Raw genomic sequence first — 142,831 nt, 5'->3', positions numbered from 1 at the left:
GGGATTCCCCTTCTGTGGTTTCACGTGCCGAGCAGGGTGGGATTCCCCTTCTGTGGTTTCACGTGCCGAGCGGGGTGGGATTCCCCTTCTGTCCGTCGCTGTGCCGAGTAGGGTGGGATTCCCCTTCTGTGGTTTCACGTGCCGAGTGGGGTGGGATTCCCCTTCTGTCCGTCTCTGTGCCGAGCGGGGTGGGATTCCCCTTCTGTGGTTTCACGTGCCGAGCGGGGTGGGATTCCCCTTCTGTGGTTTCACGTGCCGAGCGGGGTGGGATTCCCCTTCTGTCCGTCTCTGTGCCGAGCAGGGTGGGATTCCCCTTCTGTGGTTTCACGTGCCGAGCGGGGTGGGATTCCCCTTCTGTGGTTTCACGTGCCGAGCGGGGTGGGATTCCCCTTCTGTGGTTTCACGTGCCGAGCGGGGTGGGATTCCCCTTCTGTGGTTTCACGTGCCGAGCGGGGTGGGATTCCCCTTCTGTGGTTTCACGTGCGGAGCGGGGTGGGATTCCCCTTCTGTGGTTTCACGTGCCGAGCGGGGTGGGATTCCCCTTCTGTGGTTTCACGTGCCGAGCGGGGTGGGATTCCCCTTCTGTGGTTTCACGTGCCGAGCGGGGTGGGATTCCCCGTCTCTGGTGTCACGTGCCGAGCGGGGTGGGATTCCCCTTCTGTGGTTTCACGTGCCGAGCGGGGTGTGATTCCCCTTCTGTGGTTTCACGTGCCGGGCGAGGGTGGATTCCCCTTCTATCCGTCTCTGTGCCGAGCGGGGTGGGATTCCCCTTCTGTGGTTTCACGTGCCGAGCGGGGTGGGATTCCCCTTCTGTGGTTTCACGTGCCGAGCTGGGTGGGATTCCCCTTCTGTGGTTTCACGTGCCGAGCGGGGTGGGATTCCCCTTCTGTGGTTTCACGTGCCGAGCGGGGTGGGATTCCCCTTATGTGGTTTCCCCCGTTTATGTGCTAAGCGGGATGGAATTCCACTTCTTTCCGTTTATGTGCTAAGCGGGATGGAATTCCACTTCTTTCCGTTTATGTGCTAAGGTGGATGGAATTCCCCTTCATACCCTTTATGTGCTAAGCGGGATGGAATTCCACTCCTTTCGTTTTATGTGCTAAGCGGGATGGAATTCCACTCCTTTCCATTTATGTGCTAAGCGGGATGGAATTCCCCTTCTTTCCTTTTATGTGCTAAGCGCGATGGAATTCCCCTTCTTTCCTTTTATGTGCTAAGCGGGATGGAATTCAACTTCTTTCCTTTTATGTGCTAAACGGGATGGAATTCCACTTTTTTTCTTTTATGTGCTAAGAGGGATGGAATTCCCCTTCTTTCCATTTATGTACTAAGCGGGATGGAATTCCCCTTCTTTCCTTGTATGTGCTAAGTGGATGGAATTCCACTTCTTTTATGTGCTAAGCGAAATGGAATTCCACTTCTTTCCATTTATGTGCTAAGCGGGATGGAATTCCCCTTCTTTCCATTTATGTACTAAGCGGGATGGAATTCCCCTTCTTTCCATTTATGTGCTAAGCGGGATGGAATTCCATTTCTTTTATGTGCTAAGCGGGATGGAATTCCACTTCTTTCCGTTTATGTGCTAAGCGGGATGGAATTCCACTTCTTTTATGTGCTAAGCGGGAGGGATTCCTCTTCTTTCCTTTTATGTGCTAAGCGGGATGGAATTCCACTTCTTTGGTTTTATGTGCTAAGCGGGATGGAATTCCACTTCTTTGGTTTTATGTGCTAAGCGGGATGGAATTCCCCTTCTTTGGTTTTATGTGCTAAGCGGGATGGAATTCCCCTTGTTTCCTTTTATGTGCTAAGCGGGAAGGAATTCCACTTCTTTCCATTTATGTGCTAAGCGGGATGGAATTCCACGTCTTTCCTTTAAGTGCTAAGCGGGATGGAATTCCACGTCTTTCCGTTTATGTGGTAAGCGGGATGGAATTCCACTTCTTTCCGTTTATGTGCTAAGCGGGATGGAATTCCACTTCTTTCCGTTTATGTGCTAAGCGGGATGGAATTCCACTTCTTTCCGTTTATGTGCTAAGCGGGATGTAATTCCACTTCTTTCCGTGTATGTGCTAAGCGGGATGGAATTCCCCTTCTTTCCTTTTATGTGCTAAGCGGGATGGAATTCCCCATCTTTCCTTTTATGTGCTAAGCGGGATGGAATTCCACTTCTGTTTTTTCACGTGCCGAGCGGGGTGGGATTCCCCTTCTGTGGTTTCACGTGCCGAGCGGGGTGGGATTCCCCTTCTGTGGTTTCACGTGCCGAGCGGGGTGGGATTCCCCTTCTGTCCGTCTCTGTGCCGAGCGGGGTGGGATTCCCCTTCTGTGGTTTCACGTGCCGAGTGGGGTGGGATTCCCCTTTTGTCCGTTTCTGTGCCGAGCAGGGTGGGATTCCCCTTCTGTGGTTTCACGTGCGGAGCGGGGTGGGATTCCCCTTCTGTGGTTTCACGTGCCGAGCGGGGTGGGATTCCCCTTCTGTGGTTTGACGTTCCGAGCGGGGTGGGATTCCCCTTCTGTGGTTTCACGTGCCGAGCGGGGTGGGATTCCCCTTCTGTGGTTTCACGTGCCGAGCGGGGTGGGATTCCCCTTTTGTGGTTTGACGTGCCGAGCGGGGTGGGATTCCCCTTCTGTGGTTTCACGTGCCGAGCGGGGTGGGATTCCCCTTCTGTGGTTTCACGTGCCGAGCGGGGTGGGATTCCCCTTCTGTGGTTTCACGTGCCCAGCGGGGTGGGATTCCCCTTCTGTGGTTTCACGTGCGGAGCGGGGTGGGATTCCCCTTCTGTGGTTTCACGTGCGGAGCGGGGTGGGATTCCCCTTCTGTGGTTTCACGTGCCGAGCGGGGTGGGATTCCCCTTCTGTGGTTTCACGTGCGGAGCGGGGTGGCATTCCCCTTCTGTGGTTTCACGTGCTGAGCGGGGTGGGATTCCCCTTCTGTCCGTCTCTGTGCCGAGCGGGGTGCGATTCCCCTTCTGTGGTTTCACGTGCCGAGTGGGGTGGGATTCCCCTTTTGTCCGTTTCTGTGCCGAGCAGGGTGGGATTCCCCTTCTGTGGTTTCACGTGCCGAGCGGGGTGGGATTCCCCTTCTGTGGTTTCACGTGCCGAGCGGGGTGGGATTCCCCTTCTGTGGTTTCACGTGCCGAGCGGGGTGGGATTCCCCTTCTGTGGTTTCACGTGCCGAGCGGGGTGGGATTCCCCTTCTGTGGTTTCACGTGCCGAGCGGGGTGGGATTCCCCTTCTGTGGTTTCACGTGCCGAGCGGGGTGGGATTCCCCTTCTGTGGTTTCACGTGCCGAGCGGGGTGGGATTCCCCTTCTGTGGTTTCACGTGCGGAGCGGGGTGGGATTCCCCTTCTGTGGTTTCACGTGCCGAGCGGGGTGGGATTCCCCTTCTGTGGTTTCACGTGCGGAGCGGGGTGGGATTCCCCTTCTGTGGTTTCACGTGCCGAGCGGGGTGGGATTCCCCTTCTGTGGTTTCACGTGCGGAGCGGGGTGGCATTCCCCTTCTGTGGTTTCACGTGCCAAGCGGGGTGGGATTCCCCTTCTGTCCGTCTCTGTGCTGAGCGGGGTGGGATTCCCCTTCTGTGGTTTCACGTGCGGAGCGGGTTGGGATTCCCCTTCTGTGGTTTCACGTGCGGAGCGGGGTGGGATTCCCCTTCTGTGGTTTCACGTGCGGAGCGGGGTGGTATTCCCCTTCTGTGGTTTCACGTGCGGAGCGGGGTGGGATTCCCCTTCTGTGGTTTCACGTGCCGAGCGGGGTGGGATTCCCCTTCTGTGGTTTCACGTGCCGAGCGGGGTGGGATTCCCCTTCTGTGGTTTCACGTGCCGAGCGGGGTGGGATTCCCCTTCTGTCCGTCTCTGTGCCGAGCGGGGTGGGATTCCCCTTCTGTGGTTTCATGTGCCGAGCAGGGTGGGATTCCCCTTCTGTGGTTTCACGTGCCGAGCGTGGTGGGATTCCCCTTCTGTCCGTCTCTGTGCCGAGCGGGGTGGGATTCCCCTTCTGTGGTTTCACGTGCCGAGCGGGGTGGGATTCCCCTTCTGTCCGTCTCTGTGCCGAGCGGGGTGGGATTCCCCTTCTGTGGTTTCACGTGCCGAGCGGGGTGGGATTCCCCTTCTGTGGTTTCACGTGCCGAGCGGGGTGGGATTCCCCTTCTGTGGTTTCACGTGCCGAGCGGGGTGGGATTCCCCTTCTGTGGTTTCACGTGCCGAGCGGGGTGGGATTCCCCTTCTGTGGTTTCACGTGCCGAGCAGGGTGGGATTCCCCTTCTATCCGTCTCTGTGCCGAGCGGGGTGGGATTCCCCTTCTGTGGTTTCAGGTGCCGAGCGGGGTGGGATTCCCCTTCTGTGGTTTCAGGTGCCGAGCGGGGTGGGATTCCCCTTCTGTGGTTTCACGTGCCGAGCGGGGAGGGATTCCCCTTCTGTGGTTTCACGTGCCGAGCGGGGTGGGATTCCCCTTCTGTGGTTTCACGTGCCGAGCGGGGTGGCATTCCATTTCTGTCCGTCTCTGTGCCGAGCGGGGTGGGATTCCCCTTCTGTGATTTCACGTGCCGGGCGAGGGTGGATTCCCCTTCTGTCCGTCTCTGTGCCGAGCGGGGTGGGATTCCCCTTCTGTGGTTTCACGTGCCGAGCGGGGTGGGATTCCCCTTCTGTGGTTTCACGTGCCGAGCGGGGTGGGATTCCCCTTCTGTGGTTTCACGTGCCGAGCGGGGTGGGATTCCCCTTCTGTGGTTTCACGTGCGGAGCGGGGTGGGATTCCCCTTCTGTGGTTTCACGTGCCGAGCGGGGTGGGATTCCCCTTCTGTGGTTTCACGTGCCGAGCGGGGTGGGATTCCCCTTCTGTGGTTTCACGTGCCGAGAGGGGTGGGATTCCCCTTCCTTGGTTTCACGTGCCGAGCGGGGTGGGATTCCCCTTCTGTGGTTTCACCTGCCAAGCGGGGTGGGATTCCCCTTCTCTCCGTCTCTGTGCCGAGCGGGGTGGGATTCCCCTTCTGTGGTTTCACGTGCCTAGCAGGGTGGGATTCCCCTTCTGTGGTTTCACGTGCGGAGCGGGGTGGGATTCCCCTTCTGTGGTTTCACGTGCGGAGCGGGGTGGCATTCCCCTTCTGTCCGTCTCTGTGCCGAGCGGGGTGGGATTCCCATTCTGTGGTTTCACGTGCCGGGCGAAGTGGGATTCCCCTTCTGTCCGTCTCTGTGCCGAGCGGGGTGGGATTCCCCTTCTGTGGTTTCACGTGCCGAGCGGGGTGGGATTCCCCTTCTGTGGTTTCACGTGCCGAGCGGGGTGGGATTCCCTTTCTGTGGTTTCACGTGCGGAGCGGGGTGGGATTCCCCTTCTGTGGTTTCACGTGCCGAGCGGGGTGGGATTCCCCTTCTTTCCTTTTATGTGCTAAGCGGGATGGAATTCCCCATCTTTCCTTTTATGTGCTAAGCGGGATGGAATTCCACTTCTGTTTTTTCACGTGCCGAGCGGGGTGGGATTCCCCTTCTGTGGTTTCACGTGCCGAGCGGGGTGGGATTCCCCTTCTGTGGTTTCACGTGCCGAGCGGGGTGGGATTCCCCTTCTGTCCGTCTCTGTGCCGAGCGGGGTGGGATTCCCCTTCTGTGGTTTCACGTGCCGAGTGGGGTGGGATTCCCCTTTTGTCCGTTTCTGTGCCGAGCAGGGTGGGATTCCCCTTCTGTGGTTTCACGTGCGGAGCGGGGTGGGATTCCCCTTCTGTGGTTTCACGTGCCGAGCGGGGTGGGATTCCCCTTCTGTGGTTTGACGTTCCGAGCGGGGTGGGATTCCCCTTCTGTGGTTTCACGTGCCGAGCGGGGTGGGATTCCCCTTCTGTGGTTTCACGTGCCGAGCGGGGTGGGATTCCCCTTCTGTGGTTTGACGTGCCGAGCGGGGTGGGATTCCCCTTCTGTGGTTTCACGTGCCGAGCGGGGTGGGATTCCCCTTCTGTGGTTTCACGTGCCGAGCGGGGTGGGATTCCCCTTCTGTGGTTTCACGTGCCCAGCGGGGTGGGATTCCCCTTCTGTGGTTTCACGTGCGGAGCGGGGTGGGATTCCCCTTCTGTGGTTTCACGTGCGGAGCGGGGTGGGATTCCCCTTCTGTGGTTTCACGTGCCGAGCGGGGTGGGATTCCCCTTCTGTGGTTTCACGTGCGGAGCGGGGTGGCATTCCCCTTCTGTGGTTTCACGTGCTGAGCGGGGTGGGATTCCCCTTCTGTCCGTCTCTGTGCCGAGCGGGGTGCGATTCCCCTTCTGTGGTTTCACGTGCCGAGTGGGGTGGGATTCCCCTTTTGTCCGTTTCTGTGCCGAGCAGGGTGGGATTCCCCTTCTGTGGTTTCACGTGCCGAGCGGGGTGGGATTCCCCTTCTGTGGTTTCACGTGCCGAGCGGGGTGGGATTCCCCTTCTGTGGTTTCACGTGCCGAGCGGGGTGGGATTCCCCTTCTGTGGTTTCACGTGCCGAGCGGGGTGGGATTCCCCTTCTGTGGTTTCACGTGCCGAGCGGGGTGGGATTCCCCTTCTGTGGTTTCACGTGCCGAGCGGGGTGGGATTCCCCTTCTGTGGTTTCACGTGCCGAGCGGGGTGGGATTCCCCTTCTGTGGTTTCACGTGCGGAGCGGGGTGGGATTCCCCTTCTGTGGTTTCACGTGCCGAGCGGGGTGGGATTCCCCTTCTGTGGTTTCACGTGCGGAGCGGGGTGGGATTCCCCTTCTGTGGTTTCACGTGCCGAGCGGGGTGGGATTCCCCTTCTGTGGTTTCACGTGCGGAGCGGGGTGGCATTCCCCTTCTGTGGTTTCACGTGCCAAGCGGGGTGGGATTCCCCTTCTGTCCGTCTCTGTGCTGAGCGGGGTGGGATTCCCCTTCTGTGGTTTCACGTGCGGAGCGGGTTGGGATTCCCCTTCTGTGGTTTCACGTGCGGAGCGGGGTGGGATTCCCCTTCTGTGGTTTCACGTGCGGAGCGGGGTGGTATTCCCCTTCTGTGGTTTCACGTGCGGAGCGGGGTGGGATTCCCCTTCTGTGGTTTCACGTGCCGAGCGGGGTGGGATTCCCCTTCTGTGGTTTCACGTGCCGAGCGGGGTGGGATTCCCCTTCTGTGGTTTCACGTGCCGAGCGGGGTGGGATTCCCCTTCTGTCCGTCTCTGTGCCGAGCGGGGTGGGATTCCCCTTCTGTGGTTTCATGTGCCGAGCAGGGTGGGATTCCCCTTCTGTGGTTTCACGTGCCGAGCGTGGTGGGATTCCCCTTCTGTCCGTCTCTGTGCCGAGCGGGGTGGGATTCCCCTTCTGTGGTTTCACGTGCCGAGCGGGGTGGGATTCCCCTTCTGTCCGTCTCTGTGCCGAGCGGGGTGGGATTCCCCTTCTGTGGTTTCACGTGCCGAGCGGGGTGGGATTCCCCTTCTGTGGTTTCACGTGCCGAGCGGGGTGGGATTCCCCTTCTGTGGTTTCACGTGCCGAGCGGGGTGGGATTCCCCTTCTGTGGTTTCACGTGCCGAGCGGGGTGGGATTCCCCTTCTGTGGTTTCACGTGCCGAGCAGGGTGGGATTCCCCTTCTATCCGTCTCTGTGCCGAGCGGGGTGGGATTCCCCTTCTGTGGTTTCAGGTGCCGAGCGGGGTGGGATTCCCCTTCTGTGGTTTCAGGTGCCGAGCGGGGTGGGATTCCCCTTCTGTGGTTTCACGTGCCGAGCGGGGAGGGATTCCCCTTCTGTGGTTTCACGTGCCGAGCGGGGTGGGATTCCCCTTCTGTGGTTTCACGTGCCGAGCGGGGTGGCATTCCATTTCTGTCCGTCTCTGTGCCGAGCGGGGTGGGATTCCCCTTCTGTGGTTTCACGTGCCGGGCGAGGGTGGATTCCCCTTCTGTCCGTCTCTGTGCCGAGCGGGGTGGGATTCCCCTTCTGTGGTTTCACGTGCCGAGCGGGGTGGGATTCCCCTTCTGTGGTTTCACGTGCCGAGCGGGGTGGGATTCCCCTTCTGTGGTTTCACGTGCCGAGCGGGGTGGGATTCCCCTTCTGTGGTTTCACGTGCGGAGCGGGGTGGGATTCCCCTTCTGTGGTTTCACGTGCCGAGCGGGGTGGGATTCCCCTTCTGTGGTTTCACGTGCCGAGCGGGGTGGGATTCCCCTTCTGTGGTTTCACGTGCCGAGAGGGGTGGGATTCCCCTTCCTTGGTTTCACGTGCCGAGCGGGGTGGGATTCCCCTTCTGTGGTTTCACCTGCCAAGCGGGGTGGGATTCCCCTTCTCTCCGTCTCTGTGCCGAGCGGGGTGGGATTCCCCTTCTGTGGTTTCACGTGCCGAGCAGGGTGGGATTCCCCTTCTGTGGTTTCACGTGCGGAGCGGGGTGGGATTCCCCTTCTGTGGTTTCACGTGCGGAGCGGGGTGGCATTCCCCTTCTGTCCGTCTCTGTGCCGAGCGGGGTGGGATTCCCATTCTGTGGTTTCACGTGCCGGGCGAAGTGGGATTCCCCTTCTGTCCGTCTCTGTGCCGAGCGGGGTGGGATTCCCCTTCTGTGGTTTCACGTGCCGAGCGGGGTGGGATTCCCCTTCTGTGGTTTCACGTGCCGAGCGGGGTGGGATTCCCTTTCTGTGGTTTCACGTGCGGAGCGGGGTGGGATTCCCCTTCTGTGGTTTCACGTGCCGAGCGGGGTGGGATTCCCCTTCTGTGGTTTCACGTGCCGAGCGGGGTGGGATTCCCCTTCTGTGGTTTCACGTGCCGAGCGGGGTGGGATTCCCCTTCTGTGGTTTCACGTGCCGAGCGGGGTGGGATTCCCCTTCTGTGGTTTCACGTGCCGAGCGGGGTGGGATTCCCCTTCTGTGGTTTCACGTGCCGAGCGGGGTGGGATTCCCCTTCTGTGGTTTCACGTGCGGAGCGGGGTGGGATTCCCCTTCTGTGGTTTCACGTGCGGAGCGGGGTGGGATTCCCCTTCTGTCGTTTCACGTGCGGAGCGGGTTGGGATTCCCCTTCTGTGGTTTCACGTGCGGAGCGGGGTGGGATTCCCCTTCTGTGGTTTCACGTGCGGAGCGGGGTGGGATTCCCCTTCTGTGGTTTCACGTGCGGAGCGGGGTGGGATTCCCCTTCTGTGGTTTCACGTGCCGAGCGGGGTGGGATTCCCCTTCTGTGGTTTCACGTGCCGAGCGGGGTTGGATTCCCCTTCTGTGGTTTCACGTGCCGAGCGGGGTGGGATTCCCCTTCTGTGGTTTCACGTGCCGAGCGGGGTGGGATTCCCCTTCTGTGGTTTCACGTGCCGAGCAGGGTGGGATTCCCCTTCTGTGGTTTCACGTGCCGAGCGGGGTGGGATTCCCCTTCTGTCCGTCGCTGTGCCGAGCAGGGTGGGATTCCCCTTCTGTGGTTTCACGTGCCGAGTGGGGTGGGATTCCCCTTCTGTCCGTCTCTGTGCCGAGCGGGGTGGGATTCCCCTTCTGTGGTTTCACGTGCCGAGCGGGGTGGGATTCCCCTTCTGTGGTTTCACGTGCCGAGCGGGGTGGGATTCCCCTTCTGTCCGTCTCTGTGCCGAGCAGGGTGGGATTCCCCTTCTGTGGTTTCACGTGCCGAGCGGGGTGGGATTCCCCTTCTGTGGTTTCACGTGGCGAGCGGGGTGGGATTCCCCTTCTGTGGTTTCACGTGCCGAGCGGGGTGGGATTCCCCTTCTGTGGTTTCACGTGCCGAGCGGGGTGGGATTCCCCTTCTGTGGTTTCACGTGCGGAGCGGGGTGGGATTCCCCTTCTGTGGTTTCACGTGCCGAGCGGGGTGGGATTCCCCTTCTGTGGTTTCACGTGCCGAGCGGGGTGGGATTCCCCTTCTGTGGTTTCACGTGCCGAGCGGGGTGGGATTCCCCGTCTCTGGTGTCACGTGCCGAGCGGGGTGGGATTCCCCTTCTGTGGTTTCACGTGCCGAGCGGGGTGTGATTCCCCTTCTGTGGTTTCACGTGCCGGGCGAGGGTGGATTCCCCTTCTATCCGTCCCTGTGCCGAGCGGGGTGGGATTCCCCTTCTGTGGTTTCACGTGCCGAGCGGGATGGGATTCCCCTTCTGTGGTTTCACGTGCCGAGCTGGGTGGGATTCCCCTTCTGTGGTTTCACGTGCCGAGCGGGGTGGGATTCCCCTTCTGTGGTTTCACGTGCCGAGCGGGGTGGGATTCCCCTTATGTGGTTTCCCCCGTTTATGTGCTAAGCGGGATGGAATTCCACTTCTTTCCGTTTATGTGCTAAGCGGGATGGAATTCCACTTCTTTCCGTTTATGTGCTAAGGTGGATGGAATTCCCCTTCATACCCTTTATGTGCTAAGCGGGATGGAATTCCTCTCCTTTCGTTTTATGTGCTAAGCGGGATGGAATTCCACTCCTTTCCATTTATGTGCTAAGCGGGATGGAATTCCCCTTCTTTCCTTTTATGTGCTAAGCGCGATGGAATTCCCCTTCTTTCCTTTTATGTGCTAAGCGGGATGGAATTCAACTTCTTTCCTTTTATGTGCTAAACGGGATGGAATTCCACTTCTTTCCTTTTATGTGCTAAGAGGGATGGAATTCCCCTTCTTTCAATTTATGTACTAAGCGGGATGGAATTCCCCTTCTTTCTTTGTATGTGCTAAGTGGATGGAATTCCACTTCTTTTATGTGCTAAGCGAAATGGAATTCCACTTCTTTCCATTTATGTGCTAAGCGGGATGGAATTCCCCTTCTTTCCATTTATGTACTAAGCGGGATGGAATTCCCCTTCTTTCCATTTATGTGCTAAGCGGGATGGAATTCCATTTCTTTTATGTGCTAAGCGGGATGGAATTCCACTTCTTTCCGTTTATGTGCTAAGCGGGATGGAATTCCACTTCTTTTATGTGCTAAGCGGGAGGGATTCCTCTTCTTTCCTTTTATGTGCTAAGCGGGATGGAATTCCACTTCTTTGGTTTTATGTGCTAAGCGGGATGGAATTCCACTTCTTTGGTTTTATGTGCTAAGCGGGATGGAATTCCCCTTCTTTGGTTTTATGTGCTAAGCGGGATGGAATTCCCCTTGTTTCCTTTTATGTGCTAAGCGGGAAGGAATTCCACTTCTTTCCATTTATGTGCTAAGCGGGATGGAATTCCACGTCTTTCTTTAAGTGCTAAGCGGGATGGAATTCCACGTCTTTCCGTTTATGTGGTAAGCGGGATGGAATTCCACTTCTTTCCGTTTATGTGCTAAGCGGGATGGAATTCCACTTCTTTCCGTTTATGTGCTAAGCGGGATGGAATTCCACTTCTTTCCGTTTATGTGCTAAGCGGGATGTAATTCCACTTCTTTCCGTGTATGTGCTAAGCGGGATGGAATTCCCCTTCTTTCCTTTTATGTGCTAAGCGGGATGGAATTCCCCATCTTTCCTTTTATGTGCTAAGCGGGATGGAATTCCACTTCTGTTTTTTCACGTGCCGAGCGGGGTGGGATTCCCCTTCTGTGGTTTCACGTGCCGAGCGGGGTGGGATTCCCCTTCTGTGGTTTCACGTGCCGAGCGGGGTGGGATTCCCCTTCTGTCCGTCTCTGTGCCGAGCGGGGTGGGATTCCCCTTCTGTGGTTTCACGTGCCGAGTGGGGTGGGATTCCCCTTTTGTCCGTTTCTGTGCCGAGCAGGGTGGGATTCCCCTTCTGTGGTTTCACGTGCGGAGCGGGGTGGGATTCCCCTTCTGTGGTTTCACGTGCCGAGCGGGGTGGGATTCCCCTTCTGTGGTTTGACGTTCCGAGCGGGGTGGGATTCCCCTTCTGTGGTTTCACGTGCCGAGCGGGGTGGGATTCCCCTTCTGTGGTTTCACGTGCCGAGCGGGGTGGGATTCCCCTTCTGTGGTTTGACGTGCCGAGCGGGGTGGGATTCCCCTTCTGTGGTTTCACGTGCCGAGCGGGGTGGGATTCCCCTTCTGTGGTTTCACGTGCCGAGCGGGGTGGGATTCCCCTTCTGTGGTTTCACGTGCCCAGCGGGGTGGGATTCCCCTTCTGTGGTTTCACGTGCGGAGCGGGGTGGGATTCCCCTTCTGTGGTTTCACGTGCGGAGCGGGGTGGGATTCCCCTTCTGTGGTTTCACGTGCCGAGCGGGGTGGGATTCCCCTTCTGTGGTTTCACGTGCGGAGCGGGGTGGCATTCCCCTTCTGTGGTTTCACGTGCTGAGCGGGGTGGGATTCCCCTTCTGTCCGTCTCTGTGCCGAGCGGGGTGCGATTCCCCTTCTGTGGTTTCACGTGCCGAGTGGGGTGGGATTCCCCTTTTGTCCGTTTCTGTGCCGAGCAGGGTGGGATTCCCCTTCTGTGGTTTCACGTGCCGAGCGGGGTGGGATTCCCCTTCTGTGGTTTCACGTGCCGAGCGGGGTGGGATTCCCCTTCTGTGGTTTCACGTGCCGAGCGGGGTGGGATTCCCCTTCTGTGGTTTCACGTGCCGAGCGGGGTGGGATTCCCCTTCTGTGGTTTCACGTGCCGAGCGGGGTGGGATTCCCCTTCTGTGGTTTCACGTGCCGAGCGGGGTGGGATTCCCCTTCTGTGGTTTCACGTGCCGAGCGGGGTGGGATTCCCCTTCTGTGGTTTCACGTGCGGAGCGGGGTGGGATTCCCCTTCTGTGGTTTCACGTGCCGAGCGGGGTGGGATTCCCCTTCTGTGGTTTCACGTGCGGAGCGGGGTGGGATTCCCCTTCTGTGGTTTCACGTGCCGAGCGGGGTGGGATTCCCCTTCTGTGGTTTCACGTGCGGAGCGGGGTGGCATTCCCCTTCTGTGGTTTCACGTGCCAAGCGGGGTGGGATTCCCCTTCTGTCCGTCTCTGTGCTGAGCGGGGTGGGATTCCCCTTCTGTGGTTTCACGTGCGGAGCGGGTTGGGATTCCCCTTCTGTGGTTTCACGTGCGGAGCGGGGTGGGATTCCCCTTCTGTGGTTTCACGTGCGGAGCGGGGTGGTATTCCCCTTCTGTGGTTTCACGTGCGGAGCGGGGTGGGATTCCCCTTCTGTGGTTTCACGTGCCGAGCGGGGTGGGATTCCCCTTCTGTGGTTTCACGTGCCGAGCGGGGTGGGATTCCCCTTCTGTGGTTTCACGTGCCGAGCGGGGTGGGATTCCCCTTCTGTCCGTCTCTGTGCCGAGCGGGGTGGGATTCCCCTTCTGTGGTTTCATGTGCCGAGCAGGGTGGGATTCCCCTTCTGTGGTTTCACGTGCCGAGCGTGGTGGGATTCCCCTTCTGTCCGTCTCTGTGCCGAGCGGGGTGGGATTCCCCTTCTGTGGTTTCACGTGCCGAGCGGGGTGGGATTCCCCTTCTGTCCGTCTCTGTGCCGAGCGGGGTGGGATTCCCCTTCTGTGGTTTCACGTGCCGAGCGGGGTGGGATTCCCCTTCTGTGGTTTCACGTGCCGAGCGGGGTGGGATTCCCCTTCTGTGGTTTCACGTGCCGAGCGGGGTGGGATTCCCCTTCTGTGGTTTCACGTGCCGAGCGGGGTGGGATTCCCCTTCTGTGGTTTCACGTGCCGAGCAGGGTGGGATTCCCCTTCTATCCGTCTCTGTGCCGAGCGGGGTGGGATTCCCCTTCTGTGGTTTCAGGTGCCGAGCGGGGTGGGATTCCCCTTCTGTGGTTTCAGGTGCCGAGCGGGGTGGGATTCCCCTTCTGTGGTTTCACGTGCCGAGCGGGGAGGGATTCCCCTTCTGTGGTTTCACGTGCCGAGCGGGGTGGGATTCCCCTTCTGTGGTTTCACGTGCCGAGCGGGGTGGCATTCCATTTCTGTCCGTCTCTGTGCCGAGCGGGGTGGGATTCCCCTTCTGTGGTTTCACGTGCCGGGCGAGGGTGGATTCCCCTTCTGTCCGTCTCTGTGCCGAGCGGGGTGGGATTCCCCTTCTGTGGTTTCACGTGCCGAGCGGGGTGGGATTCCCCTTCTGTGGTTTCACGTGCCGAGCGGGGTGGGATTCCCCTTCTGTGGTTTCACGTGCCGAGCGGGGTGGGATTCCCCTTCTGTGGTTTCACGTGCGGAGCGGGGTGGGATTCCCCTTCTGTGGTTTCACGTGCCGAGCGGGGTGGGATTCCCCTTCTGTGGTTTCACGTGCCGAGCGGGGTGGGATTCCCCTTCTGTGGTTTCACGTGCCGAGAGGGGTGGGATTCCCCTTCCTTGGTTTCACGTGCCGAGCGGGGTGGGATTCCCCTTCTGTGGTTTCACCTGCCAAGCGGGGTGGGATTCCCCTTCTCTCCGTCTCTGTGCCGAGCGGGGTGGGATTCCCCTTCTGTGGTTTCACGTGCCGAGCAGGGTGGGATTCCCCTTCTGTGGTTTCACGTGCGGAGCGGGGTGGGATTCCCCTTCTGTGGTTTCACGTGCGGAGCGGGGTGGCATTCCCCTTCTGTCCGTCTCTGTGCCGAGCGGGGTGGGATTCCCATTCTGTGGTTTCACGTGCCGGGCGAAGTGGGATTCCCCTTCTGTCCGTCTCTGTGCCGAGCGGGGTGGGATTCCCCTTCTGTGGTTTCACGTGCCGAGCGGGGTGGGATTCCCCTTCTGTGGTTTCACGTGCCGAGCGGGGTGGGATTCCCTTTCTGTGGTTTCACGTGCGGAGCGGGGTGGGATTCCCCTTCTGTGGTTTCACGTGCCGAGCGGGGTGGGATTCCCCTTCTGTGGTTTCACGTGCCGAGCGGGGTGGGATTCCCCTTCTGTGGTTTCACGTGCCGAGCGGGGTGGGATTCCCCTTCTGTGGTTTCACGTGCCGAGCGGGGTGGGATTCCCCTTCTGTGGTTTCACGTGCCGAGCGGGGTGGGATTCCCCTTCTGTGGTTTCACGTGCCGAGCGGGGTGGGATTCCCCTTCTGTGGTTTCACGTGCGGAGCGGGGTGGGATTCCCCTTCTGTGGTTTCACGTGCGGAGCGGGGTGGGATTCCCCTTCTGTCGTTTCACGTGCGGAGCGGGTTGGGATTCCCCTTCTGTGGTTTCACGTGCGGAGCGGGGTGGGATTCCCCTTCTGTGGTTTCACGTGCGGAGCGGGGTGGGATTCCCCTTCTGTGGTTTCACGTGCGGAGCGGGGTGGGATTCCCCTTCTGTGGTTTCACGTGCCGAGCGGGGTGGGATTCCCCTTCTGTGGTTTCACGTGCCGAGCGGGGTTGGATTCCCCTTCTGTGGTTTCACGTGCCGAGCGGGGTGGGATTCCCCTTCTGTGGTTTCACGTGCCGAGCGGGGTGGGATTCCCCTTCTGTGGTTTCACGTGCCGAGCAGGGTGGGATTCCCCTTCTGTGGTTTCACGTGCCGAGCGGGGTGGGATTCCCCTTCTGTCCGTCGCTGTGCCGAGCAGGGTGGGATTCCCCTTCTGTGGTTTCACGTGCCGAGTGGGGTGGGATTCCCCTTCTGTCCGTCTCTGTGCCGAGCGGGGTGGGATTCCCCTTCTGTGGTTTCACGTGCCGAGCGGGGTGGGATTCCCCTTCTGTGGTTTCACGTGCCGAGCGGGGTGGGATTCCCCTTCTGTCCGTCTCTGTGCCGAGCAGGGTGGGATTCCCCTTCTGTGGTTTCACGTGCCGAGCGGGGTGGGATTCCCCTTCTGTGGTTTCACGTGGCGAGCGGGGTGGGATTCCCCTTCTGTGGTTTCACGTGCCGAGCGGGGTGGGATTCCCCTTCTGTGGTTTCACGTGCGGAGCGGGGTGGGATTCCCCTTCTGTGGTTTCACGTGCCGAGCGGGGTGGGATTCCCCTTCTGTGGTTTCACGTGCCGAGCGGGGTGGGATTCCCCTTCTGTGGTTTCACGTGCCGAGCGGGGTGGGATTCCCCGTCTCTGGTGTCACGTGCCGAGCGGGGTGGGATTCCCCTTCTGTGGTTTCACGTGCCGAGCGGGGTGTGATTCCCCTTCTGTGGTTTCACGTGCCGGGCGAGGGTGGATTCCCCTTCTATCCGTCCCTGTGCCGAGCGGGGTGGGATTCCCCTTCTGTGGTTTCACGTGCCGAGCGGGGTGGGATTCCCCTTCTGTGGTTTCACGTGCCGAGCTGGGTGGGATTCCCCTTCTGTGGTTTCACGTGCCGAGCGGGGTGGGATTCCCCTTCTGTGGTTTCACGTGCCGAGCGGGGTGGGATTCCCCTTATGTGGTTTCCCCCGTTTATGTGCTAAGCGGGATGGAATTCCACTTCTTTCCGTTTATGTGCTAAGCGGGATGGAATTCCACTTCTTTCCGTTTATGTGCTAAGGTGGATGGAATTCCCCTTCATACCCTTTATGTGCTAAGCGGGATGGAATTCCTCTCCTTTCGTTTTATGTGCTAAGCGGGATGGAATTCCACTCCTTTCCATTTATGTGCTAAGCGGGATGGAATTCCCCTTCTTTCCTTTTATGTGCTAAGCGCGATGGAATTCCCCTTCTTTCCTTTTATGTGCTAAGCGGGATGGAATTCAACTTCTTTCCTTTTATGTGCTAAACGGGATGGAATTCCACTTCTTTCCTTTTATGTGCTAAGAGGGATGGAATTCCCCTTCTTTCCATTTATGTACTAAGCGGGATGGAATTCCCCTTCTTTCTTTGTATGTGCTAAGTGGATGGAATTCCACTTCTTTTATGTGCTAAGCGAAATGGAATTCCACTTCTTTCCATTTATGTGCTAAGCGGGATGGAATTCCCCTTCTTTCCATTTATGTACTAAGCGGGATGGAATTCCCCTTCTTTCCATTTATGTGCTAAGCGGGATGGAATTCCATTTCTTTTATGTGCTAAGCGGGATGGAATTCCACTTCTTTCCGTTTATGTGCTAAGCGGGATGGAATTCCACTTCTTTTATGTGCTAAGCGGGAGGGATTCCTCTTCTTTCCTTTTATGTGCTAAGCGGGATGGAATTCCACTTCTTTGGTTTTATGTGCTAAGCGGGATGGAATTCCACTTCTTTGGTTTTATGTGCTAAGCGGGATGGAATTCCCCTTCTTTGGTTTTATGTGCTAAGCGGGATGGAATTCCCCTTGTTTCCTTTTATGTGCTAAGCGGGAAGGAATTCCACTTCTTTCCATTTATGTGCTAAGCGGGATGGAATTCCACGTCTTTCTTTAAGTGCTAAGCGGGATGGAATTCCACGTCTTTCCGTTTATGTGGTAAGCGGGATGGAATTCCACTTCTTTCCGTTTATGTGCTAAGCGGGATGGAATTCCACTTCTTTCCGTTTATGTGCTAAGCGGGATGGAATTCCACTTCTTTCCGTTTATGTGCTAAGCGGGATGTAATTCCACTTCTTTCCGTGTATGTGCTAAGCGGGATGGAATTCCCCTTCTTTCCTTTTATGTGCTAAGCGGGATGGAATTCCCCATCTTTCCTTTTATGTGCTAAGCGGGATGGAATTCCACTTCTGTTTTTTCACGTGCCGAGCGGGGTGGGATTCCCCTTCTGTGGTTTCACGTGCCGAGCGGGGTGGGATTCCCCTTCTGTGGTTTCACGTGCCGAGCGGGGTGGGATTCCCCTTCTGTCCGTCTCTGTGCCGAGCGGGGTGGGATTCCCCTTCTGTGGTTTCACGTGCCGAGTGGGGTGGGATTCCCCTTTTGTCCGTTTCTGTGCCGAGCAGGGTGGGATTCCCCTTCTGTGGTTTCACGTGCGGAGCGGGGTGGGATTCCCCTTCTGTGGTTTCACGTGCCGAGCGGGGTGGGATTCCCCTTCTGTGGTTTGACGTTCCGAGCGGGGTGGGATTCCCCTTCTGTGGTTTCACGTGCCGAGCGGGGTGGGATTCCCCTTCTGTGGTTTCACGTGCCGAGCGGGGTGGGATTCCCCTTCTGTGGTTTGACGTGCCGAGCGGGGTGGGATTCCCCTTCTGTGGTTTCACGTGCCGAGCGGGGTGGGATTCCCCTTCTGTGGTTTCACGTGCCGAGCGGGGTGGGATTCCCCTTCTGTGGTTTCACGTGCCCAGCGGGGTGGGATTCCCCTTCTGTGGTTTCACGTGCGGAGCGGGGTGGGATTCCCCTTCTGTGGTTTCACGTGCGGAGCGGGGTGGGATTCCCCTTCTGTGGTTTCACGTGCCGAGCGGGGTGGGATTCCCCTTCTGTGGTTTCACGTGCGGAGCGGGGTGGCATTCCCCTTCTGTGGTTTCACGTGCTGAGCGGGGTGGGATTCCCCTTCTGTCCGTCTCTGTGCCGAGCGGGGTGCGATTCCCCTTCTGTGGTTTCACGTGCCGAGTGGGGTGGGATTCCCCTTTTGTCCGTTTCTGTGCCGAGCAGGGTGGGATTCCCCTTCTGTGGTTTCACGTGCCGAGCGGGGTGGGATTCCCCTTCTGTGGTTTCACGTGCCGAGCGGGGTGGGATTCCCCTTCTGTGGTTTCACGTGCCGAGCGGGGTGGGATTCCCCTTCTGTGGTTTCACGTGCCGAGCGGGGTGGGATTCCCCTTCTGTGGTTTCACGTGCCGAGCGGGGTGGGATTCCCCTTCTGTGGTTTCACGTGCCGAGCGGGGTGGGATTCCCCTTCTGTGGTTTCACGTGCCGAGCGGGGTGGGATTCCCCTTCTGTGGTTTCACGTGCGGAGCGGGGTGGGATTCCCCTTCTGTGGTTTCACGTGCCGAGCGGGGTGGGATTCCCCTTCTGTGGTTTCACGTGCGGAGCGGGGTGGGATTCCCCTTCTGTGGTTTCACGTGCCGAGCGGGGTGGGATTCCCCTTCTGTGGTTTCACGTGCGGAGCGGGGTGGCATTCCCCTTCTGTGGTTTCACGTGCCAAGCGGGGTGGGATTCCCCTTCTGTCCGTCTCTGTGCTGAGCGGGGTGGGATTCCCCTTCTGTGGTTTCACGTGCGGAGCGGGTTGGGATTCCCCTTCTGTGGTTTCACGTGCGGAGCGGGGTGGGATTCCCCTTCTGTGGTTTCACGTGCGGAGCGGGGTGGTATTCCCCTTCTGTGGTTTCACGTGCGGAGCGGGGTGGGATTCCCCTTCTGTGGTTTCACGTGCCGAGCGGGGTGGGATTCCCCTTCTGTGGTTTCACGTGCCGAGCGGGGTGGGATTCCCCTTCTGTGGTTTCACGTGCCGAGCGGGGTGGGATTCCCCTTCTGTCCGTCTCTGTGCCGAGCGGGGTGGGATTCCCCTTCTGTGGTTTCATGTGCCGAGCAGGGTGGGATTCCCCTTCTGTGGTTTCACGTGCCGAGCGTGGTGGGATTCCCCTTCTGTCCGTCTCTGTGCCGAGCGGGGTGGGATTCCCCTTCTGTGGTTTCACGTGCCGAGCGGGGTGGGATTCCCCTTCTGTCCGTCTCTGTGCCGAGCGGGGTGGGATTCCCCTTCTGTGGTTTCACGTGCCGAGCGGGGTGGGATTCCCCTTCTGTGGTTTCACGTGCCGAGCGGGGTGGGATTCCCCTTCTGTGGTTTCACGTGCCGAGCGGGGTGGGATTCCCCTTCTGTGGTTTCACGTGCCGAGCGGGGTGGGATTCCCCTTCTGTGGTTTCACGTGCCGAGCAGGGTGGGATTCCCCTTCTATCCGTCTCTGTGCCGAGCGGGGTGGGATTCCCCTTCTGTGGTTTCAGGTGCCGAGCGGGGTGGGATTCCCCTTCTGTGGTTTCAGGTGCCGAGCGGGGTGGGATTCCCCTTCTGTGGTTTCACGTGCCGAGCGGGGAGGGATTCCCCTTCTGTGGTTTCACGTGCCGAGCGGGGTGGGATTCCCCTTCTGTGGTTTCACGTGCCGAGCGGGGTGGCATTCCATTTCTGTCCGTCTCTGTGCCGAGCGGGGTGGGATTCCCCTTCTGTGGTTTCACGTGCCGGGCGAGGGTGGATTCCCCTTCTGTCCGTCTCTGTGCCGAGCGGGGTGGGATTCCCCTTCTGTGGTTTCACGTGCCGAGCGGGGTGGGATTCCCCTTCTGTGGTTTCACGTGCCGAGCGGGGTGGGATTCCCCTTCTGTGGTTTCACGTGCCGAGCGGGGTGGGATTCCCCTTCTGTGGTTTCACGTGCGGAGCGGGGTGGGATTCCCCTTCTGTGGTTTCACGTGCCGAGCGGGGTGGGATTCCCCTTCTGTGGTTTCACGTGCCGAGCGGGGTGGGATTCCCCTTCTGTGGTTTCACGTGCCGAGAGGGGTGGGATTCCCCTTCCTTGGTTTCACGTGCCGAGCGGGGTGGGATTCCCCTTCTGTGGTTTCACCTGCCAAGCGGGGTGGGATTCCCCTTCTCTCCGTCTCTGTGCCGAGCGGGGTGGGATTCCCCTTCTGTGGTTTCACGTGCCGAGCAGGGTGGGATTCCCCTTCTGTGGTTTCACGTGCGGAGCGGGGTGGGATTCCCCTTCTGTGGTTTCACGTGCGGAGCGGGGTGGCATTCCCCTTCTGTCCGTCTCTGTGCCGAGCGGGGTGGGATTCCCATTCTGTGGTTTCACGTGCCGGGCGAAGTGGGATTCCCCTTCTGTCCGTCTCTGTGCCGAGCGGGGTGGGATTCCCCTTCTGTGGTTTCACGTGCCGAGCGGGGTGGGATTCCCCTTCTGTGGTTTCACGTGCCGAGCGGGGTGGGATTCCCTTTCTGTGGTTTCACGTGCGGAGCGGGGTGGGATTCCCCTTCTGTGGTTTCACGTGCCGAGCGGGGTGGGATTCCCCTTCTGTGGTTTCACGTGCCGAGCGGGGTGGGATTCCCCTTCTGTGGTTTCACGTGCCGAGCGGGGTGGGATTCCCCTTCTGTGGTTTCACGTGCCGAGCGGGGTGGGATTCCCCTTCTGTGGTTTCACGTGCCGAGCGGGGTGGGATTCCCCTTCTGTGGTTTCACGTGCCGAGCGGGGTGGGATTCCCCTTCTGTGGTTTCACGTGCGGAGCGGGGTGGGATTCCCCTTCTGTGGTTTCACGTGCGGAGCGGGGTGGGATTCCCCTTCTGTCGTTTCACGTGCGGAGCGGGTTGGGATTCCCCTTCTGTGGTTTCACGTGCGGAGCGGGGTGGGATTCCCCTTCTGTGGTTTCACGTGCGGAGCGGGGTGGGATTCCCCTTCTGTGGTTTCACGTGCGGAGCGGGGTGGGATTCCCCTTCTGTGGTTTCACGTGCCGAGCGGGGTGGGATTCCCCTTCTGTGGTTTCACGTGCCGAGCGGGGTTGGATTCCCCTTCTGTGGTTTCACGTGCCGAGCGGGGTGGGATTCCCCTTCTGTGGTTTCACGTGCCGAGCGGGGTGGGATTCCCCTTCTGTGGTTTCACGTGCCGAGCAGGGTGGGATTCCCCTTCTGTGGTTTCACGTGCCGAGCGGGGTGGGATTCCCCTTCTGTCCGTCGCTGTGCCGAGCAGGGTGGGATTCCCCTTCTGTGGTTTCACGTGCCGAGTGGGGTGGGATTCCCCTTCTGTCCGTCTCTGTGCCGAGCGGGGTGGGATTCCCCTTCTGTGGTTTCACGTGCCGAGCGGGGTGGGATTCCCCTTCTGTGGTTTCACGTGCCGAGCGGGGTGGGATTCCCCTTCTGTCCGTCTCTGTGCCGAGCAGGGTGGGATTCCCCTTCTGTGGTTTCACGTGCCGAGCGGGGTGGGATTCCCCTTCTGTGGTTTCACGTGGCGAGCGGGGTGGGATTCCCCTTCTGTGGTTTCACGTGCCGAGCGGGGTGGGATTCCCCTTCTGTGGTTTCACGTGCGGAGCGGGGTGGGATTCCCCTTCTGTGGTTTCACGTGCCGAGCGGGGTGGGATTCCCCTTCTGTGGTTTCACGTGCCGAGCGGGGTGGGATTCCCCTTCTGTGGTTTCACGTGCCGAGCGGGGTGGGATTCCCCGTCTCTGGTGTCACGTGCCGAGCGGGGTGGGATTCCCCTTCTGTGGTTTCACGTGCCGAGCGGGGTGTGATTCCCCTTCTGTGGTTTCACGTGCCGGGCGAGGGTGGATTCCCCTTCTATCCGTCCCTGTGCCGAGCGGGGTGGGATTCCCCTTCTGTGGTTTCACGTGCCGAGCGGGGTGGGATTCCCCTTCTGTGGTTTCACGTGCCGAGCTGGGTGGGATTCCCCTTCTGTGGTTTCACGTGCCGAGCGGGGTGGGATTCCCCTTCTGTGGTTTCACGTGCCGAGCGGGGTGGGATTCCCCTTATGTGGTTTCCCCCGTTTATGTGCTAAGCGGGATGGAATTCCACTTCTTTCCGTTTATGTGCTAAGCGGGATGGAATTCCACTTCTTTCCGTTTATGTGCTAAGGTGGATGGAATTCCCCTTCATACCCTTTATGTGCTAAGCGGGATGGAATTCCACTCCTTTCGTTTTATGTGCTAAGCGGGATGGAATTCCACTCCTTTCCATTTATGTGCTAAGCGGGATGGAATTCCCCTTCTTTCCTTTTATGTGCTAAGCGCGATGGAATTCCCCTTCTTTCCTTTTATGTGCTAAGCGGGATGGAATTCAACTTCTTTCCTTTTATGTGCTAAACGGGATGGAATTCCACTTCTTTCCTTTTATGTGCTAAGAGGGATGGAATTCCCCTTCTTTCCATTTATGTACTAAGCGGGATGGAATTCCCCTTCTTTCTTTGTATGTGCTAAGTGGATGGAATTCCACTTCTTTTATGTGCTAAGCGAAATGGAATTCCACTTCTTTCCATTTATGTGCTAAGCGGGATGGAATTCCCCTTCTTTCCATTTATGTACTAAGCGGGATGGAATTCCCCTTCTTTCCATTTATGTGCTAAGCGGGATGGAATTCCATTTCTTTTATGTGCTAAGCGGGATGGAATTCCACTTCTTTCCGTTTATGTGCTAAGCGGGATGGAATTCCACTTCTTTTATGTGCTAAGCGGGAGGGATTCCTCTTCTTTCCTTTTATGTGCTAAGCGGGATGGAATTCTACTTCTTTGGTTTTATGTGCTAAGCGGGATGGAATTCCACTTCTTTGGTTTTATGTGCTAAGCGGGATGGAATTCCCCTTCTTTGGTTTTATGTGCTAAGCGGGATGGAATTCCCCTTGTTTCCTTTTATGTGCTAAGCGGGAAGGAATTCCACTTCTTTCCATTTATGTGCTAAGCGGGATGGAATTCCACGTCTTTCCTTTAAGTGCTAAGCGGGATGGAATTCCACGTCTTTCCGTTTATGTGGTAAGCGGGATGGAATTCCACTTCTTTCCGTTTATGTGCTAAGCGGGATGGAATTCCACTTCTTTCCGTTTATGTGCTAAGCGGGATGGAATTCCACTTCTTTCCGTTTATGTGCTAAGCGGGATGGAATTCCACTTCTTTCCGTTTATGTGCTAAGCGGGATGGAATTCCCCTTCTTTCCTTTTATGTGCTAAGCGGGATGGAATTCCCCATCTTTCCTTTTATGTGCTAAGCGGGATGGAATTCCACTTCTGTTTTTTCACGTGCCGAGCGGGGTGGGATTCCCCTTCTGTGGTTTCACGTGCCGAGCGGGGTGGGATTCCCCTTCTGTGGTTTCACGTGCCGAGCGGGGTGGGATTCCCCTTCTGTCCGTCTCTGTGCCGAGTGGGGTGGGATTCCCCTTCTGTCCGTTTCTGTGCCGAGCAGGGTGGGATTCCCCTTCTGTGGTTTCACGTGCCGAGCGGGGTGGGATTCCCCTTCTGTGGTTTCACGTGCCGAGCGGGGTGGGATTCCCCTTCTGTGGTTTCACGTGCCGAGCGGGGTGGGATTCCCCTTCTGTGGTTTCACGTGCCGAGCGGGGTGGGATTCCCCTTCTGTGGTTTCACGTGCCGAGCGGGGTGGGATTCCCCTTCTGTGGTTTCACGTGCCGAGCGGGGTGGGATTCCCCTTCTGTGGTTTCACGTGCCGAGCGGGGAGGGATTCCCCTTCTGTGGTTTCACGTGCCGAGCGGGGTGGGATTCCCCTTCTGTGGTTTCACGTGCGGAGCGGGGTGGGATTCCCCTTCTGTGGTTTCACGTGCCGAGCGGGGTGGGATTCCCCTTCTGTGGTTTCACGTGCCGAGCGGGGTGGGATTCCCCTTCTGTGGTTTCACGTGCCGAGCGGGGTGGGATTCCCCTTCTGTCCGTCTCTGTGCCGAGCGGGGTGGGATTCCCCTTCTGTGGTTTCATGTGCCGAGCAGGGTGGGATTCCCCTTCTGTGGTTTCACGTGCCGAGCATGGTGGGATTCCCCTTCTGTCCGTCTCTGTGCCGAGCGGGGTGGGATTCCCCTTCTGTGGTTTCACGTGCCGAGCGGGGTGGGATTCCCCTTCTGTCCGTCTCTGTGCCGAGCGGGGTGGGATTCCCCTTCTGTGGTTTCACGTGCCGAGCGGGGTGGGATTCCCCTTCTGTGGTTTCACGTGCCGAGCGGGGTGGGATTCCCCTTCTGTGGTTTCACGTGCCGAGCGGGGTGGGATTCCCCTTCTGTGGTTTCACGTGCCGAGCGGGGTGGGATTCCCCTTCTGTGGTTTCACGTGCCGAGCGGGGTGGGATTCCCCTTCTGTGGTTTCACGTGCCGAGCGGGGTGGGATTCCCCTTCTGTGGTTTCACGTGCCGAGCGGGGTGGGATTCCCCTTCTGTGGTTTCACGTGCCGAGCAGGGTGGGATTCCCCTTCTATCCGTCTCTGTGCCGAGCGGGGTGGGATTCCCCTTCTGTGGTTTCACGTGCCGAGCGGGGTGGGATTCCCCTTCTGTGGTTTCAGGTGCCGAGCGGGGTGGGATTCCCCTTCTGTGGTTTCACGTGCCGAGCGGGGAGGGATTCCCCTTCTGTGGTTTCACGTGCCGAGCGGGGTGGGATTCCCCTTCTGTGGTTTCACGTGCCGAGCGGGGTGGGATTCCCCTTCTGTGGTTTCACGTGCCGAGCGGGGTGGGATTCCCCTTCTGTGGTTTCACGTGCGGAGCGGGGTGGGATTCCCCTTCTGTGGTTTCACGTGCGGAGCGGGGTGGGATTCCCCTTCTGTCGTTTCACGTGCGGAGCGGGTTGGGATTCCCCTTCTGTGGTTTCACGTGCGGAGCGGGGTGGGATTCCCCTTCTGTGGTTTCACGTGCGGAGCGGGGTGGGATTCCCCTTCTGTGGTTTCACGTGCGGAGCGGGGTGGGATTCCCCTTCTGTGGTTTCACGTGCCGAGCGGGGTGGGATTCCCCTTCTGTGGTTTCACGTGCCGAGCGGGGTTGGATTCCCCTTCTGTGGTTTCACGTGCCGAGCGGGGTGGGATTCCCCTTCTGTGGTTTCACGTGCCGAGCGGGGTGGGATTCCCCTTCTGTGGTTTCACGTGCCGAGCAGGGTGGGATTCCCCTTCTGTGGTTTCACGTGCCGAGCGGGGTGGGATTCCCCTTCTGTCCGTCGCTGTGCCGAGCAGGGTGGGATTCCCCTTCTGTGGTTTCACGTGCCGAGTGGGGTGGGATTCCCCTTCTGTCCGTCTCTGTGCCGAGCGGGGTGGGATTCCCCTTCTGTGGTTTCACGTGCCGAGCGGGGTGGGATTCCCCTTCTGTGGTTTCACGTGCCGAGCGGGGTGGGATTCCCCTTCTGTCCGTCTCTGTGCCGAGCAGGGTGGGATTCCCCTTCTGTGGTTTCACGTGCCGAGCGGGGTGGGATTCCCCTTCTGTGGTTTCACGTGCCGAGCGGGGTGGGATTCCCCTTCTGTGGTTTCACGTGCCGAGCGGGGTGGGATTCCCCTTCTGTGGTTTCACGTGCCGAGCGGGGTGGGATTCCCCTTCTGTGGTTTCACGTGCGGAGCGGGGTGGGATTCCCCTTCTGTGGTTTCACGTGCCGAGCGGGGTGGGATTCCCCTTCTGTGGTTTCACGTGCCGAGCGGGGTGGGATTCCCCTTCTGTGGTTTCACGTGCCGAGCGGGGTGGGATTCCCCGTCTCTGGTGTCACGTGCCGAGCGGGGTGGGATTCCCCTTCTGTGGTTTCACGTGCCGAGCGGGGTGTGATTCCCCTTCTGTGGTTTCACGTGCCGGGCGAGGGTGGATTCCCCTTCTATCCGTCCCTGTGCCGAGCGGGGTGGGATTCCCCTTCTGTGGTTTCACGTGCCGAGCGGGGTGGGATTCCCCTTCTGTGGTTTCACGTGCCGAGCTGGGTGGGATTCCCCTTCTGTGGTTTCACGTGCCGAGCGGGGTGGGATTCCTCTTCTGTGGTTTCACGTGCCGAGCGGGGTGGGATTCCCCTTATGTGGTTTCCCCCGTTTATGTGCTAAGCGGGATGGAATTCCACTTCTTTCCGTTTATGTGCTAAGCGGGATGGAATTCCACTTCTTTCCGTTTATGTGCTAAGGTGGATGGAATTCCCCTTCATACCCTTTATGTGCTAAGCGGGATGGAATTCCTCTCCTTTCGTTTTATGTGCTAAGCGGGATGGAATTCCACTCCTTTCCATTTATGTGCTAAGCGGGATGGAATTCCCCTTCTTTCCTTTTATGTGCTAAGCGCGATGGAATTCCCCTTCTTTCCTTTTATGTGCTAAGCGGGATGGAATTCAACTTCTTTCCTTTTATGTGCTAAACGGGATGGAATTCCACTTCTTTCCTTTTATGTGCTAAGAGGGATGGAATTCCCCTTCTTTCCATTTATGTACTAAGCGGGATGGAATTCCCCTTCTTTCTTTGTATGTGCTAAGTGGATGGAATTCCACTTCTTTTATGTGCTAAGCGAAATGGAATTCCACTTCTTTCCATTTATGTGCTAAGCGGGATGGAATTCCCCTTCTTTCCATTTATGTACTAAGCGGGATGGAATTCCCCTTCTTTCCATTTATGTGCTAAGCGGGATGGAATTCCATTTCTTTTATGTGCTAAGCGGGATGGAATTCCACTTCTTTCCGTTTATGTGCTAAGCGGGATGGAATTCCACTTCTTTTATGTGCTAAGCGGGAGGGATTCCTCTTCTTTCCTTTTATGTGCTAAGCGGGATGGAATTCCACTTCTTTGGTTTTATGTGCTAAGCGGGATGGAATTCCACTTCTTTGGTTTTATGTGCTAAGCGGGATGGAATTCCCCTTCTTTGGTTTTATGTGCTAAGCGGGATGGAATTCCCCTTGTTTCCTTTTATGTGCTAAGCGGGAAGGAATTCCACTTCTTTCCATTTATGTGCTAAGCGGGATGGAATTCCACGTCTTTCCTTTAAGTGCTAAGCGGGATGGAATTCCACGTCTTTCCGTTTATGTGGTAAGCGGGATGGAATTCCACTTCTTTCCGTTTATGTGCTAAGCGGGATGGAATTCCACTTCTTTCCGTTTATGTGCTAAGCGGGATGGAATTCCACTTCTTTCCGTTTATGTGCTAAGCGGGATGGAATTCCACTTCTTTCCGTTTATGTGCTAAGCGGGATGGAATTCCCCTTCTTTCCTTTTATGTGCTAAGCGGGATGGAATTCCCCATCTTTCCTTTTATGTGCTAAGCGGGATGGAATTCCACTTCTGTTTTTTCACGTGCCGAGCGGGGTGGGATTCCCCTTCTGTGGTTTCACGTGCCGAGCGGGGTGGGATTCCCCTTCTGTGGTTTCACGTGCTGAGCGGGGTGGGATTCCCCTTCTGTCCGTCTCTGTGCCGAGTGGGGTGGGATTCCCCTTCTGTCCGTTTCTGTGCCGAGCAGGGTGGGATTCCCCTTCTGTGGTTTCACGTGCCGAGCGGGGTGGGATTCCCCTTCTGTGGTTTCACGTGCCGAGCGGGGTGGGATTCCCCTTCTGTGGTTTCACGTGCCGAGCGGGGTGGGATTCCCCTTCTGTGGTTTCACGTGCCGAGCGGGGTGGGATTCCCCTTCTGTGGTTTCACGTGCCGAGCGGGGTGGGATTCCCCTTCTGTGGTTTCACGTGCCGAGCGGGGTGGGATTCCCCTTCTGTGGTTTCACGTGCCGAGCGGGGTGGGATTCCCCTTCTGTGGTTTCACGTGCCGAGCGGGGTGGGATTCCCCTTCTGTGGTTTCACGTGCGGAGCGGGGTGGGATTCCCCTTCTGTGGTTTCACGTGCCGAGCGGGGTGGGATTCCCCTTCTGTGGTTTCACGTGCCGAGCGGGGTGGGATTCCCCTTCTGTGGTTTCACGTGCCGAACGGGGTGGGATTCCCCTTCTGTCCGTCTCTGTGCCGAGCGGGGTGGGATTCCCCTTCTGTGGTTTCATGTGCCGAGCAGGGTGGGATTCCCCTTCTGTGGTTTCACGTGCCGAGCGTGGTGGGATTCCCCTTCTTTCCGTCTCTGTGCCGAGCGGGGTGGGATTCCCCTTCTGTGGTTTCACGTGCCGAGCGGGGTGGGATTCCCCTTCTGTCCGTCTCTGTGCCGAGCGGGGTGGGATTCCCCTTCTGTGGTTTCACGTGCCGAGCGGGGTGGGATTCCCCTTCTGTGGTTTCACGTGCCGAGCGGGGTGGGATTCCCCTTCTGTGGTTTCACGTGCCGAGCGGGGTGGGATTCCCCTTCTGTGGTTTCACGTGCCGAGCGGGGTGGGATTCCCCTTCTGTGGTTTCACGTGCCGAGCGGGGTGGGATTCCCCTTCTGTGGTTTCACGTGCCGAGCGGGGTGGGATTCCCCTTCTGTGGTTTCACGTGCCGAGCGGGGTGGGATTCCCCTTCTGTGGTTTCACGTGCCGAGCGGGGAGGGATTCCCCTTCTGTGGTTTCACGTGCCGAGCGGGGTGGGATTCCCCTTCTGTGGTTTCACGTGCCGAGCGGGGTGGCATTCCATTTCTGTCCGTCTCTGTGCCGAGCGGGGTGGGATTCCCCTTCTGTGGTTTCACGTGCCGGGCGAGGGTGGATTCCCCTTCTGTCCGTCTCTGTGCCGAGCGGGGTGGGATTCCCCTTCTGTGGTTTCACGTGCCGAGCGGGGTGGGATTCCCCTTCTGTGGTTTCACGTGCCGAGCGGGGTGGGATTCCCCTTCTGTGGTTTCACGTGCCGAGCGGGGTGGGATTCCCCTTCTGTGGTTTCACGTGCGGAGCGGGGTGGGATTCCCCTTCTGTGGTTTCACGTGCCGAGCGGGGTGGGATTCCCCTTCTGTGGTTTCACGTGCCGAGCGGGGTGGGATTCCCCTTCTGTGGTTTCACGTGCCGAGAGGGGTGGGATTCCCCTTCTGTGGTTTCACGTGCCGAGCGGGGTGGGATTCCCCTTCTGTGGTTTCACGTGCCGAGCGGGGTGGGATTCCCCTTCTCTCCGTCTCTGTGCCGAGCGGGGTGGGATTCCCCTTCTGTGGTTTCACGTGCCGAGCGGGGTGGGATTCCCCTTCTGTGGTTTCACGTGCCGAGCGGGGTGGGATTCCCCTTCTGTGGTTTCACGTGCCGAGCGGGGTGGGATTCCCCTTCTGTGGTTTTACGTGCGGAGCGGGGTGGGATTCCCCTTCTGTGGTTTCACGTGCCGAGCGGGGTGGGATTCCCCTTCTGTGGTTTCACGTGCCGAGCGGGGTGGGATTCCCCTTCTGTGGTTTCACGTGCCGAGCGGGGTGGGATTCCCCGTCTCTGGTGTCACGTGCCGAGCGGGGTGGGATTCCCCTTCTGTGGTTTCACGTGCCGAGCGGGGTGTGATTCCCCTTCTGTGGTTTCACGTGCCGGGCGAGGGTGGATTCCCCTTCTATCCGTCCCTGTGCCGAGCGGGGTGGGATTCCCTTTCTGTGGTTTCACGTGCCGAGCGCGGTGGGATTCCCCTTCTGTGGTTTCACGTGCCGAGCTGGGTGGGATTCCCCTTCTGTGGTTTCACGTGCCGAGCGGGGTGGGATTCCCCTTCTGTGGTTTCACGTGCCGAGCGGGGTGGGATTCCCCTTATGTGGTTTCCCCCGTTTATGTGCTAAGCGGGATGGAATTCCACTTCTTTCCGTTTATGTGCTAAGCGGGATGGAATTCCACTTCTTTCCGTTTATGTGCTAAGGTGGATGGAATTCCCCTTCATACCCTTTATGTGCTAAGCGGGATGGAATTCCACTCCTTTCGTTTTATGTGCTAAGCGGGATGGAATTCCACTCCTTTCCATTTATGTGCTAAGCGGGATGGAATTCCCCTTCTTTCCTTTTATGTGCTAAGCGCGATGGAATTCCCCTTCTTTCCTTTTATGTGCTAAGCGGGATGGAATTCAACTTCTTTCCTTTTATGTGCTAAACGGGATGGAATTCCACTTCTTTCCTTTTATGTGCTAAGAGGGATGGAATTCCCCTTCTTTCCATTTATGTACTAAGCGGGATGGAATTCCCCTTCTTTCTTTGTATGTGCTAAGTGGATGGAATTCCACTTCTTTTATGTGCTAAGCGAAATGGAATTCCACTTCTTTCCATTTATGTGCTAAGCGGGATGGAATTCCCCTTCTTTCCATTTATGTAGTAAGCGGGATGGAATTCCCCTTCTTTCCATTTATGTGCTAAGCGGGATGGAATTCCATTTCTTTTATGTGCTAAGCGGGATGGAATTCCACTTCTTTCCGTTTATGTGCTAAGCGGGATGGAATTCCACTTCTTTTATGTGCTAAGCGGGAGGGATTCCTCTTCTTTCCTTTTATGTGCTAAGCGGGATGGAATTCCACTTCTTTGGTTTTATGTGCTAAGCGGGATGGAATTCCACTTCTTTGGTTTTATGTGCTAAGCGGGATGGAATTCCCCTTCTTTGGTTTTATGTGCTAAGCGGGATGGAATTCCCCTTGTTTCCTTTTATGTGCTAAGCGGGAAGGAATTCCACTTCTTTCCATTTATGTGCTAAGCGGGATGGAATTCCACGTCTTTCCTTTAAGTGCTAAGCGGGATGGAATTCCACGTCTTTCCGTTTATGTGGTAAGCGGGATGGAATTCCACTTCTTTCCGTTTATGTGCTAAGCGGGATGGAATTCCACTTCTTTCCGTTTATGTGCTAAGCGGGATGGAATTCCACTTCTTTCCGTTTATGTGCTAAGCGGGACGGAATTCCACTTCTTTCCGTTTATGTGCTAAGCGGGATGGAATTCCCCTTCTTTCCTTTTATGTGCTAAGCGGGATGGAATTCCCCATCTTTCCTTTTATGTGCTAAGCGGGATGGAATTCCACTTCTGTTTTTTCACGTGCCGAGCGGGGTGGGATTCCCCTTCTGTGGTTTCACGTGCCGAGCGGGGTGGGATTCCCCTTCTGTGGTTTCACGTGCCGAGCGGGGTGGGATTCCCCTTCTGTCCGTCTCTGTGCCGAGTGGGGTGGGATTCCCCTTCTGTCCGTTTCTGTGCCGAGCAGGGTGGGATTCCCCTTCTGTGGTTTCACGTGCCGAGCGGGGTGGGATTCCCCTTCTGTGGTTTCACGTGCCGAGCGGGGTGGGATTCCCCTTCTGTGGTTTCACGTGCCGAGCGGGGTGGGATTCCCCTTCTGTGGTTTCACGTGCCGAGCGGGGTGGGATTCCCCTTCTGTGGTTTCACGTGCCGAGCGGGGTGGGATTCCCCTTCTGTGGTTTCACGTGCCGAGCGGGGTGGGATTCCCCTTCTGTGGTTTCACGTGCCGAGCGGGGTGGGATTCCCCTTCTGTGGTTTCACGTGCCGAGCGGGGTGGGATTCCCCTTCTGTGGTTTCACGTGCCGAGCGGGGTGGGATTCCCCTTCTGTGGTTTCACGTGGGGAGCGGGGTGGGATTCCCCTTCTGTGGTTTCACGTGCGGAGCGGGGTGGGATTCCCCTTCTGTGGTTTCACGTGCCGAGCGGGGTGGGATTCCCCTTCTGTGGTTTCACGTGCCGAGCGGGGTGGGATTCCCCTTCTGTGGTTTCACGTGCGGAGCGGGGTGGGATTCCCCTTCTGTGGTTTCACGTGCCGAGCGGGGTGGGATTCCCCTTCTGTGGTTTCACGTGCCGAGCGGGGTGGGATTCCCCTTCTGTGGTTTCACGTGCCGAGAGGGGTGGGATTCCCCTTCTGTGGTTTCACGTGCCGAGCGGGGTGGGATTCCCCTTCTGTGGTTTCACGTGCCGAGCGGGGTGGGATTCCCCTTCTGTGGTTTCACGTGCCGAGCGGGGTGGGATTCCCCTTCTGTGGTTTCACGTGCCGAGCGGGGTGGGATTCCCCTTCTGTGGTTTCACGTGCCGAGCGGGGTGGGATTCCCCTTCTGTGGTTTCACGTGCGGAGCGGGGTGGGATTCCCCTTCTGTGGTTTCACGTGCCGAGCGGGGTGGGATTCCCCTTCTGTGGTTTCACGTGCCGAGCGGGGTGGGATTCCCCTTCTGTGGTTTCACGTGCCGAGCGGGGTGGGATTCCCCGTCTCTGGTGTCACGTGCCGAGCGGGGTGGGATTCCCCTTCTGTGGTTTCACGTGCCGAGCGGGGTGTGATTCCCCTTCTGTGGTTTCACGTGCCGGGCGAGGGTGGATTCCCCTTCTATCCGTCCCTGTGCCGAGCGGGGTGGGATTCCCCTTCTGTGGTTTCACGTGCCGAGCGGGGTGGGATTCCCCTTCTGTGGTTTCACGTGCCGAGCTGGGTGGGATTCCCCTTCTGTGGTTTCACGTGCCGAGCGGGGTGGGATTCCCCTTCTGTGGTTTCACGTGCCGAGCGGGGTGGGATTCCCCTTATGTGGTTTCCCCCGTTTATGTGCTAAGCGGGATGGAATTCCACTTCTTTCCGTTTATGTGCTAAGCGGGATGGAATTCCACTTCTTTCCGTTTATGTGCTAAGGTGGATGGAATTCCCCTTCATACCCTTTATGTGCTAAGCGGGATGGAATTCCACTCCTTTCGTTTTATGTGCTAAGCGGGATGGAATTCCACTCCTTTCCATTTATGTGCTAAGCGGGATGGAATTCCCCTTCTTTCCTTTTATGTGCTAAGCGCGATGGAATTCCCCTTCTTTCCTTTTATGTGCTAAGCGGGATGGAATTCAACTTCTTTCCTTTTATGTGCTAAACGGGATGGAATTCCACTTCTTTCCTTTTATGTGCTAAGAGGGATGGAATTCCCCTTCTTTCCATTTATGTACTAAGCGGGATGGAATTCCCCTTCTTTCTTTGTATGTGCTAAGTGGATGGAATTCCACTTCTTTTATGTGCTAAGCGAAATGGAATTCCACTTCTTTCCATTTATGTGCTAAGCGGGATGGAATTCCCCTTCTTTCCATTTATGTACTAAGCGGGATGGAATTCCCCTTCTTTCCATTTATGTGCTAAGCGGGATGGAATTCCATTTCTTTTATGTGCTAAGCGGGATGGAATTCCACTTCTTTCCGTTTATGTGCTAAGCGGGATGGAATTCCACTTCTTTTATGTGCTAAGCGGGAGGGATTCCTCTTCTTTCCTTTTATGTGCTAAGCGGGATGGAATTCCACTTCTTTGGTTTTATGTGCTAAGCGGGATGGAATTCCACTTCTTTGGTTTTATGTGCTAAGCGGGATGGAATTCCCCTTCTTTGGTTTTATGTGCTAAGCGGGATGGAATTCCCCTTGTTTCCTTTTATGTGCTAAGCGGGAAGGAATTCCACTTCTTTCCATTTATGTGCTAAGCGGGATGGAATTCCACGTCTTTCCTTTAAGTGCTAAGCGGGATGGAATTCCACGTCTTTCCGTTTATGTGGTAAGCGGGATGGAATTCCACTTCTTTCCGTTTATGTGCTAAGCGGGATGGAATTCCACTTCTTTCCGTTTATGTGCTAAGCGGGATGGAATTCCACTTCTTTCCGTTTATGTGCTAAGCGGGATGGAATTCCACTTCTTTCCGTTTATGTGCTAAGCGGGATGGAATTCCCCTTCTTTCCTTTTATGTGCTAAGCGGGATGGAATTCCCCATCTTTCCTTTTATGTGCTAAGCGGGATGGAATTCCACTTCTGTTTTTTCACGTGCCGAGCGGGGTGGGATTCCCCTTCTGTGGTTTCACGTGCCGAGCGGGGTGGGATTCCCCTTCTGTGGTTTCACGTGCCGAGCGGGGTGGGATTCCCCTTCTGTCCGTCTCTGTGCCGAGTGGGGTGGGATTCCCCTTCTGTCCGTTTCTGTGCCGAGCAGGGTGGGATTCCCCTTCTGTGGTTTCACGTGCCGAGCGGGGTGGGATTCCCCTTCTGTGGTTTCACGTGCCGAGCGGGGTGGGATTCCCCTTCTGTGGTTTCACGTGCCGAGCGGGGTGGGATTCCCCTTCTGTGGTTTCACGTGCCGAGCGGGGTGGGATTCCCCTTCTGTGGTTTCACGTGCCGAGCGGGGTGGGATTCCCCTTCTGTGGTTTCACGTGCCGAGCGGGGTGGGATTCCCCTTCTGTGGTTTCACGTGCCGAGCGGGGTGGGATTCCCCTTCTGTGGTTTCACGTGCCGAGCGGGGTGGGATTCCCCTTCTGTGGTTTCACGTGCCGAGCGGGGTGGGATTCCCCTTCTGTGGTTTCACGTGCGGAGCGGGGTGGGATTCCCCTTCTGTGGTTTCACGTGCCGAGCGGGGTGGGATTCCCCTTCTGTGGTTTCACGTGCCGAGCGGGGTGGGATTCCCCTTCTGTGGTTTCACGTGCCGAGCGGGGTGGGATTCCCCTTCTGTCCGTCTCTGTGCCGAGCGGGGTGGGATTCCCCTTCTGTGGTTTCATGTGCCGAGCAGGGTGGGATTCCCCTTCTGTGGTTTCACGTGCCGAGCGTGGTGGGATTCCCCTTCTGTCCGTCTCTGTGCCGAGCGGGGTGGGATTCCCCTTCTGTGGTTTCACGTGCCGAGCGGGGTGGGATTCCCCTTCTGTCCGTCTCTGTGCCGAGCGGGGTGGGATTCCCCTTCTGTGGTTTCACGTGCCGAGCGGGGTGGGATTCCCCTTCTGTGGTTTCACGTGCCGAGCGGGGTGGGATTCCCCTTCTGTGGTTTCACGTGCCGAGCGGGGTGGGATTCCCCTTCTGTGGTTTCACGTGCCGAGCGGGGTGGGATTCCCCTTCTGTGGTTTCACGTGCCGAGCGGGGTGGGATTCCCCTTCTGTGGTTTCACGTGCCGAGCGGGGTGGGATTCCCCTTCTGTGGTTTCACGTGCCGAGCGGGGTGGGATTCCCCTTCTGTGGTTTCACGTGCCGAGCAGGGTGGGATTCCCCTTCTATCCGTCTCTGTGCCGAGCGGGGTGGGATTCCCCTTCTGTGGTTTCACGTGCCGAGCGGGGTGGGATTCCCCTTCTGTGGTTTCAGGTGCCGAGCGGGGTGGGATTCCCCTTCTGTGGTTTCACGTGCCGAGCGGGGAGGGATTCCCCTTCTGTGGTTTCACGTGCCGAGCGGGGTGGGATTCCCCTTCTGTGGTTTCACGTGCCGAGCGGGGTGGCATTCCATTTCTGTCCGTCTCTGTGCCGAGCGGGGTGGGATTCCCCTTCTGTGGTTTCACGTGCCGGGCGAGGGTGGATTCCCCTTCTGTCCGTCTCTGTGCCGAGCGGGGTGGGATTCCCCTTCTGTGGTTTCACGTGCCGAGCGTGGTGGGATTCCCCTTCTGTGGTTTCACGTGCCGAGCGGGGTGGGATTCCCCTTCTGTGGTTTCACGTGCCGAGCGGGGTGGGATTCCCCTTCTGTGGTTTCACGTGCGGAGCGGGGTGGGATTCCCCTTCTGTGGTTTCACGTGCCGAGCGGGGTGGGATTCCCCTTCTGTGGTTTCACGTGCCGAGCGGGGTGGGATTCCCCTTCTGTGGTTTCACGTGCCGAGAGGGGTGGGATTCCCCTTCTGTGGTTTCACGTGCCGAGCGGGGTGGGATTCCCCTTCTGTGGTTTCACGTGCCAAGCGGGGTGGGATTCCCCTTCTCTCCGTCTCTGTGCCGAGCGGGGTGGGATTCCCCTTCTGTGGTTTCACGTGCCGAGCGGGGTGGGATTCCCCTTCTGTGGTTTCACGTGCCGAGCGGGGTGGGATTCCCCTTCTGTGGTTTCACGTGCCGAGCGGGGTGGGATTCCCCGTCTCTGGTGTCACGTGCCGAGCGGGGTGGGATTCCCCTTCTGTGGTTTCACGTGCCGAGCGGGGTGTGATTCCCCTTCTGTGGTTTCACGTGCCGGGCGAGGGTGGATTCCCCTTCTATCCGTCCCTGTGCCGAGCGGGGTGGGATTCCCCTTCTGTGGTTTCACGTGCCGAGCGGGGTGGGATTCCCCTTCTGTGGTTTCACGTGCGGAGCGGGGTGGGATTCCCCTTCTGTGGTTTCACGTGCGGAGCGGGGTGGTATTCCCCTTCTGTGGTTTCACGTGCGGAGCGGGGTGGGATTCCCCTTCTGTGGTTTCACGTGCCGAGCGGGGTGGGATTCCCCTTCTGTGGTTTCACGTGCCGAGCGGGGTGGGATTCCCCTTCTGTGGTTTCACGTGCCGAGCGGGGTGGGATTCCCCTTCTGTCCGTCTCTGTGCCGAGCGGGATGGGATTCCCCTTCTGTGGTTTCATGTGCCGAGCAGGGTGGGATTCCCCTTCTGTGGTTTCACGTGCCGAGCGTGGTGGGATTCCCCTTCTGTCCGTCTCTGTGCCGAGCGGGGTGGGATTCCCCTTCTGTGGTTTCACGTGCCGAGCGGGGTGGGATTCCCCTTCTGTCCGTCTCTGTGCCGAGCGGGGTGGGATTCCCCTTCTGTGGTTTCACGTGCCGAGCGGGGTGGGATTCCCCTTCTGTGGTTTCACGTGCCGAGCGGGGTGGGATTCCCCTTCTGTGGTTTCACGTGCCGAGCGGGGTGGGATTCCCCGTCTCTGGTGTCACGTGCCGAGCGGGGTGGGATTCCCCTTCTGTGGTTTCACGTGCCGAGCGGGGTGTGATTCCCCTTCTGTGGTTTCACGTGCCGGGCGAGGGTGGATTCCCCTTCTATCCGTCCCTGTGCCGAGCGGGGTGGGATTCCCCTTCTGTGGTTTCACGTGCCGAGCGGGGTGGGATTCCCCTTCTGTGGTTTCACGTGCGGAGCGGGGTGGGATTCCCCTTCTGTGGTTTCACGTGCGGAGCGGGGTGGTATTCCCCTTCTGTGGTTTCACGTGCGGAGCGGGGTGGGATTCCCCTTCTGTGGTTTCACGTGCCGAGCGGGGTGGGATTCCCCTTCTGTGGTTTCACGTGCCGAGCGGGGTGGGATTCCCCTTCTGTGGTTTCACGTGCCGAGCGGGGTGGGATTCCCCTTCTGTCCGTCTCTGTGCCGAGCGGGATGGGATTCCCCTTCTGTGGTTTCATGTGCCGAGCAGGGTGGGATTCCCCTTCTGTGGTTTCACGTGCCGAGCGTGGTGGGATTCCCCTTCTGTCCGTCTCTGTGCCGAGCGGGGTGGGATTCCCCTTCTGTGGTTTCACGTGCCGAGCGGGGTGGGATTCCCCTTCTGTCCGTCTCTGTGCCGAGCGGGGTGGGATTCCCCTTCTGTGGTTTCACGTGCCGAGCGGGGTGGGATTCCCCTTCTGTGGTTTCACGTGCCGAGCGGGGTGGGATTCCCCTTCTGTGGTTTCACGTGCCGAGCGGGGTGGGATTCCCCTTCTGTGGTTTCACGTGCCGAGCGGGGTGGGATTCCCCTTCTGTGGTTTCACGTGCGGAGCGGGGTGGGATTCCCCTTCTGTGGTTTCACGTGCCGAGCGGGGTGGGATTCCCCTTCTGTGGTTTCACGTGCCGAGCGGGGTGGGATTCCCCTTCTGTGGTTTCACGTGCCGAGAGGGGTGGGATTCCCCTTCTGTGGTTTCACGTGCCGAGCGGGGTGGGATTCCCCTTCTGTGGTTTCACGTGCCGAGCGGGGTGGGATTCCCCTTCTGTGGTTTCACGTGCCGAGCGGGGTGGGATTCCCCTTCTGTGGTTTCACGTGCCGAGCGGGGTGGGATTCCCCTTCTGTGGTTTCACGTGCCGAGCGGGGTGGGATTCCCCTTCTGTGGTTTCACGTGCGGAGCGGGGTGGGATTCCCCTTCTGTGGTTTCACGTGCCGAGCGGGGTGGGATTCCCCTTCTGTGGTTTCACGTGCCGAGCGGGGTGGGATTCCCCTTCTGTGGTTTCACGTGCCGAGCGGGGTGGGATTCCCCGTCTCTGGTGTCACGTGCCGAGCGGGGTGGGATTCCCCTTCTGTGGTTTCACGTGCCGAGCGGGGTGTGATTCCCCTTCTGTGGTTTCACGTGCCGGGCGAGGGTGGATTCCCCTTCTATCCGTCCCTGTGCCGAGCGGGGTGGGATTCCCCTTCTGTGGTTTCACGTGCCGAGCGGGGTGGGATTCCCCTTCTGTGGTTTCACGTGCCGAGCTGGGTGGGATTCCCCTTCTGTGGTTTCACGTGCCGAGCGGGGTGGGATTCCCCTTCTGTGGTTTCACGTGCCGAGCGGGGTGGGATTCCCCTTATGTGGTTTCCCCCGTTTATGTGCTAAGCGGGATGGAATTCCACTTCTTTCCGTTTATGTGCTAAGCGGGATGGAATTCCACTTCTTTCCGTTTATGTGCTAAGGTGGATGGAATTCCCCTTCATACCCTTTATGTGCTAAGCGGGATGGAATTCCACTCCTTTCGTTTTATGTGCTAAGCGGGATGGAATTCCACTCCTTTCCATTTATGTGCTAAGCGGGATGGAATTCCCCTTCTTTCCTTTTATGTGCTAAGCGCGATGGAATTCCCCTTCTTTCCTTTTATGTGCTAAGCGGGATGGAATTCAACTTCTTTCCTTTTATGTGCTAAACGGGATGGAATTCCACTTCTTTCCTTTTATGTGCTAAGAGGGATGGAATTCCCCTTCTTTCCATTTATGTACTAAGCGGGATGGAATTCCCCTTCTTTCTTTGTATGTGCTAAGTGGATGGAATTCCACTTCTTTTATGTGCTAAGCGAAATGGAATTCCACTTCTTTCCATTTATGTGCTAAGCGGGATGGAATTCCCCTTCTTTCCATTTATGTACTAAGCGGGATGGAATTCCCCTTCTTTCCATTTATGTGCTAAGCGGGATGGAATTCCATTTCTTTTATGTGCTAAGCGGGATGGAATTCCACTTCTTTCCGTTTATGTGCTAAGCGGGATGGAATTCCACTTCTTTTATGTGCTAAGCGGGAGGGATTCCTCTTCTTTCCTTTTATGTGCTAAGCGGGATGGAATTCCACTTCTTTGGTTTTATGTGCTAAGCGGGATGGAATTCCACTTCTTTGGTTTTATGTGCTAAGCGGGATGGAATTCCCCTTCTTTGGTTTTATGTGCTAAGCGGGATGGAATTCCCCTTGTTTCCTTTTATGTGCTAAGCGGGAAGGAATTCCACTTCTTTCCATTTATGTGCTAAGCGGGATGGAATTCCACGTCTTTCCTTTAAGTGCTAAGCGGGATGGAATTCCACGTCTTTCCGTTTATGTGGTAAGCGGGATGGAATTCCACTTCTTTCCGTTTATGTGCTAAGCGGGATGGAATTCCACTTCTTTCCGTTTATGTGCTAAGCGGGATGGAATTCCACTTCTTTCCGTTTATGTGCTAAGCGGGATGGAATTCCACTTCTTTCCGTTTATGTGCTAAGCGGGATGGAATTCCCCTTCTTTCCTTTTATGTGCTAAGCGGGATGGAATTCCCCATCTTTCCTTTTATGTGCTAAGCGGGATGGAATTCCACTTCTGTTTTTTCACGTGCCGAGCGGGGTGGGATTCCCCTTCTGTGGTTTCACGTGCCGAGCGGGGTGGGATTCCCCTTCTGTGGTTTCACGTGCCGAGCGGGGTGGGATTCCCCTTCTGTCCGTCTCTGTGCCGAGTGGGGTGGGATTCCCCTTCTGTCCGTTTCTGTGCCGAGCAGGGTGGGATTCCCCTTCTGTGGTTTCACGTGCCGAGCGGGGTGGGATTCCCCTTCTGTGGTTTCACGTGCCGAGCGGGGTGGGATTCCCCTTCTGTGGTTTCACGTGCCGAGCGGGGTGGGATTCCCCTTCTGTGGTTTCACGTGCCGAGCGGGGTGGGATTCCCCTTCTGTGGTTTCACGTGCCGAGCGGGGTGGGATTCCCCTTCTGTGGTTTCACGTGCCGAGCGGGGTGGGATTCCCCTTCTGTGGTTTCACGTGCCGAGCGGGGTGGGATTCCCCTTCTGTGGTTTCACGTGCCGAGCGGGGTGGGATTCCCCTTCTGTGGTTTCACGTGCGGAGCGGGGTGGGATTCCCCTTCTGTGGTTTCACGTGCCGAGCGGGGTGGGATTCCCCTTCTGTGGTTTCACGTGCCGAGCGGGGTGGGATTCCCCTTCTGTGGTTTCACGTGCCGAGCGGGGTGGGATTCCCCTTCTGTCCGTCTCTGTGCCGAGCGGGGTGGGATTCCCCTTCTGTGGTTTCATGTGCCGAGCAGGGTGGGATTCCCCTTCTGTGGTTTCACGTGCCGAGCGTGGTGGGATTCCCCTTCTGTCCGTCTCTGTGCCGAGCGGGGTGGGATTCCCCTTCTGTGGTTTCACGTGCCGAGCGGGGTGGGATTCCCCTTCTGTCCGTCTCTGTGCCGAGCGGGGTGGGATTCCCCTTCTGTGGTTTCACGTGCCGAGCGGGGTGGGATTCCCCTTCTGTGGTTTCACGTGCCGAGCGGGGTGGGATTCCCCTTCTGTGGTTTCACGTGCCGAGCGGGGTGGGATTCCCCTTCTGTGGTTTCACGTGCCGAGCGGGGTGGGATTCCCCTTCTGTGGTTTCACGTGCCGAGCGGGGTGGGATTCCCTTTCTGTGGTTTCACGTGCCGAGCGGGGTGGGATTCCCCTTCTGTGGTTTCACGTGCCGAGCGGGGTGGGATTCCCCTTCTGTGGTTTCACGTGCCGAGCAGGGTGGGATTCCCCTTCTATCCGTCTCTGTGCCGAGCGGGGTGGGATTCCCCTTCTGTGGTTTCACGTGCCGAGCGGGGTGGGATTCCCCTTCTGTGGTTTCAGGTGCCGAGCGGGGTGGGATTCCCCTTCTGTGGTTTCACGTGCCGAGCGGGGAGGGATTCCCCTTCTGTGGTTTCACGTGCCGAGCGGGGTGGGATTCCCCTTCTGTGGTTTCACGTGCCGAGCGGGGTGGCATTCCATTTCTGTCCGTCTCTGTGCCGAGCGGGGTGGGATTCCCCTTCTGTGGTTTCACGTGCCGGGCGAGGGTGGATTCCCCTTCTGTCCGTCTCTGTGCCGAGCGGGGTGGGATTCCCCTTCTGTGGTTTCACGTGCCGAGCGGGGTGGGATTCCCCTTCTGTGGTTTCACGTGCCGAGCGGGGTGGGATTCCCCTTCTGTGGTTTCACGTGCCGAGCGGGGTGGGATTCCCCTTCTGTGGTTTCACGTGCGGAGCGGGGTGGGATTCCCCTTCTGTGGTTTCACGTGCCGAGCGGGGTGGGATTCCCCTTCTGTGGTTTCACGTGCCGAGCGGGGTGGGATTCCCCTTCTGTGGTTTCACGTGCCGAGAGGGGTGGGATTCCCCTTCTGTGGTTTCACGTGCCGAGCGGGGTGGGATTCCCCTTCTGTGGTTTCACGTGCCAAGCGGGGTGGGATTCCCCTTCTCTCCGTCTCTGTGCCGAGCGGGGTGGGATTCCCCTTCTGTGGTTTCACGTGCCGAGCGGGGTGGGATTCCCCTTCTGTGGTTTCACGTGCCGAGCGGGGTGGGATTCCCCTTCTGTGGTTTCACGTGCCGAGCGGGGTGGGATTCCCCTTCTGTGGTTTCACGTGCGGAGCGGGGTGGGATTCCCCTTCTGTGGTTTCACGTGCCGAGCGGGGTGGGATTCCCCTTCTGTGGTTTCACGTGCCGAGCGGGGTGGGATTCCCCTTCTGTGGTTTCACGTGCCGAGCGGGGTGGGATTCCCCGTCTCTGGTGTCACGTGCCGAGCGGGGTGGGATTCCCCTTCTGTGGTTTCACGTGCCGAGCGGGGTGTGATTCCCCTTCTGTGGTTTCACGTGCCGGGCGAGGGTGGATTCCCCTTCTATCCGTCCCTGTGCCGAGCGGGGTGGGATTCCCCTTCTGTCGTTTCACGTGCCGAGCGGGGTGGGATTCCCCTTCTGTGGTTTCACGTGCGGAGCGGGGTGGGATTCCCCTTCTGTGGTTTCACGTGCGGAGCGGGGTGGTATTCCCCTTCTGTGGTTTCACGTGCGGAGCGGGGTGGGATTCCCCTTCTGTGGTTTCACGTGCCGAGCGGGGTGGGATTCCCCTTCTGTGGTTTCACGTGCCGAGCGGGGTGGGATTCCCCTTCTGTGGTTTCACGTGCCGAGCGGGGTGGGATTCCCCTTCTGTCCGTCTCTGTGCCGAGCGGGATGGGATTCCCCTTCTGTGGTTTCATGTGCCGAGCAGGGTGGGATTCCCCTTCTGTGGTTTCACGTGCCGAGCGTGGTGGGATTCCCCTTCTGTCCGTCTCTGTGCCGAGCGGGGTGGGATTCCCCTTCTGTGGTTTCACGTGCCGAGCGGGGTGGGATTCCCCTTCTGTCCGTCTCTGTGCCGAGCGGGGTGGGATTCCCCTTCTGTGGTTTCACGTGCCGAGCGGGGTGGGATTCCCCTTCTGTGGTTTCACGTGCCGAGCGGGGTGGGATTCCCCTTCTGTGGTTTCACGTGCCGAGCGGGGTGGGATTCCCCGTCTCTGGTGTCACGTGCCGAGCGGGGTGGGATTCCCCTTCTGTGGTTTCACGTGCCGAGCGGGGTGTGATTCCCCTTCTGTGGTTTCACGTGCCGGGCGAGGGTGGATTCCCCTTCTATCCGTCCCTGTGCCGAGCGGGGTGGGATTCCCCTTCTGTGGTTTCACGTGCCGAGCGGGGTGGGATTCCCCTTCTGTGGTTTCACGTGCGGAGCGGGGTGGGATTCCCCTTCTGTGGTTTCACGTGCGGAGCGGGGTGGTATTCCCCTTCTGTGGTTTCACGTGCGGAGCGGGGTGGGATTCCCCTTCTGTGGTTTCACGTGCCGAGCGGGGTGGGATTCCCCTTCTGTGGTTTCACGTGCCGAGCGGGGTGGGATTCCCCTTCTGTGGTTTCACGTGCCGAGCGGGGTGGGATTCCCCTTCTGTCCGTCTCTGTGCCGAGCGGGATGGGATTCCCCTTCTGTGGTTTCATGTGCCGAGCAGGGTGGGATTCCCCTTCTGTGGTTTCACGTGCCGAGCGCGGTGGGATTCCCCTTCTGTCCGTCTCTGTGCCGAGCGGGATGGAATTCCCCTTCTTTCCTTTTATGTGCTAAGCGGGATGGAATTCCACTTCTTTCCTTTTATGTGCTAAGCGGGATGGAATTCCACTTCTTTTCTTTTATGTGCTAAGCGGGATGGAATTCCACTTCTTTCCATTTATGTGCTAAGCGGGATGGAATTCCATGTCTTTCCTTTAAGTGCTAAGCGGGATGGAATTCCACTTCTTTCCTTTTATGTGGTAAGCGGGATGGAATTCCACTTCTTTCCGTTTATGTGCTAAGCGGGATGGAATTCCCCTTCTTTCCTTTAAGTGCGAAGAGGGATGGAATTCCCCTTCTTTCCATTTTTGTGCTAAGCGGGATGGAATTCCCCTTCTTTCCGTTTATGTGCTAAGGGGATGGAATTCCCCTTCTTACCTTTTATGTGCTAAGCCAGATGGAATTCCACTTCTTTCCAGTTATGTGCTAAGCGGGATGGAATTCCCCTTCTTTCCATTTATGTGCTAAGCGGGATGGAATTCCACTTCTTTCCATTTATGTGCTAAGCGGGATGGAATTCCCCTTTTTCCATTTATGTGCTAAGCGGGATGGAATCCCCCTTCTTTCCATTTATGTGCTAAGCGGGAAGGAATTCCACTTCTTTCCATTTATGTGCTAAGCGGGATGGAATTCCACGTCTTTCCTTTAAGTGCTAAGCGGGATGGAATTCCACGTCTTTCCTTTTATGTGCTAAGCGGGATGGAATTCCCCTTCTTTCCATTTATGTGCTAAGCGGGATTGAATTCCCCTTCTTTCATTTATGTGCTAAGCGGGATGGAATTCCCCTTCTTTCCTTTTATGTGCTAAGCCGGATGGAATTCTCCTCCTTTCCTTTTATGTGCTAAGCGGGATGGAATACCCCTTCTTTCCTTTTATGTGCTAAGCGGGATGGAATTTCCCTTCTTTCCTTTTATGTGCTAAGCGGGATGGAATTCCCCTTCTTTCCTTTTATGTGCTAAGCGGGATGGAATTCCACTTCTTTCCTTTTATGTGCTAAGCGGGATGGAATTCCACTTCTTTCCTTTTATGTGCTAAGCGGGATGGAATTCCACTTCTTTCCATTTATGTGCTAAGCGGGATGGAATTCCATGTCTTTCCTTTAAGTGCTAAGCGGGATGGAATTCCACTTCTTTCCTTTTATGTGGTAAGCGGGATGGAATTCCACTTCTTTCCGTTTATGTGCTAAGCGGGATGGAATTCCATTTCTTTCCGTTTATGTGCTAAGTGGGATGGAATTCCACTTCTTTCCGTTTATGTGCTTAGCGGGATGGAATTCCACTTCTTTCCGTTTATGTGCTAAGCGGGATGGAATTCCACTTCTTTCCGTTTATGTGCTAAGCGGGATGGAATTCCACTTCTTTCCTTTTATGTGCTAAGCGGGATGGAATTCCACTTCTTTCCGTTTATGTGCTAAGCGGGATGGAATTCCACTTCTTTCCGTTTATGTGCTAAGGGGGATGGAATTCCCCTTCATACCCTTTATGTGCTAAGCGGGATGGAATTCCACTCCTTTCGTTTTATGTGCTAAGCGGGATGGAATTCCACTCCTTTCCATTTATGTGCTAAGCGGGATGGAATTCCACTTCTTTCCATTTATGTGCTAAGCGGGATGGAATTCCCCTTCTTTCCATTTATGTGCTAAGCGTGATGGAATCCCACTTCTTTCCATTTATGTGCTAAGCGGGATGGAATTCCCCTTCTTTCCTTTTATGTGCTAAGCGGGATGTAATTCCCCTTCTTTCCTTTTATGTGCTAAGTGGGATGTAATTCCACTTCTTTCCTTTAAGTGCTAAGCGGGATGGAATTCCACCTCTTTCCATTTATATGCTAAGCGGGATGGAATTCTACTTCTTTCCATTTCTGTGCTAGTGTCTCCTGACGTGACTTAAAAGGTCCTGCAGTGACACAGTGATAACACCGTTTTGGTTTGACTTGTATCATGAAACCCTCCCCCACCCTAAAATCATTCAAATAAGATCATGTCCTTTGAAATAGTGCCACGGTTATCCTGTACCTTTGAATGCCCCCCACCCAAAAAACTGCCCATCCTCCGAGAAATTGTGACCTAGACTAAGGACAGTTCTTTCTTCCCTTTGGCCCTCAGCCACTGACCCTTCTAGAAGGGCAGGGCCTCTTGCCTCTTTTCCTAGTCCAGTTGGAGTTCCCAGAGGGAGAGGGTGAAAAGGGCCCAGGAGGTAGAGGTCTCCTGAAGGCGCCCTCCGCAGGGGAGCCGGAGCGTGGCGTGACGCGCCCCCTCCCCAGAAGGTCCCACCCTGCAGCCGCGGGGCCCAGGCTTCCCCAGGACCCAGGCAGGGCTCCCTGCCGGAGGTGGAAGCCTTGACTCTCCTCCTCCAAGCCCGAGGATGAAATTCTAGAAACAAAACAAGTACAGTTTATGTCATTACCACTGGAGTGTGGGTTTAATAAGCTGACCTGAAAATAAGCCATCAGGGTGGTTTTCTTGGGAAAAGAAATGGGAAGATTTGTCACTTCATTTGGTCCCATTTACATGATAATACTGCCCACTTATGGGCTCTTTCCTGTTCTTTCTAGATCTTGATTTCTTAAACTACCTCCTTCTTGGAGACAGGAATCCAGTCAAAGGAGATTGGGCCTGACGCTGGGAGGCATAGGGCGTAGTCCCAGCTCTGTCTCTTAGTAACTTTGGGCAGTCATTCCATCCCCCACGCCAATCCTCAGCGCCCTCGTCAGTAAAATGAAAAGGTTGAACTCTGTCGTTTCGTTCATAGATATCTTCTGGCACTCATTGTCCGTGTTCCATATTTGTTGTACAAGTGAAAAGACGTAACTTGGGTTTAATACAAGGAATGTCTAGGAAGCAGTTAATCCTTAAAACAAGAATTACATTCAGGCAAAGTGCAAGGAAGAAAACTCTTTATTTTTACATCCTGACTGTTAGTTGTGTCGGAGTCTAGAAATCCTGTTCTCGGGGAGACTTAGTGTCATTCTGTTACCATTCTACTACATAACCTCCCTTCTGGTATGTTCTCCCTTGTCTCAACACCCAGGAATTCCTTCAAATTCTTGGTAATTCTACCGCAGCATCATTCTCCCTAGGCTTTTGTTTGTTTTGTTTGTTTTTTAGGAACAAACTTATTCTAAACGATTTGGCAATGAATCTCTCTGCTGTATTGGGCATTACTTTAGAACTCTGTGCCCAGGACTGGTTGTCATGCTTGATGGGGTATGAAAATTTAGAGCATTCAGGGGAACAAAATAAAGGACCAGAGGTGACTGGAAGGGTTGAAAATAGCACCTAAGAGGAAAAGTCAAAGGGAAGCAAACCTCAGGAGGTATTGTTCATGGTCATTTTCAAATGTTATCCCTTTTCAGGAAGCAGGGAAGTGGTTACTTCTACTCCAGATGTCATGGAAGTAGGGCAAACTGAAAACAGGTTGGGGTCAGCAGAATGGACATCTCACAAGTAATGGTGATTAAACATTGAAATAGAATGTCAAAGTAAATCAGCTGACATTTAAGAAGAGTTTGTTCACTTGTCCCCTCCACATGGATGGAGGTAATGCTGCTTGGGAGCAGGGGTATGGATCGTGTAACACCAGAGGTTTTGAGAGGGAATCTGATGAAATTGTGGGTCTGTGATAATTGGATAGCTTTAAGAAAGAGAGATACAACATAGTTGTAGTTGGTGAATTATAAAGTCCTGTGAGTCAGGTACAGATTAAATGCCACACACTGAACATGCAGCTGGGTGCTTGAAGTGATTTATGAATATATGGAAACCAAGATGCTTTGACATCTCTGTCTTCAGGGAGTATTTTATGTTTCTAGAATTGTGCCTGATAATGTATGGAACTCGGCTTCATTTGGCAGAGGGATAGGGTATTAGCCAGGGTTCTATAGAGTAGCAGTCCCCAACCTTTTTGGCACCAGGGACCGGTTTCGTGGAAGACAGTTTTTCCACAGACGGGGGCGGGGCCGGGGGGGCGGGAATGGTTCAGGCGGTAATGCGAGCGATGGGGAGCGGCAGACAAAGCTTCACTCGCTTGCCTGCCACTCACCTGCCTGGCTGCCTGGTTCCTAACAGACCATGGACTGGTACCGGTCCGCGGCCCAGGGGTTGGGGACCCCTGCTCTAGAGAAACAGAACCAATTGGAGATATAGAAAGAGGGAGATAGAGATATTTATTATGAGGAATTACCTCACGTAATTATGGAGGCTGAGAAGCCCAACAGTCTACCATCTGCAGGCTGCAGACCCAGGAAAGCCAGTGGTGTAATTCGGTTTAAGTCCAAAGGCCTGAGAACCAGGGGAGCCGATGGTGTAGATCAGAGAAGATGAGATGACGTGTCCCAGATCAAGCAGTTAGGCAGGAAAAAGAGGGCGAATTCCTCCTTCCTCTGCCTTTTGTCCTGGTTAGGCCTCAGTGGATTGGATGATGCCCACCCACAGTGGGGAGGGCATTCTACTTGACTGAGTCCACTGACCCAGATGCTCATCTCATTCAGAGACACCCTCACAGACATACCCAGAAATAATGTTTAATCTGGGCACCCTGTGGCCGGTCAAGTTGATACACAAAATTAGCCATCACAGGTGGCTACATTTGCTGCCATTTTTAGGAGGAGTTGCTTTGCAGGGATGTAAAGGATGGGAAGCCAATCTCTAGGCTTCGGGCTGGACCAGACCTGCAGCCCTTCTGGGCCCTTCTGTTCTTTGGCAACATAGTATCACTTTTTGTGCTCACCTCTTTTTCAGCTGATGCTCATAGTCTCGTGTTCCAGGGGGTATTTTTTAGACTCTTTATTTAGGTATAATTGACATACCGTAAAATGCACCTGTGTACACACAATTCAGTGATTTTTAAGAGTTGTGCAGCCATCACTACAACCCAGTTTTAGAGCATTTCCATCACCCCAACATATACTTGTTTCCAGACAATGCCTGTTCACATCCCAGCCCCAAGCAACCACTAATTTGCTTTATGTGTTATAGATTTACCTTTTCAGGACTTTTCATAGACATGGAAGGATACAATAATGTGGTCTTTTGCATCTAGTTTCTTTCACTTAGCATGATGTTTGTGAGGTTCATGCATGATGTAGCAAGTATCAGTAGTTCTTTTTTATTGCTGAAAAGTATTCTAGTGTATGGATATTCCACATTGTATTTATATATTCCCCAGTTGATGGACATTTGGATTGTCTCCAATTTTTGGTTATTATTCATAATGTTGCTATAAACATTCAAGTACAAGTCTTTGTGTTGCAAATATGTCTTCATTCCTCTTGGGTAGACACCTAGGAATGGAATTGCTGGATCATATAGTAAATATATGTTTGACTTTGTAAGAAACTATCAAAATAATGTTCAAGGTGGCTGTACCGTTTTACATTTCCATCAGCAATGAGAGGTCTGGCTTCTTCACATCCTCATCAATACTTGGTATTGTCTGTCTTTTTATTATATCCATTTTAGTGAGTATGGAGTGGTATCCTATTGTCGTTTTGTATTTCCCTAGTGGGTAATGATGTTGAGCATCTTCTCATGTGCTTATTAGCCATTCATAGTCTTTTTTTGGTGAAATGTCTATTCAAGTCTTTTGCTTATTTTTAGTTGGATTTTTTAGTCTTACTGTGGAGCTGTAGAGTTCTTTGTGTATTCTGGAAGCAAGGCTCTTATCAGAGACTTTATCAATTACTTCTTTTATGGCTCATGCTTTTGGTGTTGTACCTAAGAACTCTTAGCCTAACCCAAGGTCACGAAGAATTTACTCCTATGTTTCCTTTTAAAGTTTTATAGTTTTGGCTCTTACGTTTATTTCTCTGACCCATTTTGAGGTAATTTTTGTGTCTGGTGTGAGGTAGGGGTCCAGCTTCTTTCTTTTGCATGTGGCTATCCAGATGTCCCAGCACCATTTCTTAAAAAGACTATTCCTTCCCCATTGAATTTTCTTGGCACCTTTGTCAGAACCAACTGATCATAAATGTAAGGGTTTGTTTCTGGACTTGAAATTCTATTCCATTGACTTGTATGTTTACCTTAATGCCAGTACCACGCTGTTTTGACTGCTGTACCTTTATAGTACATTTTGAAATTAGGAAATCTGATTCCTCCAACTTTGTTCTTCTTTTTCAACACAGTTTTGGCCATCTGGGGCCACTTGCAGTTCCATATGAATTTGAGAATCAACTTTTCCATTTCTACAAAACAGGCCATTGGAATTTTGATAGGGATTGCATTGTATCTGTTTATCACTTTAAGACTTAACAATATTAAGTCTTCCAATCCAAAAACACAGGGTGTCTTTCCATTTATTTAGGTCCCCTTTAATTTCTTTCAGCAATGTTTTATAGCTTTCTGTGTACAAGTCTTTTACCTTCTCAGTTAAATTTATTCCTGCATATTTTATTCCTTTGGATATTCTTGTAAATGAAATTGTTTTCTTAATTTCCTTTTCAAGATTTGTTTTTAAAAAATACCTTTCGGGACTTCCCTTGTGGCGCAGTGGTTAAGATTCCACGCTCCCAATTCAGGGGGCCCAGGTTCGATCCCTGGTCAGGGAACTAGATCCCACATGCATGCTGCAACTAAGAGTTCACATGCCGCAACTAAGGAGTCCATGTGTTGCAACTAAGGAGCCCACCTGCTGCAACTAAGACCCAGCACAACCAAAATAAATAAATTAATAAGTAAATTAAAAAAAAACTTTAAAAAGAAATACCTTTCACAGAAATCTTTAACACATCATATTTTGCTTCGTAATTCAGTATTTGAGTTAAAATGTAATTCAGCTTTTGATCAGAGATCCATAAAAATGACTTCTTTTCATACATTATTTTCATTCTTAGGTTATCTTCTACTGCTTTAGGGATAACAAAGATAGACGCTTTCAGCATTTTATCACTTCAGAAGACATATTTATATGATGAACAATCAAAAATAAGAGTGAAAATATAGCCTTTATGAAAACAAGAGTGAAAATGTAGCCAACCCCAAGAGACTACTTTATTTATGAAACCTTGGAACTTCCTGGTAGTTTGTTATTATTGTACATAGTCCACAGGTATTCTCTGTTTGTTTTAATTTTCCTTTGTAAATATAACCATACTTTCAAAGTTACCTTATATTTTGCAGGTTGATTCCCCCCAGGAAGTAGACTCTGAGACTGAGTTTAGTGAACAGATTTATTGAGGAGTGCCCTTGGGATCACCTCTGAGGGAGAGGAGGGCAGGAAGCAGGACTGGGAAGGGAGAGAAATCCAACTGGGATGCAGGCTCAGTGGCAGCCTTGGCCGATCCCCCCTGGGGAGCTCTGAGCTGTAATGACCTTTTGGAGTAGTTCTGAGTTGGGATGGGATGGCCAGGCCTTTATTCTCCTGTATCCATCCCTCACTGGAAGGAGAGCGACATTGAGTGAAGTGCTCTCTGCAGCTGAGGCAGTTCCAGAAGGGGCTGACAGCAGGGGTGAGAGCTACAATGCTCCTGGTAGCTGGGGCAGCACGTCCTTCGTTGAAGGGGGGATGTGGGTGTACGCCTGAGTGTCCACCACCTTATAATCATTTTACTTGAGAAATATGTAAATCATATATGCCCCAAGACTAAGCATGTACCTCGAAAGCTGAGATGCACAGAAATAATTTTTTCCTTTGAATTGGTGGGAAATTATTTGGAAGCTGTGTGTAGCCTCACCAGAGAGGAAGCATGGGGACATAAACCTTCCTTATTCCCTAGGAAAGTTACTAGCAGAAGATGAGGTTTTCCACCCAATACTTGTAGAAGAAATTGTTCAAAGTAAACTAGATTTTGCTTTCATTTGTCATGTCCTAAGGCCAGAGATCAGAGATGGTTTTTTTTTTTTTTTTTTTTTTTTTTGCTGTACGCGGGCCTCTCACTGTTGTGGCCTCTCCCGTTGCAGAGCACAGGCTCCGGACGCACAGGCTCAGCGGCCATGGCTCACGGGCCCAGCCGCTCCGCGGCATATGGGATCCTCCCAGACCGGGGCACGAACCCGTATCCCCTGCATCGGCAGGCGGACTCTCAACCACTGCGCCACCAGGGAGGCCCCAGAGATGGTTTTTTAAAAGCAGAGTTAAATTTCCAAGCTAGGATCATGTTACTAAAAAACACCTTATTAAAAAACTAATCTGGTTCTTGACCTCTGGGCTAGGTAATTATTTTTTTCCTCTGGAAAGCCAATGAGATTTAAAAGAAGCTCATTGTTCCCATCAAAATAGTTATCTCTATGATCCCAGTGAAGTGAAAATTCTTTGAGAAACAGACATTGGCAGTATTGGGGGTATTGCCTACAATACTGGAAGTCTTTTACCTGGCTTACAAGCACACTGAGGCCTCAAGTTTAGAATAACAGAATTTCTCCTGGTCCTGCCCTCTTGCCTTCCTCAGTTCTTCATTTTGCTTTGGCTTGGGATCCAAAATTACCAAGGATGATGTAGATTGCTTAGGGACACTTTGGTAGAAAGGCAATTAAATTTCTTTTCTACTTTCCATATCCTTTGGGTTTTCTGAATTCAGAATCAGAATTTCTACCACTTTTATTAGTGAAGACTCAATTTCAAACAAGAAGGCTAGCTCTCATAGTAGATGGAGAAGGAGAATTTTATTTTATGCATTGAATGTGATTTATGTAAAAATTTCTGCCCTTTGAATATTTATTTCATTTGTATAGCTATTTTTTATTTCTACCTCATCTTAAGTTCTCTGTTCAAGTCTTTTTTTTGTCTTTTTTTCCCCTTCATGCCTGTGGTCTGTGTTCTCTTTTAAATTGGAGTACTCTGAATAAATAAAAAAATAAGTTGGAATACTCTGGAGGTGTGAACCATAAAACTTTTCTCTGTATCTCTTGAATATCACAGGAGTAATGTCACATTTCACAGGGCCAATGTCAGAACTGAGATAGAAATATTTAATTCTGCCTACCAACTGAATAAGTCTTTAGTGTCCCATGATACCCATTTATTTTCTTTAGGATGTAATTCACATACCATAAGCTTCACCATTCACTCATCTGTTGGTGTTGGGCATTTTTTTTTGTATGTCATGTCCCTGTCTATTTGAGGATATTTCAGAATTAAGCTGGATTGACAGTTAGTGACAAGAAGTCTAGGAAGGGATGGGGAGGACATGAGATTTGCCTGGCTCTGTGGTCATCTGTGGGTCAGGTGGTTAACCTTGCTGGGAATCGGTTTCCTCCCTTATAAAATGAGATGATTATTAATAAGGTGATTACTGTGATTTGTGCCAGCTCTGAAATAATTCTCTGACTTTATGATAGCCGTTCTGTTATTTGAACAAAGCAGATGGACTCTTGGAATAGCTCAGTTGGTGCTACATGGCATGTTTCCAGCAGGGATATCTTCATTCACCTTTCAGTGGCGCAATAGTCTGATTATCCAATTGAAATTGTTACTCAGCTTCTGTATATGCATTTGTTCCTCTTATGACCAGGCCAATATAGAAAGATAGCAATGTAGAATGCTATTTGCATTGATCTTAAAAAAGTGCATTTCCCTGATGTACATGCATGCTGATTTTTAAAAATTCTCCTTTAACTGACTAGACAAAGAATTGTACCTTGTAATCATTTTTTTTAGAGTGGTACCTGACCTAGATTTTCTTCCTTAATAAATTGACTTTGTCAGACATGGTTATGTTAAATAATTTTTTAATTGTCTTAGGTTTGCGCATTTGCTCCCTAAATTTTCTTGGGAACAATTTTCTATGCTGTTTAAATTCTAGTTTTCACCAAGGATTTGCAGTCCATTTGTATTACAAGATTTAAGCTCCAAAGCTTGAATCTGCCAGCAATCAAGATATGCATTCTTCCATAAGTGCTCAGAAATCAGCTTACCTCATGGGTAGTATCAAACCACCTTCCATCTGCCTTAGATTTTTCCCCTATCTTTTGAGTAGGCCATTTGTTGACTGATTAAATGTTTGTATCATTACTTTTAAAATGTTCCCTGGAAAGTCAAGCTGAAAGTTTCATCATGAGTTGGTTGGGGTAAATTCTTACACATTTTATTTGCTCCAAAGAATTAATTTATAAAACTTGTGCTGTTTTTGACCAACTATGTGAGCTGCTGCTAGCCACAAACAAAACTAAGCGCTGGTGTAATGAGGCCCCTTCACTTGTGTTTCTGTGCTGGCCTTCCTGGGCCGCTGACCTTCCTGCACAGGGTGCCTGCAGAGGAGCCTGCTGGGGGGTGCGTCCCATGTGTTCTTGGTTAGTGGCCATGGTTGAACCTGATGGGCAATTAGGTTGAGACCCCAACATGCTCTGCTCTCCTGGGCTGTCCTGGAGAATCCAGACAGTTGTTTATGGATGGGACTCACACTATTATCATGGAAATGTTCATATATGAGGCCCACTGAAGAATCTCTGATGTTTTAGGGCTACAGGTAGGCTGTTCTATGTGAAACATCTGCTTGGAGTCCAGAGCAGGGTTTCTTACATTTTGGGGGCCTGGGACTCCTTTGTCAGTCTGGAGGAGCCTATGGACCCCTTCTCAGAATGTATCTTAAAGTGCTTAAATAAATACAAAGGATTACAAAGGAGACCAACTATATTTCAGTATGACTATATTTATACTAAAATATAGTTATCAAAAATATTTTTAAAGTTGTATATTGTAATCTATGTCCTCCTTTACTAATGTCTCAAATAATAAAATGAAGCAGCAAGTCTAAAAACTGTCATAATTTTGGAGTAGTGATAAGTATAAAAGTTATTTTGAGATCTCTGCAGGAACTGTAATATGACATGAAAAATTCAGTGATTTCTATTAGTAACAAAGTCCCATGTCCTGCTAAAACAAGAATGGGTTACCTACATTCCTGATCGAAGGCTCTGTTGCATTTCAATTAAAGGCAAATGATGACAGAGGTGGAATTTTTTTTTCTCATTCAAGTTCGCAGACCCCCAAGAATTAATGAGCTCTGGGTTCAGAATTCCCAGTCTGGTCTGGTCTAACATAGCTAATACTTTTATTGGATGTCCACTATGTTCCATGACTGTCTTTAAACCTCTATCACTTAAAGAAATTGACAGTATTATTGTCTTCATTTTAAACATGAGAAAACTGAGGTTTAGGTGGATAAGTACATTTTCCAAGGTCGTCATCTAGTATGGAGCAGCGTTGGGATTCAATCTTTGGCTATACAAATTGTCCACTATCTTGCTATGCTTGAGCTGATATGATACTGACTTCCTATTTCAATAATCATAAGTTATTTCTTTTTTACATAACTTAGCAAATGTGAAAAAAAAACCCCACTACCCAGCTCTCCTGAGACAGTGATGAAATTGAAGTGCCTTCATACACTACCAGTGGGAGTATAAATTGTTCCATCCTTTTTGACAGCAACTTGGCCACACGTATCAAGAACCTTAAACTTGCTCTAGTAATCTCACTCCTGGGAAGCTATTCTTAGGAAGAGACCACAGTGTAAAGATGCCATATGCAAAGGTGTTCATCTCAGTGTATAGTAAGAAAAATTTCAAAACAAAGTTAAATAATAGAATGATGAAGTACATTATATATATTCACCAGTTGGTATATTAGGCAGGCATTAAAAATTATGGCATTTATTTATTTATTTATTTATTTATTTATTTATGTTTGCGGTACGCGGGCCTCTCACTGCTGTGGCCTCTCCCGTCGCGGAGCACAGGCTCCGGACGCGCAGGCTCAGTGGCCACGGCTCACGGGCCCAGCCGCTCCGCGGCATGTGGAATCTTCCCGGGCCGGGGCACGAACCCGTGTCCCGTGCATCGGCAGGTGGACTCTCAACCACTGCGCCACCAGGGAAGCCCTTTGGCATTTTTATAACCACACTTTTGTAATGAGAGCTTTTTTAAAGATACCTGTTATTTAACCTAGTGATGCTACGGGATGAACTGTTCACTGTGGTGATATTTGTAGATGGTAGTAGTTTGGGAAATCTCAGTTGCTAAGTTTAGAACTAAAAGCTTCAGAGGACAGATTCCTCTACTCCCCACCCTCGTGGTGTTAGAGACCAGTGGCTTTTACTCTGCTCTCTGACTTCACTTACTGTATCACAATCATCCTTTTGGAAATACTTGAAGAGTGTTTGGAATAAGAGTTTACATAGTTATGTGCCTAGCATACTGGTTCTAATGCCCCTTTATGTAGGAGACTAAGCTGCCTTTGTTACGTTTGTTTTAATGAGCTGGATTCTTGAGATGTTTCCATTTATACATGTAACAATTACAAATATCCAAGCCTGGTTTGCTATTGAACATGTGTTATGCTAATCAATGTTTTTCTTTTTAATTTTGGGTCTCCCCCACCAACAAAAGTCTGAATGTGTTCCATCATTTGAAGATGTTTGGGCCTATTCTTTGTAAGAACAAAAGTACTGCACTCAAGAGCCTGTGCTTTCATTTGGAAGTTTAGGAATTGCTTTTTAAAATGTAGTCATGAGCCCCAATTTCCTTCTGTAAAATTTCTTAAACTTCTATATACACTTTATGAAAGATTTTCTCAAAGGAAGTATTTTTACTTTCCCAAGGCTCCAGATGCCTGCTGTCTCCTCAGTCCTGTTCATTAAACTTGTTCAGTTGTTTTCAGAGTTCATGCGTTCCCTTTCTTTCTCCTTATTTTCTCAAACGGAGGCTAAATGTTTGCTCAGAGAATCAGATCCACTCCAGCTGTGGGCAGGCTTTCACCAGCCTCCACCACTGCTGCTCTGCCCACTTGAGCCATAACCTGTGGCAGCAAAGAGCATATATTTGTCAAAATCTTATTTTTTCACACCTCATTATTGAGGATTAGAGCAGGACTGGGGCAAAGTTAACTTTTGTGCTATTTGGGTAGAATAGGTTTGCTAAAGGAAGACTGTCAAGATTTCAGCAGAAATATTTGTTTTGGAAATAGTTTTAAAACCTGTAACAATTCTATCCAAATAGGTTGGATTCCTGCACCTTCACCTTACCTACCTCTTATGGATACTCAGGTTTATTTAGTTGTAACCTTTGTATGTATTTTTGTTAGAATTATTACTCTGTATAATATTATCTTTTAACAAAGCTGAGAGAAGAAAGGAAAATAAGTACTTATAGAGTTACACTAACCTGTTTGTTTACCATTTCTGATTCTTTTCATTTGTTTCTGTGGATTCAAGTTACCAAATGGTGCTATTTCCTTATTCCAATACAGCTTTGTTTCCACCTGCATCTTTTGTACTTCTAGTGTCAAATATATTACATATCTATATGTTACAGGCCCCAACATATGATTATATACATCATCTTATGCAATTGTCTTTTAAACCAGTTAAGAAAGAAGAAATTAGCAACTATATTGTCTCTTACAATTACCTGTATAACTAACTATATTGCATACTTTGTTTTTATCATGTGAATTAAAATTAGTCTGGTGTCACTTGCTTTTAGCCTGAAGAGCTTCCTTTAATATTTTTTGTAAGATAGATCTGCTAGGAACAAATTATCTCAGTTTTTGTTTACCTGAAAATGTCTTTATTTCCCCTCAGATTTTCTTTCAGATCCTTTATGAGGGTGTTGAAATTTTCTCTAGAGACTTTGTATACTTTCAGTGATGTTAGATTCACCTTTATTTTTAGATTGATTTTTTTTTAAGGGTGCACCACACAACGTGCAGGATCTTATTTCCCCAACCAGGGATCAAACCCATCCCCCTTGCATTGGGAGTGCGGAGTCTTAACCACTGGACTGCCAGGGAAGTCCCTCGTCTCCATTTTTAAAAGATAGTTTTGCTAGATATAAGATTTTTGGTTCACTTTTTTTTCTCTCATCACTTTGAATATGTTGTCCTGCTGCCTTCTAGCATTCACGGTTTCTGATGAAAAGTCAGATGTTTTTTATTGGGTTGCCCTTGTACACAATAAGAAACTTGTTTCTCTTGCTGTTTTCAAGACTTTGTCTTTCACAGTTTTGACTACAGTGTATCTGGGTGTGGATCTCTTTGAGTTTATCCTACTTGGAATTTATTTAACTTCTTGGATATGTAGATTCATTTAATCAAATTTGTGAAGTTTTCAGCAATGATTTCTTTCAGTATTTTTCTGCTGCTTTCCTCTCCTTTCAGGACTCCCATTATGAGTTGTGTTTGTTGGTGCACTTGATGGTGTCCCACATTTCTTTGAGGCTCTGTTCATTTTTCTTCATTCTTTTTTCTCTCTGTTCTTCAGTTTGCATAATCCCTATTGATCTGTCTACAAGTTTACTGATTCTTTCTTCCACTTAAATTTCCTGTTGGGGGCCCCTTCAGTGAATTTTTAATTTTGGTTATTATGCTTTTTAAGTCCAGAATTTCCATTTGCTTCTTCTTTGGTAATTCCTGACTTTTCATTGATATTCTGTATTTGATGATGCATTGTAGTTATACCTTTAATTTGTTAAGTATGGTTTCCCTTAGTTCTTTGAACATATGTATAATAGCAGTTTTCAAGTCTTTGTCTCCAAAGTCCAATACCTGGGTCCTTTCAAAGGCAGTTACTTGGTGCCTGCTGTTTCTCCTGTGTACAGATCACACTGTCCTGTTTCTTTGCATGTTTTGTATTTTTTGTTGCTGAAAACTAGACATTTTAGATAATGTAGCAACTCTGGATACTGACTTTTCTCCCTCCTGCCTCTGAAACTTGTTCCTGTTTGCTGGTTTATTTGTTTAGTGACTTTGCTGGACTAGTTCAGTGAAGCCTATTTCCTCCAGTGTGCAGCCTCTGATGTCACTCCTCAGAAGGTGCAGCCTTGAACATGCACACAGCTACCCTAACCCTCCCATGCCCACCTGGGGATGACAGTGGTTATAGCTGGGCTCTCTTTGACTGTATCTTTCCCCAGTTTCCCTGTTAAGTTTCTGACTGATCTTCCTCTATTGATATTACATCCAGTTGTTAGTCTCCCCTAATTGTTAGCTGATTGCTTTATTGTTTTTGCCAATCACCGGAGACATAAATGTTTCACAGTCTAATATCATTAACATTGGGCTGCTTTGCAGGGGTAGTTTTTAAAGCTGGTCTTTAAGGTTCACTCTGACCACAGGAAGCCTTTCATAACTCTCTCTTCCCCTGTTTCTCTTTGTTAAACTTCTAGCTTGTCTACCTTTCACCCATTGCTATCATGGAGCTACCAGCCTCCTCTTAATTTCTTGCCATAAAAATCTCCATTGTCTTTGACAGTGCCTGTAGGTTTGAACTTCTCCATGCTATGTTTCACATAAAGTCAGTCCCCTTAGGGAGAGCTGCAAAGCTCTCTGTTCTTATAGCATGCCTCTACCCTAGGCAGAGCCTCTGCACCACCGCTCCAGAGCTGGGGAGTTGGGGGTAGCAGCCTGCCTCTCTCAGAGTGATACTCTGCTATGAGCGGGGTGCTGGTAAAGGGTAGCAGTCCCTGATCTTCTCAGCTTGCCTCTCTTGGCATGGAACCTTTGCCCTATGTGAGCTGGGACATAGATGATCAGGGCCCAGTATTCTTGGCCTATTTCATCTAAGATAGAGCTTCTGCCATACAAGTGGGAATGCGGTGGAGAAATGGAGCCCTGGTCCTCTTGACCATGCTTGCCTGGAATAGAGCTTCTACAGGACAGGGCTGTGGGGAATGAGGATGCTGGTGGCTTAGCCTGCTCAGGGAGAAACTGCCACCCTAGACTTGAAGCTGAGGGTGGGAGGGGGTCCCATCTTCTTGGCTATGCCCATCCAGAGTAGAATTGTCACTCTGGGCTCGAGGGTAGGGGAAGAGCAGGTTATAGCTCAAATACTAGAGTCTCAGTCTTTTTATCAAGATTTAATCAATTTTCTCGAGTAAAGGTTTCTCCATTTGCTGTATGTTCTTAAGACAACTTATAGAGACTTTAAATGGTTTTTTAAAAATATTTGTTACAAGTTATGTTTTTCTGGGGAGGGGATCTGAGGAGCTCCACACACCTCCAGCCTAACTCTAACTTTTTGAAAATAGCAAATTCTATTTCTTCAAGGATTTTTTTTTTCTTTTTTACCTTCTGGACTTCACTGATTCACACAGCTCTTTTCTCCCTCTTAGTCTGAACTGGGAAATCTTTTACCATAAACTCGACCATTTTCAGGTAGAAGAGCAAGCAGTTTAACTTCTGAGTGTATAAATGGCATTTAATTTAATTAACTTTAGCAACATGGCTTTCTTGTTATAGATGATGGAGAAATTCATCTCTAACCTACCAAAACCTTACTTTGCTGGGCAATTTGAACCTGTCTTTGAGAATTTGAAGATATTACTAGAGGGGGAAGGGTCTTTGTTCCTCCTATTCCCCAGTTATCACCAGCACACCAAAAATTTTGCTACTTCTCTTTGTAACAGACTGACATTTGTAGTTTGAGGTGTTTAACCCCAATATCTAGTGTCCACAGGGACAGTATCCAGCTGCTGTTTTGCAGCAGGGTAAGTACTCTCATCAAACCTATTATCAGGAATCATGAAACATCAGGAAGCTTAGTGTTAGACAAGGGTTGGCCCACCACCTGTTTTGGTATGACCTGTGAGCTCCCATTGGGCTTTACAGTTTTAAATGCTTGGAAAAAAAATCAGAAGATGAAGAATACTTCAGGACATGTGAAAATATGAAATTCAAATTTGTGCCCATAAATAAAGTTTTATTGGGACACAGCCATGCTTGTGTGTTTACATGTTGTCTGCAGCTGCTTTCATGCTGTAACAGCAGAGTCGAGTAGTTGCAGTAGAAATTATATGGCCCACAAAACCAGAAATATTTACCATCTGGCCTTTGACAGAAGAAGTTTGCTGACAGTCTCAAATATGGCTGAGTGGGGCATCACTAGTCATTTTTGCTTAACGAATTATTTTAGGGCCTAAAGACATGTCGTGACAGGGCTACAGATGCCCTAGAAGATACGAAAGAGGGAGAGAATTGCAGGACAATTATTTGTATTTTGAATTTAGATAGAATTAAGAATGCCACCTGTCCTTGTGTAAGCAAATCTTATTCAAAAGGAAAACTTTAAAATGTCTGTCACATATTTGTTCTAAGCTAGTTCCCCAATGTGGAAAGTTTTCCCAAGACTTCTGTTTGATCCGAGATTGTAGCATTCTGACAGTTGTCTCTGTGATGAATGAATTTCTTTTTAATTTAGATGAAACTGTGTTGCTTCTTTGACTTCTCATTCTTGGTGAAAGTGTACTTCCCAAGGTTATGTCTGCATTATGCCAAAATTCCTAGATAACTCCCTTAGTTTAAAAAATTAAAGGGAAGAAGTCGGATGAATTATTTCTGGCATCATGTAAGTTCTTTAAAACTTAGTGAAGATGAAGGAATTAGAGAGTCTGAAATTTTAACCTAGTTGCTTTTTATGACAGTATAGACAAAAGATTGACTATGATAGATGAATGTCATATAAAAACATATTTTAGTCCTCCAAATATGCTAAAAACTGAGCATGGGCTTAATGCTATTTAAAGGTGGTGTTTATGCTTTACAAAGGATTACAATTTGACTGTGAGTCATGATTATTCCATAGAAAAAAGATACTGTTTTACTTGACTATTGTTTGACAATATAAAAAATTTTAAACAGATCCTTTTTTTCAAAACATCTCTGAAACTAATCATATTTATTAATATCTGCTTCCTGCAAAACAGTTTTTACTCAACAGAGTTTATAAATAGTTCACCTGTGGTTAAATTATCAAATAACAAGGCTTTTCCACCTATGCTGAAAGAAAGAAAATAAGCCTTTACATTGTAATCCTTGTTATCATTGGGCTGAAGTTCCCTCTGATTTGGGGGGATATGTAATGAAATGATGTAATTTCTGAGACTTAAAACCCTAAAATCTTTGCTGATGAAGTTCAGAAACATATACAGATCAGTTCAGTGTTTGAAACCAAATTTTTGTCTTATGTCCATGTGTTAGAGCTTGTGAAATTGAGTGGTTTCCTGTTTTGCGTATGATAGATTCATAGTCGTATTGTGCAAGTTGTTCATCGTCATTTTCTCCTTTCGTGTCCCACCAAGGTTCCACCTGCCCAAGTCCACAGCTGTGCTTCTGCATCAATTATTTCGTGAAACATTTTTGTTTCTTTTTCCCAGGCATCTAGTGGAATTATTATTTCATCCCGTACATCATGACACCATGCGCTGATTATTTTTGCTGCGAGAGTGACGCTCAGAGACGTGCCTCGGAGTACATGCAGCCCAACTGGGACACCATCCTGGGTCCACTGTGTGTGCCCCTGGTGGACAGGTTTACTAGCCTCCTCAAGGACATCCATGTGACCTCATGGTAATTCCCATCAACCGTCAACAACGCTGGGAGCTTTGCCAGAATTTCCCTTTCACATCCATGGAGGTGACGTAACTTCAAGAGACCTTAGTGCCCAGAGAGTGGGGAACCCCGACCAATTATTTTGAAGTCATCCTGGAATCCAGTGTTCCTTACTGGCTCACTAAGTTGGGCCGTTGAGGTGTAACCAAAAGAGAATAAAACTGGAGTTGAGGTCAGGGTTGAGCTTGTGTTTGGCTCCAACTCCCTGTATGACCTTGACAAATAACTTTTCTGTAGCTGTTTTCTCATCTAGAAAATAAGGAACTTAAGCCACTGATTTTCTTTCATGCTCTTTCAACTCTGAGATTCTGTGTTTCAAGGTCATTTCTGAACGTGATTTCCTCCCTACTACCAATCAGCTGTTAAGGTTGTTAAAATGCGTCAGCAAAGTCATTCCAACCATAAGTCCTTGTGCTGTAAAAGTCGGCATGTACTTAGTCAAGCTGAAGCCATCCTGACCTTGGCGTGTCCTGTGACGTGTTCTTGGTAGATTTATGTCAGAGAAGGTGTGGAGTAGTGATTCAAGAGTTGACAGGTTTGGGTTTGGATCCTAGCTCAGGCGATTCTTCACAGTGTAGCCTTGGAACAGTTAGCTCACCTCTTTGAGCCTCAGTGCTCAAGAAACCAGTCCTTAAAACATCCCTGTTCTAAAACTTGAAGGCAGAAAAATTCTTCTTCTAAACCAAAGGATCCAGTTTTGGGGTTTTTTTCTTGCCTGCGGCCAATTTAAAGAATTTATTCCTGAAAGTTACGTCTCAAGAAGGATTTGTCCTTCCAAAACAAATGAAAATCCGAAGCACTGGCAGAACTGACTTAAAATGAGATGTAAGGGACCACACGTCCCTGTGGCTTGCATTGTGACTCCCCGAACTGTGGAGCGTTACTACTGTAGGGTTGGTGTGAGGTGCACACTTGTTAACAGTCTGTTCTCTTTTTCTATCCTGTCACCTCTTCTCTGGACACAGAGTTTCTGCTACAGATTGTAATGGGAAAAGAAGACTGGAAACCCAGACATATGTGACCACATGCCAACATAGAAAGCAAATGGGAGACCTTTTGCAGCACATCCCTGGAAAGCCTCTTTCAGTCCCCCCTTGCTAACTATTGTCTTATTGCACAGTGAACATTTTAGTGAAGCTCAGGGAGAGAACTCTCTCAGTATCATCTTTTCAGGTCTGACAAGCAAGTAGGCTAGCTTGAGTCTGCTAGATGAGCAAGGTCTTTGCAAGAAGTAGATTCAAGTTTGTTTCTCATTCACTTCATGTATGTTTCAGTAGGAAAACAACTCGTTTGATTTGGTTTAATTTCAGAGAACTTGAAATACCTGTTAGTTGATTCCACTCCTTGAACTACCGGATACCTGGCAAGGGTTAATGAGAGGGTAAATGGGGCTTATGGTTTAAAACATCTGTAACAGGGATGGCAGATAAATTTTCAGCTCAAGTACCAACTTTGATAGATTGATGAAGGCTACCCAGAGCCCTGTGTGGAAAAGGGGTTTGAAGCTATTTCTTTTTTTTTTTAATCTTTTAAAAAAATTATTTATTTATTTATTTTCGGCTGTATTGGGTCTTTGTTGCTGTGCACGGGCTTTCTCTTGTCATGGCGAGCGGGGGCTACTCTTCATTGCGGTGTGCGGGCTTCTCATTGCAGTGGCTTCTCTTGTTGTGGAGCACGGGTTCTAGGCACACAGGCTTCAGTAGTTGTGGTGCGTGGGCTCAGTAGTTGTGGCGGGCAGGCTTAGTTGCTCTGCGGCGTGTGGGATCTTCCAAGACCAGGGCTCGAACCCGTGTCCCCTGCATTGGCAGGTGGATTCTTAACCACTGCACCACCAGGGAAGTCCCTGAAGCCATTTCTAAGTCCACATTGATTAGCAACATCTTCCCTGGTTACCAGAAGCAGAAATGGCTGCATGTTTATTACATATATGATGTCTCCAAGCCATAATTAATTCAGTGTTTTGTTCATTTACTTACAAGTTACCATTCTTATTAGGTTTCTTAGTTTATTAAAACTATTTTTCAGGGGCTCCCCTGGTGGCGCAGTGGTTGAGAGTCCTCCTGCCGATGCAGGGGACATGGGTTCGTGCCCCGGTCCTGGAAGATCCCACATGCTGCGGAGCAGCTGGGCCCGTGAGCCATGGCCGCTGAGCCTGTGCGTCCGGAGCCTGTGCTCCACAACGGGAGAGGCCACAACGGTGAGAGGCCCGCGTACCACACACACACAAAAAAACCCAACTATTTTTCAGAATTACCCTTGAAAACAAGTCTAAACTAAAGTATAAATTTTTTACTTGTCAGGCTGAACTAATAATACTTTAATAGCTTTGATGCCTTTATAGTCCAGCAAATGGACAATGGCTGTCACCCAACTTAATGACTCATTTGATTAATCATAGAATTTTAAACATTAGTAGAATCTGCTAATTTGCTCATCATTGGGGTAATAAGCAATAGACAAACAAGGAAATAAAAATTAAAGCAATGCACTGATAATTTTATCAGAGCACTTTCTGTGGGACATCGCTTAATTCCTGAAATGTTCATTGAGATTTTATTATAAGCATTGGACCAGGCTGTGTACAGTAAACACTTTTTTTGACATAGTTTTATAACTATTAAAAGTGACATTTGTTATTCTTAGGTGTTGTTTTTCATTCTCTGAAGAGTTTACTTACTGAACCTATTCTTTTTAATAAACAGCCTAATTTTACTGCCTACAGTTAAAACATTTGAGCTGCTTAATGGGTTGACAGTATTACAGCTTGGCAATGCCCATTCTCCATAAAAAAAAAATTACTTGGAGCGTAGACAACATATTTAAGTCAATCTATGGTCATTGTAAGTTGGCCTCTGTATACCAAATTCGGTCATTTTTAAAGATTTTAAACCAAATACCAGATACTAGCATTGGTTCTTTGAGGGGCTATGGTGAGACATTCCAGTGTGGATTTAAACTGCTCGAAATGTCATACATCCCTATTATTATCTAGACGCCCACATGAAGGAAGTTTTATGTCTTATATTTGCTTACAGAAAAGCACTCTGGGGCTTCCCTGGTGGCGCAGTGGTTGAGAGTCCACCTGCCGATGCAGGGGACACGGGTTCGTGCCCCGGTCCGGGAGGATCCCACATGCCCCGGAGCGGCTGGGCCCGTGAGCCATGGCCGCTGAGCCTGTGCGTCCGGAGCCTGTGCTCCGCAACAGGAGAGGCCACAACAGTGAGAGGCCTGCATACCGCAAAAAAAAAAAAAAAAAAAAAAGAAAAGAAAAGCACTCTGGCTGTCAAAAATGACAAGGGGAGTATGGGGTAAAAGGCCGAGGTTGCCCGTAAGCGTCCAGGCACAGCTTCTTGGATTGCTCGTGGACACATCCAGGTTCTGGCTCTCGACCAGCTGCAGAAAGCTTTGTGATTACTAGCTTGGGACACCTGATAGATACATTTTAAAGAAGTTCTCATTTTACTCTGTTTCATGGCTTTGGAGTTTTGTTCAGCTTTGTGAAAATCTCTTAACCATGGGGGAAATTACTATTCAAATAAGGTACTTTCTTGTCGTCTTTGTGTTTGAAAATACCAGAGAGAGGGGGATGGGCTGGGGTGGGTAGCAAGTCCTGTGGGTCATCCAGATACATATGGGGTCAAGTTTGAAAATATTTTCAAGGTCATAATGAACTGATATTTCTTTGTTACTGTTTAGTGGTGAGTTTTTGCAGAATGTCACTCACAAATAGGACGTGTCTCCTGTTTGCTGATGCAGGGAGTCTGAGGTCTGGGCGAGGCCCCCATGTGTTAGCCTAAGTCCTGTCAACGAGAGCCAAGTTTGTTTGAGCTGCTAAGGGCAACACAGTCCTGGATGCACATGGATGCGACTGGAGGTTTTCTTGTTTTCCTCTCCAGTGCTTATTACAAAGAGACCTTGTTAAATGACATCCGGTGAGCCAGAGGGAAATACCAGGGTGATGCACTGACGAAGGAGCTGGCTCGCATCAAGCTCCGCACGGACAATACCGACGTTCTGACCTCAGACATCGTCATTAATTTACTGCTGTCCTGTCGTGATATCCAGGTATGAAATATGCTTGTCTGAGGCTATCACACTTCTTCCTTGATATGAGGAATTTCTCATATGAAGTACTCTTACACTAGGTGTACGGTTAGGTAACTGTTTTACAGACAAAATAGGGATGTGGCTAGGTCATAGGTCACTTCGCATATCTGTTGTGGTGGAAGTATTGAAGAAGGTTTTGTCATATCAGAAGGCCACTCCAGCAAAATCTCAGAAACAGTACTGCTTAATAAAAGGAATTAGAACTAAACAGTTTATATGCACTTAGTGTTAGGCGTTGTTCCAAGCCCTTTGCAAGTCCTAATTCACTTAATTCTCTTCATAAGCCTATGGGGTGTACACTTGGATTATCTCCATTTTACAAATGAGGAACATGAGGTTCAGAGAAGTTAAGTAACTTGCCTAAGGTCACACAGCAGTTGGCAAAGTCACGATTCAAACTGAGGCAACCGGCTCTGTCCTCTTTGCTGTTAACTCCTCTGCTACTTCCTTTAGGCCTTTGTCACTTCCTTCTTTGTTTACCACTATCTATTAGTGAAAGGGAGAGCAGGAGTAGCAGAGGCAAGTCCAGGACCCAGGGAATGCAGGGGTTTATTCTAAGACAAGTGACAGAGGCTTCTGGAGAGTTCTTGAGACAGGGTTTGTAGAATATGGTACCATGGAGGAAATCAGTCGTTTCCTCCCTCCAAGTTTAATGCTGTGGAGCCATTTCTAAGGATGTCTTGCCTTACTTTCCTTTGGAGGAACACAGGGCAATGTACATAACCTGCAGAATTCTACAAAACCATATTGGAGGTTGTTGGCCACGGGTCTTTAAATCTGAATGAGAGAGGCTTCCGTTTATGACCTGAACCAAGAACAGAGTCAACCACTTAAGGAACTCGTGCCCCTGGTGATAAACAGATGCATCTAATTGATTTTAATAGCAGGTGCTATTAGGAATTACGATGATTAAATTATGCCCCATGGAACAAGAGAACGGGAGTGACCTTTTTTTGAAGTTTTTCTTCTGTTGAGCTGCTGGCTTCCTTCTGCCCTTGCTTTCACACATCTCTCCTCTTTATAACCTTCCATTGGTGGGACTCTCGGGCTCAAGGGTGAGCCAGAAGCTTCTTGCAATACTCTGCCTTCCCTGTCCCTGGGTAGCAGCACTGAGGTGTAAAGCCACAAAACAGACCTGAGATTTCAGTGGGAGGTCCTCATCTGCTAACTGTGGCTGGCTGTCAGCGAGTTGGCCCGAAAGGATTGTAAGCGCTGCTGAAAGGGTAGCAGATGGCCCTGCTCGGAGGGGACACAGCTCAGACAAACACAGTAGCAATTTCTCCCTGGGTAATTATGCAGTTTAGAGCTATGCTTCTCAAGCGGGGGACATGTGGCAGTATCTGGAGACATACTTGGTTGTCACAGCTCGAGGAGGGAGGGGGAAGTGCTCCTGGCATCTAGTGGGTCAAGGCCACGGATGCCGCTTAACATCCCGCGATACACAGCACAGCCCCCACCGTAAAGAATGATCCAGCCCCTAAATGTCAGGAGTACCAAGGTTGAGAAATTCTGGTTTAGATGAATGTGATTGTTTCTGACAAAAAAGGAAGGATTGGCATGTTTCCCCCCCCTTTACGTGGCAAATAACTCTAAGATTTCCTACATGTTTATGTCCCGTTCATTTTAACCCACAGCCCTGCTGGTGTTAACTCTCCTACACTCAAAACGTGGTAGCTTCTCCTGGCTCCTGGGCTCATTTGTTTTGTTTTATCGTCTTTGAATCTAACTTCCTTTCCCTGGTCCTTTTGTGACCTCTGATAGCAGGGATTCTTCCTCTGTCTTCTCTCTCATCCACCTTGTTGTTTTTAATCTCATTGCTATTCTTTTAAGGGCTTTAACATCACTAAATGCTGCCTGTAGGGAAAGGCTTCTATTTAAATGCTGAGGCGGTCTCATGTTCGTAACTGTTCAAAAAAACCTGCAAAGAGCTGTGTTTCCTGTCTTTCTCACCTTGGGACCTCTTGCCAACAGGACTATGATGCAATGGTGAAGCTGGTAGAAACACTGGAAATGCTGCCGACGTGTGATTTGGCTGACCAGCATAACATTAAATTCCACTATGTGTTTGCACTGAATAGGTAAGAGTGATAATATGCGTATAGAGTTTTGAAACATGCCAGCTGTTAAATTGTTTCCTTCTTCCATTCAGCCCTCATTGAGGATGAGCCAGATCATGAGCTGAATGCTAAAGTTAAGAAAATGGACATGGCATGATCTTAAACTCCAGGGACTTTGTCTTTGGAACATATATTCTAGCTCCGAGATCACACATGTAACTAAATACTTACAGCTCAGAATTATAAATATATTAATGAATATCAAAGCATAGTAGAGGGAGGAAGGCACTTTGCTTTGGGGTTTTAAAGAAGCTTCTCTGGGTCTTTGGGGCTGGGTTTTTTTTTTTTCCCCAACATCTTTATTGGAGTATAATTGCACTACAGTGGTGTGTTAGCTTCTGCTGTATAACAAAGTGAAACAGCCATAGTTACACACATATCCCCATATCCCCTCCCTCTTGCGTCTCCCTCCCACCCTCCCTATCCCACCCCTCTAGGTGGTCACAAAGCACCGAGCTGATCTCCCTGTGCTATGCGGCTGCTTCCCACTAGCTATCTATTTTACATTTGGTAGTGTATATATGTACATGCCACTCTCTCACTTCGTCCCAGCTTCCCCTTCCCCTCCCCGTGTCCTCAGGTCCAGTCTCCACATCTGCGTCTTTATTCATGTCCTGCCCCTAGGTTCTTCAGAACCTTTTTTTTTTTAGATTTCATATATATGTGTTAGCATACGGTATTTGTTTTTCTCTTTTTGACTTACTTCACTCTGTATGACAGACTCTAGGTCCATCCACCTCACTACAAATAACTCAATTTCATTTCCTTTTATGGCTGAGTAATATTCCATTGTATATATGTGCCACATCTTCTTTATCCATTCATCTGTCGATGGACGCTTAGGTTGCTTCCATGTCCTGGCTATTGTAAATAGAGCTACAGTGAACATTGTGGTACATGACTCTTTGAATTATGGTTTTCTCAGGGTATATGCCCAGTAGTGGGATTGCTGGGTCGTATGGTAGTTCTATTTTTAGTTTTTTAAGGAACTTCCATACTGTTCTCCATAGTGGCTGTATCAGTTTACATCCCACCAACAGTGCAAGAGGGCTCCCTTTTCTCCACACCCTCTCCAGCATTTATTGTTTGTAGACTTTTTGATAATGGCCATTCTGACCCGTGTGAGGTGATACCTCATTGTAGTTTTGATTTGCATTTCTCAAATGATCAGTGATGTTGAACATCCTTTCATGTGTTTGTTGGCAATCTGTATATCTTCTCTGGAGAAATGTCTGTTTAGGTCTTCTGTCCATTTTGGGATTGGGTGGTTTGTTTTTTTGATATTGAGCTGCATGAGCTGCTTGTATATTTTGGAGGTTAATCCTTTGTCCATTGCTTCCTTTGCAGATATTTTCTCCCATTCTGAGGGTTGTCTTTTGGTCTTGTTTCTGGTTTCCTTTGCTGTGCAGAAAGCTTTGAAGTTTCATTAGGTCCCATTTGTTTATTTTTGTTTTTATTTCCATTTTTCTAGGAGTTGGGTCAAAAAGGATCTTGCTGTGTTTTATGTCATAGAGTGTTCTGCCTATATTTTCCTCTAAGGGTTTTATAGTGTCCAGTCTTACATTTAGGTCTTTAATCCGTTTTTTTTTTTTTTTTTTGTGGTACGCGGGCCTCTCACTGCTGTGGCCTCTCCCGTTGCAGAGCACAGGCTCCGGACGCACAGGCCCAGCGGCCATGGCTCACCGGCCCAGCCGTTCCGTGGCATGTGGGATCTTCCCGGACCGGGGCATGAACCCGCGTCCCCTGCATGGGCAGGCAGACTCTCAACCACTGCGCCACCAGGGAAGCCCCCTTTAATCCGTTTTGAGTTTATTTTTGTGGATGGTGTTAGTAAGTGTTCTAATTTCATTCTTTTATATGTAGCTGTCCAGTCTTCCCAACACCACTTATTTAAGAGGCTTTCTTTTCTCCATTGTATATTCTTGCCTCCTTTGTCAAAGATAAGGTGACCATATATGTGCGTGGGTTTATCTCTGGGCTTTCTATCCTCTTCCATTGATCTATATTTCTGTTTTTGTGCCAGCATCATACTGTCTTGATTACTGTAGCTTTGTAGTATAGTATATTCCTCCAGCTCCAGTTTTCCTTCTCAACATTGCTTTGGCTATTCGGGGTCTTTTGTGTTTCCATATAAATTGTGAAATTTTTTGTTCTAGTTCTGTGAAAAATGCCATTGGTAGTTTGATAGGGATTGCATTGAATCTGTAGATTGCTTTGGGTAGTAAAGTCATTTTCACAATGTTGGTAATTCCAATCCAAGAACATGGTATATCTCTCCATCTGTTTATATCATCTTTAATTTCTTTCATCATTGTCTTATAATTTTCTCCCTATAGGTCTTTTGTCTCCTTAGGTAGGTTTATTCCTAGGTATTTTATTTTTTGCAATGGTAAATGGGAGTGTTTCCTTAATTTCTGTTTCAGATTTTTCATCATTAGTGTATAGAATGCAAGAAATTTCTGTGCATTAATTTTTTTCCTGCTAGTCTACCAAATTCATTGATTAGCTCTAGTAGTTTTCTGGTAGCATCTTTAGGATTCTCTATGTATCATATCATGTCATCTGCAAAGAGTGACAGTTTTACTTCTTCTTTTCCGTTTTGGATTCCTTTCATTTCTTTTTCTTCTCTGATTGCTGTGGCCAAAACTTCCAAAACTATGTTGAATAAGAGTGGTGAGAGTGGGCAACCTTGTCTTGTTCCTGATCTTAGTGGAAATGGTTTCAGTTTTTCACCATTGAGAACGATGTTGGCTGTGGGTTTGTCATATATGGCCTTTATTATGTTGAAGTAAGTTCCCTCTATGCCTACTTTCTGGAGCGACTTATCATATGTGGGTGTTGAATTTTGTCAAAAGCTTTTTCTGCATCTATTGAGGTGATCATATGGTTTTTCTCCTCCAGTTTGTTAACATCGTTTATCACATTGATGGATTCGCATATATTGAAGAATCCTTGCATTCCTGGGATAAACCCCACTTGATCATGGTATATGATCCTTTTGATGCGCTGTTGGAATCTTGGTTGTAGGTTTTTCCCTTTCATCACTTTAAGAATGTTCTGCTACTCCCTTCTGGCTTTCAGAGTTTCTGCTGAAAGATCAGCTGTTAACATTATGGGGATTCCCTTGTATGTTATTTGTTGCTTTTCCCTTGCTGCTTTTTTTTTTTTTTTTTTTTTTTTTTTGCAGTATGCGGGCCTCTCACTGTTGTGGCCTCTCCCGTTGTGGAGCACAGGCTCCGGACACGCAGGCTCAGCAGCCATGGCTCACGGGCCCAGCCGCTCCACGGCACGTGGGATCCTCCCGGACTGGGGCACGAACCCGTGTCCCCTGCATCGGCAGGCGGACTCTCAACCACTGTGCCACCAGGGAAGCCCCTCCGTTGCTGCTTTTAATATTTTTTCTTTTTATTTAATTATTATTATTATTATTTAAAATTTATTTTTGGCTGCGTTGGGTCTTCATTGCTGCATGCAGCCTTTCTCTAGTTGCAGTGAGCGGGGGCTACACTTCGTTGCTGTGCGCAGGCTTCTGATTGTTGTGGCTTCTCTTGTTGTGGAGCGTGGGCTCTAGGCACGCGGGCTTCAGTAGTTGCAGCACACTGGCTCAGTAGTTGTGGCTCACGGGGTCTAGAGTACAGGCTCAGTAGTTGTGGCACATGGGGGTTAGTTGCTCCACAGCATGTGTGATCTTCCTGGACCAGTGCTTGAACCCGTGTCCCCTGCATTGGCAGGCAGATTCTTAACCACTACACCACCAGGGAAGTCCTACATTTAATTTTTGATAGTTGATTAATGTGTGTGTTGGCATGTTTCTCCTTGAATTTATCCTGTATGGGACTCTCTGTGCTTCCTGGACTTGATTGACTGTTTCCTTTCCCATATTAAGGAAGTTTTCAAGTATAATCTCTTCAAATATTTTCTCAGACCCTTTCTTTTCTTCTTCTGGGACCCCTATAATTCGAATGTTGGTGAGTTTCATGTTGTCCCAGAGGTCTCTGAGACTGTCCTCAATTCTTTTCATTCTTTTCTCTTTATTCTGCTCTGCAGTAGGTATTTCCACTATTTTATCTTCCAGGTCACATATCCGTTCTTCTGCCTTAGTTATTCTGCTATTGATCCCTTCTAGAGAATTTTTAATTTCATTTATTGTGGTGTTCATCATTGTTTGTTTGCTCTTTAGTTCTTCTAGGTTCTTGTTAAATGTTTCTTGGATTTTTTCCATTCTATTTCCAAGATTTTGGATCATCTTTACTGTCATTACTGTGAATTCTTTTTCAGGTAGACTACCTATTTCCTTTTCATTTGTTAGGTCTGGTGGGTTTTTACCTTGCTCCTTCATCTGCTGTGTATTTCTCTGTCTTCTCGTTCTGCGTAACTTACTGTGTTTGGGGTCTCCTTTTCGCAGGCTGCAGATTCGTAGTTCCCATTGTTTTTGGTGTCTGCCCCAGTGGGTAAGGTTGGTTCAGTGGGTTGTGTAAGCTTCCTGGTGGAGGGGACTGGTGCCTGTGTTCTGGTGGATGAGGTTGGATCTTGTCTTTCTGGTGGGCAGGACTACATCAGGTGGTGTGTTTTGGGGTGTCTGTGAACTTATTATGATTTTAGGCAGCCTCTCTGCTAATGGGTGGGGTTCTTTTCCTGTCTTGCTAGTTGTTTGGCATGGGGTGTCCAGCACTGGAGCTTGCTGGTCATTGAGTGGAGCTGGGTCTTAGCGTTGAGACGGAGATCTCTGAGAGAGCTCTTGCCAATTGATATTACACGGGGCCAGGAGGTCTCTGGTGGTCCAATGCCCTGAACCCGGCTCTCCCACCTCAGCGGCTCAGGCCTGACAGCCGGCTGAAGCACCAAGACCCTGTCAGCCACACGGCTGGAGAACATGGGCTATGAGTTGGGTGTCAGCCACTGCCCTGTTGTAGCTCTGTCTCAGCTTTCTCCAAAGGTCACCCAGATACATTGGGTTATTCCAGCGTTCCTCAGAACTTGCACATGCTGGTCTGGGATTTGTAGATGTCCTCCTGATACTCTTCACTGAAATACCTTGCATTCTTGGTGGTGAGAGATATGCTAATAGTGTTGGTTCTCTTCAGTTCGGAGACTGGGACAGTCTGAGCCTTCATGTGGCCACGTCAGGAGCAGCTGGCCAATGGTCCCAGTGTGATAACATGTCAGATTCCAAGAAGGCTTTCTGCAGTGCCCGAGCAGTAGTCCCAAGCATCTGCTCTGCTCAACTGCAGCACTCTGACCAGGGAACTCGTTGGGACCCTCAAACAATGATTTCTGCTGGCCCTAGAGCCTGACTTGCCCACCCAGGCAAGGAGCTGAGGAGAGCATCTCCCAGCCCCATCTCACCAGAGGAGCGGACACCTGGGTGGGGCTGGGTTTGGGTTTTTTAAAATTAATTAATTTATTTGGTTTTTAAAATTTTTGGCTGTGCTGGGTCTTCGTTGCTGTGCACGGGCTTTCTCTAGTTGCAGTGAACGGGGGCCACTCTTCATTGCGGTGGCTTCTCCTGTTGCAGAGCACAGGCTCTGGGCGCACGGGCTTCAGTAGTTGTGGCTTGTGGGCTCTAGGCGTACATGCTCAGTAGTTGTGGCTCACAGGCTTAGTTGCTCCGCAGCATGTGGGATCTTCCCGGGCCAGGGATCGAACCCGTGTCCCCTGCATAGGCAGGCGGACTCTTAACCACTGTGCCACCAGGGAAGCCCTGGGGCTGGGTTTTTATGATTTAGTAAAAAATTGCCTCATGGGCGGGATAGAGTGTGGGATGGGAGTGGTGAAAGGGCCATTCCACTTGGCCAGAAGTGTGAGCAGATAGTTCTTCATGTGCATTTTGCCTCTGGGAACATCCAGAACGTGAGATGTCGGTGAAGTAAATGTCTGCAGTGAGCAGAGTGTGGAGGGTGGGACCGTGTCGTGAAAGGACCTTGTGTACACAAATAAGGAGCTGAGAGTGTCTTGTAGGCTGGGTGGGTGGGGGCAGGTTTAACAACAGGATTAACGTTGTATGATGGGGAAAGAGGGTGCTGTCTTTATGTAGTAGTATAATCTGAACTTCAGAGCACAAATTACTGGGCTAGGTAGAGTATGTGAGACTTGGAAATTCCTGCCTGGAGACCATAAGCCTCAAAAGCTTATTGCTAGGGGTGTCAGCTGAGATGCTGTAGTAAAGAGCCCCCAAATGCAATGATTTAAATCAGATTGAAATTTCTCTTTTACATAGCAGTCTAGAGGTGAGTGGGCCAGGCTAGTGGCATAGTACTGCCCCAGGAGTTGTTCAGGGACCTAGCTTCTGACCATTTTGTAGCTCTTTCATTCCCAGGAGTGTTGTCCTCTTCTAGTTGAAGCTAGGTCACTGCTACTCTGTGTTCCAGCCTAATGAAAGGGGTAAAGAGTGGAAGCCCAGGGCAAGCAGTTTCCTTTAAAGCAAGTAGAATTTGCGCATGCCACTTCCACTGACATTCTATCGGTGAGAACATAGTCACATGATCCCTATCTAGCTGTAAGGGAAGCTGGGAAATGTAGTCGCTAGCTGGGTGGCCATGTGCCCATTCAAACTCGGCTACTGTGGATTTGGAGGATAGCTAGGAGTCTGACACATCCAATTTCACAAAATCCGAGTTGCCTAAATGTCTTAGTGCTACAGTCACTCTTCCTCCCCATTAAGATACAGGAAGAGGGGTGGCATTAGGTGAACATGGTGAGAACCACGCCCAAATGCACTTCCCACTGGGCCTGTCCTCTGCTGGGGCCAGGAATTGGTCATGTTTGAATCACATGGCAAAAAACTCTGGGAGGATATTCAAACATGGCTTGAGAACCAAAGAGTTCTGACATCTTCTTATCAACCTTCCACGGCCAACATCTTCCTCAGGGAATGAATATAGTGAGGGTCGATGGTAACCCGAGTTAGAGGACTTTTGGGTCTGATTTCTCAGAGGCTTTTCTTTGATTCAGCAGCTGGGTTAAGCTGTAGATTGTGGACCTGCCACTGACAACACCTGCCCGACAGCAGCAACACGGAAACCCATGGCTTCAGGATTCTTGTAATGCATATGAGGCTACATCTTTCTTTTATATTAAAGTATGTAAAATGCACAGGCAGTGAAATGTGTAGATCTTTATACAAATTGATGAGTTTTAATAGATACACACATGTAAACAACACCCCTATCAAAATATACAACATTTCCACCCCCCCCCAGAAAGTACCTTTGTGCCCCTTTGCAGGTAGTCCCCACCCCTCCATAGGCTGCCATTATTCATATATTGTAACCTCTGTCTCCATAGATGAGTTTTTCCTGTCCTTCAACTTCGTATAAATGGAATCACACAGTACGTACTCTTTTGTGTCTGGCTTCCTTCACTCAGCATTGTGTTTGTGAGATTCGTCCATGCTGTTGGATGTGTCACTAGTTCATTCTTTCTCCTCGCTGTGGAATATTTCGTTGTGTGGATATGCCACAAGTGATTTATCCATTTTACTGCTGATAGACCTGTAGGTTGTTTTCCAGTTTGGGGATACTAAGAACAGTCCTGCTGTGAGCATTCTTGTGCATGATTTTTGCACACATATGGACACATTTCTGTTGGGTACATAGCACGTGCTTGTGTCCTGCTGTACTAGATACCGGCAAATAGTGGTAGTCGGGATTTGGATTCCTTTTGGCAGAGGGGCTTCATGGTCTCTATGAAAATGTGCCTTATCTCTCCCCAGCAGTCTTTAAACTCAGCATCCCAAGGCGGGGAACATTGGGAAGGGCATCTTCCTTAAGCCTGAAAAAAAAAGTTTTGTACCTCTCTTCCCTCAGAGTAGTGGGTTCTGCTTTTATTTATACTTAAATTATACTTGATCGATCCTTGACTGAACAAGGATTAATGACTTATCACTGGTGAAGTTTCTGGAAGAATGCCTGGCACACTTTAAGTGCTATTTTTAAAAATGGTTCATTAAATTAAAACTAAGAGGGCCTTTTAAAGTGCTCACCACCAAGTCTTTTCCCTGACCAAGCAGAGGTAATGGTTGTCAAGCAGAATGAAATAATCTGATTACCATCCACTCAAAGTAATGAAAGAATAAAACATGTTTTGAAATGGAAAATCAGTATCTAAGAGAACCGGGTGTGGCAGGATGAAGTGATTCCTGGAGGATATATGTTTCCCATTTGGAAGCAGAATGGCTGGGATTGCTTGCCAGACAGCCACCTTTCTGATGACAGGTCTTTTCCTTCTAGTCTGATGGCTCCCTATTAGACAGTGGTTCTCTCCACTGCCAGGAGAACAGTCACCACAAATATGTATATTGAAGCTGGCCTCCTTAGTGCCAGGAACCTCATTTTCTCCAACCAACGAGGGATTTTCTGTAGAATTGCAATATTTGCTTCATTTATACATGCAATCTGATCCTGAATTTCACATCTTTGCTTTAGGTATAATTTGGCCAGCTGTCAGCAGAGTCACAGTAGGATTTCACATTAGGTCCAGTTTTGAGAAAGTTTATGGAGGTACCGTGTTTCTGTAAAGGGGAATATAGTGATGGGCAAATAATGAATTTTCCTGCATTACAGTTGACCATTAACTCTTAGGAAGTGGAACAAATGACGGCCATCAGTGTTACTAAAAGTTGACAGGAATGAATGATTTGACCCTTCGTGTATTAGGCAAGGGCTCCCTGTATTAGGAAAGCTGCCTTGAGTCGGCATCTTTGCCCGATAGCTTCCCTTTCACTGCCTTAGAAGGCCATTCAAAGCTACTTCAAGTTTCCACTGAGCCGTTAAATTGCTTGCCTCCCAATGGCGTGGAACCTTTATGAACAGTTTTTATTTGCTGTTACTTTTACAGACAGGATATTATTAGATATGCTCATGCAGCCAGAAGATCCTGACCAGGGATCCAGGCAGCAGGCAGAGGCATGGCCTGGAAGAAGAATAACAGAATCAAAGTCCTGGGTTTAAAAACAACAAAACTCACCTGTCTCAAAGCAGGACTGTACTCATATTCTCCTCCCTGCATCTTTGGGTCCAGACTGCCAGCCCTGGCAAAATTGAACTCATTGAATTACTCAGCAAGTGGAAGGGAAACTGAATGTGTGACACGTTTATTGGAATATGATGTGTCTCTCTGTAAGTGAGTTAAGGGGAGTGATGGAGAGAGGAAGATACTCTGTGGGCCCTAGAAACGTGTGTGGGCGGGAATATTAGATGAAAGTTACTGAATCCAGCCCACACCAAAGGGTCTGCAGGCTTGTTACAGAACCTACAGCAGTCAGCTCATCCTTGGCCTCTGGGCTGCCCAGCCAGGTCATTGCTCAGGTGGAGGGACGGTGAGAGCTTGTTGTCTCTGCCTCTGTAACCACCAGCCTCCTTTCTTTGGGTTTCTTTTGTTTATATTCACGGTGTGATCTCACCATATGTTTATCTAAATAGCCATTTTTTATTACATGTTTGTAAAGAGTAGGAAAGTGATGACATCACCCTACTTTTTTTCTATTTTTTAAAAATTGAAATATAGTTGGTTTACAATGTTGTGTCAGTTTCAGGTGTACAGCAAAGTGATTTTATATATATATATATATATACACACACACACACATATATGTGTATATATATATATATACATATACATGTATATATGTATATGTATATACATATATATTCTTTTTCAGATTCTTTTCCACTATTTGAGTATAGTTCCCTGTGCTATTCAGTAGGTCCTTGTTGTTTATCTATTTTATATATAGTACTGTGTATCTGTTAATCCCAAACTCCTAATTTATCCCTCCCCACCTTTTCCCTGTGGTAACCATAAATTAGTTTTCTGTGTCTGTGGGTCTGTTTGTGTTTTGTAAATAAGTTCATTTGTATCACTTTTTTAGATTCCACATAGAAGCAGTATAATGTGATACTTGTCTTTGTCTGGTTTACATAGCCCTACTTTTATAGTTCATTTCCCTTCAGCTACCTAAAACCATGTTGCAAAAGAAGGATACATATTTGTGGTGATTGTTTTCCTGGCAGTGAGGAGAACCACAAAATCTGTGAATTTACAAGGAATCATGTAGTCCAGCGGTCCCCACCCTTTATGGCACCAGGGACCGGTTTCATGGAAGACAGTTTTTCCATGGACCAGGGAGGCGGTGGGGAAGGGGGATGGTTCAGGCGGTAATGTGAGCAATGGGGAGTGATGGGGAGCAGGAGATGAAGCTCCACTCACTCGTCCACTGCTCACCTCCTGTGTGGCCCCGTTCCTAACAGGCCACGGACCGGTATCGGTCCACGGCCTGGGGGTTGGGGACCCCTGATGTAGTCTAAATCCTTTATTTTAGAGAGGGGGAAGAAAGAAAGGCAAAGGCCCAAAATAAAATAGCTGGTCATTAAGAGTTCTGGGACCAGAACTCCCCAATTTTAGCACAGTGCTCTATATACACTAATTTAATCATATCATGGCATAATCAATGAAACTCTTCCCAGAAAGCTTTAGCTTATATTTTGTTTGCCCGATGGGCAACTAAAATAAGCCATGGGCCTCTTGGAATTGTAGGGCCATTACTGTTGTATGTCCTACTTTTTCATGTATGTTGAGAGCATCAGACAATAGCTGAATATTGAAGCCACTTTCATAATAAATACTTTTTATACCAAAAGACCAGTTGCTTTTTTTTTTTTAATGAGAAGTGGACCATCTTATTATCTTCTGAGCAGTGGCCTGGCCAATAATACATATTTTCCTTTTGAAACATATTTATCCAAAGAACTTACCACTTCCATCTGTCCTCCTTCCTCCCCGCTGGCCTCTTTGAGCCTATGTTATCTACCTTTTCTGTCAAATTCCTGCTGCAGTTCCCTTTCTTTTGTGCTTCCTTCATTTACTCACTTATTTGTGTGTCAGTGGAAGGGCTTTGTGCTAAAGAAGGAGAGAGTTCATTAGGGGTGACTCAAGTTAACGCATGATTTCAAAATGTAATCACATGTTTATGTATTACATACTTGAACTTATACAGACAGGTGAACTTGTTCTCTTCATATTAATCATGCTGCAATGCTTTGCCTTGGACAATGCTGCCGTTATTCAGAATATCATTGTATCATTGGGGGGGGATTTTTTTCCTTCAGAATTGCTTTAAGAGTCATCTAACACGGTATATAGGAAATCAGTGTCATTACTGTGGGCTTTGAAGGCAAACAGACTTGGGTTTGAATTCCAGCTCCTATACTTAAGTCTTATGGCCATGGTCAAGCCACTAAATCTCCTGAAGCCACCTTCCTCATACGTAAAATGGGATACTAACATCTACCTTGCAGTAAGCTTTCCAGGGAGTAATCCTGGCATGAAGTAGGTGTTTGGCTGTGGCTAAGGCTGTGACTATTACTGTGTAGCTTGGTTACCCGTATTTTTACCAAGTTTAAGAGGAAACTTTTGACCATTTCCAAATATCAAAACTACTAGGAAAATAGAGATTTGCCACCAAGGAAGATAGTTTAGAGGAAGAAATTTCATAAAGCAATAAAAGTGCTGTTAGCGTGAAAACATCGCTGGGATAAGTAATGGTCCTCTGAGGTGATGATTTTGAATGAGACAAGGTTTGTTTGAGTGTAGATATTTGTAGGAAAAAGAATAGTGTTTAGTAAAATTCAGAGTTGATTACTTTATAACAGGTTTTTCAACTTTGCACTAGTGCCAGCTAGAGCTGCGTAATTCTCTGTTTGGGAGGCCATCTTATATACTGTAGGAAGTTTAGCAACCTCCCAGTCTTTCCGCCCTAGGTGCCAGTAGCAACCCGACCCCCAAGTTGTGACAACCAGAAGTGTCTACAGACATTGCCAGGTGTCCCCTAGGGACAAAATCAGCCTTGCATGAGACCACTGCGTTATAGGGAGTCATTCTGGTTGTGAAAAGAGCATATGCTTTGATGTTTGAATCACTTACCAGCAATATGATGTTGACAAGGTAATTAAACTCCTTAAGCCTGAGTTTGCTCATCTGTAAACCAAGTTGGAGATCCCTATGGTGTGGATTAAATGAGATACACCACATGCAGGTGGCCTGCACAGCCCCTGGCAGCTAGATGGCTGTTAACAAAAGTTCGGTTCCTTCTTCATTTATCCCCTCCTTTCACTTCTTAATTCAAATGGGGAGGTTACCTAGTGTGATATAAAAAGATTACAGAATCTCTATCAAAATTCTGTGCATTTTCCACAGAAATAGAAAAAAAAAATCCTAAAATTCGTGTAGAACCGCACAAGACCCCCAAATAGCCAAAGCAATCTTGAGAAAGAAGAACAAAGCTGTATCATACTTCCTGATTTCAAACTATATGTATTACAAAGCTATAGTAATCAAAATGATATGATACTGGCAAAATGATACAGACACATAGACCAGTGGTACAGAATAGAGAGCCCAGAGATAAGTCCACGTACATACAGTAAACTAACCTTTGACAGGGCACCAGGAATACATAATGGAGAAAAGATAGTCTTTTCAATAAATGGTGTTGGCAAAACTGGATATTCACATGGAAAAGAATAAAATTGGACCCTGTCTTACACCATATGCAAAAATTAACTTGAAATAGATTATAGACTTATATCTAAGACCTTAAACCATAAAACTTCTAGAAGAAAACATAGGGAAAAACTCACTGACATTGTCCTTGACACTGATTTTTTTTGGCTGTGACATCAAAAGCACAGGCAACAAAAGCAACATAAACAATAAAAGCAAAATAAACAGTTGGGACTACATCAGATTCAGATGCTTCTGTACAGCAAAAGAACCATCAACAAAATGAAAAGGCAACCTACTGAGTGGGAGAAAATATTTGCAAATCAGATATGTGATAAGCAGTTCATATCCAAAATATATAAAGAACTCACAGAGGTAAGTGTTGGTGAGAGTGTGGAGAAAGGGGAACACTTGTACACTGTTTGTGGGAATGTAGGTTGGTTCAGCCATTATGAAAAACAGTGTGGAGGTTTTTCAAAAAATTAAAAATAGAACTACCATGTGGTCCAGCAACCCCACTTCTGGGTATATATCCAAAGGAAATGAAATCAGTATCTCGCAGAGATATCTGCACTCCCCTGTTCATTGCAGCATTATTCACAATAGCCAAGGTATGGAGACAACCAAAGTGTCGGTCAACAGATGGCTAAAGAAAATGTGGCATGTGTGTGTGTGTGTGTGTGTGTGTGTGCAATGAAATATTATTCAGCTGTAAAGAAGAAGGATATCCTGCCATTTGCAAAAACATGGATGTACCTGGAGGACATTATGCCAAGTAAAATAAGCCAGACACAGGAAGACAAATATTGTATGATCTCATTTATATGCAGAATCTAAAATTTTCAAGCTTATAGAACCAGATTGTAGAATGGGAGTTGCTAGGGGCTGGTGGATAGGGAAAAATGGGGAGATGTTGGTCAAAGGGTACAAACTTTAGTTATAAGATGAATGAGTTCTGGGAATGTAATGTACAGCACGGTGACTATACAGTTGGTAATACTGTATTGTGTACTTGAAATTTGCTAAGAGAGTAGATCTTAAGTGTTCCCACCACACAAAAAAGGAACCATGTGAGATGATGGATGTGTTAACTAACTTAATTGTGGTAATCATTTCACAATGCATACATATATCAAATCATCACATCGTAACCCCTGGAGTGGGGGAAGATTGCAGAGGAGTCAACATAGCAAATGTGAGGTGACTTACTGGCTTAGTCTGTAGAAATTATGGCTATTTAAAGTAAATAAGAAAAACTACTCATAATTTAGCCAAAAAGTTGCCCATAGATCTTTTTTCAAAATGTTATTGGAGCATAGTTGATTTACGATGTCATATTAGTTTCAGGTGTACAGCAAAGTGATTAAGTTATACATATACATATATTCATTCTTTTTCAGATTCTTATATAGGTTATCACAGAATATTGAGTAGAATTCCCTGTCCTATACAGTAGGTCCCTATTGGTTATCTATTTTATATATAGTAGTGTGTGTATGTTAATCGCAAACTCCTAATTTATCCCTCCCCCTGCATTTTGTTTTCGAAATCTGAGTCTGTTTTTGTTTTCTTTTTTTGGCTGAGTAATATTCCATTGTGTATATGTTGCTCATAGCTCTTGGCTGACCAGGAGTTGGTTGTCTAGAGAGCACTTAACTTTGGAATGGTTTGAGAAATATTTCAAAACGATTCTGCTGTTTACAGCCCACAAAACCATGGACTGAACCACTGTGGAAGAAATGAGGTTAATGGGAATTAAGGAGATGGTTTTAAGAATTAAATAAGAGTATCATAAGTAAAAAAAAAAACTTATCACAGTTCCTGGGACATAGGAGATGCTGGATAAATGTTAATTGCCCTTCTGTTTCCCAGCAGAGAATCCCAGCCACCAGTGTTGTGTCATCTTCAGTGATGGTATTTGGGGAAGGCTTCTTGGGAAGAGCTAGGATCTGAAAAGCCATTTTGGAGTAACACGTGGAACTTAGTGACTGACTTCTCAGTTCTGCTGGGTAGAAGTCCCTTGACGGGGAGGCCTGGCCCTGCCTTGCCTCCCGTCCTGCTCCTCCTAGTTCACTGCCCTAGAGCCATCCTCACCTGCCTTCCGCTCTTAAGAGCAGCAGACTGTTCTCCCCCGTGCGTGTTTGCACAAGCTGTTTCCTCGGTCTGGAATGCTCATTGTTACCTAACTGAGTCTGTGTATCCTTCAGGGTCTTGTTTGTTTGCTTATTGACCTTTATCTTTTATTTATTTTTTACATTTATTGTCTTCTTTCTAATTTTACAGGCAATACATGTGCATTGTAGACAACTAGAAATACATAAAAGCATAAAGAATAGCAATCGCCCGTAATCCCCACCCCCCAGAGATAACCTCCATTAACATTTTGATGCATTTCCACCCAGTGTCTACATGTTTTTTAAATTGAAGTATAGGGCTTCCCTGGTGGCGCAGTGGTTGAGAGTCCGCCTGCCGATGCAGGGGACACGGGTTCGTGCCCCGATCCCGGAAGATCCCACATGCCGCGGAGCGGCTGGGCCCGCGAGCCATGGCCGCGGAGCCTGTGTGTCCGGAGCCTGTGCTCCGCAACGGGAGAGGCCACAGCAGTGAGAGGCCCGCGTACAGCAAAAAAAAAAAAAAAAAAAAAAAAAAAATTGAAGTATAACTGACCTACAGCACTGTTAGTTTCAGGTGCACAACATAGTGATTCAATATTTCTATATGTTACAAAATGATCACCATGATAAATCTAGTTACCATCTGTCACCTTACAAAGATATTATATAGTTATTGACTCTTCCCCATGCTGTACATTTCATCCCCATGACTCGTTTATTTTGGAACTGGAAGTTTGTACCTCTTAATCTCCCTCACCTATTTCACTCATCCCCTCCCCGCTGGAAACCACCTGTTTGTTCTCTGTATCTGTGAGTCTATATCTATTTGGTTATGTTTGTTGATTTGTTTTCTTAGATTCCACATACAAGTGAAATCGTACAGTATTTGTCCTTCTCTGACTTATTTTACTTATCATAATACCCTCTAGGTCTATCCATGTTGTCCCAAATGGTACTTCAAGGTCTAGTTTAAATGTCCCTTTCTGAGAGAGGTTGATATTGCAAAGAATACCAAATCTAAAAATGATGCTATTATTCATTCTCACAGCACTTGATCTTTTCCTTTGTAGCACTCACTTTTCTGTGTTTACATGTTTAATATTTACCATTCCCTCCCCCTAGATTGTAAGCCAGAGGGGAGCAGGGGCCATGGTATACTAGGCCATTGTCTACCCCATACCACATAGTAGGTGCTCAGTAATTTTTATTGAGTGGTTGAAAGAATAAATGACTAAATGATCACAGCTGTGGCATGTAGTTGGAGGAGATCCATATAATGAGGTACCTGGGTGCTACAGTTAAGGGTTTGGTAGTAGAAAGCAGATCTACTGTATTTTTTCTCTGATGCGTAAAAACAAAGACAACTAAATCATACATATTCAATGTATACAGATAAATATAAAAACACAATTACTGGTAATACCACCATTCAAAGATAACCACTGAAGTAAGGCAGGGCCAAAGCAGGGAATTCAGAAAACTGTAGGGCTGCATACCCTAGGTCAGGGTCAGTGGTGATGGAAGTCTTCCTAGTGGGGGATCCCAGGTGTCTGTTAAGCAAGTTTCGATGCAGACTCAGTGGGGAGTTGATCTTTCTCACTGAGGAAACCCGTGCCTTCTTAGTGTTGTTGACTTGGTATTAGTCAGGGTAGGGTAACTGCTATAACAAATGGCGTCACAATTTCAGCGACTTAACATTAAGTTTTTTTTCCACTTATGCAGTGTTCATGCAGTGTATCCTCATTGGGCAGTCTCTTCTTTAGGTGACTGCTTGATAATCTAGTCTCTTTCCATCTTCATGTTCTTCCCTCTCTTAGTTCCTGAGATCTCCTTTCAGACAAACAACAAGAAAGACCGTGGTGAATTGCCAGGGGTGTTTTGTGTGTTTTGTAACAGCTTTATTGAGATATAATTCACATACCATACAATTCACCCATTTAAAGTGTACAAATGTACAAGTCAGTGGTTTTTAATATATTCTCAAAGTTGTATAACCATCACAATAATCAATTTTAGAGCATTTCCATCATCCCTGCCCCCCAAACCGTGAACCTATTACCAGCCACCCCTCCCCACCATTTTCTACTAACCTCTCTCCCCAGCCCTAAAAAGCCACTAATCTATTTTGGCAATCCATTAGCAGTTGCTCCCTATTCCCCCACCTCACTCCCTAGCCCTAGGAAACCACTCATCTATTTTCTGCCTCTGGATTTGCCTATTTTGGACACTTCATATAAATGGAATCATATAATATGTGATCTTTTGTGACTGGCTTCTTTCACTTAGCAAAATGTTTTCAAGGTTCATCCATGTTGTAGCATGTGTCAGTACTTCTTCCTTTTTTATGGCTGACTAATATTCCATTGTCCCGATAGACCACATTTTATTTATTCATTCATCAGTTGATGGACATTTGGGTTGTTTCCACTTTTTGACTGTACCAGGGAGATTTGTATGAGTCTGGTCAGGAAGTGATGTTTGTTACTCCTTAGCACATTTCACTGACCAAAATCCAGTCTCATGGCCCAACCTACCTGCAAGGGAAGTTGGGAAATGTGCTCTGGCTGAGTGCCCAGGGGAAGAAAAAGTAGATGGGGTTCAGTGAACACATCCTAGTCTCTACTACAACTTGCAAATAAGGAATAGAGTTTAACTGGCTCCATCTTGTGGAGATCCCTGGGAGTGTATCAGAGAGCAGAGCCAAAGTTCCGGCAGGAACACTCTTTGGCTCCTGTTGCCTTTGTGAGAATGGGAAATGCCCAGCTCCACATCAGGGCCTGCCAGCCCACACTGTAGAGCGTAATCTTCACAGATACCATTTTGTGGTCCCAGGAAACTGAGAAAGGTTGGAATCGTGGGAACAAGGGTGGGATGATTTAATAGTGGTTCTGCCCTGATACATAACTAGGTCCTATTTGTAGGGCATGAAAACAACCATTCTGGTTCATATGTTTCTCTGGCTCTGGGCATTGCTCACACTAAAACACAGATTGCCTCTAACCATTCCTTCTCCTTATGTAAATATGAGGCATCTGGCTGGAGTAGGGCACCTCCTTTCTTGCAGCAAGTGTGTATCTGTCAATATCCAATCAGGAAACAGAAACTACTCTAGGTATTTAAAATAGAGGAAATATAATACAGGAAACTGGTTACACAAGTGATGGAAGAGCTGTGAAGGCAAACAGGGAACTGAGGCGGCTCAGAAATTAGCATCAGCAGGAAGCAGCTACCATCAGTCCCTTGGCTGGAGGGACACAGGAGAGAGGTGATTTTACCAGAACCCAGGGGCCAGGATCACCTGGAACTATTGCGAGTCAGCATGTTGGGAGGTAGGTGTAAAGAAGAGATGCAGCTGGTTGCTAAAACCACCATACAAAACACAAGAAGAGGGAGAAAGTGCCCCGGCTTCCTCCCCTCCTCCAGCTACTCGTCCACCAGTGCCTCCCACTGGCTGCTCATTGCTGGTAATCAGCTGACCTGGGAGCCTGGGAAGCAGCCTAGAGGAGTCAGCACCCCTGTGATGCAGAGCAGAGCAGGGGAAAGAGGAGTGTATCTCAGGGCAAACAAACCAGTGATTGGCCTGCAGGACACAACTTTCAGAAACACTACTCAGTTTCTATGTATTTTTTAATATAAATTTATTTTATTTATTTATTTTTGGCTGCATTGGGTCTTTGTTGCTGCGCCTGTGCTTTCTCTAATTGCGGCGAGTGGGGGCCACTCTTCACGCAGTGCGCAGACTTTGCAGGCTTCTCATTGCAGTGGTTTCTCTTGTTGTGGAGCACAGGCTCTAGGCGCACGGGCTTCAGTAGTTGTGGCTCATGGGCTCTAGAGTGCAGGCTCAGTAGTTGTGGCACTCGGGCTTAGTTGCTCCGCAGCATGTGGGATCTTCCCAGCCCAGGGCTCGAACCCGTGTCCCCTGCGTTGGCATGTGGACTCTCAACCACTGTGCCACCAGGGAAGGCCCTCTATGTATTTTTAAGTCAACTTTATTAAGGTATAACTTATTGATACATACAGTAAAATGCACCCATTTGAAGTGCGCACTTTTATGACTTTTGCCAAATAGATACACCTAAGTTACACCACCACAATCAAGATACAGAATGTTTTATCTCCAGAAGTTCTCTTTTGCCCTTTCTTAGTCACTTTCCCTCACCACCCAGCCCCATTTGGATAATTTCGATTGTCCTGTATTTCAGTTCACTGATCCTTTCTTTTGTAGTGTCCACATCTGATGTTATGCCCACTCAGTGATTTTTTTTTTTTGTATTTTTGACGTTTTCCATTCTAGGACTTTTTTTCATTTGTTTTTTGAGAGTTTCCATTTTTCTTACAAAATACACATACACATACATTATATTTATAGAAACAATATATTTACAATAGTTTTAAAGTTCTTGTCTGCTAAATTCAGTAATAGTCATTTCTGAATCTGGGTCTTCTGATTGTTTTATATTGATCATAGGCCACATTTTCTTGCCTCTATGCATATCTCAAAATTTTACTGTATTCTGGACATTTTATCTACAAGAACAGTGGAGACTGAAGTATAATTTCAATTTGTTTTGTTTGTTATCCTGAATATCTGAGCCCTTTCTTAGGTCTGGCAATGAGCATGTATGACTGATTTTTTTCATATTTCTCCTGAAGGATAGCTGGGTTGGAAATGGACCCTCCTTTTTTCTTTTTTTTAAACATCTTTATTGGAGTATAATTGCTTTACAGTGGTGTGTTAGTTTCTGCTTTATTAACAAAGTGAATCAGTTATACATATATCATATGTCCCCATATCTCTTCCCTCTTGTGCCTCCCTCCCTCCCTCCCACCCTCCCTATCCCACCCCTCTCCAGCCCTCTTCATTTCATTTATTTGTTTTCATTTATTTCTGATCTGATCTTTATGATTTCTTTCCTTCTGCTAACTTTGGGGTTTGAAGTGGGTCTCTTGTAGACAGCATATATACGGGTCTTGTTTTTGTATCCATTCAGCCAGTCTGTGTCTTTTGGTGGGAGCATTTAATCCATTTACATTTAAGGTAATTATCGATATGTATGTTCCTATTCCCATTTTCTTAATTGTTTTGGGTTTGTTATTATAGGTCTTTTCCTTCTGTTGTGTTTCTTGCCTAGAGAAGATCCTTTAGCATTTGTTGTAAAGCTGGTTTGGTGGTGCTGAACTCTCTCCACTTTTGCTTGTCTGTAAAGGTTTTAATTTCTCCATCAAATCTGAATGAGATCCTTGCTGGGTAGAGTAATCTTGGTTGTAGGTTTTTCTCCTTCATCACTTTAAATATGTCCTGCCAGTCCCTTCTGGCTTGCAGAGTTTCTGCTGAAAGATCAGCTGTTAACTTGATGGGGATTCCCTTGTGTGTTATTTGTTGTTTTTCCCTTGGTGCTTTTAATATGTTTTCTTTGTGTTTAATTTTTGACAGGTTGATTAATATGTGTCTTGGCATGTTTCTCCTTGGATTTATCCTGTATGGGACTCTCTGTGCTTCCTGGACTTCATTAACTATTTCCTTTCCCATATTAGGGAAGTTTTCAACTATAATCTCTTCAAATACTTTCTCAGTCCCTTTCTTTTTCTCTTCTTCTTCTGGAACCCCTATAATTCGAATGTTGGTGTGTTTAATGTTGTCCCAGAGGTCTCTGAGATTGTCTTCAATTCTTTTAATTCTTTTTTCTTTATTCTGCTCTGCAAAAGTTATTTCCACTCTTTTTTCTTCCAGGTCACTTATCCGTTCTTCTGCCTCAGTTATCCTGTTATTGATCCCTTCTAGAGAATTTTTAATTTCATTTATTGTGTTGTTCATCACTGTTTGTCTGCTGTTTAGTTCTTCTAGGTCCTTGTTAAACGTTTCCTTTATTTTCTCCATTCTATTTCCAAGATTTTGAATCATCTTTACTATCATTATTCTGAATTCTTTTTCAGGTAAGCTGCCTATTTCCTCTTCATTTGTTAGGTCTGATGGGTTTTTGCCTTGCTCCTTCATCTGCAGTGTGTTTCTCTGTCTTCTCATTTTGCTTAATTTACTGTGTTTGGGGTCTCCTTTTTGCAGGCTGCAGGTTCGTAGTTCCCGTTGTTTTTGGTGTCTGTCCCCAGTGGGTAAGGTTGGTTCAGTGGGTTGTGTAGGCTTCCTGGTGGAGGGGACTATTGCCTGTGTTCTGGTGAATGGGTCTGGATCTTGTCTTTCTGCTGGGTGGGTCCACGTCTGGTGGTGTGTTTTGGGGTGTCTGTGGACTTATTATGATTTTTGGCAGCCTCTCTGCTAATGGATGGGGTTGTTTTCCTGTCTTGCTAGTTGTTTGGCATAGGGTGTCCAGCACTGTAGCTTGCTGGTCGTTGAGTGAAGCTGGGTGTTGGTGTTGAGATGGAGATCTCTGGGAGATTTTCGCCGTTTAATATCACGTGGAGCTGGGAGGTCTCTTGTGGACCTGTGTCCTGAAGTTGGCTCTCCCACCTCAGTGGCAGAGCCCTGACACTTGCCTGGAGCACCAAGAGCCTGTCCTCCACACGGCTCAGAATAAAAGGGAGAAAAAAAAGAAAGAAAGAAGAAGATAAAAGGAAATAAAGTAAATTAAAATAAAATAAAGTTATTAAAATAAAATATAATTATTAAGAAAAAAAGTTTAAGTGAAAAAAAAAGACAGAACCCTAGGACAAATGGTAAAAGCAAAGCTATACCGACAACATCACACACAGAAGCATACACATACACACTCACAAAAAGAGAAAAAGGGAAAAAAAAAATATATATCGTTGCTCCCAAAGTCCACCTCCTCAATTTGGGATGAATCGTTGTCTATTTAGGCATTCCACAGATGCAGGGTACATCAAGTTGATTGTGGAGCTTTAATCCGCTGCTCCTGAAGCTGCTGGGAGAGGTTTCCCTTTCTCTTCTTTGTTCGCACAGCTCCCTGGGTTCAGCTTTGGATTTGGACCCGCCTCTGCGTGTAGGTCGCCTGAGGGCGTCTGTTCTTCGCTCAGACAGGACGGGCTTAAAGGAGCCGCTGATTCGGGGGCTCTGGCTCACTCAGGCCGTGGGGAGGGAGGGGTGTGGATGCGGGGCAAGCCTGCGGCTGCAAAGGGCAGCATGATGTTACACCAGCCTGAGGCGCGCCGTGCGTTCTCCCGGGGAAGTTGTCCCTGGATCACGGGACCCTGGCAGTGGCGGGCTGCACGGGCTGCACAGGCTCCTGGGAGGGGAGGTGTGGACAGTGACCTGTGCTCGCACACAGGCTTCTTGGTGGCGGCAGCAGCCGCCTTAGCGTCTCATGCCCGTCTCTGGGGCCCGCGCTCTTAGCCGCGGCTCGCACCCGTCTCTGGAGCTCCTTTAAGCAGCGCTCTTAATCCCCTCTCCTCGCGCACCAGGAAACAAAGAGGGAAGAAAAAGTCTCTTGCCTCTTCGGAGCTCCAGACTTTTCCCGGACTCCCTCCCGGCCAGCCGTGGCGCACTAGCCCCCCTGCAGGCTGTGTTCACGCCGCCAGCCCCAGTCCTCTCCCTGCGCTCCGACCGAAGCTCGAGCCTCAGCTCCCAGCCCCGCCCGCCCGCCCCGGTGGGTGAGCAGACGAGCCTCTCGGGCTGGTGAGTGCCGGTCGGGACTGATCCTCTGTGCGGGCATCTCTCCACTTTGCCCCCCACACCCCAGTGGCTGCGCTCTCCTCTGTGGCCCCGAAGCTTCCCCCCTCCGCCACCCGCAGTCTCCGCCCGCGAAGGGGCTTCCTAGTGTGTGGAAGCCTTTCCTCCTTCATGGCTCCCTCCCACTGGTGCAGGTCCCGTCCCTATTCTTTTGTCTCTGTTTGTTCTTTTTTCTTTTGCCCTACCCAGGTACGTGGGGAGTTTCTTGCCTTTTGGGAGGTCTCATGTCTTCTGCCAGCGTTCAGTAGGTGTTCTGTAGGAGTTGTTCCACATGTAGATGTATTTCTGGTGTATCTGTGGGGAGGAAGGTGATCTCCACGTCTTACTCCTCCGCAATCTTGAAGGTCCTCCTGGGCCCTCCTTTTAGTTAGACTTAGTTTACTTGTGATTAGCCCAAACCCCAACCTCTTGCCCCTCTGCTGCCTTTTTGATCCTGTCAGTGTTTGAGCAGAGAAGATTTTTGCTGATATTTCTGAAATCTTTAGATTCAGTTTTCGCAAGGCCCCAAATCTGAGTTCTGTGACAATTTTTGTGGTATCCTTCTACTTTTGAGCCTTTCCTTCACTGTGGCTTCTTTGGCAAAATTCAGGGGGTGGGTGTGAGGCAAGAGAATTATTACACTAAGTGATCTGTGTTTGCCTGGGGATCCTTCCAGATCGCAATCTGTCCCATCAACCCATAATACTGTTCAAAGCTTGGCTGATTTTCTCCTTGTCCTTGTGAAGTTTCTCTATGAAAGGCTCTCTCTTCCATTCATCAGTACCTAGACAAGGCACCCAAATATGGAAGCTATCGCGGCTCTCTGCTCACCTCTGAAAGGTTCATTTTTCTCTAGAATTCATTTAATCAAGGAAGTTCTTCCTTCCATTCAGTATAATTTTTGTATTGTCTGGATTTTTATTGTTACCCGAGGAGCTGAAGGCCTTTCACATTCTTCTACATCCTAAGTGGAAGCGGAAGTCTCTTAAAAGGTTTTTGATGGGCAACCTAAGAAACAGTTTGTTCTAGGAAGGACACTGGTCTAATGAGACCTTTTGCTTGTTAATTCTTAGGGCTGGCTTAGAAGAAAGGTTTTTTTGGAACTCTGTCTCCCACCCTGTGAACTTTCTCTCATAGACACACAGTATAGAAAAGATGGATAGGCAGACAGGATGGTTAGTGACAAATCAATGCTCTGGCAAACCTGTAGCTCACAGTAACCTTGTGAGGTAAGCAAAGTCAAACATACGTTCCAAGTGAAGAACTGGAGCACAGAAAGGGCAAGTCACTTGCTCCAAATTCAGGTGGGTAGTACCTGTGTGAAAATAACCAGAACCTAGCCTTATGTGACTCCCAGTCCAGTATTCTGTTTTTACTCTGTGCATTTTATTGTGTAAATAATATATGAATGTTTATATATTCTTGTGAAAAATCGAAGAAAAAGACATTTGAAGTAGTTGTGCCTTGTAACTCTAATCTCTGATCCCACTCATATTCCAGAAATAACCTCTCTTGTCAGTTTGGTGTATGTCCTTTCGGACAATTTTGTATGCGTTTACATACTATTAAACTATGTCATACTGCAGGGTTTTTCAAATACAAGACCATACAGGATATGTTCTGTTATTTTCTTTGTTCACTTAGCAATCAATGCTTGGATATCTTTCCATGTCAGTACATTTAGTCCTGCTCAGTTTGTCATTCATTAATAGACTTTTTTTTTTTGAGCAGATCCAGTTCTAAGCACTGGGGCACAGCAGAAAACAGGCCAAACAACAAAATCCTTCCATCTTGGAGCTTATATTCTCAAATGGGGAGAGATAATTTAAAAATAAGTAAAATTATTAAAACAGGTAAGGGTGATAAGGAAGGCTAGTGGGACAGGGAGATTGCGATTATAAGTTGAATGCTCAGAGAAGACCTCACTTACTAGAGAGTAACTTGGAGAAAAGATCAAAAAGAGATGAGGGAAAATACCGTGTAAACATGTGGGCAAAGAGCATTCCAGGTAGAGGGATCAGCACGTGAAACATCAGAGTGGCTTGTGCAGCTGGAGCAGAGTAGCTGATGGTGGGGGTAGAGGGGTGGGTGTTAAGAGATGAGGTTGGAGAAATAACTGGAAACCAGATCTTATAGAACCTTGAACCTTGTAGGGCATTATAAGAGAATTGGCATTTGCTCTGAGATGGGAGCCACTGGAGGGAATTTTTTTTGAGATGTAATTGGCATATAATATTTAATATTAGTTTCAGGTGTACAGCATAATGATTCATTATATGTATATATTGTAATTCTAGTTAGCATACATCACCTCACATAGTGGGAAAAATTTTTTCTTATGAGAACTTTTAAGATCTCTCAGCAATTTGCAAATATACAAATACAGTATTATTAATTATAATCATCGTGCTGTACATTACATCCCCAAGACTTATTTATTTTATAATTGGAAGTTTGTACTCTTGACCCACTTCACCCATATTGCCCACCTCCCACCCCCTCCCTCTGGCACACCAGTCTTTTCTTTATACCTGTGAATTCAGTTTTGTTGTTGTTTTTAGCTTCCACATATAAGTGAGATTATACAGTGTTTTCCTTTCTCTATCTGGCTTACTTCACTTAGCATAATGCCCTCAAGGTCCATCCATGTTGTTGCAAATGACAAGATTCCTTTCTTTTTTATAGCTGAATAATAGTTCATTGTGAACATGTGTGTGTGTGTATACACATACACACACACACACACACTGCATTTTCTTTATCCAGTTTATCTATCTATGGACACTTAGGTTTTTCCATGTCTTGGCTATTGTAAATAATGCTGCAGCGAACATGGGGGTGTGGGTATCTTTTTGAATTAGTATTTTTGTTTCCTTTGGATAAATGCCCAGAAGTGGAATTGTTGGATCATAGAGTAGTTCTATTTTTAATTTTGGGGGGAACCTCCATACTGTTTTCCATAATGGCTGTACCAATTTATATTCCCACCAACAGTGCACAAGATTTCCCTTTTCTCCACATCCTCATTAACACTTGCTATCTCTTGTCTTTTTGATGATAGCCATTCTAACAGGTGTGAGGTAATATCTCATTGTTTTTGCATTTCCCTGATGACTCATGATGTTGAGCATCTTTTCATGTACCTGTTAGCTATCTGCATGCCTTCTTTGGAAAAATGTTTGTTAGATCCTCTGCCCATTTTTAAATCAGACTTTGAGGTTCTTTTTTTTTTTGCTATTGAGTTGTATGGGTTCTCTATATATTTGGGATGTTAACCTCTTATCAGATATATGATTTGTTTGGAGAGTTTTGAGAGACATGTTGTGACGTAGAGTTTAGCAGGATCACTTGGACTGCTGTGTTGAAAATAGATCATAGAAGGGCAAGGGTGGATGCAGAAAATGGTGGTGACTTGGACCAGGGTGGTCCTTGTGGATTTCATGAGGAATAGGCCAGTTTTGGATATGGTTTAAAATAAAAGCCAACACATTTTGTTGATTGAACAAAGGATGTTAGAGGAATGAAGCATGACTCCAAAGTTTTTGGCATGAATAATAGGAAGAATGGATTGGCCATTATTAATAAGATGGAAAAGACTGTGAGAAGAATAGGTTTGACGGGACAGTCAAGAGTTTCATTTTGGACATGTTAAATTTGAGGTATTAGACATGCAAGCGAGATGCCAAGAAGGCAATGGATATGTAAGTCTGGAGTTTAGGGGAGCACTCTAGGCTGCAGATAGAAATGTGGATGTCATCAGAATATAGATGGTTTGAAAAATCATGATACTTGGATAATATCACCAAGGGATCTGATGTAGTTTCTCATGAAGAGGAAAAGTCCAAGCATTGTGCCTTGGGACACTCCAATGTTGAAAGATCAGAGAGGTGACTAGGAACCAGAAAATTAGACTGAAGTAGAAGGAAAATCAGGAAAGTATGGTATCCTGCAAGCCAAATAAAGAAGGTGGTCCGAGGAGGATGGAGTGCTCAACTGTCGAATATGCTGTTGGTAGGTCAGAGAGAGAAGGCTGAGAATTGATCAGTGGTTTTAGCAGTGATGCAGACCTACTGAATCAGAATGTCCAGGATTAGACACTGATGCCTGAATCCCATCTCCAGAGATTAATTTAATTGGTCTGAGGTACAGCCTGGACACCAAGGTTTTTGAAACTCCCCAGGTCATTCTAATACGCAGGCAAGGTTGAGACCCCACTGTCTTAGTTAACTTCCTCTCTTAAATTGTGAAATGCCCTTATTATCAGAAACGGATGTGACTGGAGTGATGACACACAGGACTATTTATCTATAGGCTTGTTCTTGGATACTTTGGGATCTGAAAATTATAAGCAGATTTGAAAACTGATTATTAACCACTAAAGGGATTAGCTGTTTAGCACCTGTCTCAAAGTGGCTTTTAAGCTGAAAATCCCTTTGCTTTTCACTCTTTGCAAATGTTTGATTTTTTGTTTTGTTTATCCTCAGAAGACCTTTTATTCTGAGTAACAAGGGTAAGTTTCAAGTTAATGAAAAAATTCAAGGGAAATCTTGATGTAATTGGTCTAAAGAAAACCAACCAAACAAACCTGAACTCAGATCAATAATTAAGCATTTAAAAGAGTTAAGTACATCTTTTCAGAATCCTGAATATTTTGCACCTCAAAAGTTGGCTCATAACAGGTATAGAAATTTTGTACCTCATTAAAGTTTTAATCTTTTTCATTTTCTCGCCACAGACTCTAGAAATTATTTAAATGCTTTAGTAAATTTGAGTTGAGTTGGTAGCTGTTGGCTTTTAAAAATTAAAGAATATCATGGGTGAGCTGTTTATCAACAGGTCTTGTTCATAGGCTGGTAAAGTTGGATTCTGTGGCCAAAGAGAGGAAGGATCCAATGTATTAGAACAAGACCAAGGTAGAAAATAGAAGAAGTCTGAGTTGAAATAGAGGCTTAATTATTGCAGGCTTCCAGAAGGATGCCAAGTGTCTGGATTAGCCCTTCTCAGCCCAGGTTGGGTTCTTCAAGAGAATTAAGCCCTAATGCCCTAAGGCCTTCATTGTATCAATTGAATGAGCTCTCTTATTCATCCTTAATGGGGCTAGCTGTGTACCATCCTTGGGAGAATGGAGAAAATAATCACTCAAATAATCAAATAATTTTCTCTAGGGCTTAATTCTCTAGCAGGACCCCAGTTGAGAAAGGCTGTTTTAGGTACTAATCTGTCTTCTTGGATGACGTAGTAGTCTTTTCAGGTACAGGTCCTCAGGAAAGAAAGCAAAAAAGAGCCTGTTGTAAAATTGCCAAGAAATTAAAAAGAATAATCCCTTTATTAGAATAGTTATTAGTAAAATAAACACAAGAACACCTTGTACAAATCTCAACAAAGATTTTTTTGAACAATTTAATGTGTATCCTTCCAGACTTTTGTCTCTGCACATAAACTTATATGGAAATAGAGTTTAGTGCAAAGAGTGGGATCATGCTATTCATTTAGTTCAGCAGGTTTTTTTCCCATGAACTGTTATGGACGTTCTTCTATATAATTACATACAGATTTGCCTCTTTGCAAGGGTTGCATGATATTCCATAGTTTGGTTGTTACAAAATATATTTTACCACTCTATGTTAATGGACATTTGGATCATCTCCAGTTTTTCACTGTTATGAACAATGCCATGATAAACATTTGTTCAAAAATTCTTAAGTGTGTATGTGTGTGTGTCTGTGTGTATATAATTATTTCTATATTATAGATTCCAGAAGTAGAATTGTTGAGTCAGGATGAGTACCTTTTCCTTTTTTATTATATAAATTTCAAATACATTCAAAAGTAAGGAATAATATAACAAACCCCCGTTTATCCCATATCCACTTCAGTAATTATCATCACAAGCCAGTTTTGTTTCCCGCTGACTTGCACACACTCCCTCTACTGCAACACTGGGTTAATTGTGAAACAAAGACATGCCATTTCAACTCTAGATATTTCTGTATGTGTCCCTAAAGGTTAAGGACTTTTATAAAACATAATCATGATTATGTTATCATACCTAAAAATTGACAATAATTCCTTAATATCAGTGTTCAAATTTTCCAAATTGTGTCTGTCTCTTTTTTTTTTTTTTTTTTACAGTGGATTAGTTTGACATGATCCAGACAAAGTCTACACATTGCGTTGGTTGATATGACTCTTAAGTCATATCAACTCTTCTCCTTCTCTTATTTTTTCTTTTCCTTATTATTTATTTGTTAGAGAAGCCATTTGTCCTATAGAATTTCCAAATTTCTGGATTTTGCTGATCATATCCCTGTGGTGTAATTTAGTAAATCCCTCCCCCCCACTAATCCCCATAAGTTGGTAGTTAAATTTGGAGGCTTATTTCAGATTCTGGTTTGATTTTTTTAATTTAATTTTTATTTTATATTGGAGTATAGTTGATTTACAATATTGTGTTAGTTTCAGGTGTACAGCAAAGTGATTCAGTTATACATACACATATATCCATTCTTTTTCAGATTCTTTTCCCATATAGGTTACTACAGAATATTGAGCAGAGTTCCCTGTGCTATACAGTAGGTCCTTGTTGGTTATCTATCTTATATATAGTAGTGTGTGTTTGTTAATCCCAAATGCTTATTTATGCCTCCCTGCCCCACGTTTCCCCTTTGGTAACCATAAGGTTGATTTCAAGATCTGTAAGTCTGTTTCTGTTTTGTAAATAAGTTCGTTTGTATCATTTTTTAAAATTAGATTCCACATATGAGCAATATCATATATTTGTCTTTCTCTGTCTGACTTACTTCACTTAGTATGATAATCTCTAGGTCCATCCATGTTGCTGCAAATGGCATTATTTCTTTTTCTGGCTGAGTAATATTCCATCATATATATGTACCACATCTTCTTTATCCATTCCTCTGCCAGTGGACATTTAGGTAGCTTCCACATCTTGGCTATTGTAAATAGTGCTGCAATGAACATTGGGGTGCATGTATCTTTTTGAATTACGGCTTTCTCCGGATATATGCCCAGGAGTGGGATTCCAGGATCATAGGATAACTCTATTTTTAGTTTTTTTTTTAATTTATTGATTTTTTTGTGTGAATTTATACACATGTGGACTTTTTTTTTTTTTGCTGTACGCGGGCCTCTCACTGCTGTGGCCTCTCCCGTTGCGGAGCACAGGCTCCGGACACACAGGCTCCGCGGCCATGGTTCGCGGGCCCAGCCGCTCCGCGGCATGTGGGATCTTCCTGGATCGGGGCACGAACCCGTGTCCCCTGCATCGGCAGGCGGACTCTCAACCACTGCGCCACCAGGGAAGCCCGACTTTTTTTATAAAGTAGATTATTGTATACATTTTATTGTGCAGTTTGCTTTTCATCTGAGCTCATAGACAGCTGTCTTTTAATTGGTCTTCTTGTTTCCATATCATACCTCTCCAGCCCATCCTCCACCAACCTGTCAGAATGATTTTTCTTTCTTTCTTTCTTTTTTTTTAAGGGTATGACATCTTTATTTTAATTTCAAAAATTTCAAAAATTAATTTTAAAGCAAAAATCATTATTAGAAATTAAGATAGTTTTTTTGTTTGTTTGTTTTTAACATATTTTATATATATATTTTTCTGCTTTATAACAAATTTAATCAGTTATACATATACATATGTTCCCATATCCCCTCCCTTTTGCGTCTCCCTCCCACCCTCCCTAACCCACCCCTCCAGGCGGTCACAAAGCACCGAGCTGATCTCGGTGCTATGCGGCTGCTTCCCACTAGCTATCTACCTTACGTTTGGTAGTGTATATATGTCCATGCCACTCTTTCGCTTTGTCACAGCTTACCCTTCCCCTTCCCCATATCCTCAAGTCCATTCTCTAGTAGGTCTGTGTCTTAATTCCTGTCTTACCCCTATGTTCTTCATGACTTTTTTTTTCTTAAATTCCATATATATGTGTCAGCATACAGTATTTGTCTTTCTCTTTCTGACTTACTTCACTCTGTATGACAGACTCTAGGTCCATCCACCTCATTACAAATAGCTCAACTTCATTTCTTTTTATGGCTGAGTAATATTCCATTGTATATATGTGCCACATCTTCTTTATCCATTCATGCGATGATGGACACTTAGGTTGTTTCCATCTCCGGGCTATTGTAAATAGGGCTGCTATGAACATTTTGGTACATGACTCTTTTTGAATTATGGTTTTCTCAGGGTATATGCCCAGTAGTGGGATTGCTGGGTCATATGGTAGTTCTATTTGTAGTTTTTTAAGGAACCTCCATACCGTTCTCCATAGTGGCTGTACCAATTCACATTCCCACCAGCAGTGCAAGAGTGTTCCCTTTTTTCCACACCCTCTCCAGCATTTATTGTTTCTAGATTTTTTGATGATGGCCATTCTGACTGGTGTGAGATGATATCTCATTGTAGTTTTGATTTGCATTTCTCTAATGAGTAAAGATGTTGAGCATCCTTTCATGTGTTTGTTGGCAGTCTGTATATCTTCTGTGGAGAAATGTCTATTTAGGTCTTCTGCCCATTTTTGGATTGGGTTGTTTGTTTTTTTGTTATTGAGCTGTATGAGCTGCTTATAAATTTTGGAGATTAATCCTTTGTCAGTTGCTTCAGTTGCAAATATTTTCTCCCATTCTGAGGGTTGTCTTTTGGTCTTGTTTATGGTTTCCTTTGCTGTGCAAAAGCTTTTAAGTTTCATTAGGTCCCATGTGTTTATTTTTGTCTTTATTTCCATTTCTCTAGGAGGTGGGTCCAAAAGGATCTTGCTGTGATTTATGTCATAGAGTGTTCTGCCTATGTTTTCCTCTAAGAGTTTGATAGTGTCTGGCCTTACATTTAGGTCTTTAATCCATTCTGAGCTTATTTTTGTGTATGGTGTTAGGGAGTGATCTAATCTCATACTTTTACACGTCCCTGTCCAGTTTTCCCAGCACCACTTATTGAAGAGACTGTCCTTTCTCCACTGTACATTCCTGCCTCCTTTATCAAAGATAAGGTGACCATATGTGCGTGGGTTTATCTCTGGGCTTTCTATCCTGTTCCATTGATCTATCTTTCTGTTTTTGTGCCAGTACCATACTGTCTTGATTACTGTAGCTTTGTAGTATAGTCTGAAGTCAGGGAGCCTGATTCCTCCAGCTCCATTTTTCATTCTCAAGATTGCTTTGGCTATTCGGGGTCTTTTGTGTTTCCATACAAATTGCGAAATTTTTTGTTCTAGTTCTGCGAAAAATGCCAGTGGTAGTTTGATAGGGATTGCATTGAATCTGTAGATGGCTTTGGGTAGTAGAGTCATTTTCCAAATGTTGATTCTTCCAATCCAAGAACATGGTACATCTCTCCATCTATTTGTATCATCTTTAATTTCTTTCATCAGTGTCTTCTAATTTTCTGCATACAGGTCTTTTGTCTCCTTAGGTAGGTTTATTCCTAGATATTTTATTCTTTTTGTTGCAATGGTAAATGGGAGTGTTTCCTTGATTTCACTTTCAGATTTTTCATCATTAGTATATAGGAATGCCAGAGATTTCTGTGCATTAATTTTGTATCCTGCTACTTTACCAAATTCATTGATTAGCTCTAGTAGTTTTCTGGTAGCATCTTTAGGATTCTCTATGTATAGTATCATGTCATCTGCAAACAGTGACAGCTTTACTTCTTCTTTTCTGATTTGGATTCCTTTTATTTCCTTTTCTTCTCTGATTGCTGTGGCTAAAACTTCCAAAACTAGGTTGAATAAGAGTGGTGAGAGTGGGCAGCCTTGTCTTGTTCCTGATCTTAGTGGAAATGGTTTCAGTTTTTCACCATTGAGGACAATGTTGGCTGTGGGTTTGTCATATATGGCCTTTATTATGTTGAGGAAAGTTCCGTCTATGCCTACTTTCTGCAGGGTTTTTATCATAAATGGGTGTTGAATTTTGTCGAAAGCTTTCTCTGCATCTATTGAGATGATCATATGGTTTTTCTCCTTCAATTTGTTAATATGGTGTATCACGTTGATTGATTTGCATATATTGAAGAATCCTTGCATTCCTGGAATAAACCCCACTTGATCATGGTGTATGATCCTTTTAATGTGCTGTTGGATTCTGTTTGCTAGTATTTTGTTGAGGATTTTTGCATCTATGTTCATCAGTGATATTGGCCTGTAGTTTTCTTTCTTTGTGACATCCTTGTCTGGTTTTGGTATCAAGGTGATGGTGGCCTCGTAGAATGAGTTTGGGAGTGTTCCTCCCTCTGCTATATTTTGGAAGAGTTTGAGAAGGATAGGTGTTAGCTCTTCTCTAAATGCTTGATAGAATTCGCCTGTGAAGCCATCTGGTCCTGGGCTTTTGTTTGTTGGAAGATATTTTATCACAGTTTCAATTTCAGTGCTTGTGATTGGTCTGCTCATATTTTCTATTTCTTCCTGATTCAGTCTGGGCAGGTTGTGCATTTCTAAGAATTTGTCCATTTCTTCTAGTTTGTCCATTTTATTGGCATAGAGTTGCTTGTAGTAATCTCTCATGATCTTTTGTATTTCTGCAGTGTCAGTTGTTACTTCTCCTTTTTCATTTCTAATTCTATTGATTTGAGTCTTCTCCCTTTTTTTCTTGATGAGTCTGGCTACTGGTTTATCAATTTTGTTTATCTTCTCAAAGAACCAGCTTTTCGTTTTATTGATCTTTGCTATCGTTTCCTTCATTTCTTTTTCATTTATTTCTGATCTGATTTTTATGATTTCTTTCCTTCTGCTAACTTTGGGATGTTTTTGTTCTTCTTTCTCTATTTGCTTTAGGTGCAAGGTTAGGTTGTTTATTCGAGATGTTTCCTGTTTCTTAAGGTAGGACTGTATTGCTATAAACTTCCCTCTTAGAACTGCTTTTGCTGCATCCCATAGGTTTTGGGTCGTCGTGTCTCCATTGTCATTTGTTTCTAGATATTTTTTAATTTCCTTTTTGATTTCTTCAGTGATCACTTCGTTATTAAGTAGTGTATTGTTTAGCCTCCATGTGTTTGTATTTTTTACAGATCTTTTCCTGTAATTGATGTCTAGTCTCATAGCATTGTGGTCAGAAAAGATACTTGATACAATTTCAGTTTTCTTAAATTTACCAAGGCTTGATTTGTGACCCAAGATATGATCCATCCTGGAGAATGTTCCATGAACACTTGAGAAAAATGTGTATTCTGTTGTTTTTGGATGGAATGTCCTATAAATATCAATTAAGTCCATCTTGTTTAATGTATCATTTAAAGCTTGTGTTTCCTTATTTATTTTCATTTTGGATGATCTGTCCATTGGTGAAAGTGGGGTGTTAAAGTCCCCTACTATGATTGTGTTACTGTCGACTTCTCTTTTTATGGCTGTTAGTGTTTGCCTTATGTATTGAGGTGCTTCTATGTTGGGTGCATAAATATTTACAATTGTTATATCTTTTTCTTGGATCGATCCCTTGATCATTATGTAGTGTCCTTCTTTGTCTCTTCTAATAGTCTTTATTTTAAAGTCTATTTTGTCTGATATGAGAATTGCTACTCCAGCTTTCTTTTGGTTTCCATTTGCATGGAATATCTTTTTCCATCCCCTTACTTTCAGTCTGTATGTGTCTCTAGGTCTGAAGTGGGTCTCTTGTAGACAGCATATATATGGGTCTTGTTTTTGTATCCATTCAGCCAATCTGTGTCTTTTGGTGGGAGCATTTAGTCCATTTACATTTAAGGTAATTATCAATATGTATGTTCCTATTTCCATTTTCTTAAATGTTTTGGGTTCGTTATTGTAGGTCTTTTCCTTCTGTTGTGTTTCTTGCCTAGAGAAGTTCCTTTAGCATTTGTTGTAAAGCTGGTTTGGTGGTGCTGAACTCTCTCAGCTTTTGCTTGTCTGTAAACTTTAATTTCTCCATCAAATCTGAATGAGATCCTTGCTGGGTAGAGTAATCTTGGTTGCAGGTTTTTCTCCTTCATCACTTTAATTATGTCCTGCCACTCCCTTCTGGCTTGTAGAGTTTCTGCTGAGATCAGCTGTTAACCTGATGGGGATTCCCTTGTGTGTTATTTGTTGTTTTTCCCTTGCTGCTTTTTTTTTTTTTTTTTTTTGCGGTATGTGGGCCTCTCACTGCTGTGGCCTCTCCCGCTGTGGAGCACAGGCTCCGGACGCACAGGCCCAGCGGCCATGGCTCACGGGCCCAGCCGCTCCGCGGCATGTGGGATCCTCCCAGACTGGGGCACGAACCCGCCTCCCCTGCATCAGCAGGCGGACTCTCAACCACTGCGCCACCAGGGAAGCCCTCCCTTGCTGCTTTTAATATGATTTCTTTGTATTTAATTTTTGACAGTTTGATTAATATGTGTCTTGGCATATTTCTCCTTGGATTTATTCTGTATGGGACTCTCTGTGCCTCCTGGACTTGATTAACTATTTCCTTTCCCATATTAGGGAAGTTTTCAACTATAATCTCTTCAAATATTTTCTCAGTCCCTTTCTTTTTCTCTTCTTCTTCTGGAACCCCTATAATTCGAATGTTGGTGCGTTTAATGTTGTCCCAGAGGTCTCTGAGACTGTCCTCAGTTCTTTTCATTCTTTTTTCTTTATTTTGCTCTGCATCAGTTATTTCCACTATTTTATCTTCCACCTCACTTATCCGTTCTTCTGCCTCAGTTATTCTGCTATTGATCCCATCTAGAGTATTTTTCATTTCATTTATTGTGTTTTTAATCGATGCTTGATTCATCTTTAGTTCTTCTAGGTCCTTGTTAACTGTTTCTTGCATTTTGTCTATTCTATTTCCAAGATTTTGGATCTTGGAAATAGAATCTTGGATCAGCTTTACTATCATTATTCTGAATTCTTTTTCAGGTAGACTGCCTATTACCTCTTCATTTGTTAGGTCTGGTGGGTTTTTATCTTGCTCCTTCTCCTGCTGTGTGTTTTTCTGTCTTCTCATTTTGCTTATGTTACTGTGTTTGGTGTCTCCTTTTTGCAGGCTGCAGATTCGTAGTTCCCGTTGTTTTTGGTGTCTGTCCCCAGTGGCTAAGGTTGGTTTAGTGGGTTGTGTAGGCTTCCTGGTGGAGGGGACTAGTGCCTGTGTTCTGGTGGATGAGGCTGGATCTTGTCTTTCTGGTGGGCAGGTCCACGTCTGGTGGTGTGTTTTGGGGTGTCTGTGGACTTTTTATGATTTTAGGCAGCCTCTCTGCTAATGGGTGGCGTTGTGTTCCTGTCTTGCTAGTTGTTTGGCATAGGGTGTCCAGCACTGTAGCTTGCTGGTTGTTGAGTGAAGCTGGGTGTTGGTGTTCAGATGGAGATCTCTGGAAGATTTTCGCCGTTTGATATTATGTGGAGCTGGGAGGTCTCTTGTGGACCAGTGTCCTGAAGTTGGCTCTCCCACCTCAGAGGCACAGCACTGACTCCTGGCTCCTCAATTTGGGATGATTTGTTGTCTATTCATGTATTCCACAGATGCAGGGTACATCAAGTTGATTGTGGAGCTTTAATCTGCTGCTTCTGAGGCTGCTGGGAGAGATTTCCCTTTCTCTTCTTTGTTCTCACAGCTCCCGGGTCTCAGCTTTGGATTTGGCCCCGCCTCTGCGTGTAGGTCGCCGGAGGGCATCTGTTCTTCGCTCAGACAGGACAGGGTTAAAGGAGCAGCCGCTTCGGGGACTCTGGCTCACTCAGGCCGGGGGGGAGGGAGGGGCATGGAGTGCGGGGTGAGCCTGCAGCGGCAGAGGCCGGCGTGATGTTGCACTAGCCCGAGGCACGCCATGCGTTCTTCCAGGGAAGCCGTCCCTGGATCCCGGGACCCCGGCAGTGACGGGCTGCACAGCCTCCCGGAAGGGCTGTGTGGACAGTGACCTGCGCTCGCACACAGGCCTCTTGGCGGCGGCAGCAGCAGCCCCAGCGTCCCACGCCCGTCTCTGGGCTCCGCGCTTTCAGCCACGGCTCGCGCCCATCTGTGGAGCTCCTTTAAGCAGCGCTCTAAATCCCCTCCCCTTGCGTACCAGGAAACCAAGAGGGAAGAAAAAGTCTCTTGCCTTTTCGGCAGCTCCAGAGTTTTCCCGGACTCCCTTCCGGCTAGCTGTGGCGCATTAGCCCCCTTCAGGCTGAGTTCTCGCCACCAGCCCCAGTCCTCTCCCTGCACTCTGACTGAAGCCCGAGCCTCAGCTTCCAGCGCCGCCTGCCCCGGCGGGCGAGCAGACAAGCCTCTCGGGCTGGTGAGTGCCGGTCGGCACCGATCCTCTGTGCGGGAATCTCTCCGCTTTGCCCTACCCAGGTACGTGGGGAGTTTCTTGCCTTTTGGGAGGTCTGAGGTCTTCTGCCAGCGTTCAGTAGGTGTTCTGTAGGACTTGTTCCACATGTAGCTGTATTTCTGGTGTATCTGTCTATTTTTAGTTTTTTAAGGAACCTTCATACTGTTCTCCATAGTGGCTGTACCAATTTACATTCCCACCAACAGTGTAAGAGGGTTCCCTGTTCTCCACACCCTCTTCAGCATTTATTGTTTGTAGACTTCTTGATGACGGCCATTCTGACGCGTGTGAGGTGATACGTCATTGTAGTTTTGATTTGCATTTCTCTAATAATTAGTGATGTTGAGCATCTTTTCATGTGCTTTTTGGCCATCCATATGTCTTTGGAGAAATATTTATTTAGATTGGTTTGATTTTTTTTAAAGAATACTTAATAGTTGATTGTATACTTTATCTGTTTTTTCTCTTTTTGTGATGTTAGTGGCCCTTGCGATCATTGCCTAGATCCGTTATTTCATTAGGGGTTGTAAAATAGTGATATTTGAATTTTATAATTAATTCCTGAGTTATTAGCACAAATACTTTATAAAGAGAAATTTTCACTCATCAGTGACTTGGTTACCCTGGTGTACAGTTTGTATGGGAAAAGGAAGCTATATGCTTAATTTTGCCTTGATCAGTTTTCAAAAACAATGAATTCGTTTGTTAGCATCCTCCAAGAGTGACCAGTGAGGTTTTATAAGATCATTATGAACTCATAATTTTAGTGATAGTTGATGTGTTTCAATGCTTTATAGTTATTGTTCTTCTTAACGCTCAAATTGTCCCCTCTTTGGCCAAAAACTGATTCCGGTTGGCTCCTGAGTCTTTGATATGAGTGTAGTAGCTTCTTTGCTTCTTTGTGTGTTAAGATGTTCCAGGATCATCTTAGACATATCTGGAATCAATGATTCTTTCAAGGAGTCCTGGTTTCTTTAGTGAGAGATAATGTTCACAGACCCCAGTCAGGGCTTGGAGGTTCTCATTGCTACTGAGTTGGTCATTACTTTGGGCCTTTTTGGTAAACAGTGCTGGGGAAACCACCTCATGGATTCATACTGATGTCCCAATTCAAATTGAGGACTATAGGATGTTTACTTCTGTGATTTTGTATTTGTATCTCTTATGCTGAAAAATCTGGTTCCTCATGATATTAAATTAACATCATTGTTTGTTGTATTCTATACTGTAAATATAAATATTCAAAATACCTGTTTTCAAAATACCAGTATTAGTATTATCACTAACAGTATGATTACTGGAAACTTTTTAAGATTTCTTTGCATTTATATTTTTTTCCTTAGGTTATATCCTCTTAGGAAAATACAGTCGAATTGCTGTGTTTTTAAGCCATGTGATAAATTAGTTTCTCTCTTTTGTGGGTAAAGCCATCAACCGGATACACAGGTTCATTTGTTTTGTTTTGTCCCAGCTGCAAATTCAGACGGTATGTTCATTGGCAAACAGTGTCTTTAGGCAACATTTTAAAAATTATTTCATTTTCTTTTATAATTATGTAAAAATCTTATGTATCAATAGTTTCAAAGTCAAATTCCAAGAAGTGTGACCTCTATCTGTCCCTGTCCCCTTCATCATGTTTTTTCCCTCCACCTATCAGTAGCCATTTCTGTTACCTTTTGTTTTATCTTCCATTTTGAAAAAATGAAAGCAGATGCATATGTTTATTCACATCCCCCCCTTTTCTTAATAAAAAGGTAGCATTCTCTGCACAGTGTTCAACATTTTGCTTTCTTATCTTTTTTTTTTTTTTTTTTTTTTGCGGTACATGGGCCTCTCACTGTTGTGGCCTCTCCCGTTTCGGAGCACAGGCTCCGGACATGCAGGCTCAGCGGCCATGGCTCACGGGCCAAGCCGCTCCGTGGCATGTGGGATTTTCCCAGACCGGGGCAAGAACCCGTGTCCCCTGCATCGGCAGGCAGACTCTCAACCACTGCGCCACCAGGGAAGCCCTGCTTTCTTATCTTAACAGGATATTCTGGAGATCTCTCCACAGCAGTATTACGTAGATGTTGTTTCATTTCTTTTTATAATGTTTAATATTTTATATTATAATATGAATATGAACATCATTAGCCATAGTTGATTTAATCAGTCCCCACTTCTGATGGACCTGTGCTTCCCAACCTTCACAGGAGCACTGTTAATATTTCACAGCCGCAAACTCAAGTTATTTTGTGGCAAAAAATTATTTTAATAACTGTCTAAGGAATCCATTTCCTGTACGTAAAATGAAAATTTTACCATATAATGGAATAATAAAGAAGACTGTGATTTATGAATATATAAATAATTTTTTATTCCGATGGGTATAACAGGAATTACTAGAGTCCATCCCCGTTTGAAGATGACAAGGCATTTCAGGTCAAGAAATGCCAGGATACATTTCTAAATTCATCTTGTCTTTCTGAATTTGGGGACCTGCTGCTTTTCCAAAAGAACCTTGTGTCAAACTGTCTCATCCTCATGATTCAGGCTTAGCTTCTGAAATCCTTACTCTCCCATCCAACGACAGGAGGCTGCCATATTATTTTGTTTCTGTCTTTCCAAATACATTGATCTGCATATGCTTTCATCTACAGTCTAGGTCTAATTTAAAGAGGAAGGATCAGGTAGGACAGAGTATGATTGAATGAGACTTACTGGTGTGGATCTTAAGCAGTTCTTTCATTTGAATATGAAAAATGAAATATAATTTAGATTTTTTTCCTGCTAAAGCACCAGCCTTTCACAGAATGAATGCATATATACTCCCGTGTCTTGATTCAGACATTTGTCATCTTATCACATGAATCTTTCAGAAGATACAGCACAGGCAATCATGAGAAGGCTCTGCAGGTCATGCTCCAGGTTCTGCAGAGCTGTGACCACCCAGCCCCCGACATGTTCTGCCTCTGCGGGAGGATATACAAGGACATCTTCTTGGATTTGGACTGCAAAGATGATGCCAGCTGAGACAATGCCATTGAGTGGTAAACCCTCAGCCCTAGTCAGTAGCATGTGCATCTTTGCAAAGAATAGAATTGCACAGGCTAAGGATCCAGGTCTTTTCCCTACATATGTGTGTCTGCCTGTTTGCTGGCAGTGAAAAAAATGCCATAAATGTGGTCTTGGAATTTCCAGATCCCTTTTTCCAAAAGGAAACCATTAGAAACAGGCTTTTCTACTGGTGTCATTCTTTCCACAAGTTAACTCATTTATAGGGGCGAGGAGGCTCAGCACACTCCTTCCCAGCTACTCCTTCCAGAACCTTGTTCCACCATCATCATAGCATTATCTTCTCAGTGAGCTGTTCATTACTTACTCATTCATTTATTCAACAAATGTTTATTGAGGGTTTACTGCATGCCAGAAACTTTCTAGATGGTGGGGATAAAGGTACAGCAGATACGAATCCATGCCCTCATGGACCTAGCATTGCTGGTAAGGAGAGTCAGACAAACAAATACAGTAAAATATATAGGATGTCGGCTGATGGTGAGGGCGAAAAGTTAATCAGGGACTAGGGAAAGGAGGATTGGGAGTTGTCTACAGTTTTGTATAGGATGGTCAGTGAAGGTGGATAAAGATGTAAAGGTGATGAGGGAATGAGCCTTGCAGATAACTGTGTTCCAGAAGGAGGGGATAACAAGGGCAAAGACCCTGAGGAGGAAGCATGCTGAGCATGCTCAAGGATGGTGAGGCAGGAGCAAGGGGGAGAGTGGCAGGAAATGGGAGAGAAGAAGACCCTTTTACTCTGAGTGAGATGATACAGTGCTGGAATATTCTGAGCAGAGGAGTGACAAGATCTGACATGCATTTTAACCAGAGTACTCTCACTGTTATGAATACATTTTAGGGGGTGTGTCAGCTATCATTTGCTGCATAACAAGCATCTCCTGGGAATTCCCTGGTGGTCCAGTGGTTAGGACTCTGCACTCTCACTACCGAAGCCCTGGGTTCAATCCCTGGTCAGGGAACTAAGATCCTGCAAGCCGCATGGCTTGGCAAAAAAAACAAAAAAACAAACCAAAAAAAAAAAAACCCCAAGCATCTCCAAAACTTAGTGGCTTAAAACAATGATTTATGATTTCTCATGATTTTATGGATTGCCCAGGCAGTTCCTCTGGTGGTTCCACTCCTTAAGTGCTGAGCTCACTCCTAAAGTTGTAGTCATCTGGAGAATCAGCAGGGCTGGAAGGTCCAAAATGGCCTCATACACACTTGACAGCTGGTGCTGGCTATTGGTGGTGAGCCTCCATTTTCTAACGGGTAGTCCTAATCCTGGTAGACCAGCTCTCTTACATGGTGGGCAGCATTCTCAGAGAGTGGATGTGGAAGCCAGAAAGCCTCTTAAGGCTCAGGAACTCACACAAGGTCAGTTCTGCCACATGTTCTTGGTCAGAGCAAATCACGTGGTCAGCCCAGATTCAAAGGGGTGGAGAAATAGACTCCAATCTGTGGGTGGGAGACGTGGCAAAGGCATGTGCATAGTGGGATGGGAGGGCTTTGTGGTTATTAAATAATCTATCATATGGGTGAGGGCAAAAGCAGGGAACAGTTAGGAGACTACTGCAGAAATTCAGAGAAGAGCTGATGGGGACTTGAACCAGGGTAGTAGTGATGCAAATGATGAGGTGTCAGAACCTGGATATATTTTAAAGGTAGAGCCAACAGCCTACACCATCCCTTTCCATCACAAGAGCTCTTGGTATCGCTGCTGCAGTCTCATTTAATTCTAACTGCTTCCTCTCCCCCTCTCCCGCCTCCTCTTCGTTTTCCTTCCATACACGTAGGACTTTGTCCTCTTCCCTCTTCTCTCCATCTACACTTTTCCCTGGTGATCCCAGTCACTCCCACACCTTGGAACCTTTAGTTGATCTCCATTCCACCCTCTATCCTAAGCTTTGGCCCCACATCACCCCTCTCTTTGCCCACCTGTTCTACCTCAAGATGGTGCTGGTATTTAAGACTCAACATGTCTAAGGCTGAAGTCGTTTCCTCCTCTCCACAAGGGATGGCTTCCATTGTCTTGCTTTCTTACAACCATTATTTAGCCTTCTAGGCCTACACTTTTGGTTAATGTTTGATAACTTTCACTCACTTATCTCCCCATACAGTCAGTTCCCAATTCCAGTCCTTCTGTGAGTCTTCCCTCACTTCCTACCCATCCTTTCCCATCACCACCACCCCAAATCGGCGCCATTTTTTTTTTAACTCTCTTGCCAGGAATGTTCTAACGGTATCCCAAGTAGGCTCTCTGCTTGGTGTCTCTAAAATCTGTCCTTCATAGATTGACAGCTTACTCCTCCTAAAGCTCAAAGATCCAAAATGGCTCTCCACTTCTTATTATATAAAACTTCAGACTCTTAGATCACCATTCTAGGTGCTTTGCAGACTTTCTCCAACCTGCCCCTAGCCCTGTTTCCCACTATCTGATATATGTCCAAGTAAACTGAAGTTCCTTAGGAGCTACCCAAACTCCCATCTCTTCTGCCATTTTCTATGCTGGGGGTTCCCTTTCTAAATCACTACTGTTACAATTCTATCCATCTTCATGCCACATCTCAAGCCTCTCTGTCTTCTGTGAGTCCCTCCAGACTTGGATTTGTGTGGTTTTAGGTTACCACACTCATGAAAAATTAGTATTTTGACTAATTGTGTGTAGATATTATCACTTCCATCATGGTATAGGTTCTTAGAGGGCGGGGACCTTGTTTTATTCTTAGTTAATCCCCAGTAGCACCTGTGCACTGTATGCTCAAGAGAAATCACTCAGGGTGTTTAAGGGAAGGGAAAGGAAGGGAAATTAAAGTCTGGTACAGCCAAAATAGGGAGCTGTGTTCCCACCATCGTGGCCAAGAATTCAACCTCCAGGTCAGGAAATTACTTCCAGTGGCTCCTTCAAGGAAGCCAGAGGAGCCTTCTGCATGCACTTGAGAAGGTCGTGGCAGTGGATACAGGAGCAAATAAAGCATAGTCTTCTGGTCAGGGCATGATGGCTCTGGTGAGACCGTGAGGGTCACCTTGCTCTCAGAGATGTGCAACACGCAGCTCAGAGAGGCAGGGGCTGGTCCAAGGTCGCAGGGCTGGTCAGACACAAACCTGAGACTGCAGTCCCGACTCTGAGTTCAAGACCTGTCTGTCCCCAAGCTGGGCCTGTTTCATTTGTGAATAAGAAGCACAGAGAAGTCACCCTCTCTGCCCTCTTCCCAGATAACTTTTCATAGTAAAAGAAAAATCAAATACAGTAGGATTTGGAATTTAAAATCCCCAAGACATACCCGGGGTAGTGGGGGAGAGATTTCCATTTTATTGGAACTCTGTTGACTAGGGTTGGAATGACTTTCTTGATATCCTCTAGTCCCTCTGAGAGTACTTGTATCATGCCCCAAAGCTCATAAAGTCAGATTTTAACTGATTTTATGATTTATGGTCAGATTTAACTGATAAGTTCTCCCTTTCACAATTTAATGTTTTGTTGGTGTTTGATCCTCCTGTTGTCACACGACTGATAAAATCAGACCTGGTGTACAAAAATAAATTTTTATGTCATTAGTTCGTTGATCAAATTCTTTTTTTCCTGATCATGAGGTTCATACTCACTCATGGAAGAGAAAGAAAATTTTTATGCGCAGAAAAAAGAATAAATAAGAGAATTAAAAATGGCATGGTTAACCTTTTGGTATAAAAGTGGTATTCGCAGTTTTGGATCTTGTTCTTTATCCTAATGTAATAGATCCCTGCCCCTTCTCTTACTTTATTATTTTTTTAATAAATTTATTTATTTTATTTTTGGCTGCATTGGGTCTTCGTTGCACGTGGGCTTTCTCTAGTTGTGGCAAGCGGGGGCTACTCTTCGTTGCGGTGCGCAGGCTTCTCATTGCGGTGGCTTCTCTTGTTGCGGAGCATGGGTTCTAGGCATGTGGGCTTCAGTAGTTGTGATGCGCGGGCTTCAGTAGTTGTGGCTCACGGCCTCTAGAGCACAGGCTCAGTAGTTGTGGTGCACGGGCTTAGTTGCTCTGTGGCATGTGGAACCTTCCCAGACCAGGGCTCGAACCTGTGTCCTCTGTATTGGCAGGTGGATTCTTAACCATTGCGCCACCAGGGAAGCCCCCTGCTCTCACTTTATATGCCACTGCTCTTTGCGATCCAGGATTTTGGCAGTACTGCTTCATTACATGAAAAAATAATTCCATTTCATGATATAAGCAAACAGACTGCCTGCAGAGAAAAAGCCTATACCTGTTGTGATGTCCCTGAAATAAAAAATGCTCAATGTGCAAATGGAGTATAACTTTAAAAATGATATGTGGACATCAAATTGTGTTCTACTTTTGGGAGTTGAATTATAATAGGTTTTAAATTTCTTTTATACCCTTTAATATAGTTTCCTTACTTTATACAATGATCATGGCTTTTATTTTAAAACTCTAAACCCTCTGAAGAAAGATTTTAAAACTCTCTAGTGTTATTTACTGTGTTGCTATTATGGCATTTTATTTATTTATTTATTTTTAAATTTATTTATTTATTTATTTTGCGGTACGCGGGTCTCTCACTGTTGTGGCCTCTCCCGCCGCAGAGCAGAGGCTCCGGACGCGTAGGCTCAGCAGCCATGGCTCACAGGCCCAGCCGCTCCGCGGCATGTGGGATCCTCCCGGACCAGGGCATGAACCTGTGTCCCCTGCATCGGCAGGCGGACTCCCAACCACTGCGCCACCAGGGAAGCCCTATTATGACATTTTAAAAAATATTTATGTATGTATTTATTTATTTTGGCTGTGCTGTATCTTCGTTGTGGCACGCGGGATCTTTAGTTGTGGGATGCGGGCTTCTTAGTTGCAGCATGTGGGATCTACTTCCCCAACCAGGGATCAAACCCGGGCCCCCTGCATTGGGAGCGCAGAGTCTCACCCACTAGACCACCAGGGAAGTCCCTATTATGACATTTTTAAGAAGCTATCTGACTGCTACATGTGGCTGTTAGTAAACATGGGCGGCTGGAGGAGAGCTGTAAAACAATAAATTAGAGTAGTAAACATTTTCATTAGAAGATTGGTTTGTGCTAGTATTTGCACTTTTTCCCTCTACCATAATAAAATGATATAATAGGAATTTGGTGGTTCTTTAATTACAGGTATTGCGAAGGGTTTGAGCTCCAGCCATCTCTTTATTCAGGAATCAACCTTGCAGTTTTGCTGATAGTTGCTGGACAGCAATTTGAAACTTCCATGGAGCTAAGGAAAATAGGTAAAGCTGTTTATGACTGCAGATGTTGATATGCTTTGGTAACACAAGTTCAGCATTAAAAATTATGTCCAAATAACCAACATTATATTTCAAAAGGAACAGTTACTGTATGATAGCACACCTGAGGCAGTAGCCTGAATAAAATGCCCATTTTCTCCTCTAAAGGCTTTTACATAATATGGTGGAAACTAGGAAGACTTTTCATAACTTTATCTAAAATTCAAATTCTTAAGGTGTCCGGCTGAACAGTGTGTTAGGAAGAAAAGGGAGCTTGGAGAAAGTGAACAATTACTGGGATGTGGGTCAGTTCTTCAACGTCAGCATGTTGGCCAGTGATGTTGGGAAAGCTGTCCAGGCAGCAGAGAGGTTGTTCAAACTGAAACCTCCAGTCTGGTGAGTCAGGTCTATGTGTTTTCATCACCCATGTCAATATTTGATCTTGTTCTGAAAGGTTTCCCCCAGGAGGAAAAGGTGTGAATGCCAAAAATAATAACAATTGCTATGTTTTTCCTTCTGACTTCTTCATTAAAGCAAAGTTAGGGCAGAAAGAGCAACTCTTGAGGCCTCGCTTGGTTTTCTGTGACAGGAGGGAAAGACAGACAGACAGACACCCACACACAGAATGTATCCCTACATGCTATGTCTCCAAGACAAAACTCTCAGCCCTATTAATCTTTTCAGGCCACGTAGGTCCTCAAGAGCAGAATGTTCTTGGGTATCAGTACATATTGTGCATTTGTAAGAAAGCAGATAGTAAAGCTAAAAGTACACCAAGAAAATGATTTTCATCACAAATGAAAACTGGAACTAACACACCAATTATAGATATGGTCAAGAAAATGGTGGCCCAGCAGTGGCCCTAGGTTAGAACATTATACAGCCATTAAAATGTACAAGAAATAATACTTAGAGACATGGAAATGTGTTCATGGTTTATCATTGAATAAGAAAAGCCAGAGGCAGGGTATATTTTTCTATATCAGAGCTCAGACTTTGACATTATCAGAATCACCTGTGTTGATTAAAACACAGATTGCTGGGCCTAACCCTTCGGATTTCTGGTTCAAAGGGTCTAGGGTGGGGCCTGAGAATTTTCATTTAGAAATTACAAGCTGACACTAGTCTGGGGACCACACTTTGAGAACTACTGTTTTATATGGACTCATTTTAATTAAAAGCCTCTGTTTCATATGTGACTCAGAGGAGGGTCTGGGTGGGTTGGGCAATAGCTGACTTCCCAATAGACATTAAGCTCCACTAGAGTTGTGGTTATATTATTGATTGCTCTAGTTTCATAATAGATTCTCAGTAGATATTTGTATAATGAAAAGATGATGAGTCATGGATTTGCTCCAACATGTTGATAGTGGCTGTGTCAGGAGGTAGCAGATTAAGAAGTTTGTGATCTGCGTTTTTAACTCTATTTTCTGATTTGTCTAAAATGCATTTGGATTACTTAACATAATTTAAAATTTTTTACTTTTAACGATCCGTATTCGTCTGTCCCCTTCTATTTCTCAGCTCAGTGGGCCAGTCTGGACTGTCAGGGGTAGGAATCTCAGCGTTCATATCTAGTTTGACTATATTTCTTTCCCATCTGGAGGACTTTAATTTGACCCTGAAACCCTATTAATCTCTTGAAAGTTTTCTGAGGCTGAGAGAACAGAGGCAGGCTGAGCTTTCAGCCCTCCTGGAGTGGCTGCTGTTTGCAGAATTCTAATTTTAAGGTGCATTGTTGCATCTGAGCCAGACAGAGCTGACTCTGGAGAGGAGACCTGAGGCTTGAATACATTCCTACTACATCAGAACCTGGACTGACTTACAGTGTTGGTACCTATTGTTGTGGGTTCAAGACCACCCTGAGGTTCACGATTTGCCAGAAGAACTCACAGAACTCAGAAAAGCTATTCTACTCATGGTTATGGTTTATTGCAGTAAGAGTATATAGATTAAAAGCAGCAAAGGCAAAAGGCACATAGGGCAGAACTCAGGAGAGACCAGGCATAAGCTTCCAGTTGTCCTCTCCCAGTAGAGTCATGGACAGTGCTTAATTCTCCCAGCAATGATATGTGACAACATGTACAAATTATTGTCAACCAGGGAAGCTCACCAAGCCTTGGTGTCCAGGGTTCTTATTGGGGGTCAGTTATGTAGGCATGAAGCACCCATGTAGCTGACCTTAGTCACTGAGTCCCCAGCCTCTCTGGAGATCACACTGATACAGCATGACCCAAGGTCCCCACCATGAATCATACTGTTAGCATAAACTAACTGGCCTGGCACAAGGCCCCAGGTAGACTCTTATCAGGCAGGATATCCCAAGGGCTTAGAAGTGATCTCTCAGAAGCCAGTCAAGGGCCAGACCTTTCTTTGGAATGTATACTTGGACAACCCAGTCCTGCTGAATTAATCCTTTACTACACAGTACCCAAGCAAGCCAGTCAGAGCCTAGCTGATATGCCTTCCCAGGATAGCTCCAGACTTTATCCTCAAAGGGCAAAATAATACTCTGATACTATCAGCAGAAGCACCTCCCCACCAACCCCATTCACTACCAGAGAGGATGTGACCACCACTGCCTGGCAACTATGTTTTCAAAGAGTTCAGTTTGCCTAAAGATAGTAAAGGTGTGGTGAGATTGAAGACCTTATAAATTCAAAATCTACCAGGTCAGATCTAATTTTTTTTGAAAGAAAGTACATTGAGTTTAATATTAGTGATTGCCAGAGGTCAAAGAGGGGATGGGGATGGGAAGGAAGTTGGCATGACTATAGAAGGGAAACATGAGGGATCCTTGTGGATGGAAATATTTTCTCTCTTGACTGTATCAATGTCAGTATCCTGATTGTGATATTATTCTAGAATTTTACATGATGTTACCATTGGGATAAACCAAGGGCACATGGGATCTCTCTGTATTGTTTCTTATAACTATGTAAATCTATAATTACCTCAAAATAAAAAGGGCAGTTAGAAAAGAAGAAGACACTGAGTTTGAAATTTTTTCATTTTGCAGTCGCTTTGAACTTCCAACCACTTGCTCTTGTTAATTAAGATAGCAAATGCTTGCCAGTCTATGCTTTGAACAGTGTACCAAAACTGAGGTTTAGCCCAGTGTTGGTAAAAGCCATGTTGTATGTTTGTTGGACAAGCTTATTTTTCCCCCTTTGGGTTTCTTTTAATTAAGTATGTGGCTGCCAAATTATTAAGAAGCACTTGCTACACACTATGAATTTAAGAAATAAGGCTTTTGGGAAACTTAAAGGGAGGAGAATTGAATTCCGTTTCTTTGGGAATCTAATTTATTGGTGCTCATGATTTTTCCAGGTACCTGCAATCATTAGTTCAGAACTTGTTATTAATTCAGCGCTTCAAGAAACCCATTATTGAACATTCACCCAGGCAAGAACGGCTGAACTTCTGGTTAGATATAATTTTTGAGGCAACAAATGAAGTTACTAATGGACTCAGATTTCCAGTAAGAGATGCTAAATGCATTTTTTTAAGATAAAAAATAAAGAAGAGAAACTGGGGTTGGTACTATCTAATTACTGAATACTCTGAAAGGAAGAAACCCTTAGAGTAATTGAAAAGGTTAAGAGATCCATCAATCTTATGTAGAATCAGCCAGCGAGAGATCAACTCACTAGAAAAAGCTGGTTATATCCTCTAAAATAGTGGTTCTCAACTAGGAGTGATTTTTGTCCCCCAGAGGCCATTTGGCAACGTCTGGAGACATTTTGGTTGTCACAACTGTGGGAAAGGTGTTGCTACTGGCATCTAGTGGGGTGGAGGCCAAGGATGCCACTAAACCTCCCACAATGCACAGGACAGTTTCCTGCCCCCAACACAGAATTATCCAGCCCAAAATGTCCATAGTGCTGAGGAGGAGAAACTTGGTTCCACAACAATGCAACACTAATAGTAAGATTTTCAAATTCACAGCTGTTTCCTGTTGAGCTTTGGTTTGCCTCCAATGCCACTGATTACTTTTTAAAACTTTATTGAAAAGCAAAATCGCTTTTAGCTTTTCATTGAGTTTTTGTTTCAATTTTATGATCATCTTATAAGGAGTCATGAATAAGACATCTAAGCATCCCAGAAACTGGGATAACTTCAGATAATTGTGTTTCGTGTTTATGTCATAAGATTTTGTGAACATTCAGTGTTCAGAATTTCATGAAACATCGAATAAAAGATTACGTTGTTTGAAATGATTATGATAATGATTTTGTGCCTAGGTAATACGTTTTTAAATCTTCTTTGAATTATGAAATATTTGAAACCTACTGAAAGGTACCAAAAACATAATGGAACGGACCCTCATGTAATCTCTACCCCAGTTTAGCAATAAACATGTTGCTTTATTTGCTTTGGAAATTCATTCTCTCTCTATCTCTCTCCCCCTTTTTTTTACCCCGTTCCTCTTCATCTCTCCATCCTTCTCTCCTTCCTTCCTTCCCTCCCTCTCCCCCAGCAAAATAAAATATGACTGATGGACTGTCACCTCACTCTTCATCCTTTTGCATTTTTTGCAGACTTGGGTACCTACCTGTGGATCCTCAAGTTTACTTCCTAATTTCTCTCAAAAACTGTAGCCTTCCTCTTTCTTCTCTGTGACTTCCTCAGGCAAGCCTTTCTTGACCCCTCTGTCTAAAGAAGTGTCCCCCACCCCTTCCTCACCATTATTCTGCCTTATTTTCTTCAGAGGTCTGTATGTTATCTTATTGCATATCCTTATCTGTTAGTTACACTATCTGCCCCATCAGAGCATAGACCTCCCATAGGGAAGGGATTGTGGGCCACCGTACCCACCAGTCCTAGAGCAGGGTTGCTGCATAGTAGGTACACGTAGAGGATCTGTGGAGTCCAGAGCTTCCCACTTCCTCACTGGGCAAGATAACCTATGTGGCATGTTCCCACACATTACAGAAATCTCTTCCTTTAGGTTCTGGTGATAGAACCAACCGAAGTCTACCAGCCTTCGTATGTCTCTATAAACAGTGAAGCTGAGGAGAGGACAGTTTCTCTGTGGCACGTCTCACCCATGGAAATGGTAAGAAAACAATCATAAACAGCTCTCTCTTTATTCTGTATTATTTAATGAAAAATTCAGTTTTCAAGTAGGAGAGTCAACTATATTGTAGTACTTGAAAGAACAGGCACCCATGCCTAACTTCTGAGTTACAGGAGTATATGAGGGAGTGTAATCACAGATGGAGGAAAGGAAGCAGGGTTTTCCAAATATATATATTTGTATTATATGTATAGCTATGTGTGTATATACATATGTGTATATATACGTGTGTGTGTATATATATGTATTTATATACGAATGAATATAAACTTGTGGAAAAAAATGAGTTAAACCATGAAGGAAGTGGATAAGGAATAAAGTGAAAGTCCCTCCAAATCCCCCAAACTTGGTATGTATTCCCATCACCAATGATTTTTTTTTTTTTTCTTTTTGCGGTATGCGGGCCTCTCACTGTTGTGGCCTCTCCCGCTGCGGAGCACAGGCTCCGGACGCGCAGGCCCAGCGGCCACGGCTCACGGGCCCAGCCGCTCCGCAGCATATGGGATCCTCCCAGACCGGGGCACGAACCCGCATCCCCTGCATCGGCAGGCGGACTCTCAACCACTGCGCCACCAGGGAGGCCCCCATCACCAATGATTTGATGGATGTCCATCTATACCTTTCTCTAAGCTCAGTTATATATGTATAATGTGTGTATACATATATCCATTATATATATAATATACATATATATAGGGGGAAGAAGCATATGTGAGATCATATGGTGAGATTTGTTATTTTGCAGCTTACTCTTTTTAAATGATCGATACATCATGGACAGTTTTTCATATAGCACACACTGATCCACCCGATTTTTAAAATGTGATATTCCCTATATTCCCATATCATGGTGGTGCATTTCCGGGTATGGATGAGCCATAATTTATTTCACCACTTTCCTGCTAATGCACATTTAGGTTTCAGTTTTGCATTCTAGCTGATGGTAAATACGCCAGGGCACATCCTGGTGGTTACACCATACCACGCGCGTGTAGATGTTTCAGGATGGGCTTCCCTGGTGGCGCAGTGGTTGGGGGTCCGCCTGCCAATGCAGGGGGCGTGGGTTCGTGCCCCAGTCTGGGCCACATGCCGCGGCGCGGCTAGGCCTGTGAGCCATGGCCGCTGGGCCTGCGCGTCTGGAGCCTGTGCTCCGCGGCAGGAGGGGCCGCAGTGGTGGGAGGCCCGCGTACCGCAAACAAACAAACAAACAAACAAAAAGACTACATATGTTTAAAATTCGATAGCTACTGTCAAATTCGTACTATTCTAATTTATACTCACACCAACAATATAGGAGTGGAAACATTTTCATTGCCCATTAAAGATATTACACAAATGCTGGGCCAGGCCTCATGTTTTGTGGTAACAGCTATATTTTCATCTGTATTTGTCTAAAGTACTTCATCAGATTTTTTCTTTAATAAAATATTTTGTAGTAATAAAAAGAGGTAGCACCTTTGACAAGTACATTAGACAGATCTATTTGCTATGTCTGTGTTTTCATGGAGTAGGGGGAGAATTCTGCCATCAACTTGGCAAAGAAGGATTTTTTCCACCTGGAAACAAGAGTGTGAGCAATTATGTCTTAATCAGGTAAAAATAAGCAATATCTTCAAAAATAAAATACAACATCAGAGAATAAGGAGAGGCTCAGAATCATATTGGAAACTCTTTATCAGAAATAGTCATGATACAACAACTTTCCATTGTTCAATGGGTATAAAGTTTCAGTTATGCTAGATAAATAAGTCATAGCTGCTGTACAGCACAGCACCTATAGTTAACAATATGGGATTGTGCACTTCACATTTGTTAAGAGGGTAAATATCATATTTGTTCTTACTACACACACAAATAAAAACAAAACCCAAGGGACACAAGGACACTTTGGGAGGTGTTGGATATATCTATTACCTTGATTGTGGTGATGGTATCACAAATGTTGGCATATGTCCAAACTCATCAAATTATGCACATTAAATAGGTGCAGTTCTTTGTATATCAATTATACTTCAAGAAAGGTACATATGAAAAATATATAGTCATGAATGATATTTCAAGTTGCCTTAGTCTGCTTGAGCTGCTGTAACAGAATACCACAGACTGGGTGGCTTAAACCAGTGGTCCCCAACGTTTTTGGCACCGGGGACCAGTTTTGTGGAAGACAGTTTTTCCACAGACCTGGGGGGTGGGGGTGATGATTCAGGCGATAATGTGAGCGATGGTGAGCGGCAGATGAAGCTTCGCTCGCTCACCCACCCGCCTGCCCTCCGCTCATCTCCTGATGTGCAGCTGGATTCCTAACAGGCTGCAGACCGGTACTGGTCCGCAGACCGTTACTGGTCCGCAGCCCAGGGTTTGGGGACCCCTGGCTCAAACAACAGAAATTTATTTCTCACAGTTCTGGAGGCTGGAAAGTCTGAGATCAGGGTGCCAGCATGGTCAGGTTCTGGTGAGAACCCTCTTCCTGGTTTGCAGATGGTGGTCTTCTTGCCCTGTTCTCACATAATGGAAAGAGAGATAGAGAACTCTCTCCTGTCTCTTCTTACATAGGGCACTAATCCCATCACAAGGGCTCCACCCTGGTGACCTAATCACCTCTCAAAGGCCACCATCTCCAAATACCATCACACTGGGGGTTAGGGCTCCAACATATGAATTTGTGGAGACACAAACATTAAGCCTATAACACAAATGTAAGCCAGTAACCTTGTCTAATATTTAACAGCGAAGCAACCTTCTCCTCATTGATAAGAGAGTCAGTAGCCATTAGTGAAAATGAGCTGCTGTAATGTGCTGGGGTATTTTTCCTGCACTGTGTGCTTTAAATATTTGAGCAAAAGAGAAGGAGCTAGAATAAGATACATACATGGTGTTCATACAGATACATCTCATTTGAAGAATGCATGTATTTTCTATTAGATTTGCCTCTTTGGGTTTTTTTTAACCTTTTATTTAAGTATAACAGACACAGAAAAGTACATAACTCATAAATGTACAATTTGATGCATTTTTTATTAAGTGAACACACCTAAGTAACCAGTGCAACCCAGGGAAGGGAACATTAGCAGGCCCCCACCCCCCAAAGCCCTACTTATGTTCCCCCCTCCAGGTACCACTGCCATGAAGCACCCTGTCCTCAGTGTTGGGATTCTTGTACTAGAGGCCAACCTTGTTTACATTCTTCGTGTCATTGATGCCACTGTGATGCAAGAGAATTTTCAAAATTCTGATCTGTAACCTCCCTATTCCATTGATAGAGGTAACAAAACACCTCATTTAAAAAAATTTTTTTTAATTGATCTATGTCATCTCATTTTTTTCATATTTCTTTTTTTATAAATTTATTTATTTATTTGGCTGTGTTGGGTCTTCGTTTCTGCGCGAGGGCTTTCTCTCGTTGCGGCGAGTGGGGGCCACTCCTCATTGCAGTGCGCGGGCCTCTCACTATCTCGGCCTCTCTTGTTGCAGAGCACAGGCTCCAGACGCGCAGGCTCAGTAGTTGTGGCTCATGGGCCCAGTTGCTCCGCAGCATGTGGGATCTTCCCAGACCAGGGCTCGAACCTGTGTCCCCTGCATTGGCAGGCACAGTCTCAACCACTGCACCACCAGGGAAGCCCCATCATTTTTTAATTTTTATTGGGGTATAGTTGATTTACAGTGTTGTGTTAGTTTCAGGTGTACAGCAAAGTGAATCTGTTATACGTATATCCACTCTTTTAGATTCTTTTCCATATAGGCTATTATAAAGTATTGAATAGAGTTCCTTGTGCTATATAGTAGGTCCTTATTAGTTATCTATTTTATATATAGTAGTGGCTATGTGTCAATCCCAATCTCCCAATTTATCCCTCCCCGCCTTATCCCCCAGTAACCATAAGTTTATTTTTTACATCTGTAACTCTATTTCTGTTTTGTAGATAAGTTCATTTGTAGCCTTTTTTTTTTTTTAGATTCCACATGAAGTGATATCATATGCTATTTGTCTTTCTGTGTCTGACCTACTGCACTCAATATGACAATCTCTAGGTCCATCCATGTGACTGCAAATGGCATTATTTCGTTCTTTTTTATGGTTGAGAAATATTCCATTGTGTATATGTACCACATCTTCTTTATCCATTCTTCTGTCGATGGGCATTTAGGTTGCTTCCATGACCTGGCTATTGTAAATAGTACTGCAGTGAACATTGGGGTGCATGTGTCTTTTTGAATTATGGTTTTCTCTGGGTATATGCCCAGTAGTGGGATTGCTGGGTCATATGGTAATTCTATTTTTAGTTTTTTAAGCAACCTCCATACTGTTCTCCATTGTGGCTGTATCAATTTACATTCCCACCAACAGTGCAAGAGGGTTCCCTTTCCTCCACACCCTCTCCAGCATTTATTGTTTGTAGATTTTTTGATGATGGCCATTCTGACTGGTGTGAACACCTCATATTTTGACAAGTAGTTGTGGAAAAAACTAATCCTATTAAAGTGACTCTTCATACTTTTAGAGAAAAATGGTTTTGTTCTCATGGAATTCTACAAACCTATAAGGTTTGCAGGTCTTTAATGGGAATTTCCATCGGTACATATAGTATCTCACTAGTTGTAAATGTGTTACTTTGTTTGTATATAGTCTGTAATAAGAAATAGAAAGAACTATATAAGCAGCAAATGCTATCTTTCCTTGACTGAGGAAATGTTTTGCACAGTGCTTGGTAGTTGTCAGAGCAAATGTCTGAGAGAAATATAAATTGCCTTTTTTTCTTTGAGAGGAAGGCTTTGCTTTTGCCTTCATTTACATTTTTTAAATTGTGCAGGTTGTGGAAGCAAGCAGATTAGCCTGGAGTGAAATGATAACTTCTCTGCACAGACTTGCAGTTCTTCCCAGTGGGCTGTGGTGGTGGGAAGCAATCACACAGGCACACGTTCACCTGCAGACAGCACCGCTGTAACATTAGATTAAGGTCTGCTTCATCAGCCGGGGATTCAGAAACGTACGCTGGTCAGTGTTTAACCACCAGCTCTCCAGGGGATATGGGAGCAGAGGGCCGACTTGTAGTGTTTACTGATTTCTGTGGTGTAAATACTCCCATTATGGCCAGTTTCACGCAACCAACATCAGGTCACCGAGCACAGGGTTAGGAAGAGATGTGCACAACTGGCCTCCCAAGCTGGTGCGAGCTCGCCCAGCACAGCGATGCGGGGAGGCTGCACAGAGCAGGCGCAAATGCAGTGTTTCTCCCTCAGCTTCTCGTGGGTCCCAAAGTCACCAACAGGTGCACTGTGGCCACCATTGCTATCCATACGGGTAGGGCTGCTGGTTTTGGAAAGCTCTTTGGGAGGTGCCTTTTATGCTTATATTAGCGACTGGAACATCTCACACAAAAAGTCTGTGCTTTTAACAACAACCAAAAAAAAAAAAAGTCTATGCTTTTAACACAAAAATCCCCCCTCCCTGAAAGTCCACATCCTGGGGGTAGGAGGGCAGAGGCTGAGTCAGCACCTAGGGGATCCTGAAGGAGTCCCCTCCCTCTGAGTTCCCGGCCCATTTCTCCAGAGCCCACCCCGGCTCTGCTTCCAATGCACTGTTACTGGGGGCTTCTGGCACTGCGGAAAGCTAAAATCTTCAATCTGTTTCCTCATCATGATTTGGTGAAATATCCCCTCTCAGGAAAGATTAGAATGCTGCCTTAAAGGAGGCTCGGGACAGGAGGAGAACAGTCATAGCTTTCCTGATTGACCCGCCAGGACACCACCAGATAGCTCATGAAAAACTCCCCTTGCAGGCACAAGAGAGCATGGACTTCACGGTTCCATTTGTGTAATATTCCAGAACAGGCAACACTCTCCACAGTGGGACAAGTCAGAATAGCAGTTGCCTTTGGGTCAACAGGAGTGACTGGGAACAGGGGATCTGAGGGAATCTTCTGGGCTGCTGCTAATGTTCTGCCTCTTGGTTTAGATGCTGGTTACAGTGGCTATTCATTTTGTGGAAATTTATTGAGATGATCACTGTACCCTTTTCTGAATGTATGCTGTATTTCAGCTTAAAAGTTTAGTAATAATTTAAAAAACACTTGTAGTGGCCCTCTTGATATTCCCCAATCATTATTGGATCCTGTGACTTTCCAGATAAAACTCAAAGTCTTTTATTAAGTGTCAAGCCCCTATATAACCCTGCCCTCCTTCTCCTCTCCCTCCCCGACCCTCAGCCCCAGCCAGACCTTCATCTGTCACCTCACAGTCCCCTGAGCTGGCCCTGCAGGAGTTAACATCTGCACTTTTGTTCTCATCCTTCCCCCTCCCTGGAATTCATTCTTCCAATTACCCAAGTCCTAACTTTTGCGAAGGTGTCTATAACCACCCTTTCCCTCCTTCCGTCCTTCCACTGAACGTCTGTTGGCTACCCAGTTGTCTGTATCATGTGCAAAGTACATCCTATCGCTTATTTATCCATTTTCCAAAGTGTCTCCCCAACTGCTCTGCAAGCGCATGCATGACTTCTATATTTTTATATCTGTAGGACCTATGAAGCAGGAACCCCCCCACCCAGTGCCTATTGATTATGATGTAAAGGGAGAGCGGAGGGGAGCTCCATGTGGTTTACTTCCTTTTTTTAAAAATTTTTTTTTAATTTAATTTTATTAATTTTTTGGCCGCACCACGCAGCATGTAGTATCTTAGTTCCCTGACCAAGGATCAAACCCGTGCCCCCTGCAGTGGAAGTGCAGAGTCTTAACCACTGGACTGCCAGGGAAGTCCTTCCGTGTGGTTTACTTCTTAACCAGTAAATCTTCCTCCCAAATCGAGAAGTTCCCTAAAGCTACCCTAGAGTAAACCTACCGTCCGGGAATACTTTGAAAACTTGTGTGGTTGAGCTTTCTATATACATACAGCCTCTTGCAGGCTCTCTCGAATCTGCCCTCATTCATATTTCTGTACCTGAATCCAAAGCAGACTCCCGTTCTCCACCACTGCCCTCTTTCAGTGACTTGGAACACATCCCTCCTCTGAAATACGCTCAGTCTTTCTATAAAGATGGGTCTGATGTGATAGCTTTCATGTTTTCATCCACTTTCATCTTTCACAGCTCTCAGTGATTCTCACACAGAGGGGAGGCTTAAAGTCCTGATGATGGCCTCCAAAGGCCTGCATGATTTCCTTAACCTACTCTCGCACTCCCCCTTCACTCACTCCACTCCCATCTCACTCCCCTCCTTGCTGGTCCCCAAACATGCAAAGCACACTGCTGCCTCAGGGCCTTTGCACTTGCTGTTTCCTCTGCCTGGAACTGGTCCCCCAGTTATCTGCATGGCTCACTCCCTCACCCCCTTTAGCTTTCTGCTTGAAAACTCAAGACTTCCTGTCCCACCTTAATGCTCTTTGCTGTGTTATTTGTGTTCATAGCACTTTTCACCCTCCACCATACTCTTCACTTACTATTTGATTTATTACCTATCTCCCCTCACTCGGTTGTAAGCCCCATGAGGGCAGGGGTTTTGTCATTCTCTGTCATGTCCCTGCTGGTACGTTGCCTAGTGCATAATAGGTGTTTCATCAACATGTCTGGATGGATCTTCTCCCATTGGGAACCATCCTCCCAGCTGTGCCTGTTGCCATTGCTCCAGGATGGCAGGAAACTCGTCACCCGATCGCTTGTGGCTGTTCTCCTGAGCCATATGCTCAGTCATTTAGCTCTCACACTTCTCTGGGAGGCTTAGCTGGTCATTTATGGCATTCCTCAGGCTAACCTAATGTATTTGCTTATTTAAAATTATTCTCTGTTGTTGTAATGTATTGGTATTGTAGCCTATGGCCCTTCTAAAACTGGGAATTCAGACACTCCTTCTGAGGCTTAGCTTTGTTCATAGTTTAAGGGCAGGGGATGGTGGTGGAGGGAGAGGACAGAGTTATATATGTATTTTTTTTTTTTTTTTTGTGGTACACGGGCCTCTCACTGTTGTGGCCTCTCCCGTTGCAGAGCACAGGCTCCGGACGCGCAGGCTCAGTGGCCATGGCTCACGGGCCCAGCCGCTCTGCGGCATGTGGGATCTTCCCGGACCGGGGCACGAACCCGTGTCCCCTGCATTGGCAGGTGGACTCTCAACCACTGCGCCACCAGGGAAGCCCCCTCAAACTTTTTTAAAACAAGAAGTTATGTGTGTAGAAAGAGAAAATGTTTCTTCTTTGAGCCAATGATGTTCATGTGCTCAGGGACCCCCAGAATTGAAACTGGGAGTTACTTGGTAATGATACTTGGCTGGGATCTCCTGGGCAGGGTAATGGAGCCAAGGGCATTGTTCTTGGCAGGTGAGTAAGGTGGTGTATTCCCAGGAGAGGTCTGCCACTTGCTATTTGGTTTAGGAGTGCTGACCATTTGGGCCTGAATTGTGTGGCTGCTCTCTTGAGTCCGACCCTGCCAGCACACCCAAGGGTGGGAGGAACTCTGGAGTAGATCTGAGTTCTAACCCCTCTTTTGCTGTTTGACCTTGAGCAAATCATTCAACCTCTCTAGGTCTCAGTATCTTCATAGTTTCCATCATATTAAGGGCTTGGACTAGAACTCTATGTCTTTTCTCTGATTCTCAGACCACAGGCCAATGAATGAATCCCTATTACCCCCAGATGCAGCATGATCCTTTTCTAGACACATCAGTGTTTAAATTGGAGTAATGTTTACATCACTTTTAAAGGGAGAGAAATTATTTAAGAACAGACTAGCATATTTGAATAATACTGCTCAAAAAATGTAAGATAATTCAAAAGGTGTTAAACATTTTCAAACATGTACTACCCAGAAACTAAGCTGTATGATAACATGTAGTCAAGAACCTTCTGTTTGTACCTTCTCATAGAGATACCTCTTGCTGCCATTTTAGCCATCAACAGGGATGTGCAAAGGGCCTGGGGTGAATCAGACCCTGGAACCAATGTGACATGAAGAGCATGTGTTGAACATTCCCAAGGCTATCCAACTAACCGTGGTAGTTCCTTTAAAGATTGGTTTTGAAAAGTTACTCATGTATAAGCTAGTTTTAATTCATTTTAAATCACCCTGTACGGTTGCTGTTTCAACTCGTAATTTGTCATGTAATCCATAACATGTAAGGAACGGTCAAAGAAGCTATAATCTCAGGAAGAGAGGACTTAGAAAGGGCAAGATAAAGTGGCTTCATTTGTTTGAAGGGCTAATCATAGAATTTAGCCTTTTGCATAGTGCCACCTGGCAAAATGAGGGCCATTGCGTAGGCTTTGGCACAGTACAGGTAAAGAACTTTGTAGCAGTGAAATCCATCAGGAGATGGAATATGATGATTTTCTGTCACTAGATATTTCAGGCAAACTGAATATTGCCTGTTCAAGGAGCTGTAGAGTCAGATGCAGGCCTTTGGTGGGGATGGACCAGATAACATTTAAAGGCCTTTCTTGAGCTAAAATGCCATGTTTATTTCCACTTCCCTTGTGTGGCCACAAATACTGTGTCCTAATATTTTTCAAGTCTAGAAATTCCTTTGATATCACAATAAATTATTTCACAAATACCTTTTTAATGAACTTATAAACTCTTGAAGACAGAAACCATATTTTATTCCCATTCCTGTTGCCCATATGCTTTGCTTAACATTGAATATATAGTAAGTTCTTGATACATATTAAAGTCTATTGATGAATACAAACTCAAACATCAGCAAGATAAATGCCCCTCCTATTTAAATTTCATAGAGAAATATAAGTCACTTTGGTGGGCAGGGGGTATTTGTTAAAACATTAATGAAACTTTCAAATTTGTAAAATGGAAGAAAAGCTGTTCCTAGATTTTTCTCAAAAAAATTAAATTGATATCAAAATTTATATATAATAGGCATTCTTATGTTTTGAAATTTTGCAGCATATCCAAGTTTGATGAACGGTGTTGTTTTCTTTACGTCCATGATAATTCTGATGACTTTCAAATCTACTTTTCCACTGAAGACCAGTGCGGTAGGTGAGTTTTAATCTGATTCAGGTATTTTCAGTCTAATTATGGTGAATCACTTTTAAAGGGTCTTTGTTGTGAAAAATATTTATTTGCTATACTGCTTTTCCTGAAGTTTTAACTTATGGAAAATAATTTTTCCAGCTTTATTGAGATATAACTCATACACCATGCAATTTGCTCATTTTAAAGTATAGAATTTGGGGCTTCCCTGGTGGCGCAGTGGTTGAGAGTCCGCCTGCCGATGCAGGGGACATGGGTTCGTGCCCCGGTCCGGGAAGATCCCACATGCCATAGAGCGGCTGGGCCTGTGAGCCATGGCTGCTGAGCCTGCATGTCCGGAGCCTGTGCTCCACAACGGGAGAGGCCACAATAGTGAGAGGCCCGCGTACAGCAAAAAAAAAAAAAAAAGAAAGAAAAGAATGATAAAATTAATAGTAATCTGAATGCAAATATAAAAACTTTAGTTAGAAATCTGTATTCATTCATTCTTTCAACTCATAGTTACTAAGAGCCTGCCATTACATTAAAAACCTAACTATATGTCTTAAGAGCAAGGCAATGGGCTAGATTTTGAGGGTTACATTTATGATGATGTACAGTTTCTTCTTCCCTCAGATTGCTCATAGTCTAGCAGAAAATACTGATTTGTGTTCCAGACGTGAGGTCTTGAGGATGACCACAGAGTTGGAGATAGATGTGCACCTCCCCTTTTACAGATGGGGAAACTGAGGCATAGCAAGGTCCCATAGCACTGTGTAAGGGCGACTAGCTGATGCTGAGGGCCTGGACAATAATCTCTGAAACACAGGGTCAGAAGGCAGTGAAGGGAGATTTTCTTCTGGCCCCAAAGTTCAATGTTTAATAGTGTAATTGGAGTCGGGGTGGGGGGTGGTGTTAAGACCGTCCTGCCCCTGGGACCTGGCATTAGGAGCTTCTCACAGTGAGGACAGAGAGCCCCAACCTCCTCCAGTTCGGGTCCCTGTCTCCCTTAAGGGCCCCTCACTCTGCTCCTGTCCACCTCTGATTTCAGGGTGAGGTATAAAACGTGGCTTTGACCCAAGCCCAGTGGCTGAGACGCTTGTGCAGCATGTGCAGCGTCAGGCCAGCCCTTCAGAGTTCAGAGAGCACTGTTGCGCTCTCTTCCTGATTCTGTGCAGCTGAACAGAGCTAAGCCCAAAGGTGGCCTGGCTGAGTTTCGGGGGTCACAAGGTGTTCCTTTCCACCCTACACCTCTGGTTGGGCTGATGTGCTGGTTCACACCCCGTCCCTTCTCTGGCTGCGCTGCTTGCGCATCTGGGAAACAGGCAACAGAGAGGGAGGAAAGATGTTGCATTTAGCCCAGATACAGTGATGTGGGCGCGAGTACTTAGGTTAGAAATGTCACTTCACTTTATTTCCCTGAACTCTTATAATTGACTCTTCATTGCCCTGATGAGTTTTTTTTTTTTACTGTGTCCATTTCCAGGAAGCCTTTCGGCTCTTTTGCGATCAAAATGGGGGCCGATGAAGGAGCCCACCATCAAGTTCTACACCAAGCAAATCCTGGAAGGCCTCAAGTATCTCCACGAAAGCCAGATTGTGCACAGAGACATAAAGGTACTTGCTTGTCTGAGCCAATGAGATTTTACTTTGCATCTCAGATCACATGAGCTGCTGGAGTGTCTGCAGGTGGACCAGCTCACGGAGGGGAGAGGATTGAGCAGAGTCTAGGCTTCCTAGAGACACATGACCATTTCTTAAGGTCCAAGTCTGTTTTACATTAGTTTGTTTCAATCTGTCTTTAAGCATTTGATGTTCTTCCTTTTCTGAAGGGTGATAGCATCCTGGTGAATACCTATAGCGGAGTGGTGAGAATCTCTGATTTCCGCACCTCTGAACGTCTTGCAGGAGTGAATCCATGTACAGAGACTTTTGCTGGTAAGCAGACAGAGCTTGGCGTGGGGTCGCCATCCTGGAGTTAGGCTTGCTGCAACTGCAGTCCTTTGGAAGTTACTCACCAAGCACCTGTGTGCACAGTGGACAACTGGTAGTTGAAGTGGACGGTGCATTGTCCCCAACTTCAAAGTGTTTGAACTCTGTCATAATGATGTACTTAGCTATTTGTGGCAACGAGATTGCCTTAGTTTCTTCCTTGTCTTCCAAAGTGGAGTAGGTGTTGTGCTCTGCTTGAGGTTTTCTGAGGGTTTCTAACGAGTCAGCAAAATGGCAGCATCTCTTCTAAGTTAGTAGCACCTTATTCAGAATCGTGGGGAATTCTGAATAACAGCATCCCTCAGACAACTTATTAGAACATCTTATTGGTCTTTTATAAAAATAGCCTGTTGCTTTAGGGAATTCTGGTACCTCGTGCTTTCATATGATTATGTTTCCAAGAGAAGCTGATTCTTTTAGGGTATTCTAAGACGGGTTTGGTATTCTAAGTGGGTTTGAGCAATTGAATTTTCTTTTCCATGTGTCAGTGATAGAATCATTTATGTTTTGAGAGGGACTGGATTCAAAGAGTGGAATAAAATTGCCAGCTAGCTTTCCATGTACACGACCAATGAGTAGAATGATGCTCAAAAGCCACCTATGGCTTTTTGTAATTCCCATTTAAAAGCAAAACAGAAACTTTGATCCTTGGAGAGAAGTACTGATTTTGATTAAGTAAAGGTTTGTGCTCCCCCTAGGGTGTAATGAAAGCATCACAAAGATCTTGCTTGATGGAATTATGAAACAACGCTTATAATATTATAGCTCCGATGTAAGTTATAAAAGACAGATGATTGTTTTCTATCCCTATAACACCAAGCTATAGAGTGGACAGACTTGCCTTTAGTTTTGGTGAATAATGTCTCAGCTTTGAAAGACTTTGCTTCAACAAGAGAGTTGTTGTTATGTCAGCCACTGGACGCCCACAGTAGAGACTCGTTCTCTATCTAAAGAGAACTTTTATGAATCAGAAATGACTTCTCAGTTGTAACACCAAAGGAGATACATGCACCTCAAAATGGGGAACTATTACACCAAGGACCCCGCCGGAATCTCCCAAAGAGTGTATTGAATTTTCATTCATTGTTTCTGATATAAGTGTATATATCTCAACATGTATGTATCAGTGAGTATGTCTGTATGACTGGCATATTTTTTTACTAGCCTAATTAAAAATGACTTCTGTCCTCTTTGGAAGCCACCAATTAGCTTAGCAATATGTAGCAAGAGGGGCTCTGATATGGCAAGGAGTTATTTCAAGACATAAAACCCCCAACAATTTATCTCATAATTACCATCCCCAAGGAGGAAAAAAAATCATAAAGAAAACACATGTATAATTCATCATTGCGTATCACATTTTCCCAAGTAATTGGCTTGAGGAGGCATGAATTTTGCATTGCAAAATAATGCAGGGGTGTTTGGGGGATAATAAAGAAGGGGTGTCATTTGGGGTAGGAAATTCCCCTGCATATAATTACTCTTTGCAAAACAGAGCGGTTCTGTAAAGAAATCTCAGCTGCTGGTGCCACACTCCGATTGGGTGCGGGTGGACACAGTGGGGGCATTTCCACGCAAATGCCCGGAGGCTTTTGGAGCCTGGAAGGAGAGGCAAAGGCTTCAGACAACTTCCTGGCCCGAAGTCCTCCCCTCCTGTGTTCCTCTGAAGGCTTTTCACCATAGGTGTAAACCAGCTAGAACAGGAGGAAGGGCCATTGTGGCCAGGGTCAGCCCCCTTTGCTTTTGGTTTTGCAGCAGCTTTATTGAGGTTTAACTCACATATCGTAACATGTACCCATTTAAAGTGCACATTTCAATGGTTTCTGGTAAATTTTCCAAGTTGTGCAGCTATCGCCGCAATCCAATTTTTGAACATTTCTGTCACCCCCAAAAGGTGCCACCTTGCAGTCAACCCCCATGCCCACCCCCAGCCCCAGGCAACCACCGACCTACTCTCTGTATAGATATTCCTCCTCTGGAGATTTCTTATAAACGGAATGATACAGTACGTGGTCCCTTGTATCCAGCTTCCTACACTTCACATAAGCTTTTCGAGGTTCACCTGTGCTATATATAGTGTGTATCGCTACTTCATTCCTTTTCTGGCTGAATAGTATTCCATTGTATGGATAGACCACATTTTGTTTATCCATCTACCAGTTAATGGTCATTTGGATTGTTTCCCCTTTTTGGCTATAGTGAATGATACTGCCGTGAACATTCACATACAAGCCTCTGTGTGGAGATATGTTTCCATCCCTCTCCGGTAGATACCCAGGAATGGAACTTGGGACAGGAACTCTGTTCTGATCTGTGGCTATGAACAGCCTTGGTTCAAATTCTGGCTCAACCACTTGCTAGCTGTGTGACCTTGGGCATGTCACTTAAGCTCTCTGTGTCTCCATTTCTTCATAAGTATATAAAACAGAGATGCTCATAATACCTACTTCAGAGGGTTTTTATGTGGATTAAATGAGTTAATATTGATGAAGTGCTTTAACCAGCACCTGGCTCATAGCAAGTGCAAGTGAAGTCTGCATTAGTGAACTAAATACTAATTTGCACTTAGAAGTCACTGGTCATTCGAGCTGGCAGGAGCCTTTGATAGAATCGAGTTTATGTGCATAACAACATGTTGAGCCTGTCGGACTCAAAAGGTGTAATTTTTATTTTTATTTTTGTCTCCCACGCCTGCTCAGGGCAATGGTCCTTTCCCATGACTCTTCCAGCCACACTTAGATAACAAAGAGATTTTTAAAAAATTTTATCAATCCCTATTTCTTTTTTAAATTTTTTTATTGGATTATAGTTGCTTTACAATGTTGCATTCGTTCGTACTGTACAGCACAGTGAATCAGCTATATATATACATATATCCCCTCTTTTTTAGATTTCCTTCCCATTTAGGTCACCACAGAGCACTGAATAGAGTTCCCTGTGCTATACAGTAGATTGTCATTAGTTATCTATTTTATACATAGTATCAATAGTGTATATATGTCAATCTCAATCTCCCAATTCATCCAACCCTGCCCCTTTCCCCCTTGGTATCATTACATTTGTTCTCTATGTCTGTGTCTCTATTTCTGCTTTGTAAGTAAGATCGTCTATACCAATTTTTTCAGATTCCTCATTTATGCTTTAATATATGATATTCTTTTTTCTCTTTCTGACTTACTTCACTCTGTATGACAGTCTCTGGCTCCATCCATGTCTCTGCAAATGGCACAGTTTTGTTCCTTCTTATGGCTGAGTAATACTCCATTGTATATATGTGCCAAATCTTCTTTATCCATTCCTCCATCAGTGGACATTTAGGTTGCTTCCATGACCTGGCTACCGTAAATAGTGCTGCAGTGAACATTGGGGTGCATGTGTCTTTTTGAATTATGGTTTTCTCTGGGTATATGCCTAGTAGTGGAATTGCTGGGTCATATGGTAGTTCTATTTTTAGTTTTTTAAGGAACCTCCATACTGTCCTCCATAGTGGCTGTATCATTTTACATTCCTACCAACAGTGAAAAGGGTTCCCCTTTCTCCACACCCTCTCCAGCATTTATTGTTTGTAGACTTTTTGATGATGGCCATTCTGACCGGTGTGAGGTGATACCTCATTGTAGTTTTGCTTTGCATTTCTCTAATGATTAGTGATGTTGAGCATCCTTTCATGGTTTGTTGGCCATCTGTATGTCGTCTTTGGAGAAACAAAGAGAAAGTCTTAATGGCACTTTGAGAAGCATATGAAGTCTGAATGCAGTCATTGAAAGGGTTCCGGCTGATATACAGGCGTGCCTTGTTTAATTGCGCTTTGCTTTGTTGTGCTTCGCAGATACTGCTTTTTTTTTTTTTTTTTTTTTTTTTACAAATTGGTTTGTGGCAATCCTGCATTATTAGATGATGGTGAGCGTCTTTTTAGCAATAAAGTATTATTTATTTAGTTGTACCGGCTCTTAGTTGTGGCAGGCGGGCTCCCTCGTTGCAGCTCACGGGCTCCTTAGTTGTGGCTCATCAGCTCAGTTGTGGCTTGCCAGCTCCTTCGGTGTGGCATGCAGACTCCTTAGTTGTGGCATGCGAATTCTTAGTTGTGGCATACACGTGGGATCTAGTTCCCTGACTAGGGATCGAACCCAGGCCCCCTGCATTGGAAACACAGAGTCTTATCCACTGCACCACCAGGGAAGTCCCTAGAAATACAGTATTATTTAATTTAGTTCTGTACATTGTTTTTTTAGGTATAATGCTACTGCACACTTAATAGACCAGAATAGAGTGTGAACGTAACTTTTACATGCACTAGGAAACCGGAAAACTCCTGACTCATTTTATTGCCATATTCGCTTTATTGTGATGGTCTAGAACTGAACCTGCAGTATCTCGGGGCTCTGCCTGTACTCATCCACACGCTCGTCCTCATTTAAAGGGCGGACTCCTCTCCCCGTCCCCGCTGGTCAGGGTGTCGGTCTTTGCTCCCTCCCTCACCTCTTTCCCCACTCACCAGATGTGGACAGGAGAGGAGAGGGGCAGAAAGTTGTCACTTGACTAACACTGTTCTAAGCTGGCTTCCTGTGCTCTGGGTCTGGCTGATGGTTGCTATTAACTCTTTGCTGCCGGACCCCTCCAAATATAACTCCCGTGTCCGGGACAGGGGCCCCTCCTTTGGCTGACTACACCTTGCTTCCTCACCCTGATATCCTACCCTGCACATTATAACTACCCCCCCATCTTTTTCTACTGAGGGAACCAGGCCTGGAAGGCTGTCTTTGGGCAGGATTCCCTTTAAAAAAGACCCTATGGTGTAGTGGTGAAGAATCCTCCTGCCAGTGCAGGGGACACGGGTTCGAGCCCTGGTCTGGGAAGATCCTACATGCCGCGGAGCAACTAAGCCCGTGTGCCACAACTACTGAGCCCGCGTGCCACAACTACTGAAGCCCGCGCACCTGGAGCCCGTGCTCTGCAACAAGACAAGCCACCGCAATGAGAAGCCCGCACACCTCAACGAAGAGTATTCCCCGCTCGCCGCAACTAGAGAAAGCCCGCATGCAGCAACGAAGACCCAACACAGCCAAAAATAAATAGATAGATAGACAGACAGACAGGCAGACCGACCCTAAAGCAGGGAACTCTCTGGTGGTCCAGTGGTTAGGACTCTGCACTTTCACTGCCAAGGGCCCGGGTTCAATCCCTGGTTGGAGAACTAAGATCCCGCAAGCCGCATGGCAAAAAACCCAAAAAAACAAAAAAAAGCCTAAAGCAATACTTCTACAATGGGTTTTGCATCTGGTGTCCCTTTTTTACCCGCTGTCAAGAGGGTGTGGTGATATTCACAGACCATATGGTCCCGACTCTGCTGCTGTCAGCTGCTTTTGCTCCCATGGGAACCAGTCCTCTGTGCAGCTTCTTTGCAGGGGACACATACATATGGAGCTCTGGGTGGGCCCAGTGAGGAGCCCTCACAGGCTCTGGGTTGGGAGAAAGTGGTGGTCCCTCCCTCCAGACCCATCCCTTGGGCAGGGCAACTGGGGTGACCCTGGGGGCATGGGAAGCTGCACCTTACTTCTCTTTTTGCTACTTTATTAATATTAAATTTTGAAACTTTGGGCTCTAACACTGTCTCAAGGGGACTGTAGAAGGTGCAAACATGTGTGGCCTCCTTTCAAGTGCACTTATCCTGGGTGGATGTTGAGTTGCTTGAGTCGCCATGGGCCCGCACCTTCTGGAGACAGCTCATCCCCAACACCTGTAATGAGAGAGGGTACACCTCCCAGCGCAGGCTCTGCTCTCTCACCCCTTTTAACCCTTGATCTGGGTGGGAGGCCTCTGGGCTGGGGGCCCGCGGCTTGTGTAACCAGTTATCTGAGACCGCCGTAGAAACATGCGTCTGTGGTCCCTCTCTCACCCCTTGTCTTGGTATCCAGAGCATATCTTGGCCCCTCAGTCAAAACTCCTAAATTATCATCCTGTGTCATGTCTTTTCTTTGCTGATAATTTGAAAATCCTTCTTGGGCCGTTGTCCAGGAGCCCCCAATGGATTTCATGTCCCAAGGGGACTGGGTTGATGCCTGTGGGTCTCCTGATCACCTTGTCCTGAACTCTGCACCACTGCACCCATGTAGATACCTGAGGGACCATAGGAAACCCCTAAGAGAGCCAGATTTAAGGCAAGCAACATTTCCAGGATTTATCCATTCATTTGCTCCCCCACCCCCATGGCATCTTCACTTGGTTTTGTCCACAGAAGCCAGTCTTTGGTACAGCTGATGTACGCCCACAGAGTGCACGCTGCCCCGGGGTGGTCCCTTGACTCTTGGAAATAGTTGTGGGGATCTATTTCTCTTTGTTGGCTGCTTGCTGTGACTGGATGGTTTCCCTATGAATATAGTAGTAAATAAAATGGAGCACCCAGTTTTCTATTACTGCCCTGGGCCTAATATGGAAAGAAAGTTATATGGAAAGAAGTCATATTATGGCTTTGGAAATTCTTGCATCAGCTGCTCTTAATCAGGCAGCTTTTCTTCAGTTGTGCTTCTCCTGGATCCATTACTTAGATCAGGAATGTCATGGTGTGTAGCTCCAAATTTGAAGACAGAAGCCCTGGGCTTTAGCTTGAATGAATTCCCTAGCTTCTCTGAGCCTCAGTTTCCCCATATGTAAAATGGGAACAACAGTACATCATACCTCTTCTGCCCGTCCTTATGGCGTTGTGAGAGTCAGATGGACAGTGCTACATGGAGCTGCTGTGTAAGCCATTGAGTGCCAATTGAAAGTCACATGTTGTGGCCAGAAGCCTCCAAGATGGCCCCCAGTGATCCTTACCTCCTAGTATTCACAGCCTTGTTTATATTCCCTTCCTGTTGAACACTGCCTGGACTTAGTGACTTGCTTCTAATGAATAGATTAGGACAGAGTGGTGGTGTGTGACCTGGAGGCTAGGTCAGAAAAGGCAGTGTGGCTTTCCTCTTGCTTTCTCTTGGATTACACACTCTGGGGGAAGCCATATTTTAAGCAGCCTTATGGAGGATCCCATGTGGTGAGAAAACAAAGGCTCTTCCCAACCCCCATGTGAGCTTGGAAGTGAATCCTCCAGCCCCAGCCAACACCTTGGCTGCAGTCTAATGAAAGACCCTGGGCCAGATCTACCCAGCCCAGATGTTACATAACCAGCCCTACATTCCAATCATTAGAAACTGTGTGAGATCATAACTGTTGTTTTAAACTGCTAACATTTGGGGTAATTTATTAATTTTTTTTCCTAGCATGCAATAAGTTACTTTATTTTTTTTATTGGAGTATAGTTTATTTACAATGTTGTGTTAGTTCCAGCTGTACAGCAAAGTGAATCAGTTATACATATATCCACTCTTTTTTTTAGATTCTTTTCCCATATAGGCCATTACAGAGTACTGAGTAGAGTTCCCTGTGCTGTACAGTAGGTCCTTATTAGTTATCTGTTTTATATATAGTAGTGTGTATATGTCAATCCCAATCTCCCAAATTATTCCTCTCCCCCTTACCTCCTGGTAACCATAAGTTTGTTTTCTACATCTGTGACTCTACTTCTGTTTTGGTTCATTTGTACCCTTATTTTAGATTCCACATATAAGCAATATCATATGATATTTGTCTTTCTCTGTCTGACTTAACTTCACTCAGTATGACAATCTCTACATCCATCCATGTTGCTGCAAATGGCATTATTTTGTTCTTTTTTATGGCTGAGTAATATTCCATTGTATGTATGTGCCAAATCTTTATCCATTCCTGTGTTGATGGACAGTTAGGTTACTTCCATGTCCTGGCTATTGTAAATAGTGCTGCAGTGAACACTGGGGTGCATGTATCTTTTCGAATTATGGTTTTCTCTGGGTATATGCCCTGGAGTGGGATTGCTGGGTCATACGGTAGTTCTATTTTTAGTTTTTTAAGGAACCTCCATACTGTTCTGTATAGTGGCTGTACCAATGTACATTCCTACCAACAGTGAAAAGGGTTCCCCTTTCTCCACACCCTCTCCAGCATTTATTGTTTGTAGACTTTTTGATGATGGCCATTCTGACCGGTGTGAGGTGATACCTCATTGTAGTTTTGATTTGCATTCTCTAATGATTAGTGATGTTGAGCATCTTTTCATGTGTTTGTTGGCCATCTGTATGTCTTCTTTGGAGAAATGTCTATTTAGATCTTCTGCCCATTTTTTGATTGGGTTATTTGTTTTTTTGATATTGAGCTGCATGAGCTGTTCGTATATTTTGGAGATTAATCCCTTGTTGGTCGCTTCATTTGCAAATATTTTCTCCCATTCTGAGGGTTGTCTTTTTGTTTTGTTTATGGTTTCCTTTGCTGTGCAAAAGCTTTTAAGTTTAGTTAGACCCCATTTGTTTATTTTTGTTTTTATTTTCATTACTCTAGGATATGGGTCAAAAAAGATCTTGTTGCGATTTATGTCAAAGAGTGTTCTGCCTATGTTTTCCTCTAAAAGTTTTATTGTGTCTGACCTTATGTTTAAGTCTTTAATACATTTTGAGGATTTTTTTGTGGATGGTGTTAGGGAGTGTTCTAATTTCATTCTTTTACATGTAGCTGTCCAGTTTTCCCAGCACCACTTATTGAAGAGACTGTCTTCTCTCCATTGTGTATTCTTGCCTCCTTTGTCATAGATTAGGTGACCATAGGTGTGTGAGTTTATCTCTGGACTTTCTATCCTGTTCCATTGGTCTGTATTTCTGTTTTTGTGCCAGTACCATACTGTTTTGATTACTGTAGCTTTGTAGTATAGTCTCAAGTCAGGGAGCCTGATTCCTCCAGCTCCATTTTTCTTTGGGGTAATTTATTATATAGCAGTAAATAACTAATACGGATGTCATTGCTAAGTCCCTACCTTTAGAAAGAGTGATGTTCACTATGGTTCCATATAAAGAAAATCTCCAAATTTAGCATTAAGCAGACTAATCCTCCAATTGTGAAACAGTTGCACTAAGGACAGTTATTCAGTCAGGGTCAATAAGCCATTGCAATTTGGTTTAGTGCTATTTTCTACTGCTGCATAACTTTCTAAGTTTATTTTCTTGCTCTTTTAAGAATTAACTTTTGGGCTTCCCTGGTGGTGCAGTGTTTGGGAGTCCGCCTGCCGATGCAGGGGACACGGGTTCATGCCCCGGTCTGGGAAGATCCCACATGCTGCGGAGTGGCTGGGCCCGTGAGCCATGGCCGCTGAGCCTGTGCGTCCGGAGCCTGCGCTCCGCAACGGGAGAGGCCACAACAGTGAGAGGCCCGCAAACCGCTAAAAAAAAAAAAAAAAAAAAAAAAAGAATTAACTTTTAGCCATTATATTAGTCAGGATCCAGACAGGAAAATTGAAATCACCCCAGTTATTTTTACAGAGAGAATTTAGTTGAAAGAACTGTTGCCTGGGACTTGAGTTATCAGAAAGCAGCCTACATCCCTAGGGCCTGAGGGAGCAAAGGGGAGGGTGGGATTCAAACCTTTCAGTGGGGGGTGCCACTGGGCTGGAGCACGTAACTCTGAGGGGGCAAGATGAGGCCGGTTCTGGAAGTATGGGGGGACAGAAAAGCTGGTAATGAGCCAAGCGCTGCCACTGGAACCAACTGAGGGTCCAAAGTGACGCTTGCTAACTAACCTCTCCTTCCTGTCACTTGTGCACAGGCATGCTCTCTTCCCCCACCCGCTCCCAACCCACCAGGGAGCAGCAGGCAAAGCAGAAGTGTGGTTTGCACAGTGCCAGACCCAGCGTAGCAGAGCTGAGATATAACAGCTTAATAAACAGCACAGTGTCACGTCTTTCCTAAGTTAATGAATTATGGGTTAGTTAGAAGGCACATTCCCTGCCACGGCCTCTCTGTTGTTCACTGTAGTAGGCGCCTGTAGGGGATGTGGTGTCACTGAAGGTTCCCTTCCTGGGGCTCTGAGCTCTCCTGACACTGCAACACGTGCTACGAGCCTCCATCTTGCCCAACCCTGCAGCCAACTGAACACTTCCCCACCAGGCTTTCAGCTCGGGAGACCAAAGCCATCATTTTTGCCCTGCTGATTTCTTGCACTCACTGATACAACCTAATGTATATTTAACTTTAAATTAGGAAGAATGAAATAAAATTAAAAATTTTTTTTAATTTAAATTCATTTCTTCAGTGTCACCAGCCACATTTCAAGAGCCCAACAGTCCTATGTGGCTAGGGGCTACCATACTGAACTGCACAGAATAGAACATTTCCATTATTGCAGAACATCCTATTAGTCAGAGCTGTCCTAGAGCCTTTAAAATGCTCATAGGAGAGAAACAAGCTGAAAAGACATTGGATGTTCAAGAGGAGGAGGATGTAGTAGGTAGCATCTCCAAGCTTATTTTAACCAATGAGCCCTTTATTTTCGTTGATCAAGACTCAGGAAACCTACTTTGGTTTTGTGATCTTGAGGCAGAGACTGGAATTTCTCTGTGCATCAGTGTTCTCTCTTCACACCCTGGCCAATATCATTTCTGAGTTCGCTGTTTATTATAAACCTCTTTGCCAGCACATAGCATCTGCTGCTGTTGCTTCCACATTCCCCTTGCCTCTGGATTAGTTTCAAGGAAAACCAAAGATTTTACTCTTAGCGCCCTTGATTGACCTCCCTGCCCCATCTCTCCAACAACCCCTTCCCCTCCCTGATCACCACCTTCCCTGTGGCAGCCCCTGGTGGCTCATGATCCACAGGAGAAAGTCCAAAGCCAGAGCCTTCAGAACACACAGCGCTCCCGGGTCCACTCTATACTTCACACCCACGGGCTTTGGGTCAAGCTCTTCACCTCGCCCAAAAGTTCTCCTGTTCCTTTGTCCACCTCTTCGAGCCTCATGGCAGGAGTCTACTTCACTGGCAGCCCAGCCACCACCCGTTTGGATTGGCCACCATGTTCATGGCAAGGTCATGCTCTGCTCTGCCTGCTCCTGGCCAATGACTGAGCATGGTGAGGGTACTAGAACCAGTGTGCCGCTCTTCCAGTGGGCAGCTTTGGGTCAGGGCCTCCCCGGCGGCCTGGCCAAAGCTGTCTCAGAGGTGCTCTGCCATCGAGACGCTTCCTTCCCGCTCCTTTCGCAGGGATCAGACCTGCACTGCAGTCTGACAGCTCTCCCTGCCCAGCCTGCTCCATCCCCCTTTATCCGTCCTACCCCTTCTCCCATTAAATCTCTTGTATGTCTAATTCTGACTTGGTATTATTTCTCAGAGACCCAAACTGACACAGCTAGAGCTTCCCCTGACTCAAGCCAGGCAGAATCAAGCACTGTTCCATCCATGTTCTCAATACCTTCTGTGTATACCTGTTAGAGCACTTACTACATTCACCATCACCACTGCCTCCCTCCTCGTCACCATGTCTCCTCCACTAGGCAGCGTCTAAAGGTCAGGCACCACATTTCTTAATTCTGGTCCCCCTGTATCTGCCATGCACTAATGTGTGTTGATTGAATTAGATTGGGCCCATTTATCCTTCGAGGGTCTGAGTGATCCTCTGTCAACGTTGACTAGTGTTAAAGAAAGGCATGTTGCATGTCTCTGGTCAAAGAAGAGATGCAGTGACATCATTTACGCATGAGACCAGCCCCCGTATATCATTAATACGAGAGTTAAAGTTCACACACTCGTTTACTAATGGTCCACTTAGTTTTTAAACAATATGGTACCCACCATCTTTGTTGTGTTTTTTCCCAATAGGCACTCTGCAGTACATGGCGCCCGAGATTATTGATCGAGGACCTCGTGGGTACGTGCCCTGGCTGATATCTGGGCCCTGGGCTGCACCATCATCGAGATGGCTACCAGCAGGCCTCCGTTCCATGAGCTCGGTGAACCGCAGGCAGCAATGTTCAAAGTAAGACATGTTGGATGATTTAGGTTGCTGGTGTTGGAGAGAGATAATTCAAATCAAAAATCTCCCAATCCAGAAACCTCTCCACAAAGGTGGAAGAGAAAGCAAACAGGTTGTTTTATTTTTGAATAAGCATAAAATCAGAATGTGATGTGCGTCACAGGCCCGAGAGAGTGGAGCGCTAAGAGGCTGGAAAGCGGAACTCAGCCTTTCCTCTAGCCAAGCAGGTGCAACCCTTTATATCCATGTTCTGAAGAGAAATGCTAACTAGTCCTCAGGTGCAAGGACTAGACAGCACCACTGGTCACAGGAGTTCACCCGAGGTTCCCCTGACAACTAGGGTGACCATTTGTGTTAGCTAATTGGCTTTACCCAAAGGAAAGATCAACTTGTCAAACCTTGTAGTTCTGGAGCAAAAGGCTCCACTGAAGTTAGGCTCCTGCTTTCCCACAGAAACCCGGAAATCGGAGCGCTACCTTCCTCGGTGGTGGCATTTCAAAGAGATGGCTCCCAGGTCCTTGAGAAAGACATTTCTGGCAAGAGGCTTATTTGGCTTTTAAAAAGATTTACATACATCTCGAAGAGAGACACAGAACTTAGAATGACAGGTTTTCTAAAGTGAATGCTCTAAGATAGGTGGGGGGGTGTCTCTTTCTTTCTTTCCAACTGAGGGAGTCAAGCTTCTTAGTTAATCTGTACGTGCTCTTACACTGGGTAAGGCTCGAGGGCCGCGTTGGGTGAGTGTCTTTGGAGGACAGGTTTCTGTCTAGATTTGGAGAGGAGGAACTTTGGGTATCAGATGCTGTCTCCTTTGTCCTGCTAAAAGCCTTCCCAGAGCTGACAGGAAGGGTGACCCGTGTGTTGAGGCCCACATGGTACTGACTGGCCCTATGGGTGGGGCTTTACGCTGGACATGCTCCCTTGGGAAGGGACATGCTTGCTTGCGAGCCCAAGGGAAGCTGATGCGAGGACAGCCAGTGTATCCAAGGTCAGGTCTGCGGCTTCTGGCTCCGTGGACACTTGGAGAAGTTGAAGAGCAGCTGTAGCCTTCAGAGGTTGTTACCAGCACTGACCTTCCGCAGAGCACTTTTGTTTGCCCCAAAGATAAGAAGGAAGAGAGCAGGGTCCCAGAAGCCTAGATGGCCACTGCTTACAGATGACAAGGTCGCAGTACATGGAAGCAGCCTGATGGAACGTGATTCCATTGGCCTTTCTTCCTGCTTCTCTACCAAGCCTGGTGGCCTCCCAGGCCTGCAGCCCCACAGCCTCACCGCCTGCATCCTTGCTAGGCCCTCTGGCTCAGTCTCTTCGGCAGAAGGAACTCAAAGGCCCGAGTGCAGGGCTCTGCCCATGAGCTGGGTGCAGCCTGCTCAGTGGGTTCTGAACACCCTGTGCTGTGATGCCTTGGTGCACTCCTCAGCCCAGCCCCTGCAGAAGGTTCTCTGAGCTTCCCACCCTCCCAGCAGCTGTCAGGTAGCCCTAAAGCCAAGATCTCAAGTCGATGAGTGTCTCCTGGCACCTGCAATCCAAACAAGACCCTGAACACCACGGCTGGCAGGCAGCAGTGACCTTCCAGCCTTTCCATGTCTGTCCAAGATGGAGCCACCTGGGGCTGGCAAAGATCTTCCTGCAGCTTCAGTTACAGGCCTTGGAATAAATACCAGCTGGTGGGCTTCCCTGGTAGCACAATGGTTAAGAATCTGCCTGCCAATGCAGGGGACATGGATTCGAGCCCTGGTCCGGGAGGATCCCACATGCCGCGGAGCAACTAAGCTCGTGCGCCACAACTACTGAGCCTGCGCTCTAGAGCCCATGTGCCTAGAGCCTGTGCTCCGCAACAAGAGAAGCCACTGCAGTGAGAAGCCTGCGCACTGCAACGAAGGGTAGCCCCCGCTCGCCGCAACTAGAAAAAGCCACGCGCAGTAACGAAGACCCAACCAAGCCAAAAGTAAATACATTTATTAAAAAAAAATAATAATGTAGTGCCCATGTTTGCTCTTCTCGAGAGCCGGGGGAGAAGCTACTCCCTTCCTCTCTGAGTTCTTGTCCTGAGTTTTTGTCTCTGGACCGCCCTAGTGCCCTTATATCCCCACCCCTCAGGCGAGGGGTG

At 47.1% G+C, this 142,831-nt stretch overlaps 1 protein-coding gene across 1 annotated transcript; it reads left to right on the top strand.

Moving 5' to 3' along the window:
• Positions 1-64,789: 64,789 nt before the first annotated feature.
• On the top strand, positions 64,790-116,994 carry LOC309807771 (mitogen-activated protein kinase kinase kinase 15-like). Its single transcript, XM_082627696.1, has 6 exons — positions 64,790-64,914; positions 66,928-67,034; positions 111,731-111,843; positions 112,077-112,236; positions 115,171-115,321; positions 116,792-116,994. Exons 2-6 carry the CDS (start codon positions 66,940-66,942, stop codon positions 116,915-116,917), a joined length of 645 nt encoding a protein of 214 aa, XP_082483822.1. The 5' UTR covers positions 64,790-64,914; positions 66,928-66,939; the 3' UTR covers positions 116,918-116,994.
• The last annotated feature ends 25,837 nt before the right edge of the window (positions 116,995-142,831 follow it).

Source organism: Mesoplodon mirus, assembly GCF_964341445.2.
Source record: "Mesoplodon mirus genome assembly, chromosome: 7".
NCBI classification, from domain to species: Eukaryota; Metazoa; Chordata; class Mammalia; order Artiodactyla; family Ziphiidae; genus Mesoplodon; species Mesoplodon mirus.
The sequence above is the reverse complement of the archived record's forward strand: the minus strand, read 5'-3'. Positions and strand labels throughout refer to the sequence as shown.

What these genes read in the sequence shown, in the direction of transcription:
- LOC309807771 (XM_082627696.1), top strand. Translation starts at nt 66,940, where the DNA reads ATGGTGAAGCTGGTAGAAACACTGGAAATGCTGCCGACGTGTGATTTG. An exon ending in CATGGAGCTAAGGAAAATAG is followed by an intron (nt 111,844 to 112,076) that starts GTAAAGCTGTTT and finishes CAAATTCTTAAG; the next exon opens with GTGTCCGGCTGAACAGTGTG. An exon ending in AAACTGAAACCTCCAGTCTG is followed by an intron (nt 112,237 to 115,170) that starts GTGAGTCAGGTC and finishes TGATTTTTCCAG; the next exon opens with GTACCTGCAATCATTAGTTC.